Source organism: Scyliorhinus torazame, unplaced genomic scaffold (assembly GCF_047496885.1).
Source record: "Scyliorhinus torazame isolate Kashiwa2021f unplaced genomic scaffold, sScyTor2.1 scaffold_713, whole genome shotgun sequence".
NCBI lineage: Eukaryota > Metazoa > Chordata > Chondrichthyes > Carcharhiniformes > Scyliorhinidae > Scyliorhinus > Scyliorhinus torazame.
The window spans coordinates 1-108,119 of NW_027308440.1; the positions used below are offsets into that span (position 1 = coordinate 1).

Consider the following 108,119-nt stretch of genomic DNA (forward strand, 5'->3'; position numbering starts at 1 on the left):
CCCATGGCCACAGTACCACCATCCACCCGGACCATCCCTGCATGCAGCTGTGACACTGCAGCGCACGGTCCCGTCCTCTGCCCGGGGGGATGGTGAGGGCGGCCCAGGGGGAAGGGGGCAGACTCACCTGAGGCCGACGTAAGACCACCCCTCACACACACACTGGCGCTCAACGTGCATGACACCCCCCGCACGCTTCGGACAGAGCACAAAGGCAGCTTCTGTAAGTTTTAAAGGGATTTTAATAACAAACAGTACATACACGTGCCCCAGCCCTTAAAACTCGTCTGTGCCTTGCACCCGTGCCAACTTACTCAGTGTCTAATTGTTTGGCCTTACGGGACCTTTGACTACGCCTAGGTGGCTCCCCAGACGGTACAGCAGAACTGGAGCTGGACTCCTGCGATTCCTGCCCTCTGACTCGGGATCCCTTTGGCAGTCATTTCCTGTGGCGTCCTGGCCTAGATGGGCCAGGCTGCAGCCCGGGCAACTGGGATGGCGAGCTGCCAGCCTGTCCTGCCCGTTGCTCACCCGATGCACCTGGGACGGAAAGGGGGGGTGGGGGGTGGGGGGGGGGGGGGGGGGGGAGTCCGAGGTGCTGCAGTGTTCCTGGACCTCCCCTACAGGGGGACCAGGGACGGGCGCCAGCAACTCCTCCTCCCTCGGGGTGCCCATTGGGCCCCAGGCCTCTACATGGGTCGGGGGTGCGAACAGATCGGCCATCCGACGCCTGGCGCTGCCAGTCCTGGAGGCTCGTGCTGTATCGACAAGAGTCTGCAGGTTTGCAGCCATGGAGCTCAGGGAGTTGGCCATCCCTGTCTGTGACTGTGCAACGGCGGCTAGCACATGGGCAATGGCGCCGATGCCCTCAGCGATGGCCTGCTGAGACTGGGCCATGGCCTGCAGGGATTGGGCCATTGCCTGCTGAGACTGGGCTATGGCCTGCTCAGACAGGGCCACGGCGTTGAGCGCCTCTGCCATCTGCCGCTGGCTCATGGCCTCCTGTGAGAGGGCAGCCATGTCCTGGGCCACAGACCCCGCCTGCACGGAAAGCCCCAGGCCTCGCAAACCGTTCCCCATGTCTGACACCGTCGCACCCATTGCCTCCACCGCGGACACCACCTGTGCGGTGTCAGCCTGGGTGGCACTCATGACCGGCACCACTCCCAGCTCCTGGACGCGGCTGCACTCCTCCACCTGCGACTGCAGCCGCTGCAAGCCGACCGTCACCCTCTTCGCTCGTCCCAGGTTCGGTGGTTGCATCGGGGCTGTGGGTGGGTGTGGTAACTCCAGGAACCCGGGATCCATCTGGGCGGCAGATGTTCGCTTGCGCCAGGATGCCCTCCGACCTCCCGGCCCCTCTGCTCTCCACCTGCTGTACCGGGACGGCTGTGTTGTGCACACCAGTGAGTGTACCAGACGCCTCATCACTAAAGTGCCCAACCGAGGTGAGTGTCTCTGCGATGGTCGAGGGTGTTGGAGACAGCAGTAGCGTTGTGTCGTGCGCATCGCCCGACTCTGAGTCCATGGTACTTTGATGTGGCGGTACGTCTCCACCCATTCACTCTGTGTCACTGTCCTGTATTTCGGTTTCCTGGGTAGGGCTGTCCTGGGTAGTGGTTTTGTGGCTCGGCTGCGACGGGGGCCTGTGGCTGCCCCCCTTGTCGCTGGGTGGCACACGCCTGCGTCGCTGCACCCGCACGAGACGGGGCGTCATCTCCCTATTGCTCCAGGTCTCTCAGTCTCCAGTGGTCGCCCTGGGGCATCCTGCGGGCGTCGTGTGCCAGAGGGTCCAGGTCTCTCCGTATCCAGTGGTCGCCCTGGGGCATCCTGCGGCCGTCGCCTGCCAGAGGGTCCGGGTCTCTCCGTATCCCATGGTCGCCCTGGGGCATCCTGCGGGCAGTTGGCATCTGCGGGGATGGATGCCTCGACGTTTGCTCCTGCGATACACAATGAAGCATGCATGGTTAGACACGCAGGCGGTGATCAGGTGATATGGGGGAGGGGGGGATATGGGGGAAGAGGGGATATGGGGAAAGAGGGGATATGGGGGAAGAGGGGACGAGCTGTCGGTGGCTCACTTGCTGGTGGGCCCCTGACCTTTGCGTCGGCAACCTCCCGGTCCTCAGGTCCGCCAGCCAGTTCCAGGGCCCTTTCCTCATGTACGGTGAGTGGCTTCTCATCAGCTGGGCCCCCTCCAGTCCTCTCATGCTCCCTATTGTTGTGTGCGCCCTTCTCCTGTGGGGGGCGGGTGGGTGGCAGGGGTAAAAGGCAACTGTGTTAGTCAGGTATATGAATGCATGCCATCGGTTGCGCGTATAGTACAGTGGTTAGGGAATGGTTGTTTTCACCTGGGGGGGTGCCGCACATCGGGCGTGGGGGGGGGGGGGGGAAAGACGGACTCACCCTGGCTGCCCTGATGAGGTCGTTCACCTTCTTGTGGCACTGGGTGCCTGTCCATGGTGTCAGAGCCACAGCGCTGACTGCCTCTGCCACCTCCCTCCACAGACGCCGACTGAGGCGTGGGGCGACCCTGCGGCCGTGTCAGTGGTACAGGGACTGCCTCTGCCCCGCCACTGCGTCCAGGAGCGCCTCAATGTCATGGTCCTGGAACCTCGGGGGCTCGGCGGGTGGCCATCTTGTCGGGTCATCCGGGGTGGGGGTGGGGGCGCGTCTTTTGAGCCTTCGCGCCATGCAGCGTCAATGACACCGCATGGCGTCACCGTCCACGTGGGGTGACGCCATCGTGAATGGCGTCACGCCGCTGCTAGCCCATTCAGGGCTGGAGAATTTGTGTTGTTTTGGGTGGGGGGGGGGGGGGCCCCGACGCCGGAGTGATCCACGCCGTTTTTGGCGCCGGTTCCCGGACATCACACCAGTTTTCGGAGAATCCCGCCCCAACTCTGGATAAAATATTATATAGAATATAACTTAAGTAGGAATTGGCTTTGAAATTGTGTGCAACCAGAGAAACACTTCAATGAAAATGCGATGGTAATGCCCAGTGATGGCACGTCCTATTCATATCTTTAAACATGCACTGCATTCAGTGTGTATTTTTCTGGAATGATCTTTTATTCAAAATTGCCAAGGGGGAGAAAGAAGTTCTGTGATTTGGGTAGGAGAGAGGGGTGGATGGGTGAATTAAATGCCAAAAAGGGATGCTGATGACGCAATGCAAACGGGAATGATAATGGGACAAGGAAACACAAATAAATAGGTTGAAGGAGTGCGAGTGGCAACAGCAGAAACGTTACCGACAGCTGCTGCCTGGAAACATGGCAGCCGTGATTACGATCCAAAATCGTTGAATTCAACATGGAGTCCAGAAGGCTTGGAAGTGCTGAAGTGGAAGATAAAATGCTGCTTCTTGACCTTCGATCGAGTTTCATTAGCAGAACGCTGGGTGAGGAAAAGGTCAGACAGGAGTGGAAAATGAAACGGATATTGGTCGGCCACTGTGGAGGGGATTCAATTGAGAGGGCCGATATGCAGATAGGGGAGAAATAAAGAAAGGACTGTGCCAAAATAATTAGATGAAAAAGGACGGAGCCTCAAATGGAGCATGAGCCAGCATGACTTATGGGGCTAAATGGTCTGTTTTTGTGCTGTATATTCTATGTTTTATGTATATTTTATGCATATACAGCAGAAATTCTAGGCAACAACATAAAGGAGCAGCAACAGACGGTTAATGTTGATAAGGTGAGTGGAGTCCACATGGGACATGAACAACTCCATAGACTTGGGGTGAGTGACATGCTGCTGTGTCGTGATCCTGCCACAATGCGCACTGTGGAAAATGTAGTATGAGATGGTCATGCAGCATTGCTCTTTCCTCAACTTCTGACTCAGTGCATCTGAATGTGGAGAGCCCAAAACAACCATCAACTTGTTTGAGAGATCTTCTCCATACTTATGTTCCTACCTGCACACACTATTCCTTGGACTTATTCTGTTCCCGTTAGTCCACCATACGCAACTCAGCATTTATGTACACCAAATTTCCTCCTCTACATCTAGCTACCTCCCTCAGAAGCCTGCGAAAAAATCTTCCCTGCAGCTGTGGCTGGTGTCCCCTCTGTGAATTGTATTTGCCCTCCTCGACATCTATAAATTGAAGTAATTTATCATGAAGCTAATGAGCCTGGCTCCTCCAAAGGCTCAGCAAGTCTATCCAGTAGGTAGCGGAATTTGAAAGTCTTTATAGTTTTTTGTCAAATCACGATAATGCTTCACTGCCTGGCAATAATGGATGTAATAGAATCAGTATGATTAGGAAGAGATTTTACATAGCTACAACTGTAATTAAGATACATGAGAACCTCGAAGGGCAATTGATCATTTATGTAACTACGCACACAAAGGATTTGTGACTCGGGGCTTTGTGACTTGCACGCAGTTGAGGCAACCATCAAGTCAGTAGGAATATTTTTAATTCAACGAGCGTAAAACAAGTGATGTCAGATTGGATGCCGATTATGCACCTCGTCCAATTTTCCTTTCTATTGACTTCAAAACAGTGACTGAAAGAGCCCCCCAAAATATGGGATTTACAAATGGAGTTAGACTGAAAATGTAGCAGGACCATGGGCTCATTCTAACTGAAAATTTGGATATGGCACAATATTCCATTACTTTTATTGAAGAATAATTTTTAATTGACTTAATGAAAATGTGCACTGAAGGCATGTGTTTAATATTATACAACAGTAATATGTATCTTTAATGTGGCAAAACATACCAAGCCACTTCACAAGAACAATGGAAATAAAATTTGAGTCACACAAGAAGCTATTAGGATATGTCAAAGAGGTAGGTTTTAAGGAGCATTTTACAGGAGAGGCAGAAGGTTTATGGAGGGAATTCCAAAACTCAGTGCCTAAGCAGCCAAAAGCAGGACACCACTGGTGGTACAACTAAAACTGGGATGTGCATGAGGCCATAATTTGAGGGGTGCAGTGATTTTCATGGCTTGTAAGGCTGGAGGTTAGAGACATGTTAGGGCTAGACCATGGAAGAGGAATTTGATCGTCATGCATTGAGTCAGTTGCTATTGTGATTTAATCATTAGTGTTAACTTTTTTTGCTCTCTTTGTCCTGAAGTATGACACCATAAAGTGCAGTTAACTAGGTGTGCACCCTGTGCAATGCTCTGAATTATATTTTTTGACACATCAATCCATAATGGCATCCAAAATACCAAACTGTGATTGAACCCACATTAATCAATCCATTTGTAAAATGACTTTACATGGATCATATGAGAAATTGATTTAAAATATATATTTCTGTTCTGAAACAAAAAACGCAAACCAAAATCAATGTTGTTTTGAACTATGGGTCAACATTTGATAGACTTGCTCAATGGTAACAAGATCCGATGGCCTCAATTTCAGTGGCTGAATAGGTTGACGACTTATATTGCTACAGGATTCCAAAATCATTCCTACCATAATTACATTTCAGAACACTTCAATGGTAAATTTAAAAAAGGAACTTTAAAGTTGGTTTTTACTGTTCTCAATATTTAATAATCACTCACTGTATTCTTTCAAAAGCTGCCATGCATTAAAGTGCACTCAACTATCACACGCCATTGCAGTAGCTACTGACAAACGGTCTGTTTAAATTTTGCACGAGGCCAAAACAATGGCTTTATACAAAGTATCCTTTGATTTATTTCAATGACACGTGTTGGCAGCAGTGTGGAGCTTGCAGCATCAGCTTGGCTTCTCAGAAGACCATAGATTCAAACCCATTTTTAGGTCTTTCATTTAGTCCCAAACTCAGGTACTGCGGAAAAGCTACATTGTTGGCAGCGCGATCTTCAGATGAAACCCACTAAAGCTCCATCGTCCTGTTCTTGTAGTTGCACACAAAACATCCCCGGAATATTCCAAGAGAAGGGAGTTCTCCCATTGTCCCTCGACCAGCATTTTGCCTTCAACCACCAATCAACGTTTAGAATCCCGATGCAGCTTTCATTATACATCAAAATTGGCACACAATTTTAAACATTTCAGAATATAAATGTACTACCTAAATGCAAGTTTTGTTTGCGTGACGCTAAGTTAATGCGCATGTTGCATATTGTCCAATTATCGACACAATGATAGGAAAGTAAATTACGAAGAGGGTGGAAGGCTATAAAAGGGACACAGTTAGGCCAAAATGAGTGGACAAAAATCTGGCAACTGGAGGACCGTGTGGGTGAATGTGAAATGGTATTTTGGCAGGAAGGAAAAAACAAGCTAATTATTTAAATGGTGAGAGAATGCAGAACCCCGAGGTGCAGACGGATCTGGGTGTCAGCAAGTAATTAGGAAAGCTAATAGAATGTTATCAGTTATTGTGAAGGGGATTGATTACAGAAGGCGTGAGGTAATGCTCGAGTTATACAGGGCATTGGTGAGACCACATTTGGAGTACGGTGTACAATATTGGTCTCCTTATTTAAAGAAATATGTAAATGTGTTAAAAACAGTTCAGAGAAGCTTTATTAGGCTAATACCAGGAATTTGCAGTTTGGCTTGTGAGGAAATATTGGAGAGGTTAGGTTTGTATTGATCAGAAGAATAAGAGGCGACTTGATCAAAACCTTTAAGGTTCTAAGGGAGGCATTGACAGGGTTAATATGGAACAGATATTTTCTTTTAGAATCTTGAACTGGGGGTGACTGTTTACAAATCATTTAAGACAAAGATGAGAAATGTTTTCTCTCAAGAGGGTCGTGGGTCTCTGGAACTCTCTTCCTCAAAAGGCAATGGAAGTGGAATCTTTGAATATTTTTAAAGCAGAGCTCGATAAATTCTTCACTAACAAGCGGGTGAAAGGTTATTGAGTGTACCCAGGAATGATGGGCCAAACTTACAATCAGATCAGCCATTACCTTATTGACTGGTAGAACAGGCTCGAGGGGCTTGCTCCTGCTCTGTATGTATGCTCACATCAATTATGTTACTTTAAAATCATATATTTATGAAATACACCATTAGTACCAGCTAACAGTTAGGTAGTCAAGTCACCATAAACATTTCCATAGTATGTGCTCCAGAGCAACTTTAAAAGAAAGGTGGTCATTTCAATGAAGGTGATGAGAATATTTTATTTCCTGCTCAGATTTATTGCAGAAAACATAACTGATGTTACAAAACACGTATCAGAGGGAACCAAAAGGGAAGCCAGCACACATTTGAGATGTACCCAAAAGATACACTTGCAAAAATCAAGCCTCATGTGGACCAAATATCAGTGCACTTAAACAAAACCCCAAAATACCTTCACCAATTCAAAAAAGAAATTACAATCCGGTTTCGAAATTCAGTGGCACATCTTCAGGCTTTGGAAATATTTTTCACCTTCAGGATTTTCCTTTTCATTGACGTCTATCAATTCCCTGTTCTGAAAGAAGAAAACCAGATATATTTAGAGAAAAAAAAAAAAGAGTGCCATGATTCTTAAATGTAGTTGCGTAAAATAATGAACATAATGTCAACAGCTACCATGTTAAAGTCCTTCACCTGCTGGTCACATTCTCCTAAACCATAAATGTAGCAAATCCTTATAAAGCAATGCCAATCAATAATTCATTTATTTTTCTAGCCCAGACCCTTGAGTTTTCACAATTTCCAAGCAAACCTTTAACTATCTTCCAGAGGTATAGTTGATCTCATTCTTTCATACGCAACCTGTGGAAAATATCACATCCACATTGCTACATTTTCTCCTTGAATAGCCTTTCTTTGAACAGCTGATCGCTCCAGTCAAAACGCACCTCGAATCTTCACAATCTTAGGAATTTAAGGATGCCATGGTCAGAGCTTTGAAACAGCCACTTTTCATCAAAAAAAAAAAAAAAACAACAACTTCCACTAATCAAACCAGAGAGCACGACTTTAAAAAAAATACTCTAGGCCCCTATCGAGTTCACTTTCAGATGGGCAGTGTGGAAAAGTGACAGTCAAAATGTGGTTTCTCTTCAGAGATCTTAGAGAGGAGCCATTAAGATTAGCTTAAAATATTCAACTCACCCTTTATTTAACAAAGGCCTAACTTTAGTATGAGAGGCATACCGAATCGGACTTTTTCTGCGCGCATGGAAAATTGATTCAGAAGTGAAAGTCCTCTGAAATGGAGGGCAGTTAGGGATGGGCAACAAATGCTGGTCCAGCTAGTGACACCCCCATCCCGTAAATGAGAAAAAAAAAAGCAATTCAGTTCAAACATGGGATGCACTGAATATTTGGGATTAAAACAATTGAAGAACAGTACATCCACCATAACAATGCTTCACAAAATAGATTCATTAGACTTTCATTTACATAAAGGCAATGTGCTTATTTTAAAAAATATCATGAGGTTTGGGTGTCACTGGCTTGGCCAGCATTTGTTGCCCATCCCTAATTACGCTTGTGAAAGTTGTTGAACCACCCTCATGGACTACTGCAGTCCATGTGGTTTACGTACACCTACAGTGCTATAAAAGGGAGTTCCAGCATTCTGACCCAATGACAGTGAAGGAATGGCAATATAGTTCCAGGTCAGGATGGTGTGTGGCTTGGAGGGGAACTCGCAGGTGGTGGTGCTTCCATCTACTGCCCTTTTCCTTCCAAGTGGTAGAGATCACAGATTTGGAAGGTGCTCTCGAAGGACACTTGACAAGTCTCTGCAATGCATCTTATTCATGGTACACACTGCTACCACTGTGCTTATAAGTTGGTGGGTGGGGTGCCAATCAACCCGGATGCTTTGATCTGAATGGCATCGAGCTTCTAAAGCGTTGTTGAAGCTGCACTCGTCCAAGCAAGTGGAGATAATCACATGTCTCATTTATGCTTTGTAGATGGACAGACAGACTTTGGGGAGTCAGGTGGTGAGATGCTTGTTGTAGAAATTCCAGCCTCTGATCTGCTCTTGTAGCCACAGTATTAATATGGCTAGTCCAGTTAGTTTCTGGTCAATGATCATCCCAGGATGTTGATAGTGGGGGATTCAGCAATGATGAAACCATAGAGTATCAAAGGGAAATGGTTAGATGCTCTATTGTTTCAGATGGTCTTTGCCTGGTTCAAAGAAAAACCTGTGAAGATTTATAGTAATTAGGTAAATTAGGATCCATGCATTCTCATCCTCACATGCAACGTGTGTAGCAAAATGTGAAAGGGATGGCAGCACCGTTTTAGAAAATTAAGGATATTTTAAGAGTGCTATTTTGCAAAATAATTGTTTGGAAATGGAAAGAGATCACGACATTGAGAAGTACCAAGAGCTCTGAAACATGCAAGTCACTCGCTGCAATATTATTGCTGAAGAAACATTATCTGAGAACAATAGCAAACTCATTGTACCTTTTTAAGCCAACTGTTATTAACCTTCAACGATTCTACTTTAAATATTTTTCCCAATTAAGGGGCAATTTAGTGTGGCCAATCCACCTAATCTGCACATCTTTGGGTTGTGGGGGTGAAACCCATGCAAACACGGGGAGAATGTGCAAACTCCACATGGACAGTGACCCGGGGCTGGGATCGAACCCAGGATCTTGGTGCCTTGAGGTAGCAGTGCTAACCACTGCGCCACCCGAACAATTCTACTATTAGTGCCCATTCTGAAAAGAATAGTCATCCTTGTTTGCTTGTCGCAAAACTTCTGAAAAGCGATGAGATTCTTTAAATATAATTTAAGATTAATGAACAGCTGGGCAGTGATTAGAAAAATTAACCTTGTGCTTATCCACAAGTCTCACTTACTGACATATAGGAATGTTGCACTGTTGTAAAAATAAACACACAATTGAGCCGGGATTAATTAATTTAAAAACATTCACAAATTTGGCTTCGGTAAATTAGACCATGGCTACAAAGTATAAACATACTGTTGTTCCATAACTCAAAACCATATATATATATATATATATATATATATATATTTCACATTAATGGAATTACTGTCAAACTAGATAAAGTGCAACTTGAAGAGACACTGCACAAGTTAAGCTAAAATTCAACTAAAAAACTAATAATATTGAATTTAGTCACCCTGGCCTATTCTCTGCTATATCTCGAGTTTCCACACACTGCAGCCAGAGTTTATTGAAGATTGCCTTTACGTAAAAATTTTCTCCCAGTAATGGAACACGATTCTGTTTATCCAGAAAAGTTAATTTATTAGAACTTAATTATTAATTCAAAGCAATTCAATTGTATTTGTACGGCTGTCAGAATGCTTATAAAACAATACTTTCCTGAATAATTGTGACACATTAGCAATTTGAAAAACACAAATAACCAAACACTGCATTTAAACATGAAAATGTAGCATGCAAGGCAACATGCAGCTAATTACAGATCAACACACCGAAGAAACATGTCCCATTCAACAGAATTAAAAACTAATACAATTCACAAGCCAGTATGAAGAAATGTTCGAAAATTCATTACCTTCAGCGCCCAAATATAGCTTATAGTTGGTTCCATTAAAGTTCACATTAAATTATCTCACATTCTTAGATTGCTATTGTGCAATTCTAACCCTTATGGTATTATTAGTTCTTATTCTTGAAGTTAGTACCAATCATAGCATGCATTTTCAACATTGTCTTGCAACATCACAAGTAACTATATATATGACACTCCTTTTCAAGTTCATCCCTAAGTACTTGCCTATCTAGATTTAATAGCTTTTAGTTAAACAATATTAACATAAAACAATAAAGTTGAAGGACGATGGGGGAAGGAGTAGAGAAAACTCTTCCAAAGAGCTGACATGAGTTTGCTGAGCCCATTGGCCTCCTTCTGTGTTAAATGGTTCTTTAAATATACTGAAGGCCTCTAATCCTTAATTTCTACAATCCTTAATTTAAAGTGAAAATCTTAAACATAATTCTACGGGCAACAATAAGTAATTGTAAATGGGAAAATGTCAAAGGAGAATTTGCACGGATGCCTCAAGCCCATTGCAATAATTTTGCTTCCAGATCCTAGCCGGATCTTGACGTGTACCAGACTTAAATAAATTCTGTTTTGAATGAGCGAACTTCCAAAGCCGGCTTGGCAGAAATTTGCATTTGATGAGGGGACTGGATGATCCTAACAGCAATAAAATTTACTTTTAAACCAGCATGTAAAGGTAATACAATTTTATTCCGAATTTCAATAACATCTTTTGCCATGCACAGTGGAATGGGAGATGTTCAATGTTTCGCATGCACATGAGAGAAGCTACTTTCCCCACACACATCTATGTACACAGCTGATCTGCTTAAAACCCTTACTTGGGTTCGGTTGATTAGAAACCCTTCTACCGAAGAGTCCTATATTTTGCCAATCTACTGCTTTGTTCTGCTGCAATCCTGGCAAAGGAGAGAGGAATACAGATTTAGAAAGACAAAGATCTTAAGGACAGAAGAATATGATTCTAAGTAAAGTTCATAGAATAAGACATTCTTCAGTGAAGTGCCACTGATGATGGGTTGAAATTTCACAACTGTGCACACTTAAAAAGGTCAAATCGTTGAAGCCTACATAGAGGTTTTTGACCCCTGGCGGTTTATTAATGGCTAGCAATATGTCATGGCATTTTCATTGGAAAGTTTCCAACGCATTCCTTTAAAAACAAGTTACTGGAGAGACTGCCATCTCTGACATTTGATTGTTTCCACCCCCCTCTTCACTGCATACACACACTTTGCTTGAACAGATTTAAACAGAAAATCTGTTTCAGTTAGATGTTACATTGCGCTTTTGTTGTTTCAAATAGATGTAAAAGAATACAGAAAACCCCACTCCCAATCGTCTCCTCTCCTAATGTCACAGGGCCCATGCTTGGGTGACAGCAGCCTTCTGGTACTTCCACCAAGTCCCTATTTTTTTCACGTCTCAACATTTTTCATTTGTTGTTCTCAAGGTGTTCACTGAAAGATGGTTCCAATGGCCATTCTCAGTTACTTTGCCAAAGGTATGCTGCTAGTGGCAAGATTTCCAATTACAGTGGGCAGAACGTGATGTGGAGATGCCGGCGTTGGACTGGGGTGAGCACAGTAAGAAGTCTTACACCAGGTTAAAGTCCAACAAGTTTGTTTCAAACACTAGCTTTCGGAGCACTGCTCCTTCCTCAGGTGGGCCTGAGAAAGGAGCAGTGCTCCGAAAGCTAGTGTTTGAAACAAACCTGTTGGACTTTAACCTGGTGTTGTAAGACTTCTTAGTGGGCAGAATAGCAGGGCCCCATTTTGTCATCTCACACACATACTTCCACAAGGGCCGGATCGGAATTACAAGCAGGGTCCCATCCCTCCAATTTATTTTCCTAAGCCAAAGGCACTGTAGTGAATTACAGCAATTTTACTGCTCTCATGCTACCTCAACTGACCCTCAATAAACCATTTGATCTTCGGGAACATCACAGCTGAATCCAAGCTTGTCCCCCCAGTAAGATGTATGGAACAAAATTCTCTACATTCGCCGAATAAACTACCCACTAAGGTCTGTTAGACATATTTGTTTTACAAGATTCTAAAGAACTGTCAAATATCATGACAGACATATGATTTGTAGCCTTTCATTGAGAAACACTGCGCCATGGGTGACTTTAAAACAAATTTCCCCCAGGACTCTCACGTTCCTAAGAGAAAATACAGGTAATCTATTTTTAAGTGGCTTTAGCTGCATTTCTTAAAATTATAGATCAACAGGAATTCAGATAAATATATGATCAGTCACCTGCAGACAAAGCAGCCTGCAGCATAAACAAACATTTACTTGTAATAGTTACCCTGCTAGGTTATAAAGATTAACAGAGAACATGGAAGTGGAGGAAAAGTTGAGAAGGCTGTTGAAAAAGCATAGAGGAGCCGTGGCTTTATGAAAGAGTCGCAGAGTACGGAAGTAAGGAAGTTACGCTGAACCGTTGGAAATCAGTCTCAGCTGGAGTATCAAGTCTGATTCTAGGCACCACACTTTTAGAAAAGATGTCAAGACATTAGAGACTTAGCAGAACGGTACCTGGGACTGCAGGAACTGATGGAAGCTGGGATTGTTCTCCTTAGAGCAGAGTAGGTAATTGAGACGTTGAATAAAAGGTCCTCAAAATTAAGAGGAGTTTGTTAAATGCAGGGAAACCTTTTCCACTGGCAGCAAGTTCAGTAACCGGAAAGGAAATGGAGATTCCTTTTTACATGGCGTGTTGTAATTGGGAATGCACTGCCCAAAGGGCGGTGCAAACAGATTCAGCAGGAACTTTAACAAAGGGAACTGAAAGAAATACATTTTCAGGGTTCCGGGGATAAAGCAGAAAAACGGGACAAACTTGGCAGATTCTTTCAAAGAGCCACATTACTCCCTCTTGTGCTGTATGTTTCTATGAACTCGCAATGATTCAATTGAACCAGGGAGAAGGCTTGGTTTGTGCAATCAATCTCAGGATGATAACACCACTATAGTTTGCATTAGTGTCCCTCGTCCAAAGTCGGAAAAAACTGACGCTGCTCATCGTGATCTGACAGCCAGTTAACAGGTCTTGGCTCAGCTGTGAGGGTCACTACGGTTGAACAGGCTGGCAACACTCACTGTATTGTATGAAAAATGGTAGCTTGCAGTTGGGTATGTGTAGAACGACTTACATTGCCTTCAAAAGGGAGCAAAAGAGAGTAGAAACACTAGACGTAAAGATTATCATTCAAATCATAAACTTGCATTTATAAATACAGAAAATATCAATAACCCCATGGTCAAGATTTTGAAACAAGAAAAATCTTTACAAATTGTCTTTTGTCCTGTCATTCGGAAGGAGTAAAAATACAAAACTCTGGCATCTCAGAAATTTACTTTAAAAAATGCTTTTACACTTTAATCTCATTATTCCATGATACTTTCATAGCTGAAAATTTGTATCAATGAAATACAACATCAAATACATTAACAGCTTATGAGCTAGCATATTGTAGATAAAATGTATTGGCACACGCGAGCAAAAACATGAGTTACTATGTAGGATGAAGAATAGATGGTCAAACCACTGTGCAGAACATTCTCTAATACTTTCTGGAGTTTGGTTAGTATACTTAGTTAAATGGTCCGTGTGTGGTCCAGAAATATGTCAACAACTCAGGTTTGATTTGTATTTGGCTGATATAGCCTCCTCATCGAATGGAAAGTAATAGCAAACCACCACTGACAAAAACTGCCAAGAAAAGCGGCTCAATGTGAAGCACCAGCAGGCATGAGCCAACGACTGTCTTCAGGCAAAGAAAGGAGGAATGAAGCAAAGAAAGAAAGCTCTCCCGACGGACTGCAGTCTCAGGCAGAACCAGACTGTTGGATCCTGATCTAAGCCTCTTATCAATGGCATCTCACCCCAAACCTCGTCTTCCGTATCCTATTCCATATAACTATCGTGCCTGAACTGCATTAACTCTTGGGTCCCCATTGCCTCAAAATTAAAATTTTCAAGCATGAGAATTCTGAAGAGTCACAGTGGACTCAAAATGTTTTTAAAAATAGATTTAGAGTACCCAATTCATTTTTTTCCAATTAAGGGGCAATTTAGCGTGGTCAATCCACCTACCCTGCATCTTTGGGCTGTGGGGGCGAAACCCACGCAAACGCGGGGAGAATGTGCAAACTCCACACGGACAGTGACCCAGAGCCGGGATCGAACCTGGGACCTCGGCGCCGTGAGGCAGCAATGCTAACCACTGCGCCACCGTGCTGCCTTGACTCGAAATGTTAACTGTTCTTCTCTCTACAGAGTTACCGCAGACCTGCCGGGTTTCCCAGCATTTTCTGATTTGACTTTGGATCCCCAGTATCTGCAGTATTTTTCTATGTTGCAAACCCAAAAGCCACCCCCCCCCCCCCCCCACCCCCAAGCAAAATCAATCTCTTTGACCATGCTAAAAGCAAATTACTGCAGATGCTGGAATCTGAAGCAAAAACAGAAAATACTGGACAATCTCAGCAGGTCTGACTGCATCTGTAGAGAAAGAGAAGGGAGCTAATGTTTTGAGTCTGGATGATTCTTTGTCAAAGCTCAGCTTCATCTGGAGCCGCTTTTCTTGACGGTTTTTGCCATTGCATTCTATTTTCTGTTATGTTTCTCTCTTTGACTGTGCTTTTGGTTATCCTTCCAAATAACGCTGCTGTTACCCACTGCCTATTTCGGTCTGATTATGCCTGCGCGAACAGCTCATAAGGTTTTTCAATGTAAAACATGCTAAATAAACATAAGGGGCGGAATTCTCCCAAATAATGACCTGGAGCAGGATTCTCTGGCCTCCCTGCCATGTGTTTCTTGGTGGCGGAAAGCTCTGTTCCCGTCGCTGTTAATGGGAATTCCGACTGAAACTACCCCAGGCCGCCGGGAAACCAAGAATCCCGCTCCAGCAAATGGCGAAAGAATTCCAGCCTAAGTGTTTTTTTTTTAGTCATTCATGGGACGTGGCCGTCATAGACTGTGCCAGCATTTATTGTCCGTCCTTAATTGCCCTTCAGGGGGCAGTTAAGAGTCAACCACATTGCTGTGGGTCTGGAGTCACATGTAGGCCAGACTAGGTAAGGAAGGCAGATTTCCTCCCCTATAGGACATTAATGAACCAGATGGGTTTTCATGCCAATCACCAATGGTTTCATGGGCATCATTAGACTTTTAATTCCAGATATTTTATTGAGTTTCAAATTCCATCACCTGATGTGGTGGGATTCGAACCTGGGTCCTCAGATCAATATCCCGTGTCTCTGTATTGCTAGTCCAGCGACAATACCACTATGCCACTGCATCGGGCAGGAAAAGTGGTGAGGATTCCGCCAGCTGCTCCGGCGCTATTCGTATTGCAATCCACCCACATTTAGTAACCCCCCCTACACACCGACTGGCAGAGACCCCACTCCCCCAATTGGCCAACACCCTGCTATGGGGTAATCCCCCCCCCCCCCCCGACTTTGGGGTCACTGCAAGTACCCCACGTTCAGGCTCACCTCCCCTTTCATGGTCATGTCCCTTTTCAAGCCCTGTTGCTTGGCAGTGCCCCCTGGCATCGTGGTACTGCCCCTTCAGTGAGGGTGCGAACCAGATTGCGCCAGGTGCGAATGGAGCATGATGCTCCCGGCCTGCGGCACCCGACGGGAACCCCGCTTAGGGGCTCTCCTGCTATTCTCCAGGAAGAGCAGGAAGTGCGCCTGGCTGAGGGCGGGGGTGTGTGTTGTTAGAATTGCACCCAAGTTCTTGCGGTCAAATGCTACGGATTTCCCGAAATGCATATTAAACTGCAGCGGTAACTCTCAATGCCACAAAGTTGCACATGGGTTTGTCATAGTGTGAAGCTTTACCTCAGATTATTTACAATACCACATTCCTCTATGACTTTTGGCCTTCGCTGAATAAAAAGGACCACTTACACACACAGCATTTTATAACTGAAATGCTACAGTCTGCAAAGGGTATCAGTATCACTTCTATTTGGGTACAAAATGAAATAGATTGCGTGAGTGACCAACGAACCATAAAAGTAGTTGACAGCTCTAAAATACAAGCTATTTAAATTATTCAATACGGTGAGATATAGTTTTAGACTCCTGAAGCCAACTCAATCAAAATCGCATGTCAAATATATAAAACCGACACACGGAAAGCACCTCCATTTTTAATTTGCTTAGCACAGTTGGGTACATGAACACACAACTGAGCAGTTGTGCTCAGCACAGCCTATCCATCACTTCACACGGGGAAGAGGGTCAGGGTCGGGTCGTGTCGGAATGCTGAAAGACGTGATACAAGGATTTTAAAAGCTGTATTGCAATTCTGCGCTGAGTGCTACATAAAGACAAGTCAGAAAAGTGTAAAAATATCAATATTTGAAAATAAACTAATTCCAATTGTCTACTAATCTGATAAAAAAGAATCTCCATCAAAAAATGCTTTTCTTCCTGCTTCCAATCATCCTTCTGATAAAAAAGGTAAGTGCCATAGGATACAAATTTCTACAGTCAATTTTAGAACTGACTGTCACCAACACTAAACCAACAAAACATAGTTTTCCCAAGCCTATTGATCTCCTTGATATGATTTAATGCCATGTTATAATGATAGGTTGTCAGCAGATCCGGGATGAGATGCAAATTGCCAATAATAGGAATGCAGTGCTACAGATTCCACTTTTTGCATTGTTTTCTAAATAAAGAGTTGTTCTGTTGCTTCCTGCATTACATTGGGACACTTTTTTCCCCACTTTGGGGAAATCACTGTCTCTCTATCAACCAACCTCCGCTGGTACAAACAGCCCAAACTAAATCTCCCTTCCATCCGCCCCAACAAAAGTTGCCCAAGTTGAATTGCCTCATGACGAACTCAAGTCAGTCCTGACTGGGAGCCAGGTACCATCGCCCTGCCACCCATATTAAACCATCCTGCTCAGCCGGAACGGTCTCCGACAGGTGTAGCCGATACAATTTCTAGTTTAGCGACAGCACTGCTTTAGAGCACATACTTCAGGCAGAATGATACAGTCCATTGTACAGAGGTATCACTTTTTAACGATTACTCCAGATAGGAATGCTCTGCAGGTATGTGCATGTGATGGTCGAATAGCAGATATCCTGCCTAGTACGAATGTGTCCACATTAACTTAGTGACGGACTGCTTCACCACCCCTCTCCATTCCTTCAAGATGCTACTTACCACTTTGACAAAGCTTTTAGCTATCTGTCCCGATGTACGTGGGTCAGTGTCAAAGTTTGTTTCATAGTGCTCCTGTGAAGCACCTTGGTTTTTTTTTAACTAAGTAAATACATGTTGATAACACCATTACAGATAGTCAGAAACTGTAAACAATAAATGCATTATTTTTTTTTTTGCTTACAATGGAATTTGCTTTCAGTGATTATGAAGTTCTTATATTAGCTTGAACTTATCATTTCCTTGAGGCACAATTTTTGTGTTCCGCATATTCGTTGATCAAGATTGTGTTGTACCCCACAATCTATCTTTCCAGTCATGCTGAAATTATAATCAGAAGGTGGAAAGCTCCACAGCACAGACAGACCCTGGGGAATTGTTACCGTTCAATATATTGACCAATTGGGAACTTTCAAAATAATCACTCTACCTGGACTCGCTGGCGCAAAATGCAGCTCCTGCCATTTAGTATGGTGAGTATCGAACAGTTAATTTCTTCTGAAGCGTCGGCAAACTATTTAAGGTCAACATTGATTTTTTTTAAAAAAAGCAATCCTTTAAATGGATTAAGACCAAGCGTACAGCTCAAAAGAACTAACACACAGAATATCTGGTTGGATGAGAATTCCTTACCTCTTTACTGCCTTCTGAGCTAACATTCTGTTCCCAGCAAAGAATGTGATGCTGCCAAGTATAGCAAGATACTGCAGAGTCTGAAACATGTTCAGCTGAGTCCAGTATATATACATGATTCCCAACATACCTGAAGAAAGCAAGGCAAAAGGAAACTTTAGGTTGGAATTGTATAACAGGGTTGTCAGTGCAGGGGTCAATTATGCTGAACAAGTATTAGATTTAGTCCAGTCATAGTTAAGCACTTCATTGACTGACCCGGTCAACATGGGCATGCAGTTTGCGGTCATCACGTTTCTTTAATTTATCAAATACTGCTAGTTGTACGTGGACTCTTATTTTAACCAATGTCAATGTTTAGACTTCAGTTATCTGTATGCAGCACCTAGTTCCCTGAAGTTACAAGACAATTAAAGCATTTTCTGCACGAATGCTTTAGATCTGTAAACTATTTCACTGTGGCACACCGGCTGATCCAGACCGCAAATTTTACATAATGACCACCAAATATTTGTTTACAACCTGCCTATAGCACACCAAAAATAGACTGGCATGATCTCAAGTAACTACTGTTTGATAGCTAGAAATTCAAAAACCAACTATAATTTGACTTGGGTTACCCAATCAATAGGCTCCAGCCAATAATTAAAAATAAAGCAATGGTTCTGAAAAACAATTGCATGCCAGTTCAGCGGCATTCAATATTAATGTCTAGGCCTTGCAGGTCCAATTGCCCCATTGCGGCAGAACGCAAGGACAGTGGATAGAACTGTGGCTTCACAGCGCCATGGTCCCAGGTTCGATTCCCCGCTGGGTCACTGTCTGTGTGGAGTCTGCACGTTCTCCCAGTGTCTGCATGGGTTTCCTCCGGGTGCTCCGGTTTCCTCCCACAGTCCAAAGACGTGCAGGTTAGGTGGATTGGTCATGATAAATTGCCCTTAGTGACCAAAATATTTGGATGGGGTTATTGGGATATGGGGATAGGGTGGAAATGAGGGCGGTGCAGACTCGATGGGCTGAATGGCCTCCTTCGGCATTGTGTGTTCTAGGTCTATACCTATCCACAAAAAAGCCAATTATGGAGCCCCTGCTGACTTTTACAAGAAAACACAAAACTGGCAATTAAATAATCTAATGCTAATGGGCATGCTGCATATGTTTTCTTGCAACTTGTTCATTCTTTTCATTGTCATCTTTGCATCAAGTTGTAGTGCTACACTCACTATATTGGCTTGAAACTATCAAGTCCTTGATGCACAAGACATATGAAATAAAGGAATAAGGCAATAGAAACAGGATGATTCAATAAAAGTATAAAAATCCAAATGATTAAATCACAAAAGACGATCCAGTATTGTTGCAACAAATACAAGCTTGCACAATTGTAGAATGGCAAGTTATTAAATTACTCAGTCAATTGATGTTAAGGTTATTCCATATGGTGATAGCCAAATGGCTAAGGTCCCAAAAGTGTTAACCAGCAGTCCTCCCATCACATTGCATACTGCGATGCAAAGGCCACATTACATATCCTATAAGCCAAGTGTGATAAGCAATTGATAGGGAAAATTGTGACATTTTGAGGAAGCAGTCACACTGCGCATTGGGGACTTAATAGGGAGAAATCGAATGGGTTCCTAAGGTTTACGATCATCGCAGTGGGGCTACTGGAGCCGAGCAGTGTGGGGATCTGGGGTCCTTTGATCTGGTATTACGGTGCGAAGTGAACTCGTGGAATAGCACAATTGAGGATTAAACGTGAAGTTCGGATTCTAGGTGTTTGCCAGCAGTGATGGTAAGGGCAGCACTAGTTAAGGACGTCCACTTGGGAGACCTTCTAAAGAATCTTTGTAACACTGAATTTGTCATTTGTGATTGGTTCTTGGAGGTGCATTACTATGCACATTAAGTTCAAGTATTTTAACCTCCAAGTAACACTTTTAAAACTGAACACAGGACTGACTTTTTTGAAAATTGCTTTAAAAAAATTCTCAGATGGCAACGCTGTTGGAAAGGCTGACATTTGAAACCCATTCCTAATGGCCCCTAAGTGGAGTGTTGGGCGACCTTATTGAACCCTGAAGCAGTGGTTTAATACAACAAAGTAGCTTGATAAACCACCTCAGGCTGGAGTCAGATATCAACCATATATGCAGTCAGGTACATCAGGTTTTATTTTATTTTATAAAAATCAGACAGCTTCATGGTCACTATTTTTATAGCGTTACCAGCATTTTATTTTTTGATTGTTTTTAAACGGAATTGATATTTTTAAATGGTCATGGTGAAACGCGAACTCATTTTAGGGTTCTGATTTACGAGTCCAGTAACCACATACCCATGAATTCAATGAGGAACGACACCCTGTGGCTTTCGTTCTGTGTCTTACAACTAACTGTTTGGATGGGGAAGGGGGGGTCAAGGGGCACCTGAATGTTGCAAATGGATTTGCCAATGTAACATGCGATAATCAGGTGAGATAGTTAGAAACTCAAAATTCACCATTCTTTGAAAATTGAACCCAATTACAATAGGAAAACGCTTTCTTCAAGCTTAAAGCTCTTTTACGGGTTTGTAGAGCATTAAACTAAACCTACAAAATAACCCATCATCTTTTCCCTTGTGCACGCAGATAAACTCTACAGCGCAGGAGGCTATTCGGCCCATCGAGCCTGCATCGATCCTTGGAAAGAGCACCCTATCTAGGTCCAAGCCCTATTCCCGTAGCCCAGTAACCCCACCTAACCTTTTGGACACTAAGGGGCAATTTAGTACGGCCAATCCACCTAACCCTCGCATCTTTTGGACTACACAATTCACTTCCCATTAGGGAATAAAATACTATACATATTTTATCTGAATAAAAGGCCTTGAAATTTGTTCGCCAGCTTTTCTTCAAATGATTTTCGAAAACCCATTGAGCAGAAATTTATAGCATATGCCATCTGTACAATTACTGATAGGAAATTAGACACGCTGCACATGCCACAGAGTTTCAGTTCAGATTCACAGCTTCAGGCATAATATCAGGTTTAAGTTCACGCTCTGGCACAAGACCAGTTCAAGAAAAAAAAACTTTCATGAAAGAATTGAGACACACAAAAGGCAATTTGGTGCAGAAATGTAATTGCGCTATTGTGACACGTGCAACATTTTTCCCCCTCCCTTTTATCTGAATCCTAGAGGCTTCAGTTTGAGAAAATAAAATGGCAGCTGGAAGTTTTCAGAAAGCATTTGGAGTAGCTTACAAGAATCCAACCACCAGGTTAAAAAAAGATCACAGGCAAGTAAGGAAAACAGGCACGGAGTGAAACATCTTGCCATAACCGTCCAATCTTCCTGGGGTACATGAGAAGTGTCAGAGGATTGGAGTGTGGCAAATGTGACACTTCTTTCAAGAAACAGTGTAAGGTCACTCCCAGTAACTATAGCTGGCCATTTCAATGTCAGTCGTGAATACATTTTTAGATGCGATAATAATTAAGGGGGGGGGGGAAATCAACAGGCCCGAGAGAGATTATAACTTCATTCAGGGCAGTCGGAAAGGATTTGTGAAAGGTGAATCATGCTTAGAATAATTTCATTGACTGCTTTGATGAAAAAATAGATGTTTGATTAAGGAAAATCAATGGATGTTATCTTTAATTTAACAAAGCCTTTGTCAAAGTACCACAGAATAGATTGGTTCGCAAAATTGAATAGGAGAGTCAATGTCAGCTTGGGTGAAAAAAATGGTTTAAGGATGGAAAATGGTGAGTTGTGGTAAAAAGTTATTTTTCAGGTTGGTCGATGGTGGACAGTGATGTTCCCCAAGGGATCAGTGCTAGGACAACTACCGTTTCTCTGCATATACCATGTATACTCGAGTAAAAGTTGAATGTTTGAGACCAATATTTGAGGTCCAAAGTCACTTTTACGCAGGTAATGTTTTCGAGCAGTTGACATCCATGACTACATGATAAATGACTTTACAGGAGAATTACTTTTCCACGAGTGTACATAGATCAATGAGCTGGATATTGGGATTCAGAGCAAAATTTCATATTTTGCTGAGCATCTCAAATTTGGAACAGTGATGAACAGCAAGACTGATAACTTAGCAGAATGGTCAAACACGAGGCAGATAGAATTTAATACAGAGAAGTGCGAGGTGATGCATTCTGGCAGAAGGGATGTGGAACGACTTTACACATTTACTGGCACAGTTCTGAAGCATGTGCATTGACAGAGACTTTGGGGGGGGGGGGGGGGGGTGCGGGGTTCACGTGCATAGTCCTTTGAAGGTGCAGAACATATTGAGAGAAGAGCTAGCAAAGCATATGGGATCATAAATAGAGGAACGGAGTACAAATGTGGGAAATTAAGCTCAATCTTTATTAAGCTCTGGTTGTGTGACAACCAGAGTATTGCATCCATTTATGATCACCAGATTTAGAGTGTGAGGGTCCTTGAGAGGTTGTAGAGGAGATCTACTAGAATTCTTCCAAGCATTTGTGATTTTCACAACAAGGTTAGTTTAGAGAAGCTGGATTAGTTCTCCTTGGAGCAAAAGGGTATAGAGGGGAGATTTGATAGAAGTGTACAAGATTATGACAGGTTTAGATGGGGTGGTCAAGGAAAAACCCGTCATACAATGACTTGAGAACATAAGGGGATGCAGTGGCATAGTGGTATGATCACTGGACGAGAGTATGCTCTTGGGACCTGGATTTGAATCCCACTACACCAGATGATGAAATGTGAATTCAATAAATTAAATGTCCAATGATGACCATGAAACCATTGTCATAAAAACATATCTGCCACATTACCAGAAGGAAATCTGCCATCCTTACTTAGTCTGGCCTTCATGCGACTCCAGACCTACAGCAATGTGGTTGACGCTTAAATGCCCTCTGAAAAGCCACTCAGTTCACGGGCAATTAGAGATGGATGATAAATGCTGGCCCAGCCAGCAATGCCCACTTCCCATGAATGAATAGAAAATAGTTAAGGTTTTGGGAAAAGGATGCAGTAGGGGATGTGCGGAAAATTTTTATTTTACGTAGCAAGAGGTAAGGATTTAGAAATTGCTGTTTACAAGGGTGGTGGAAGCAGAGACGATCAATGATTTCAACAAGAAATTTCATTGAGGCACTAGAGGAAAATAAAACTGCAGGGACACGGGGATCGAGCAAGAAAATGGGAATGAGTGGATTGCTCTACAGCGAGCTGGAAAGGGCCTGATGGGTTGAATGGCCGCCTTTGGGTCCGAATGACACCCGCGGCTCTTTGACAGGCATGCGCGACACCTTCAACATTGAAAACACCGATGATGGGATCATGCATCAGAACAGGTAGTGCAAAGAGTAACAGGTAGGGTAGAATTTTCAATTAAATGTGTGCCCATGTAATGAATTTGATTGATAATTTGAGCAATCTTTTACTTTCCTTAGAGGAAAACAAACTCACCAGCATGGCCCAAATGGAAGATGATGGTGCTCGGAGAAAAAGTGAAATTGGAAATGTTGACACCAAGTTTGATCCACTGCAAAAAAAAAAACATTTTCTTTGAATAAAATTCAACGGTAATGCACAACTTTCAAAAACACATGTACACCTCAAAATATATCTCAGTTTAGAATTGAACATTATGCCTTCTCTGGTTGGGAGGAGCTAAGGGAGCAGGTAGGCCTTGGTGGGATGGATATGTTCAGGTACGTGATTGGTTCCTGACATTCCCGGTGGCGGAGTTGTCTACTTTGCTGGAGAGAATCGTTTCATGTGCGGGGTCGGAGGAGGGCAGCACATCTGGGATAAATGGACGGATCACGGGGGAAGGGCAGATATCGGTGGAGGAGGTAAAGGTTAGGCGGGAGGAGGATTTGGCCTCATTTTGGAGGAGGCGGTGCAGAGTGAGGCTCTCCGTAGGGTGAATGGTACATCATCATGCGCGGGTTTAGGTTTGATACAACTTTAGATGATGTTCAGAGCGCATCTCACCAAAGCCAGAATGTATGAGCGGAGCTTGAGGGGACCTTGCGAACTAAATGCACACAATCTCGTCCTGCCCGAAGTGGGGGCCTTTGTTTTTTAAAACACCATACTGGCAATTTTAATTGTGGATTTGTAGCCCTGCTCACGAGTGGTGATATTTGGGGTGACCAGCTGGAACCGAGGATTGTGGGTGGTGGCAAGTGCCTTGGTTTTACTTTAATGCTGGCTCGGCAGCGAATCCTGCTGAGTTGGAGACAGGTCCAGACCAATTTCATGGTGAGGGTAGCAATTGATGAGTTCTATCGGAGATGGCATCCATTATATTGCATTTTAAGGATCTGGTCACTGTTAGCAGTTAGTGGCGGGGGCGGGTTCTGCTTTTGGTCAGTTGGGGTTTGTTGAGGGTATTGATATTTGGTTTGATTTATATTTTGTATAAAGTTAAAAACCTAATAAAAATATTTTCAAAAGAAACCCCATTATGCCTTCTTTAAAAGATGTTATCACATGTGTCTAATGTGTAAAGCTTTCGATAGGAACAAATGAAATGAAAGGTCAAGAAAGTCCATCAGTCATTCTTTCGATGATGCGACTTTGAGGACCACCTTTGACAAAAGGAAAATCCTGTGGGAGATTACTTCCTGACTCCATCAGGTATAGGCAGACTATGGTTGGCCACAGCATGTCACTAGATAAATCTATACTGACCCTCCTATTCATGTGTCCCAAGCCACTTTAGAAGGCAACACCACTAAGAACTATAAGACCAATGAATTCAAAGTAAAACCCTGAAGACACTATCATAAATATTGTAGCCTTTAGGTATCCTCACAAATTTTGATTCCATTAGTGCTATTGCTATGCAACTCAATGCATATAATTACTATTATTTCAATAATATAATTTTTCTAGTGCTGTATTAGCATGTCATCTCATGGACACCTTGAAGAGACAATAAGTACATCGTGTACTGTATATCATTCATATCTTCATTAAAAGCAAAATCTAAAAGAATTATTTTAGTATTCTATTCAACCTGCTGAATCTCTTAATTCATAAAGATGTGGATAATCCAAATGAAGTCATTATTTTATCACTGTGGAATTTAGTATACATCAAGATATTCAAAACGGCATATATGTTACTCTACAGTAGCCATGATGTGGAGATGCCGGCGTTAGACTGGGGTGCGCACAGTAAGCTTCCGAAAGCTAGTGATTCGAAATAAACCTGTTGGACTTTAAACTGGTGTTGCAAGACTTCTTACTGTTACTCTACAGATATTGAGTTAAAAGAGAGTAATTGACAACCAGCCACAGTTTCTTTTTCTTTTATTGTCACAAGTATGAAGTTATTGTGAAAAGCCCCTAGTCGCCACATTCCGGCACCTGTTTGGGTAAGCTGGTACGGGAATTGAGCCCGTGCTGCTGGCCTTGTTCTGCATTACAAACCAGCTGTCTAGCCCAATGAGCTAAACCAGCCCTCGGCAGACAAAACTCCACAGACAGGAGGCCTGACACCGAGACGGAGGAGCGATACAATGAGGCCTATGTTGCCACCCGTGCTGTTGTTGAGCGGTGCACTGGGCTGCTGAAAATGTGGTTCCGATGCCTTGACTGCTCTCCCTCCCGCTTTTCCCTTCCCACACCCTAATTCCCCTACGCCCCATTACCCCATCCCACCTATTCTCCCCAGCCTCCCGCCCACCCCACCTCAACCACAATGTCCCTCCCCGACCACCATGTTCCCCATTCCAAGAGTCTATGCAATATCACTCCAGGGCGATGGATACTGCGTCGGCACTGTCAGCAGGTCACCATGCAAGGCAGGAGTAATGATAACTCATTGTGAGGTTAGCTCTGGTGCTCTTCAGTTTCTGCTAAAGTCTGACTTTAATCTTTCTACTGACAGCCATTCACGCACATCCTGTGAACGGGGTCTGCATCAGAAGCTTTCGATCTTGGACCACTGTGCCCGGGGAGCTGGGGGGGGGGGGGGGGGGATCTGAGAGGCCAACAGGGGGTGGAGTTGCGGGCAGGCACGCTGTGAAGATGTGACAGAAGCTTCAGATGTATGAGATGTAACATGTTGTAACATTTCATTGTGACATATTTACATTCCCCTTAGCTACAGATAGTGATCTCACTAGTGTCCACTCGGTGTTCCTCACTCTTCTTGGTCTTTCGTGATCTACTGCTGTGACTAGGTGTGTTCCCAGAATGCACATCAGAGGTGAAGGCCTTCCGCGCCCTGTGGGCTTTGAAGCCCTTAGCGGACGTCCTCTAGAGGGCCTGGAGACCCCAGCCGACTTACCGGTGTTACTGGCATCATTGTGTCACCCTATTCTGCCTGCTGCCCTTGACAGTGCCCGTAGGGCCCTGGTGGGCTCAAAGGGACAGCTGGAGTGAGCTCCAGAGGCTGCTGAGTTATCTGACGCTGCCAGTCCACGAGGTTACCTATTCTCTGCACCATACGGCGTCGCCCGCACCGATGCTCCTCAATGACTGGGCCACGCTCTGCCGTGCCTTGGCAATGTCCATCTGCATCCGGAACACGTCGATCAGCGACTGGGGCGTGATGTCGAGGCCCTCAGCCAGGGCTGTCACTGACTGAGCCATGCCTTGGACACCACACTCAAGGCGCGGATGTCGTGCTCCAGGTTTTCCACTGTGGACGCCACCCAAGAGGCCTCGATGCCATGCATTGTTGGCACCATCTCCTGCGCCTGCAGCCTTTGGGATTTCTCCAATCAACCTTGCAGTCACTGGAATGTCACTGATACTCCCCTCCTGAATCTCACGCCTGTGGTCTCGCAGTTGCATCAGCTCTGGAATAACCGTGTCCCGAGGCTCAGACCAGTGGAGTCCTGCGGTCCAGCAGACCTCTGACTGCTACCTCCCTTGGATGTTCCTGCCTCCACCTGATGTGCATCAGTAATTGTAGTGCTCACCAGATTGTGCTCCAGACACCTGTCCACTAATGTTGCCCACCGAGGTGTGTGACTCTGCGGTGATTGAAAGTGTGGGTGATAGTTGTGACGCTTCACCGTTGGTCTCCTTGGAGCTCTCTTCCGAGATGGTATCTCGGGTGGCAGGAGCAGGTGGGTGGGGAGAGGGGGAGAGAGAGAGAGAGAGGGAGTTGGACGACTCTGTATGGCCCAGCTTTATCAGATGGAGATCTTCAAGACAATGGACATGTGGTCAGTGAGATATGAACTCACTTGAGACAGGTCATCTGGGTGAACGGGCAGTGGATCCTCACCTCTCTGATGTTGGCCAACCTCGCTGTCGGCAACTGCTCTCGCTTCGGGCAGCCCCGCAATTTCCAGGGCCCATTCCTCATAGGGGGCGAGGACTCAAATTTCTGGGATTCCGACCCTTCCCTGTTTAGTATAGGCTATCTTCTGTGGGAACACAGAGGGCGTGCTGATGGGTCGTGGGGGAGGGGCTATAACAGGTGGCACGTGTGAGCGCCACACCTGGACATGAAGGGGTTGTGAGGACCAGGCACAAAGATCGGATATGAGGGAGGTGTAAGGTGTCAGCCAGTGATTTGTGGGGGAAGATTGGGAAATTTGAGGGGTAGCACACGGAACTGATGCCAGGAGAGAGGTGGTAACTTAGCCATGGAGCTCGCCGGACGTAGTTTGTCTTCTTCCTGCATTGGACGGCAGACCTCCGGGTCATGCTGCCTGCACTAACAGCTGTTGCCACTGCCTCCCGAGCGGCATTGCTGACCCTGCTGCTTGTGCTCCGATCCCTTCAGGGGAACAAGGTGCCCCGCCTCTCATCCACAGTGTCAAGAGGCCTAGTGAGATTGGCACCCGCAAAGCGAGGAGCTAGTCTACGCTGTCATACTTTAGTGTTGACTTGGAGTGAGCGGTGAGAGAGGGTTTAAAAACAGCTCCCCCTCGTTAGCAGAGAGCTTCTGAGGCATGAATCGGGCAACCAGATGGCAAGGGAGGCAGTAATGTCGAGAATCTCGTGGGGGCTCAATTTTGGCACTAGGTGCCGTTGAATACGGGCTGCAATCTTGCCAACGCGGCTGTCGTGAAACACCCAAAACCGGACCTTAAAAAATGTCCATCTACATCATCAGTGATGCAAGAACACATGATAGCAGAGCATGGAGAGAAAGATAGTAACATGTAGAGCCTTGTGCATGTCTATCTTGTAAATAGTTAGTTCAACAGCATTATCTGACTCATAGACCCATTAATATTAGTACCACAGGAAGTGGAGATATCAATATTCTTCTGATCGCAGAAATTCATTAGCATTTGAGTCTAAAATATCCAGTACCAGGTACTCAAATGGTTAGGATCAAGTGCCTGCTGGTCTTGCACTCTTTCAAGGCACTTCGCAAAGGGCTCCACAACTGCAGTAATCAAAAACCTGTCCATGTTCTTAAAGGCAGGAGCATTTTTCTAGGCAGATTTATTTTTTGCATTACAATTAGTGACAACATTAAGAATCATTCGCTTTAATGCTGAAGTATGCAACCCTATCCCTAAATCTATAGCACGTCAGCAAAAAGCACTCATGGTTAATTCTTATGGCTTGAATAATGCGTTAACATAGCATCAAAGTTGAGAGCAATTTTCTGGCAATGGCATATTTATATTCACCAAAAGTGACATAAACTGATGTTGCTAAACAATCAGGTAAAAACAAAGCGTTGGCTGACTTTGAATCCAGAAACCAACAGTAAAAGCACAACAGTCTCTGGGAAATATCATCCCTCGTACAAGCACCAGCAAGAAGTAGTCAAATACAGAGAGTTTTGAATGCATTTTTAAATGTACATCACAGAAAAAAATTATTAAATGGCTTCAACATAAAGGAGGGCTCCCATGTGGTTCAGTGAATGGAGCAACGTCAGCTCAGAGGGTTAGTTTTGAATTCTGGTTTATGCTACGTTAGCAGATCTCAGGTACTGTGGGTGGGGGGGGGGCGGATAACCAGGAAAAATACACATCAGTCACATTTGTTCATCATCTGAGGTGATGTGCGTTGCTCAGTGCATATTTAAATATTTATTGAGAATAGGATCAGGTTGAGTTGCACGGCACTTGATGATCACAAAATCAAAGACCCCCTTTCACTACACAAGCTCAAACCTCATCAATGACCGCTTGACTGCCAACAATGAAAATAACAGCCTACTATATCACCGGTTTCTTGGGCCAATTGATGAAAACTGTGAAAAAGCCGACAATGGTTACCTGGAACAAATTAAAAGCCAATTTTCCTAAAAACAATGCATGCTTTTTACTTTATGATTTGGGAGATTTCAAATGGCACATCAAAAGGAATCTCTTCATACTACAACTTTAACTTGTGTAGTAGGCAACCTTTAGCAATAACTTTGGAAATGTTTTTTCCCCCTCAGTCAGGTTGAAGCCAGAGAACTGGAATCAAATTCCAGTCATTCATAGCACCACAATCTTAAAAACTTTGATAAGTTCCCTACTCACCAGAATTACAAGCAGTAAGAGGGGTGCTAGAACAAGGGCAGTAAAAGTATTGGAGACTGCAATGGGCGGCTTCTTTTCAGGTTCCCGAAAGAGGTGCTATAAAGAGAATCATGTTTATTGCATTATAAAAAGCAATAGGTGTTAAAAAATCAATTATAATTAATTGCAGATAATGTTACAAAAGATGATGGGCCGAAGTTAAAGAATCAATGCATTACATCTTATGATGTATGCTGCTGTGCGCTAAAAGCTTAAAAGCACGGCTATTCAAAAAATGCCAACATCAACAATTAAATGGGTTGATAACTTCCAGTACGAACGGATTTGATTAATAAAGAATGGGCTGAAAACATATTTCTAAGGTGAATCACAAGACATGAAAGTACAAGTTTCCCCTGTCTAACAAATATAAAAGATGGACTGAAGCATCTTGCAAAATGCGTAATGTCCTGAGAGACGAGCCAGTCAGTGGATGGGACACATTATGAAAGGGCGGTTGGGAAATTGGAATGGTGGAAATTTGTCCAGTCACAATAAAAAAAAACTAAAAATGGACACAATTAGAAGTACTCCAGAAGTCAGGTACTGTCTGTTGAAAAACAGAAGTCAAGGGTTTAGTTTTAAAGACTTTCCTCTGGACTTGAATATATTACAAATGGGAAAAAAGGCAGGGGAGAAATGGGTGGAGGAGGCAGTGGCAGAGGAAAGAGCACAGAAAAAGACGACCTGTGAAGTGCGCTTCTGTGCAGAACGGGGATGTTAAAAGATTGTAATATTAGCAGCAGAAAACAAAGAAGAATGAGGGAAACTGAGGAAACAAAAGACATAAGCAGACTGCCAAGGCACGCTGGAGTCTGCTAGAAGAAAGGATGGTCAATGTGCTGGTGGAGTTCCAACATGAGATTCCCCCCTCCTGCCAAAAGTGCCTGCACACCCAACCCGCATTACTGCCATTTACTACCTATGAAATCATGACAATGTAGCTAAGGTCTGATGTTGTTAATTTCAAATGTTGTGGCCAGAAAACTGCAAAGTGCCTCGTAGAAAAATAGTGGGTTATCTGGAGTGACAGATTCAATTTAATATGCAGAAATGTGAAGTAATACATTTTGGAAGGAAAAACAAGAAATGTGGAAATAAACGTGAAAGTCACTGATGGATTTCGATGGACAGAGTAACCAAGAAATTTAAATCTGCAATTTCCTGTAAGTGGAAGGGTATGTATGTAAAGTGGTTAACGGGGACAATAGCATTTTGGGTTTTGTAAATAAGACCATAAGACATAGGAGCGGAAGTAAGGCCATTCGGCCCATTGAGTCCACTCCACCATTCAATCATGGTTGATTTCAACTCCATTTACCCGCTCTCTCTCCATAGCCCTCAATTCCTCGAGAAATCATGAATTTATCAACTTCTGTCTTAAAGACACTCAACGTCCCGATCTCCACCGCCATCTGTGGCAATGAATTCCACAGACCCACCACTCTCTGGCTGAAGAAATTTCTCCTCATCTCTGTTCTAACGTGACTCCCTTTTATTCTAAGGCTGTGCCCCCGGGTCCTAGTCTCCCCTGCTAATGGAAACAACTTCACTACGTCCATCCTATCTAAGCCATTCATTATCTTGTAAGTTTCTATTAGATCTCCTCCTAAACTCCAATGAATATAATCCCAGGATCCTCAGACGTTCATCGTATGTTAGGCCTACCATTCCTGGGATCATCCATGTGAATCTCCGCTGGACCCGCTCCAGTGCCAGTATGTCCTTCCTGAGGTATGGGGCCCAAAATTGCTCACAGTATTCTAAATGGGGCCTAACTAATACTTTATAAAGCTTCAGAAGTACATCCCTGCTTTTATATTCCAAGCCTCTTGAGATGAATGACAACATTGCATTTGCTTTCTTAATTACAGACTCAACCTGCAAGTTTACCTTTAGAGAATCCTGGACTAGGACTCCCAAGTCCCTTTGCACTTCAGCATTATGAATTTTGTCACCGTTTAGAAAATAGTCCATGCCTCTATTCTTTTTTCCAAAGTGCAAGACCTCGCACTTGCCGATGTTGAATTTCATCAGCCATTTCTTGGACCACTCTCCTAAACTGTCTAAATCTTTCTGCAGCCTCCCCACCTCCTCCATAGTACCTGCCCCTCCACCTATCTTTGTATCATCGGCAAACTTAGCCAGAATGCCCCCTGTCCCGTCATCTAGATCGTTTATAATATATATATATATATATATATATATATATATATATGTGGCCCCAACACTGAACCCTGCGGGACACGACTCGTCACCGGTTGCCATTCCGAAAAAGAACGTTTTATCCCAACTCTCTGCCTTCTGCCCGACAACCAATTGTCAATCCATGTTAGTACCTTGCCTCGAATACCATGGGCCCTTATTTTACTCAGCAGTCTCCCGTGAGGCACCTTATCAAAGGCCTTTTGGAAGTCAAGATAGATAACATCCATTGGCTCTCCTTGGTCTAACCTATTTGTTATCTCTTCAAAGAACTAAATAGGGACAAAGAATAAAAAGTAATGGCAAACTTGCTGTTTTGGGTTCACCAATTGTTGAAAAGATAGTAAAGCCACAGAGAGCAAACAATAGAGAATGATGCCAGTAATGTGAAAATATAATTATGAGGAGATTTGGAGATTTTTAAAATTAGTTTTGGTAAAATAATTACAGCAAGGCTATTTCTTCAGGTTGGACAGTCACTGTTGAGGGATCATTAACTCAATGAGTGAGGAGAGGTTATTAAAACCTCCATTAAGCACATGGGTGTTAGAGTACAAAATGCTAATGCAAGGGAACACAGCAATTTTTAAGAAAGAGTTGGATACATTGTGATACTACAATTCAATGTGGCTCAACATATTTGAATAAGACAGACATTTACTCACACTGACATTCTACACAGTACTTTAAACTGAATTTTCTCTCTTCTTAAACCTAGGTTAGCGAGTCATATTGAGTTAATGTGCAATTATTTTGGAGCCTGAGAATCCACTGGTACTCAAACTGAAACACAGATGCTAACAACATGCAGAATAGAGTTTACATTTGATAAATGGGATGGCCACAACAAATGGGACATGAAGTTTTCTTTATGTATTTGACTTGGGACAGACTTTGGGTAATTAAATGCATCAAAAGTTATACACAAATTAATTTTAAAACGCATGTTAAATTGATGCAATGGGTTTTGGTGACATCACTAAATTTGTCCTCCTTCTCAAATATGATATAATCTCTGTAAAGTGCAAAGTAATCTAGGAGAAGATCACGTGTGGTATGAGTCATGTAATCAATGCCATTCATTAAGAATTTTAACAGCATGATATGCAAGACAGTGAACATGAACAGTTGTGTGAATTATAAAACTTCTCACTATTCTAATGGCAAGTGTAATATTGTGATTAGCTAGGCAACATTTTATTAGAATAACATCTGTTCTTAGCTATTTTATTCAAGCACCTACCTGAATTTCAGGCTTGGGGGCAAAGATATTCTGAGACTGTACTGGGGTTGGAGTCTCTTCATCAGGAAACTTAATTGCAACATCAGCCTATGAAGAGAATTTAAAAAAAATAAACATAGATTCTTCTTAAAGTCTAGATTCACTGCTTGTACCTCAAAAAAATAAATCACACACCAAAAGCCTCGGTGACGATTGGCCAAAGGAGGTAATTTTTAAAGGAGTGTCTTAAAGCGGGGTTAGAGAGATGCAAGTTAGAAATCTAATTTGCGCAGCGAAAACCACAACCACCCAGCACTTAAAGGCTTGATAATAAAAGAACTATCCAAAAGATGTCTGACAACAACAACTTGCACAGTAACAATTGCTGCAGGTTAATATTTCCAAAGGTTGGAGAGAAACTGTGTGCCTCCAATAATATTTGGGTGACAGATTTCCCAACCGTGGCTAGTCATTTTAACTCTGGTCTCCAATCCATTATTTTTTGCACAGGATGTCATTAGGCGTGATAAATACATTAAATCCAAGTTGTAGGAGCCAATGATTACAAACATTTCTTCACAGAACTCTATGGAACCATTATTTCAATAGCCAAGCAGCATAGCAGATGTACTGGAAAATCGATTGGCTTTTACACCATTGCTGTACTTTTATTTTTAGTTTCTTCTTAATATTGGAGTGCAGAGTTCAACAAACTATCGGACATATTGAATTAAAAGCAATAATAATCCAATGCATTACAATGGGATTCCCTTGGACTTGTCATCATCATAATAGCCTTTAATGCCAAAATAGAAGGTGTTACACATTCTCATGGAGATTTCTAATTTGGATTAGAACATAAGAAAATATATCATTTTTGGTTCATTTTATCCAAGGCGAAACCCTTACGATTCCTACCAACTCAATAGCGTAGTCCATTTAATATGGGGCTAACTGCAAAAATTGATTCTGAATTTCTGCTTTAAAAAAAAAAACAGGTGCATAAACTTTACGTGGAATTGATGTGCAGTTCCTCTTCCAACACAACTTTCAGCTCAATCAGGTGGAGTTCTGACTGTCCCGAATCATGGAACATTTTCTTCTCTTGCACTGTGACCTTTAGTCCTCTCACTGATAACCAATTAGCATGGAGCAGAGAACATGCAAACTCGTGAGAGTCATGCAGCAAAAAAAGGTTCAAAATAGGAATGTCATTTGGTGCCAAATTGATACAGAAAATGGCACTGCAACAAAGGCAGTGTATTATTATGTAAGCTCTATTGAATCAGATTTGCTGAGTACAATAGGCATGGAGCACAAGATCAGAGGCATGCCCAAAAATGTTAACTCCCACATTTTAGCATTCATTTCACCAGCATTGGAGAATAAAATTAAAATTTGTTCACATGAATTAACAAGTATTGGTCGATAAAATAATGGTAGCTTTTTGTAATAATGTAGCATTACAGTTTGGTAATGTCAGTCAGTACATGGTAAATCAAGCAGATGACTCAAGGACATACATTTACCCCATTACAATGAAACCATTACTTGGAATGGCTTCAATGCAAACTTCGCAGTATCGGAATAAACAAAAATACAGGAATTGCTGGACCTTTCCCACAGGCTTTTCAAACAGGTCAAATCAGTCCAGCAAGTCAAGAAAATTAGTTTCATCATTAGAAAGACAGCATAGAAGTCACCTCCATTAGTATTACTATTTTTCCAATCCTTTAGTAAGTGCTGAGGGTTTTGGCCAAGGGTGGTATCATGACCGGTACAGGCTTGGAGGGCCGAAGGGCCTGTTCCTGTGCTGTTCTTTGCACACGCATGGTAAAATAGTCAATCATTTTCAATCAGAAAATAGCCTTACCAGGTGCCACAAAATTGGGTTTTCAAGTGTTGCATCTCCAATTATCAAGGACAGGAAAAAGGTTCCAGAGACTGAATTGAACTCAGATTTTCTTTCCGCCACATCCAGGTCAAATTTGTACACTTTTTTGCTGTCTGGTTCAGCCACAAATATCACTTCCTGATCAGTCTTCTGATTGTAGAGACGGACAAAAGTCTAAAAAAATACAATGTACCCTGGCATTTAACACGCACGAGTAAGATATTGAGAAGGTCAACGTTTTACTTGAGATACAGTAATCGATCACAGAATAAAAATGTGGCATTTCGCACAACTGACTATTACAGACTGCACTTACAATTGCACAAATTAAGAGCCCTGCAGCTTTCAGGCGTTGCTGCTACGTTTTGGGTTGCCAACTTTTAAGTACCGCCAGTGTGTTGCTCGCTCCAACTTTTGAAATTTTCTTTGCTTCACTCCTTTGAACCCTCCCATCGTTCAGCTTCTCTTTATTGCCAAAAAAAGAGGCATTTGTTGCTGATCAAGACTATTCCTTTAAATTACAGTTCAAATACAATTTGTCGAGTGACAATTGTGAGGACCATTCTAACAATATCTGGGGTGTTCAGGTAGGGGGTGGGGTAGAGCTGGAAAATGCAGTTGATGTAGATATTTGACCATGATCTTCTCAAATGACAGAGCTGAGGGGGCTATATGACCTACTTCTGCTCCCTTTTATGTCTTTACTAGCAAGGTGCACAATCACTGGTGAAGGGAGAAGGTGAATGAACATCTCCCATGAGCTTATGTGAAATTCTAGCTTCAACCTTGAACCTGGCAATAAGTCACGGCTGAAACAGTAATTCATGCCTCAATACTTCTTTAAACTAAAACGATAGTTCAGAAATTCAGGTCTGCAAAGATCTTGAATTCTTTATTCACGAATGGACAGCTTCAGAAATGATAAGATTCTCAATAAAGTTGGAAAGATATGTAGCTGCACTCACTTAAATTGAAAGGAAAGGAAGCCATGCAATTTAATTTAACAGCATAACCACAGCAACATTCTCTGGATGGAAATCAGAAACAAAAAACAGGAAATGGTAGGAATATTCAGATGATCGGGCAACAGCATTTGTAGAGAGAAAAACCACATTCATATGTTTTGGTCCTGTCCAAAGCTGGAGGATTACTGCCAGGAGGTTTTTACGGTAATTGTTAGGTGAATTGGACGTTCTGAATTCTCCCTGTGTATCCGAACAGACAACGGAGTGTGGCGACGAGGTTTTTTTTTTTTACAGTAACTTCATTGCAGTGTTAATGTAAGCCTACTTGTGACAATAATAAAGATTATTATTCCTCCAACCAAACTTGCCCCTCTCCAAGGGTGCCCGCCCAATGAGTTGTCCCCTGCCTGGAGCTGCAACATCAGCACTGGGCAGTGCGCACAGCACTGCTGAGATGCTGGCCCTCTCAATGTGCTGGCTGCTTGACGGCAGGAAGCCATCTTCAACTGTCAGTGGCCTCTAATTGGCTGCTACCAGCAATATATTACCCTACGATGCAAGGTCAGCTCCTGCTTTCGGTGCCTGTAGAGTGGCATCAAGGTCCCCTGAAAAATCTAGCCTGTTTAGGTTGTCATTTTTTCTTTTTAAAATATTATTATTGGTATTTCCCAGTTTTTACAGAGTAAGAGTTCAATCTTTAGTGTACTTGGTATTTACATAGAAAGTCGTTTATTTAGAGATAATTTTACATATGGTCCGCCCCCCTCCCCCGTCTGCCATCTTCCCTTCCCGCCTTTGGTAGTTTAATTTTCCCTCTTGGTTCTGGCTCCATTCCCTGGGCGACTCATACTGTGTTCCGCTCTTGTCGGTCATGGTATTTTGCTGCTGGCCCTTCCCCTCTTCCATTTTCCCCTCGCTGTGTTCTGTGACTTCCATGGGTTCCCCCCTCTCGCCTTCCCCTTCTGCTTTTTTCCATTGTGTCCCCCCTCATTTGTTTACCTCCCTCCCCCTTATCTCTCTTCCCACCCCCCAGCCGCATCCCCCTTTCCCTAGTCGCTATTGGCCTCGAACAGGTCTTGGAACAGGCTGATGAGTGGCCCCCACACTTTAGGTTTCCATTTTGATATTAACACTGTAATTTCTTGAAATAAATTTGAACACATCAAATAATGGGCATGTTTTGGTTTAATCTGCGTGTTAACATGGCCGTTTGCTTGCTATTATTCTCGAACAGAAATCTGCAAATCAAAAACAAACTACTCCCTAACAATACATTCATTTTTGAACAGGCACAAACAGTCACAGTTAGCATTAAGCTGCACAGTACATACTTGGTGCGGCGTAAGCTCGGCTCCAGTGTTGACATCAGCCAACTTGAAAGATAAAGCGAAGCTCTGGTGACTGTCAGCAGCAATAATCCCTTTGGACTTTGATGGATAAACCACCCTAATGGAATTAATATTGAAAAATTATATTAAATCTAGAAACAACAGCCATAACATTACAGGTAGTTCAAAAAATATAACAGTTTGCTTTACCTCGTGATCTTTGGTGCAATGCTCTGATCCCTGTCAACTACTGAAAGGTCAACATTAGTGATATCGACTTCAGTGGCAACCTTGACTTTCAGCTGGATTAGAAAGTTAGATGAGTTAGATACTTATAAAACACTATTGGTGTCGGATGAGCAAAGGTCTCAATAGATTGAAAAAGCAGCACAAGTATGTAGTTTAAATGACACATCAATAGAAGCACTTTTTTAAAAAAATGGAGTTCTATTAAAACCTACATTCTTGTAGGTATCAATCTACAAATTCTTACTGGAGGCAAGCCAGGGTAACAGTTTCAACAACTTTAAAGATAATGAACTGAGGTCATAAACCCTCCCCATCTATTCAGGTTTTGACCCATCAAATGAATGACTTAAGTTTTGTGACAAGACTGATCCGTAAAAAGTTAGAGGACTTATCACTTTTTATGGCATGTGACTGAATCTTATTCATTTTTAAAATGTGTATGTTATCAAGCGTAAGATTACAAGAAAATAGGTCAAAATATGGCAAGTGCTCTTATTGAATTGATAAAACATTGGACAGAAATGCTCCGGAGGAGCACAGTTCTATAGAAACGTGAAATAATATTGTTTAGCAGCCAGATCGCCACAGTGCATCTTGCCAGAAATAGAGATGCTGATGTTACCATACTTGATAACACAGCATAAAGACACCTGTTTGGCACTATTTTAATTATTTTACTTTCATTGCATGGCAAGATTTCCAATAGTTGCACAGAATGGAATCCAATCATTTCTCCGTATATTATCAAGTCACCCAGTTCATACTTTCATATCAGCAAACAATTATAAATGTTATCTTGTTGGACACAGTTTGAACTAATCAGTAAAGGTAAAATTAGGGAAGTAAAGGAACCATAAATTAGGGAGTAGGTAACTGCAAACTGGCCTAATACTCTGCTGGCAAATCTAATGGTACTGAGAATTAATAAATTCCATAGATCTACTAGGTAGCCCATTTTCCCCCTTGGCCACAACACCATTTTGTGACCTCCAAGTCAATGACCAGGAATTGGAGATAGTGGGACTTCCAGTGGCGGTATGAAGGGGGAGGATTGTACACGAGATGACTCCCGCTAGGGTACTGTACTATTAGCCCTTTCACCCAGTTTTTTGGGGTATTTTTGTTTAAAAACCCACTTGAATAATGGAATAAGGTGCCCACATAAACAAAATGTCCAGAAGGACCAGGGGAAGACGTTTGAAAGCAGAAGTTCATCGACTGAATCAGAGGCTTGTCGGGGATCATCGGTGGAAAAAATGGCAGAGGCAGCTTCTGTGACTCCAGCCACTCCGCTCATGGCTGAGATGCTTACCAGCACCGTGGCAGCGGAATTTGAGAAGCAATGTTGGGTTGTGTAGGGGAACCTCCGCAAGTTGATGGAAGAGGCCCTGGCTCCCATTTGGTTGGCATTGGAGAAGACCAACGAGACAGTAAAAGTGCATGGCTCTGCGATACAAGGCTTGGAGGTGACTCTCTCTCTCTCTTTTGTGGCACAGTGAACTGATTGTCTCTCTGGAAGCAGAGATGTCTTTGATGGCTGATGTGAATGAAGCACTGAAGGCCAAAGTATATAATTTGGAGAATCTTTCCAAGAGGCAAAATATGCGAGTTGTAGGTTGCTAGGAGGGATGGAAGGCCCATTCCTACAGAATACTTCGCAAAGATGTTTGGGAAGATGAGCAGTAACTGAGAGGTTTCACAGCTTCCAAGAAAAAAAATGGGTCGCAAGATGGCCAAAGGAGCATTGCGACTATAAATGGGAAGGCCACGCCATCAGGTTTCATCAAGATGTTGGTGCGGAGCTGGCAGAGAAGCAGGCGGAGTTTAACAAGGCCAAAGCTGTGTAAAAGTGGAGTCTGGTTTGGGGTGGTGTACCCAGTGCGACTCAAGAGTGACTTTTGAGGGAAAGACTAGTTTTTCCAATGTGCCGGAGGAGGTGGATTCTTTTGTAAAAAAGCATGGGCTGGTTGATTGAGGTTTTTAGGTATTGGGAGTGGGCATTTAGATAGGAGTTGTTGGGGTTCCTTGTTAATGTTTGCATTTCTTTGTTTTTGTGTGAGTTGAGTGTTTCGAAAGTTGGACTTGGGTGGGGGTTTAATTTTACTTGTTATAACTGTTGTGAGAAACATATAGCTTCTTGTTAGAGTAGAATGTTTTAAGGGGCCTTTGTATACCTTGTGTTTTTTCTGTTTGCATATTTCTTCATTCTTGGCAGGAGCTGCCCTGTCAGCCGAAGAGTTAGCTAGCAGGAGCAGAATGGTGGGGGCGACTCCAGCTCATTATATTAGTTTTGTTTTGGATAATGAGCTTCGTCATTTGTTCTGTTTGAGGTCAGGGTAAGAAGTAGCTTTTGGTGTTTTTTGTTAGCCGTACTATTTTTGTATGTTTATTTGGGTGTGGAATTGTTTGAGGGCACGGGAGGGGGCCAGGGATAGTTTGCTGATGGTGACTACAGATTTTTTTCCGTTTTGCCTTTGAGAGTCAAGCCTTGGCAGCCACCTTGGGTGGGCATGGTGCCTGGATTCTCGAGGTAACTGTTGGATAATCCCTCTTGGTGGAAATGGCTGACTCCAGATGTTGAATGGCCCAGTGAAAATGTTGAGGGTATTTGCTCACCGTAAAAGTTTGAATGCTGATGTGGTGTTCCTGAAGGAGGCTCAGTTGTGGGACAGAGACCAGACAGGATTGTGGAAGGAGTGAATGGGACAAGCTTTTCATTCTGGTTTTGTTGGTCGGGCCTGGGGTGCGGCAATCTTTCTGCCGCTAAAACCTCGGCAGATCCTAATGGTAGACATGTGATTGTTAGTGGGTCCTTGGCGGACACCTCGGTGGTCCTGGTTAATGTTTATGCTCCAAATTGAGACAATATGGGTTTTATTAACAAGTTGCTAGCCTCCATTACTGATTTGGACTCTCAGCAGCTAATCCTTTGGGGGGGGGGGGGGGGAAAGAGAGAGAGGAGAGAGAGAGAGAGAGAGAGAGAGAGAGAGAGAGAGAGAGAGAGAGAGAGAGAGAGAGAAGATCCATGGTGTCTTTTGCACCCGAGGAATAAAGATTTGTTTTTCTCCCATGTCCACGAGGTATACTCAGGTATTGACTTTCTTGTGGCGGGTAGGTCTCTCCTCCCTTTGGTGGAGAGGGCAAGGTATTCGGCGATTGTAATTTCAGACCGTGCCCCACATTTTTCTGGATTTCGGGTCCCTCTCAACATCCGCCATAGAGATTGGTAGTGTTGTTTGCGGACCAAAGATTTTGCGAATGCGTGTCCACTGCCATTGGGGAGGATGAGTGGATTTGTTTCTGGGGTGGAGGACAGATGCGAGTATTATTCTAGGGGGCCAGCTAATCATACTCCTATGTTCTGGTCTTGTACCAAGTTAGTAAGCTTTTGGATCTCTTCCTTCAAGCCATATCCAAGATACTTAATGTCGGCCTGGAGCAAGCCCACTGGTGGATACTTTCAGGGTGTCGGACTCGCCGGTGCTACAGATGGAGCTGAAGGCTGATGTCCTCGCCTTTTCCTCAGTTAATAGCCCATAGACGTGTTCGGTTTCGGTGGAGGTCTCCTACTCCGTCCAGTGCCTTGGCCTGGTTGGGCAACCTCATGCTGTTCCAACATTTGGAGATGGTCAAGTACACCATTAGGGGGTTTGTAGAAGGGTTTAACCTAAGACGGCAGCCACCCCCCCCCCCCCCCAATTATGGGGCAATTTAGCATGGCCAATCCACCTACGCTGTACATCTTTGGGTTGTGGGGGTGAGACCCACGTCGACACGAGGAGAATGTGCAAACTCCACGCGGACCTGGGGCTGGGATCAAACCTGGGTCCTCGGCACTATGAGGCAGCAGTGCTAACCACTGCACCACCATGCTGCCTATTCATTTCCTTTTTCAAAGAATTAGTCACTGTCCGTTGTTAATGTTGGGGGGGAGGGGGGGGGGGGGGGGGGAGACTTCCGGTGACGGCGGGCGGGAGGCAGCCGCACATTGGAAGGCTCCCGTTCGGGAACGGCATTTTCGGGGAGTAACGCCCGGTCCTAGGGCCAGCGACGGCAGTAAAAGTCGAGAGATAGCGCAAGGAGAAGAAGGATGTCGAAAAGCACCAAAAAAACGGCCGGGAAAAAAGCGGCTGAAAGTCCGTTGGAGAGGGGAAAGGTCACCGCGGGGTCAACAAAGAAAATAGAGGCTGGAGCACCAGGGGAGGCCGCAGTGCTTACGGCTGAAGAACTAACTAAGGTGATGGCTGCGGAATTCCAAAAGCAGTTGGCGCAGATTGAGAAATGTATGGAGATGGTGATGAAGGAGGTTTTGAATGTGCTGGTGGAGGAGGCAGTTTCCCCGCTGAAGACGGCGGAGGTGCACTGAGTGCTGAATTTGGTGCTTTTTGAGTGCTATAGTAAGAGTTTGGTGACCGAGGGAGTATAAGGCTTCATTTTTATCTAAAGTTTAGTCTTTCTTTTATTTAGTTAATTAACTTGGGAACCGATGTAGGAAGTCAGTGGGGACAGAAACAAAAGGCAGGAAGGGAGAGTGTGTAAAGCATGACCAGAGAAAGCAGGGCAGAGAGCAAGGAAGGTCTACATTAAACTGCATTTATTTCAATGCAAGGGGCCTGACGGGCAAAGCGGATGAACTCTGGGCATGGACGGGCACATGGGACTGGGATATTATAGCTATGACTGAAACATGGCTAAGGGAGGGGCAGGACTGGCAGCTCAATGTTCCAGGGTACAGATGCTATAGAAAGGATAGAACAGGAGGTAAGAGAGGAGGGGGACTGGCGTTTTTGATTAGGGAGAACATCACAGCAGTACTTAGAGGGGATATATCCGAGGGTTCGCCCACTGAGTCTATATGGGTGGAACTGAAAAATAAGAAGGGAGAGATCACCTTGGTAGGACTGTACTACAGGCCCCCAAATAGTCAGCGGGAAATTGAGGAGCAAATATGTAAGGAGATTACAGATAGCTGCAAGAATAATAGGGTGGTAGTAGTAGGGGACTTTAACTTTCCCAACATTGACTGGGACAGCCATAGCATTAGGGGCTTGGATGGAGGGAAATTTGTTGAGTGTATTCAGGAGGAATTTCTCATTCAGTATGTGGATGGACCGACTAGAGAGGGGGCAAAACTTGACCTCGTCTTGGGAAATAAGGAAGGGCAAGTGACAGAAGTGCTAGTGAGGGATCACTTTGGGACAAGTGACCATAATTCCATTAGTTTTAAGATAGCTATGGAGAATGATAGGTCTGGCCCAAGAGTTAAAATTCTTAATTGGGGCAAGGCCAATTTTGATGGTATCAGACAGGAACTTGCAGAGGTAGATTGGGGGAGACTATTGGCAGACAAAGGGACGGCTGGTAAATGGGAGGCTTTTAAAAATGTGTTAACCAGGGTGCAGGGTAAGCACATTCCCTTTAGAGTGAAGGGCAAGGCTGGTAGAAGTAGGGAACCCTGGATGACTCGAGATATTGAGACTCTGGTCAAAAAGAAGAAGGAGGCATATGACGTACATAAGCAACTGGGATCAAGTAGATCCCTTGAAGAGTATAGAGATTGTCGAAATAGAGTTAAGAGGGAAATCAGGAGGGCAAAAAGGGGACATGAAATTGCTTTGGCAAATAATGCAAGGGAGAATCCAAAGAGATTCTACAGATACATAAAGGGGAAAAGAGTAACTAGGGGCAGAGTAGGGCCTCTTAAGGATCAACAAGGGCATCTATGTGCAGAGCCACAAGAGTTGGGTGAGATCCTGAATGAATATTTCTCATCGGTATTCACGGTGGAGAAAGGCATGGATGTTAGGAAACTAAGGGAAATAAATAGTGATGTCTTGAGAAGTGTGCATATTACAGAGGAGGAGGTGCTGGAAGTCTTAAAGCGCATCAAGGTAGATAAATCCCCGGGACCTGATGAAATGTATCCCAGGATGTTGTGGGAGGCTAGGGAGGAAATTGCGGGTCCCCTAACCGAGATATTTGAATCATCGGCAGCCACAGGTGAGGTGCCTGAAGATTGGAGAGTGGCAAATGTTGTGCCCTTGTTTAAGAAGGGCAGCAGGGAAAAGCCTGGGAACTACAGACCGGTGAGCCTAACGTCTGTAGTAGGTAAGTTGCTAGAAGGTATTCTGAGAGACAGGATCTACAAGCATTTAGAGAGGCAAGGACTGATTCGGGGCAGTCAGCATGGCTTTGTGCGTGGAAAATCATGTCTCACAAATTTGATTGAGTTTTTTGAGGGAGTGACCAAGAAGGTAGATGAGGGCAGTGCAGTAGACGTTGTCTACATGGACTTTAGCAAAGCCTTTGACAAGGTACCGCATGGTAGGTTGTTGCAGAAGGTTAAAGCTCACGGGATCCAGGGTGAGGTTGCCAATTGGATTCAAAATTGGCTGGACGACAGAAGGCAGAGGGTGGTTGTAGAGGGTTGTTTTTCAAACTGGAGGCCTGTGACCAGTGGTGTGCCTCAGGGATCGGTGCTGGGTCCACTGTTATTTGTGATTTATATTAATGATTTGGATGAGAATTTAGGAGGCATGGTTAGTAAGTTTGCAGATGACACCAAGATTGGTGGCACAGTGGATAGTGAAGAAGGTTATCTAGGATTGCAACGGGATCTTGATCAATTAGGCCAGTGGGCCGACGAATGGCAGATGGAGTTTAATTTAGATAAATGTGAGGTGATGCATTTTGGCAGATCGAATCAGGCCAGGACCTACTCAGTTAATGGTATGGCGTTGGGGAGAGTTATAGAACAAAGAGATCTAGGAGTACAGGTTCATAGCTCCTTGAAGGTGGAGTCGCAGGTGGACAGGGTGGTGAAGAAGGCATTCGGCATGCTTGGTTTCATTGGTCAGAACATTGAATATAGGAGTTGGGACGTCTTGTTGAAGTTGTACAAGACATTGGTACGGCCACACTTGGAATACTGTGTGCAGTTCTGGTCACCCTATTATAGAAAGGATATTATTAAACTAGAAAGAGTGCAGAAAAGATTTACTAGGATGTTGCCGGGACTTGATGGTTTGAGTTATAAGGAGAGGCTGGATAGACTGGGACTTTTTTCCTTGGAGCGTAGGAGGCTTAGGGGTGATCTTATAGAGGTCTATAAAATAATGAGGGGCATAGATAAGGTAGATAGTCAACATCTTTTCCCAAAGGTAGGGGAGTCTAAAACTAGAGGGCATAGGTTTAAGGTGAGAGGGGAGAGATTCAGAAGGGCCCAGAGGGGCAATTTCTTCACTCAGAGGGTAGTGAGTGTCTGGAATGGGCTGCCAGAGGTAGTAGTAGAGGCGGGTACAATTGTGTCTTTCAAAAAACATTTAGATAGTTACATGGGTAAGATGGGTATAGAGGGTTATGGGCCAAGTGCGGGCAACTGGGACTAGCTTAATGGTAAAAACTGGGCGGCATGGACTGGTTGGGCCGAAGGGCCTGTTTCCATGCTGTAAACTTCTATGATTCTATAACTTAAAAGTTGCTGTTTGGTTTCGAAGGTGAATTTTCAATCAGCTTTAAACAGGCTTCTACTTGTAGGCACTTGCAGCTGGAGCTTGTTAATTAGTTAATTGGATTAGGCCAGTTTTCAGAGGCTCGATTCACAGTATAAAAGTGATCCCCTACAGTGCAGACTTTGTTTGCACTGAATTTGGTGCTTTTTGAGTGCTATAGTAAGAGTTTGGTGACCGAGGGAGTTAGGTGAGGAGGGAGTAAGGTGCTCCTTTCATTTTGTTTCTGACATTTCCGCAAAGAGTGCGAAGAGAGCCAGGAGTTTACAGAAAGTGTAGCTGACTGGGAGCAGAGTCGGAGATCTAGTTAGTCCACACGGCAGCTATATTCTGTAAGGTAAGAGGGGATGGAGGCTAGGCCAGTTGCATGCTCCTCCTGTAGGATCTGGGTGGTAAGGGATACCACTGGTGTCCCCGCTGACTATACCTGCGGGAAGTGCACCCAACTTCAGCTCCTCAAAGACCGTGTTAGGGAACCGGAGCTGAAGCTGGATGAACTTTGGATCATCCGGGAGGCAGAGGGGGTGATTGAGAAGAGTTACAGGGAGGTAACCACACCCAAGGTACAGGACAAGAATAGCTGGGTTACAGTCAGGGGGGGAAAAAAAACAAAAAAACAGGCAGCCAGTGCAGGAATCCCTCGTGGCCGTTCCCCTTCAAAACAAGTATACCGTTTTGGATGCTGTTGGGGGGATGACCTACCGGGGGAAGGCCCTAGCGGCCAGGTCTCTGGCACTGAGTCTGGCTCTGGGGCTCAGAAGGGAAGGGGGGAGAATAGAAAAGCAATAGTTGTAGGAGATTCAATGGTTAGGGGAATAGATAGGAGATTCTGTGGTCGCGAGCGAGACTCCCGGAAGGTATGTTGCCTCCCTGGTGCCAGGGCCAGGGATGTCTTGGATCATGTCTTCAGGATCCTTAAGGGGGAGGGTGAGCAGCCAGAAGTCGTGGTGCACATTGGTACCAACGACATAGGTAGGAAAAGGGGTGTGGAGGTAATAAACAAGTTTAGGGAGTTAGGCTGGAAGTTAAAAGCCAGGACAGACAGAGTTGTCATCTCTGGTTTGTTGCCGATGCCACGTGATAGCGAGGCTAGGAATAGGGAGAGAGTGCAGTTGAACACGTGGCTGCAGGAATGGTGTAGGAGGGAGGGCTTCAGGTATTTGGATAATTGGAGCGCATTCTGGGTAAGGTGGGACCTGTACAAGCAGGACGGGTTGCATCTGAACCAGAGGGGCACCAATATCCTGGGAGGGAGGTTTTCTAGTACTCTTTGGGAGGGTTTAAACTAATTTGGCAGGAGAATGGGAACCGGATTTGTAGTCCAGCAACTAAGGTAGCCGATATTCAGGACGCCAAAGCGTGTAGTGAGGCATTGGGGAAGGGAACACTGACAAAGGAGAGTACCTGCAGGCACAGAGATGGGTTGAAGTGTGTATACTTCAACGCAAGAAGCATCAGGAATAAGGTGGGTGAACTTAAGGCATGGATCGGTACTTGGGACTACGATGTGGTGGCCATCACGGAAACTTGGATAGAAGAGGGGCAGAAATGGTTGTTGGAGGTCCCTGGTTATAGATGTTTCAATAAGATTAGGGAGGGTGGTAAAAGAGGTGGGGGGGGGGGGCATTATTAATTAGAGATAGTATAACAGCTGCAGAAAGGCAGTTCGAGGAGTATCACCCTATTGAGGTAGTATGGGTGGAAGTCAGAAATAGGAAAGGAGCAGTCACCTTGTTAGGAGTTTTCTATAGGCCCCCCAATAGTAGCAGAGATGTGGAGGAACAGATTGGGAAACAGATTTTGGAAAGGTGCAGAAGTCATGGGCGACTTTAACTTCCCAAATATTGAGTGGAAACTCTTTAGATCAAATAGTTTGGATGGGGTGGTGTTTGTGCAGTGTGTCCAGGAAGCTTTTCTAACACAGTATGTAGATTGTCTGACCAGAGGAGGGGCAATATTGGATTTAGTACTTGGTAATGAACCAGGGCAAGTGATAGATTTGTTAGTGGGGGAGCATTTTGGAGATAGTGACCACAATTCTGTGACTTTCACTTTAGTAATGGAGGGATAGGTACGTGCAACAGGGCAAGGTTTACAATTGGGAGAAGGATAAATACGATGTTGTCAGACAAGAATTGAAGTGCATAAGTTGGGAACATAGGCTGGCAGGGAAGGACACAAGTGAAATGTGGAACTTGTTCAAGGAACAGGTGCTACGTGTCCTTGATATGTATGTCCCTGTCAGGCAGGGAAGAGATGGTCGAGTGAGGGAACCATGGTTGACAAGAGAGGTTGAATGTCTTGTTAAGAGGAAAAAGGAGACTTATATAAGGCTGAGGAAACAAGGTTCAGACAGGGCATTGGAGGGATACAAGATAGCCAGGAGGGAACTGAAGAAAGGGATTAGGAGAGCTAAGAGAGGGCATGAACAATCTTTGGCAGGTAGGATCAAGGAAAACCCCAAGGCCTTTTACACATATGTGAGAAATATGAGAATGACGAGAGCGAGGGTAGGTCCGATCAAGGACAGTAGCGGGAGATTGTGTATAGAGTCTGAAGAGATAGGAGAGGTCTTGAACGAGTACTTTTCTTCTGTATTTACAAATGAGGGGCGATATTGTTGGAGAGGACAGTGTGAAACAGATTAGTAAGCTCGAGGAAATACTTGTTAAGAAAGAAGATGTGTTGGGCATTTTGAAAAACTTGAGGATAGACAAGTCCCCCGGGCCTGACGGGATATATCCAAGGATTCTATGGGAAGCAAGAGATGAAATTGCAGAGCCGTTGGCAATGATCTTTTCGTCCTCACTGTCAACAGGGGTGGTACCAGGGGATTGGAGAGTGGCGAATGTCGTGCCCCTGTTCAAAAAAGGGACGAGGGTTAACCCTGGGAATTACAGGCCAGTTAGTCTTACTTCGGTGGTAGGCAAAGTAATGGAAAGGGTACTGAAGGATAGGATTTCTGAGCATCTGGAAAGACACTGCTTGATTAGGGATAGTCAGCACGGATTTGTGAGGGGTAGGTCTTGCCTTACAAGTCTTATTGAATTCTTTGAGGAGGTGACCAAGCATGTGGATGAAGGTAAAGCAGTGGATGTAGTGTACATGGATTTTAGTAAGGCATTTGATAAGGTTCCCCATGGTAGGCTTATGCAGAAAGTAAGGAGGCATGTGATAGTGGGAAATTTGGCCAGTTGGATAACGAATTGGCTAACCGATAGAAGTCAGAGAGTGGTGGTGGATGGCAAATATTCAGCCTGGATCCCAGTTACCAGTGGCGTACCGCAGGGATCAGTTCTGGGTCCTCTGCTGTTTGTGATTTTCATTAATGACTTGGATGAGGGAGTTGAAGGGTGGGTCACTAAATTTGCAGACGATACGAAGATTGGTGGAGTTGTGGATAGTGAGGAGGGCTGTTCTCGGCTGCAAAGAGACATAGATAGGATGCAGAGCTGGGCTGAGAAGTGGCAGATGGAGTTTAACCCTGAAAAGTGTGAGGTAGTCCATTTTGGAAGGACAAATATGAATGCGGAATACAGGGATAACAGTAGAGTTCTTGGCAATGTGGAGGAGCAGAGAGATCTTGGGGTCTATGTTCATACATCTTTGAAAGTTGCCATCTCACTTGGATAGAGCTGTGAAGAAGGCCTATGGTGTGCTAGCGTTCATTAACAGAGGGATTGAATTTAAGAGCCGTGAGGTGATGATGCAGCTGTACAAAACTTTGGTAAGGCCACATTTGGAGTACTGTGTACAGTTCTGGTCGCCTCATTTTAGGAAGGATGTGGAAGCTTTGGAAAAGGTGCAAAGGAGATTTACCAGGATGTTGCCTGGAATGGAGAGTAGGTCTTACGAGGAAAGGTTGAGGGTGCTAGGCCTTTTCTCATTAGAACGGAGAAGGATGAGGGGCGACTTGATAGAGGTTTATAAGATGATCAGGGGAATAGATAGAGTAGACAGTCAGACTTTTTCCTCGGGTGGAACAAACCATTACAAGGGGACATAAATTTAAGGTGAAAGGTGGAAGATATAAGAGGGATATCAGAGGTAGGTTCTTTACCCAGAGTGTAGTGGGGGCATGGAATGCACTGCCTGTGGAGGTAGTTGAGTCGGAAACATTAGGGACCTTCAAGCAGCTATTGGATAGGTACATGGATTACGGTAAAATGATATAGTGTAGATTTATTTGTTCTTAAGGGCAGCACGGTAGCATTGTGGATAGCACAATTGCTTCACAGCTCCAGGGTCCCAGGTTCGATTCCGGCTTGGGTCACTGTCTGTGCGGAGTCTGCACGTCCTCCCCGTGTCTGCGTGGGTTTCCTCCGGGTGCTCCGGTTTCCTCCCACAGTCCAAAGATGTGCCGGTTAGGTGGATTGGCCATGATAAATTGCCCTTAGTGTCCAAAATTGCCCTTAGTGTTGGGTGGAGGTGTTGAGTTTGTGTAGGGTGCTCTTTCCAAGAGCCGGTGCAGACTCAAAGGGCCGAATGGCCTCCTTCTGCACTGTAAATTCAATGATAATCTCTGATTAATCGAGGACAAACGTTCGGCACAACATCGTGGGCCGAAGGGCCTGTTCTGTGCTGTATTTTCTATGTTGTATGTTCTATGTTCAAAGGGAGGCGCTGAAGGAAGTGGAGGAGACGGTATTGCAGCACGATGATCAACTTGCCTCGATGGGGAAGGAGATGCGGAAGGTGATGGACACGAACAAGAATCTGCGAGGAAAAATGGAAGATCTGGAAAACAGATCCAGGCGACAGAATTTGAGGGTCGTGGGGCTGCCCGAAGGAGTTGAAGGACCGAAGCCGACTGAGTATTTTGCCGCGATGCTGGCAAAACTACTGGGGGGGGGGGGGGGGGAGAGAGAGAGAGAGGGAGGACCCCTCACGATATGAACTGGATCGGGCTCATCGGTCATGGAGGCCTGTACCAAAGGCGAGTGAGCCGCCAAGGGCAGTGACTCTGTGCTTCCGTAGGTACAGTGTGAAGGAGAAGGTCCTGAGCTGGGCCAAGCAGAAGCGGGTGGTGCAGTGGGCTGGAGCTGGTATACGTGTATACCAGGACTTTATGGTGGAGCTGGCGAGGAGGCGAGCTGCCTTCAACCGGATGAAGAGGGCACTGTACATTGGCAAGGTGCAGTGCGGCATTGTACATCCAGCGAAGCTGAGGGTGACATACAAGCTCAGGGACTTTTATTTTGGAACGGTGGAAGCAGCGGAGGAGTTTGCGAAGGCAGAAGGACTGTGGCAGAAGTGACAAATTGAGCAATGGTCATGTGCCGATGTAACCTCATGACTGTATTTTCTTCTTTTTTTTGTTTCACTGCGCGCGGGTGTAGAGGCTAAAGGAGCCAATGTTGCATATATTTGGACAAGGGAAGGGACAGGACTTTCACTCGAAAGGAGGGCTCTTTGGGGTGTAGGTGGATATGCAGGGTGTGTGCGCTAAATGGGGATCTTTGGGCTTTCCTAGGGCCGGGCAAGGGGGAAAGGGACCCAGGCGGGGGCCTCCACGCTGGCCGGTTTAAGCCGGCCAGTGAATGGGAGTGAGGTGGGGGGAGGGGCTGCGGACATTGGAGCCTGACAGAACAGGGTCCGAGTGGTCTAGCCGGGGTGGAAAGTTGGGGGGAGGGAACAGAGGTTGGGGGAGGGAACCGAGGTTGGGAGGAGTTTTACAAGAGGCAGTGGATGGGAGGAGCTGGAGACTTTGGCGGGGGGGGGGGGGGGGGGGGGGGGGGGGGGGGGGGAGAACAACTTTGGGGTATCATGTACGGTACTCTCTTAGAGGATGGATGGCGTTGGTTGGGGGAGTGGGGGGTGGGGGGGGGGGGGGTGGGGGGTGGAGAGCCGTGTAGATTAAGGGTGACTACGGGTAATCCCTGATTCCTTTTAGTCATTTGTTTATGTAAACATGCGGGTTGAGGTTTGGTGGGCGGATGGGATCGTTGTTATTATGTGGATTGATATATCTTGTTGATGGGTGTAAATGTGGGAGAAAACGTGAAAAAGGAGAATAAAATTTTAAAAAAAAAGTCAATGTGGGGAGGGGTAATTTTGGGGGGTGTTCTTGATTGTTGATGGTGCTCTTTTTTTGCATTGTAACCTGAAGCAACTGTTTTATATTATTCTGTTTATAATAAAAAGGTTTTCAATAAAAATATTTCTTAAAAAAGGAATGGGAGATAGTGGTAAATTTGTCATTTAAGTGCAGTATGACACCCTGAAACTTTGACTTTCCAGATATCCCAGGCTCCAAATATTTGACAGGTATGCCAGTGAATTTGAATTGTGAGCTCTCTGAAAAATTCCCAAGTTAAACCCTCAAAAGATTTTCTTGCATCCCTACAGCAGTTACAAAAAGATCAAGTACAATCTTCTCAGTCTCACCATCTCCCCAAGTTGACAAACTTGATTCTATCCAGTGTCATTTGTATTGAATTTCGAAGTATTGGACTGTGCTGCACAGTCAGAACATACATTAAATCTTCTGATAAAATATCTGTTGTGGCAACGTCAATTAACATCTATTATCAAAATTATAGCCTCAATTTACTATATTTTCTATTCCTAAATATAGTGAATAACAAAGTTGTGATTTGTTCGAAGATTATATTCAGCTAGTATACGAACGACCTGGAATTGCCATAGTGCGAATTAATGCTGAAAATTTTTGATTCAAACTACTTTCCCGACAAATCCTGCTTGTTTCCTGAAAATTAAGTTGCAATAGCAACATTTTGCTATATTCACACAAGCCCGCAGATGTGAAAGAATCGGCTCCAAATTGCTGGTGCACATCAAAAACACACTCAGCCCTCAAACAATCTGGAGCGGTACATTTAGATCAGACCATTTAAGCCTGACATCTACTAGGCAATGATTGTTCTGTCCTTGCACAAATGTCTGTACATAGAATTGAAATGTCTGAGCTTTCTGGAACGGAATTGCTGTCTTTTTAGTAGCATTTTAAAAACAAAACTTACTATTTCAACTTCTCCCTGACCTCGCTCCTGTACTTTGCCTTCTTCCATTTCATAGAATCACAGAATACCGAGTGCAGGAGGAGGCCATTTGGCCCATCGTGTCTGCACTGACCCTGTGAAAGAGAGCCCTACCCAAGCCCACACCACCTCCCTATCCTCGTAACCCCACCTAACCGTTGGACATGAAGAGGCAATCCACCCAACCCGCACATCTTTGGACTGTGGGAGGAAACCAGAGCACCCGAGGAAACTCACGCAAACACTGGGAGAAAGTGCAGACTTCACACAGGCAATCACCCAAGGTCAGAATTGAACCCGGGTCCCTGGTGCTGTGAGTCAGCAGTGCTAACCACTGTGCCTGAAGCTTTTTCAAAGTCCCTTATTTGCAAGTCTCTTTACTCTTCTGAATGTTTTCAAAACTCTCTCATGGCTTCCAAATGCTAATTTATTGATATTCTCAATTGCTACCTTTTATTATTTATGCCTCAAGGTCCTGTACTAGGTACAGTATTGGTCTAAGAACTGCTGGAACACACTAAGCAGAAAGTGAAGACCAGGGACCAGAGGGATAGTAAAGAAAACTAAAGCATAAACAAGGGGAGATGAGATTAATGTCTGGGAGGCAAAAGGCATAGCGAGCCAAAGCCAAGGTTAAATATCCAGGAGTTCTCACAGAAACAATTTCTGGAACAATTTCTGGAAGCAAAGCTGAGGCACGAAGGATTGTTGAAGGAAGGGGACTGTGAGCTGTGGACGGTACTCAGCCCGGAGCAAGAAACATGAGGCCCGATTATCCCAAGAAATTTCTAAGTTAATTTGGTGGCGGGTTTTTCAAGGAAATTCCAGTCGGCTCTGCTGGTGAGTTCCCCAACGCTATTCAATGACAATTAGTCACTTTTTTAGGCCCTGTGGAGTTTCCCACCGGTTTAGCCCATACTTAGAATTTTTTTTAGCACTGGGGAGCTGAACTCGGAGATTGGGCCGCCATTTTGAAAGGGCGCCCCGATCTCTAAGTGAGCTTGTGGGTCCGCCATACCTCCCACCCACAGGCAATGTCATCCCCCCCCCCCCCCACCCCGCTCCACACACATGGTCCCCCCCTCTTAAGGCCCCCCCCCCCCCCCTAGTCCCCTTACAGCATCCCCTTACTTCTAGGACCCCCACCTAACCTCCCGGAGGCCCCTACTTACCTTCCTTGCACCCCACCCTCATTTTATGGGCATGGTCCCCCCCATTGCCCCCAGGCAGTGCCATGCTGGTACTCTTGCACTACCACCCTGGCAGTGCTTCTGCTGGCTTGGCATGCCATCTGGGCACATTGGCAGTGCCAGAGGTGCCCATGTTTCAGGGGGAGGGCCAAGGAGCCACCCTGCGCTTAGCCTGACCACATGGGGTCTCCAGTGGCTGGGAGATCCCCCGGGTGCCGTTCCGCCTGGTCCACGTTTGCTTGGACCAGCACCGATCGGCGCCCGGCTGCAGCCTCGCTGGGGAGGCCGGTGAATCAGAGGAGGCCGCTGGATCTCGCGCAGGTAGATCGTAAGGTAGGTCATTTATGGAGGTTGCGCGGAGCCTGTTGGGAGGCTCGCTGCAAGCCTCTCCCGGCATTCTCCAGCCGTGTTGCACTCAAGTGAGAGCACAACGCGGCCTGAGATTCACACCCATGGAAGCAATGTTTGGGCCCAGGATCACAAAGAGGAACAAATTCCACTAGATTTATTAAACAAAATGTTAGTAGAACTGCCCTTTCATATTTACGAATGAGCTTTCAAAAAATGTTCAATGTCAAAAAATGTTCAATGTCACTTAAAATGATGCACATACCTCCACGTGGTTTCCTATAAATCGGCTATCACCCTCCACATTGATAGAGAAGTCGTAATATCCACTTGGTGGCTTTACCTCCATAAAATTTAATTCAAAAGTATCACTAATAAAAAAATGAAAATTATAGCTGTTATTTGTCAGTTCTCAGCAAATATTTAAAAGCCATTTGTTGTAGGTAAAATGTCAAAGATTACTTGCATTAATTCAAGAAGCACTAGGGTGTGAGCCAAGTTCAATGTTTTTTTGCACTATCTGTAACAGGCAATGATCTGAATGAAGAATTAGTTCCAATAGATCAACAGAAACATATGCACACATGCTTCTATTAAAAAAAAGTACTGTTTTTTCTTCCTATTCAACCAGATAGCTTCACGACAGCATGGACCATTCCGGCGGCCTGTTCCTACATAGCGGTATTGTCACTGGACTAGTAATCGTAAGACCATAAGACATAGGGGCAGAATTAGGCCACTCGGCCCATCGAGTCTGTTCCGCCGTTCAATCATGGCTATGTTTCTCATCCTCATTCTACTGCCTTTTGCTCACAACCCCTGATCCTGTTATTAATCAGGAACCTATCTATCTCTGTCTTAAAGACACTCAGTGTTTTGGCCTCCACAGCCTTCTGCGGCAAAGAGTTCCACAGATTCACCACCCTCTGGCTGAAAAAATTCCTCCTCATCTAGGTTTTAAAGAATCGCTTCTTTAGTCTGAGATTGTGCCCTCTGGTTCTAGTTTTTCATCCTCTCCATGCGCACTCTATCCAGGCCCCGCAGTATCTTGTAAGTTTCAATAAGATCACCCCATATCCTTCTAAACTCCAATGAGTACAGGCCCAGAGTCCTCAACCGTTCCTCATATGACAACAAAAACATTAGTTCAAATGTCAGATGCTGCAGGTCCGTTGTTGGTTGGGGACCAATGTCATTGTGTATACAATAACCAAAGGCGTATATCGTATACACCAGGGGTGTATACGATAGAACATTACAGCGCAGTACAGGCCCTTCGGCCCTCGATGTTGCGCTGACCTGTGAAACCACTCTAAAGCCCATCTACACTATTCCCTTATCGTCCATGTCTATCCAATGACCATTTGAATGCCCTTAGTGTTGGCGAGTCCACTACTGGTGCAGGCAGGGCATTCCACGCCCTTACTACTCTCGGAGTAAAGAACCTACCTCTGACATCTGTCCTAAATCTACCTCCCCTCAATTTAAAGCTATGTCCCCTCGTGCTAGACATCACCATCCGAGGAAGAAGGCTCTCACTGTTCACCCTATCCAATCCTCTGATCATCTTGTATGCCTCAATTAAGTCACCTCTTAACCTTCTCTCTAACGTAAACAGCCTCAAGTCCCTCAGCCTTTCCTCATAAGATCTTCCCTCCATACCAGGCAACATTCTGGTAAATCTCCTCTGCACCCTTTCCAATGCTTCCACATCCTTCCTATAATGCGGCAACCAGAATTGCACGCAATACTCCAAATGCGGCCGCACCAGAGTTTTGTACAGCTGCAACGTGACCTCATGGCTCCGAAACTCAATCCGTCTACCAATAAAAGCTAACACACTGTACGCCTTCTTAACAACCCTCTCAACCTGGGTGGCAATTTTCAGGGATCTATGTACATGGACACCGAGATCTCTCTGCTCACCCACACTGCCAAGAATCTTATTGTGCTCTGTCTTCCTGTTATTCCTTCCAAAATGAATCACCTCACACTTTTCTGCATTAAACTCCATTTGCCACCTCTCAGTCCAGCGTTGCAGCTTATCTATGTCCCTCTGTAACTTGTAACATCCGTCCGCACTGTCCACAACTCCACCGACTTTTGTGTCATCTGCAAATTTACTCACCCATCCTTCTACGCCCTCCTCCAGGTCATTTATAAAAATGACAAACAGCAGTGGCCCCGAAACAGATCCTTGTGGTACACCACTAGTAACTGGACTCGTGTCTGAACATTTCCCATCAACCACCACCCTTTGTCTTCTTCCAGCTAGCCAATTTCTGATTCAAACTGCTAAATCACCCTGAATCTCATGCCTCCGTATTTTCTGCAGTAGCCTACCGTGGGGCACCTTATCAAACGTTTTACTGAAATCCATATACACATCAACTGCTTTACCCTCATCCACCTGTTTGGTCACCTTCTCAAAGAACTCAATAAGGTTTGTGAGGCACGACCTACTCTTCACAAAACCGAGTTGACTATCTCTAATCAAATTATTCCTTTCCAGATGATTATATATCCTATCTCTTATAAACCTTTCCAAGCTTTTGCCCACAACAAAAGTAAGGCTCCCTGGTCTATAGTTACCGGGGTTGTCTCTACTCCCCTTCTTGAACAAGGGGACAACATTTGCTATCCTCCAGTCTTCTGGCACTATTCCTGTAGACAAAGATGACTTAAAGATCAAAGCCAAAGGCTCAGCAATCTCCTCCCTAGCTTCCCAGAGAATCCTAGGATAAATCCCATCCGGCCCAGGGGTCTTATCTATTTTCACACTTTCCAGAATTGCTAACACCTCCTCCTTATGAACCTCAAGCCTTTCAAGTCTAGTAGCCTGAATCTCAGTATTCTCCTCGACAACATTGTCTTTTTCCTGTGTGAATACTGATGAAAAATATTCATTTAGCAACTCTCCCATCTCCTCGGACTCCAAGCACAACTTCCCACTACTGTCCTTGACTGGCCCTACTCGTACCCTAGTCATTCGTTTATTCCTGACATATCTATAGAAAGCTTTAGGGTTATCCTTGATCCTACCTGCCAAAGACTTCTCATGTCCCCTCCTGGCTCTTCTTAGCTCTCTCTTTAGATCCTTCCTAGCTAACTTGTAACTCTCGAGCACCCTAACTGAACCTTCATGTCTCATCTTTACATAAGCCTCCTTCTTCCTCTTGACAAGTGTTTCAACTGCTTTAGTAAACCACGGGTTCCCTTGCTCGACCACTTCCTCCCTGCCCGACAGGTACATACTTATCAAGGACACACAGTAGCTATTCCTTGAACAAGCTCCACATTTCCATTGTGCCCATCCCCTGCGGACCCTTTCCAAGGCCAGCATATCCTTCCTTAAATACGGGGCCCAAAACTGCTCACAATCCAGGGTAATGCTCTGGGGGCCTGGGTTCAAATCCCACCACAGCAGATGGTGAAATTTGAATCCAATAAACATCTGGAATTAAAAGTCTAATGATGACCATGAAACCATTGCCAATTGCTGTAAAAATTATCTGGTTCACTAATGTCCTTTCGGGAAGGAAATCTGCCATCCTTACCTGGCTTACATGTTGCTCTAGCAATGTGGTTGACTTTTAAATGCTCCCTGAATAGACTTAGCAGGCCACTCTGTTCAAAGGCCATTAGGTATGGACAATACATTCTGGCCCAGCCAGTGACACCCACATCCCATGATATGAGTGAATAAAAACAAAAATCTCTCAGATGATATTAATTCAGTCAAGTTAAACATCGAGGCATAATCCTACACGGAGCTGCCCACAGTGCCATGGTTTCAGTTCAGGTAGGAATTTATAGATATGAAACTTGCATCCCAATATTTCAAGGCACCAATGTGCTAAAAGTGCAAATTTTGAATTTCTCTGTTTAAATATGTTTTTTGGAGATGGACTAATTTAATTTAACCCTTTTATATCCCTCAAAAACTTTTGCATTTAAGCGATTAAATAAAGCTTCTGATCAAATCTAACTATGTAACAACTTTAAATATCCTAATCATGTACCTTTCCTTTCAAAATGATGACAACTAATGACAGTTTGATTCTCCTCACAAAGAGAAAGAAACAATGATTTAGGGCAACACGTTAATGATTTTATGGTGTGGCATTCAAGATAACCAATGTTGGCATCGAATACATTCAGGTTAGATGCAACAGAGGCCAGATATAGAAAGGTCCCTCTGCTTTGATACAACAATGCGGAACCATAATATTCATAGAATCCCTACAGTGCAGAAGGAGGCTATTCGGCCCATCGAGTCTGCACACACCCTTCGAAAGAGCACCCGCCCATGTCCACTCCTCCACCCACCAGGCCATATCCCCATAACCTAACCTGCACATCCCTGGACACTAAGGGGCAATTTAGCATGGCCAATTCACCTAATCCGCACATTTTTGGACTGTGGGAGGAAACCCACGCAGACAGGGGGCGAACGTACAAACTCCACACAGCCACCCAAGGCCAGAATTGAACCCGGGTCCCTGGCACTGTGAGACAGCAGTGTTAACCACTGTGCCTCCGTGCCGGCCTCAAAAGCAGGATTGAAGCATGCTATAGTCAAAATCATTACATGCATGACCCTTACATCCAACATCGTGAAATTTGGTAATAACTATTTCATGCCGTCTACAGAGACAAAGAAAAATATTACCTGTATTAGCCACAAAAATGTCTTTCTTACCCTTTCAAAGCAAAAGATGATTGCTGAAGAACTGTGCTTTTTGTCAAAGCAGACTTGGCATATTCAAGCTGAACATCAGCTGAAGTCAGACTCTGGGACAAAACATTGGTCACACGCAACTGGAAACAAGTTGGGCAAGGAAAAGTTAAAAGTAAAAGACTTTGAGATAGGCCATTTAAAAGAAGACAAGTCAAATGAGGTGATTTTGAAATATATCTTCGACACGTGAACAAATTGCCACTTGTTACGGACAGAGGATGCATCTCTGTGGTACATTGTGTGCAGTGAACTCGGAATTGTCCTCAATCCAATCCGCTTGATGTTATGGTTAAACCTTTGTCACTAAAGTATACAGAATCATGTAAAAAGAATTGTTTTAAGTTGCAACCCAAATGAAAGCTTAATGATCACCACTTTCAGCCTGACACCCCACTGCGCTTTTCTTTTTTGGTCCCAATTAAATTTCCCATCTTTTACTTTTAAATACCAAAAACAGATGTACATCATGCAATTTTTTTTCCTATAATACTCAATCCAGAAAAGCGCCATCAATTTTGTTCAGTGACCTGAACATGCGTAACGTGCAATGCTCCCCTACAGTCACAAAACAATGCAAGCATTGTGTTGAAATTACCAAGCATTTAAATTGAATCAAGTCGTCAGATGGATCCACATCCTATTTAAAATTGATCGAAATAATAACACTGTTTGACAAAATGTCATTTTTGTTTCAGATAATTTATTTTCAGTCCTTTTTTTAAAAAAAAGTGTAAAAGGTGATTCCTGTCCTTCAAGTACCCACAAATCCCACATGTTCTTCTTTGATAACATTCGCTTATTGTCAAAGTAGGCTTCAATGAAATTACTGTGAAAAGCTCCTAGTCGCCACACTCCGGCGCCTGTTCGGGGAGGCCGGTATGGGAATTGAACCCCGCGCTGCTGGCATTGTTCTGCATTACAAGCCAGCTGTTTAGCCCACTGTGCTAAACAAGCCCCATGGTTCAAAACTGGATACCAGTTCCCACCTAATCATCACTGTGGCTCCAAAATTACATTTCTTAATGAGCCAGAATTGATTCGACAAAATTGCTCTCATTCCATGGAGCAACAAGATTAGGCACATTTTCTTCAGCGCATCGGTCATGTTAAAATTATAATTTCCACTGTGGTTTTATTTTGAATCCTTTGAGAATATAACATTTTATCTCTATGTAGTTATCTAGAATCTACCCATTATGTCAAAATTATACATGGAACAATGCAGCCCTCAGAAACTCTTTTACAGGGTTTCCAATATTAAAATGTCAGGTTAGCTGGCATTATTCCCTACCATGGCTTAAGGCGATACTTTCAATAGGTTTTTGCATTTGAATGTTGAAATATCACAAGTATCAAATATCACAAGACTACAAGTTACTTCAGATCCTTTCAGACAAGTGGCTTCTAATTTTCACTCGCTAATGACTGTACACAGTCTGATGATCAAAATATATTTTAAAACACAAATCCTAAAGATTACTTTAATAAGATTAAACTAACCCACTGAGGTAGCTTTTGGGCCTTTTAATGGCTTAATGACAGTGTTCACCCAAAGGCCTTGAACTCATCCAAAAGCCTGGGATTGAACTTCATATTTTTTGCAGATATGTGATTGTGCAATTAGCATGCATGCACCTGAACTCAATGGCTATGGTGGTGGCTCAGATGCCAGGCCAGAAAGCCGGAGGCAACCCAACTATGACAGTTTCAGGAGGCCCTGGCATGATTCAAATGCCCATAAGATACTTAATTGTCTGCCAGCTCACTTCCAAGAGCTGCTGGCCGATCAGTGAGTCAACAGCTCTGTAGTCCCAGCTGAGCCACTGGGAGTAGTGGCTACTATTGGTACTGCAGCTGGCAAGAACTAGCAATATGGAAGCAGCCCTGGAACCCAGATAAGCGAGGTTGGGTTCACCCGGGCTAGAGAGATAGACCCGAGGTGGGGGTTTATTGCTGGGAACAAAGGTGTTTCAGCCAGCTGGATCTTGCTGCTGATGGGGCCTTCCATGGCCCACAAGGTGCGTGATCAGAAGTCCATACTACCTTGAACCCTCCAGGAGGCCACCAGCTTTAACTGGGCCACATGATGAATTGCACTCCCCATCTAACCGGTAGAATGACAATCACAGGGAGTAGAGGTGCTAGGCACTCCACCCCAGATCCACCGTTTCTCCTGATTTAACAGCTCCCCAAGCTCTGAAATCGAAGATTTGAATTGGAAACTGATCCCAACATCGGTTTCAACAATTCAGAATCTTAAAGTGACATTACTACATTTGATATTACGCTGCATAATATTCCTGTTCATATAAAATAGCATACTCGTATACCTGACATTCCTATAATGAAGCATTTATTATATCTCATCCCCTGCCAGAAATGTATCTGCAACAGGCATAAATATCTGATTTCAAGTCACAAGGGGATATTGTTGAGGCATCCTTACACTTCAGGTACATGAATGCAAAAGTCAGTAGAGGGCAATGAGATTCAAATCTTGAGCAAGGTGAAGCCACTGATCCAGAGAAAGCTTCGAAGGTAGCTGCAAATTCCTATTACCTCAGTAAGAGAAAAAGCTTCTCAGTTTGAACAATGAAGTTACCTTAACAAAAAGGTTGAACTAAGCTAAATCAAATTTGTAGATCTAAGAGAAGTTACCTTTAGGCTGGGCTTCTTGTGGGAAACAGAGGCAATTCCTTCAGCTACCACAATAATTGGAATGTGATACTGATTATGGGACAAAGCCGCGGCAGCACAGGCAATGCTGAAAGCCTCAGACAGCGTGGTAAAATGTTTCTTGCTGAATACAGCATTAACAAGCTGAATGACTTGGTCCTGAAATTAAAAAGCGCAAGAGACTTGCAGACTTTCTGACATGCATAAAACCAACAAATTGATTGATCAACATGATATCACAGAATTGTTACGGCGCAAAAGGAGGCTGTTTGGCCCATCGGGTCCAAACTGGCACCATGACTTGGTGCCATTCCCTATACCTCTACACATTGTTTCTATTCAAGTAAATCATCTAATGCACCTTTGAATGCCTCGATTGAACCTGCCTGCTCCACAATTCCATGTAATGCATCCCACCAGAACCACTCATTGTATGAAAAGGCATTTTCTCAATTCCCATTTGTAGCTTTTGCAAATCAATTTAAATCTACCCCTTCTCATTCTTGATCCTTTTCGGAGTGGGAACAGTTTCTCCCTATCTACACTGACCAGCCCCTTCGTGATTTTGAGCAATTCTTTATCAAATCCCCTCTCATCCGTCATCTCTCCGAAAGAGAGAACCCAGCAATCTATTTACTTTGAAAGTCTGAAGATCAGATTCAATTAACTTTTCGGAATACCTTATACAGTATGTACATCACCCAAAGCAATATTTAATACAATGAATAGTTCAACAGTGATTCTAGCTTGAAGGAAAAGGTTACTTTTTATATAATGTTCAACCACAAAATTAATTAAGTGACATAGCCACAAGAATTTCAATAGACTTATGAGGTTAAGTGAATACTTGTCTGGTATATGATACTCGTATAGGAGGAGCAGGAGGCCATTCAGCCCTTTCAGCCTGCTCTTCAATAAGATCATGACATTTCTGATTGTAACCTCCTGCCTACTCCGGATAACCTTTCAACCGGTTGCTCATCAGGAACGCCCTTGTTTATCGAGAATCTGAGTTCATCCAAACAAAGTTAAAACAATCTCAGTACTATAGCTCAAGTACCAATGTATATTCTCTTTCCCCCTGTACAAAGGGGAAATAGGCACTAAATGGGCAGAACTTTGAATATATATGTGTGGCTGAAATGGTGACTCTACATAAAACCTGACCAAATTGCACAGTTCTGGGGTACAGACTGGGTCTTGAACCTATGGCCTTATGATTTGAAGGCCAGAATACCACCAAAGTGCCAAGATCATATTATGCAGGAAGGACAAATTTACTACAATTTTGACCAATGCATCATAATCCAGGAGGTAGCATAACATGGGGTGTAAGCAAATTGAACAGGGATGAGAATATCACAAAAATGACCATTAACATTCAGTCTCAAGGTCATGAATCACACTTTTCCTCCAGCCTGCATATTTTCACTAGAGTCAGAGGTTTTACAGCATGTAAAGAGGCCCTTCAGCCCATCGTGTCTGCGTCCGCCATCAAGCCTATCTATTCGAATCCCATTTTCCAACACACGGCCTGTAGCCTTGTATGCTATAATATTTCAAATGCTCATCTAAATGCTTCTTAAATGTTGTGGGGGTTCCTGCCTCTACTACCCTTTCAACCAGTAAGTTCCAGATTCCACCCATCTTCTGGGTAAAAATGTTTTCCTCACATCTCCTCTAAACCTCCTGCCCCTTATCTTAAATCTATGCCCCATCGTTATTGACCCCTCTGCTAAGTGGAAAGATTATTTCATATCCACCTATCAATGCCGCTCATCATTTTATACACGTCAATCAGATCCCCTCACAGCCTTCTCTGCTCCAAGGAAAACAACCCCAGCCTATCCAGACTTTCTTGATAGCGCAAATGCTCCAGCCCAGGCAACATTCTGATTAATCTCCTCCGCACCCACTCTCGTGTAATCACTTCCTTCGTATAATGTGGTGACCAGAACAGCACACAGTACTCAAGCTGTGGCCTAAACAGCATTTCATACAGCTCCAGCATAACCTCCCTGCCCTTATATTCTATGTTTACAAGGGAGCCAGTACCGATTCCTGCGGGACATCACTGGTCAGTTTCCATTCACAAAAACAACCTTGGACCATCACCCTCTGTCTCCTGCCGCGAAGCCTATTTTGGATCAAATTTACCAAATTGCCCTGGATCCCATGGGCTCGTAACTTTTTGACCAGTCTCCTATGCAAGACCTTGGCAAAAGCCGTACTAAAGTCCCTGTAGAATACATCAACTGCACTGCCCTCATCTACACACCGAGTCACCTCTCTGAAAAATGCAATCAAATTTGTAAGACATATCTCACTTTGACAAAGTCATGCTGACACTCATTGATTAATCCTTGCCTCCCCACGTGGAGATGAATTCTGTCACTCAGAATTTTTTCCAATAGTTTCCCTATCACTGATGTTAGACTCACTGGTCTGTAATTTCCTGATTGATTCCTACCACCCTTCTTGAATAAAGGTACCACATTAAGATGTCCTCAAGTCCTCTGGCACCTCTCCTGTCGCCAGGGAAGATTTGAAAATTGTCAGAACCTCTTCTCTCCTGCCTCCCAAAGCAGCCTGGGATGCATCTCATCTGAGCCTGGTGATTTATCCACTTTTAAGCCCACTAAAACCTCCTCCCTCTAAATGGCAATTTGTTCAAGTATATCACAGTCCTCCTCCCTGATTTTTTATTAGGGAAGTTGCCAGAGTCCATTATCAAGGATTTCATAGCACAGCATTTGGAGAGCAGTGGTATAATCAGACAAAGTCAGCATGGATTTACAAAAAGGAAATCTTGCTTGCCAATTCTACTGGAATTCTTTGAAGATGTAACCAGTAGAGTTGCCCAGGGAGAACCAGTGGATGTGGTTTATTTAGACTTTGAGAAGGCTTTTGACAAGGTCTCACATAGATTACTATGTAAAGTTAAAGTGCATGGGATTACGGATAGTGTCTTGAGATGGATAGAAAGCTGGGTAGCAGACAGGAAGCAAAAAGTTGGAATAAATGGGGCTTTTTCCAATTGGCAGGCTAGGACGAGTGGGGAACCGCAGGGATCTGCGCTAGGACCCCAACTGTCACATGATACGTTCACAATAAAATATTATACTTATTGTCACAAGTAGGATAAAAACACTGCAATGAAGTAACTGTGAAAAGCCCCTAGTCGCCACATTTCAGCTCCTGCTAGGGTACACAGAGGGAGAATTCAGAATGTCCAAATTACTTAATAGCACGTCTTTTGGAACTTGTGGGAGGAAACCGGAGCATCCGGAGGAAACCCACGGAGACACAGGGAGAACGTGCAGACTCCGCGCAGACAGTAACCCAAGCCGAGAATCGAACTTGGGAGCCTGGCTCTGTGGAAGCCATAGTGCTAACCACTATGCTCCCGTGCTGCCCTATACAGTGACCCAAGCCAGGAATCGAACCTGGGACCCTGGTGCTGTGAAGCCATAGTGCTAACCACTATGCTACCATGCTGCCCTATAGGGACATGGACATTGATTTGCTGAGAGGTGGTAAGAAACAGAGCATAGCTGTGAGAGAATATATTAAAAAGCAAGGATTCATTTTTCCCCACACATACAGATCCTGTGTGGAAAATACACAAAATAAAATGGTCTAAAAGCCTTGATGTGTAAATGCATTCCTCCTGCTAGCACGCACAACAAAACATACAGCACCGTCACAAAATGTACCCGAGGATGTTTGAAAATATCATAACAAGAAAAAGTCTAAGCAGGGTATTTTTCAAGGGAACTCAGCATCAGTTCTATAATATGCCTGGTTTCTTTAGCTTCCCTGTGCTTACCTCTTTGATTGCTGGCTCCATTCCAGCATGGTCAGACAGCTTATAAGCAGCACTCACAAATAAAGCTGTTGTTTCTAATCCTTCTTCAAACTGAAGATAAATACCTCCCAGGTCATCAAGACGTGCAACCAGATCCTAAAACAAAATGCATGTATTAAGTTATTGATAAGAATTCCTTAAAGAAAATTGCTTTTAAACTTGAACCTGTTTTATGTTACTGTCTACATCCAATAGCAGCTTTTGTCTGATATATCTGTATGAAGTCTAAATTCAAGAAAGTTAAGTTAAAGTTTCAGTTGGAGATCAACTATTTGTAGTGACAAATACAGACCATTAAACTTGAAGAAAAGCTGTATTTCTTCAGAAAAGGTTATGGAGCCTCACAGTCGCACCCTGTTTTCACGATGTCTGCCTTTGAAAAAGCTCTCACTAGCGATGGTGAGGTTGCTATTAGTACCAGATTTAACACTAGTTCCTCCAAAGTTGGGAAGACTTTCACCTTTTAGTCAAAGAACAGCACTGATTGTCCTAACCAAGCATGTATTGATTTCACAAGAGGAGGTATGCAGAAGTATAGAGAACATAATGAGAAACTATGCAACAGATTCAATATCTCTCCATCATTGAAATACCCTATAAAAAATTACTACGGTTAACTGTAGCAAAAAAAGTATCAGTGTTAAAAATTAGCATTGTATTGGCTTTAGTTCTATCCCGGTATTTAATGATCAAAAATAAGTCTGACTCATGAAAGAATGATGTGGAGATGCCGGCGTTGGACTGGGGTGAGCACAGTAAGAAGTCTTACAACACCAGGTTAAAGTTCAACGGGTTTGTTTCGAATCACTAGCTTTCAGAGCACTGCTCCTTCCTCAGGTGAATGAAGAGGTGGTTTCCAGAAACGTTTATATAGACAAAGTCAAAGATGCAATACGATACTTTGAATGCGAGTCTTTGCAGATAATTAAGTCTACAGGTCCAGACAGAGCAACTGGAGTGACGGATAATCATAGGTTACAGAAGTGCGAATTGTCTCAAGCCAGGACAGTTGGTAGGATTTCCCAAGCCCAGGCCAGATGGTGGGGGTGAATGTAATGCGACATGAATCCAAGGTCCTGGTTGAGGCTGTACTCATGTCTGCGGAGCTTTGCTCTAAGTTTCTGCTCGGCGATTCTGCGTTGTCGTGCGTCATGAAAGAATGTTCTTGCTATATTTTATTTCAATTACTTTTTAGTTTTCTAAAAACTTATAAACACGCTATGCAATTTGTAATTCATTAGCAGCTGCCTCTATGTCATTCAAGTTCTCAAGTTTCTGATACTCTTTTCAAAGCTGCTTTTCCAACCCAAATCAGTCTGCCTGGAACTCATGCACAGCAAGCTAGTTAGGTCAGATAACTTCCATAGACGGATCAGCAACAAGAAAATTAATTTCAGAATTGTTTCGTTAACTTTTAACGGTAACCAACCAGCTAGTTTGAATAACTGCTGTGAAATGTACTCGTCACTAGTTTTGTAACTGTTTACCAAATATGCTTACCAAAGTCTAGTGCAACATTGTTTTGCCATCTTTGGAAAACAATGGCGATCCAATGAAGACACTGTACATAACTAGTTAAAGGCTAGTTTCGCAGACAACTATTAATTTTAGCTAGTTATCGGGATATGTTTGTTTTTATTCTTTCCCAGGAAATGCTGACTAGGCCAGCATTTATTGTCTGTCCCCAATTCCACTTGATAAGGTGGTGGTAAGCTGCCTTCTTTTTTTTTTTGGAAATTTGTTTATTGAGTTTTCGTATTTTATATCCAAGGTGAGCTGCCTTCATGAACTGCTGCAGTCCATGTAGTGTATGTACTCCCAGTGTTGTTAGGGAGGGAAATCCAGGATTTTGACCCAGGACAATGAAGGAAAAGTGACTTGAGTTTCAAGTCAGGATGGTGTGGAGTTTGGAGGTGTATTTGCAGGTGGTGGTGGTTCCCATGCACGTGCTGCCCCTCTCTTCTAGATGGTAGAGGTCACATTCTTGGAAGGTGCTGTTGAAGGAGCCTTGGTTAGTTGCTGCAGTGCATCTTGAAGATCATGCACACTGCTGCTACTGCGCATCGGTGGAGGGGGGACTGGGTGTTGAATGTGATGGATGAGGTGTCAATCAAGCGAGCTGCTTTGTCCTGGATGGTGTGGAGCATCTTGCATGTTGCTGTAGCTGTACTCAGGCAAGTGCAGACTATTCCACCAGAGTCCTGACATGTGCCTTGTGTTAATACACATATTTAAGAAAACTAAGCTCACAAGCAAATTGCAATTGTAAACCGACTTGGAAACACCTGGGAGATGATTACTGGACAGGGAAAATGACTCTATGGATGTCTCAAAGGTATAATAATTGACAGTATGCTGTAAAGTCAGCCTTAGACGATATGTACACCAATAGCATTGATCAAATTTTCAAATTTAATTGTATTAAAAAGGGAAAAGCAAGGTCGGAATAATTGCAATATTAAACATAAGGTAGTTAACAAAAGCGGACGGGTTCACACAACTATTTGTGAAATACTTAAAATTATTTTTGAAACAAATGCAAAGCTTAGCACCACAAGTTGCAAAAACGCAAAGTTCTGGATTACCTTCATCCAGCTGGTCTGAAATTCACACACATGTACATACAAACAATATTTATCATAATGTGATGTATATGTGATGTAAATATGTATATTTATTATAGCAATCTTTGTTCTATTGTTTTCATCTGTAGTTTAACTGTCTATCCCATCTATACTTCAGGCGTGACTACTTTATTCTAAAAAAACGGAAGAATTTTTCAAAAGCCGAAATGCGATCTCCTTAACACTGGTGTCAAGTGTGACAGTTGTACCTATACATTAACAATTTAGAAATTAACTTTTCTATCTTATTCACTTCAATAGTTTTTTTTCCCCTACCCAATCCCATACACGACTCCGAAACAAAGTTTTTACCTCAATCTCCTCCACGATACTTCTTAGATCAGCCTGCTGAGATAGGTAGGAAGTTGCAAACAATGCATGGATAATTCTGTAAACAAGAACACCTCATTTAGTGACGTCTAATTTTAAGAGGTCCGTTCTCCTGTACATGATGTGCTAATTTAAGTTACAGTACAGATTTAATGATTTTTATTCAATTTTTGCCGTGGCAAATTTCCCTTTACGAATTTGCAATCTCATTCCCTTATTGTACATTGTGGAGGTGGTCAGAAGAAGCTCTACTTAATGACCCTGTACTCTTAGACCTTGCAATCGCACACCGCAATGTCCTGATAAAAGAAAACATTAATGTAATAGATCTGTAATCTTACACTATTTCTCCACACCTGGGATCATTTTATTGAGACACTCAGTTTGAGATTTCAAAATAATTACCTCTTGCACTTTTTGTATTATCTATTTGGTCAAAATTACTTTTCCTATCATGCTTAGATAACCTCCTCCAAACACGTCAGAAGACTCAAATACTTTCTTATTTTCTGAATTTAGTCTCTGTGCGTACTCTTCGTTTCAAAGCTGAGTAAAGCACAACTTCCTTCCTTCTGCCCGAATGACATCTGTAGTTTACAGACAAGATTAGTGTCCTAAACTTTCTCTTCATGGATTACTTGGTATAAAACCGTAGGAGCTAATGTCACAACACCCTGGGCTAGTGTGTGGCCAATTCCAACCCCACTTGACCCGGAACCTCAACACAGCTGAATTAACCAATAATTTGTTAGAAAAATACCCAAAGTCTTTGGCCCTTGGCTCCCCAATAATTACAATCACCAGGTCTGATCATTTAAACAATTATTTTATTTGTAAGAACTATAATAAAATATGAAATATGCCGCAAATATAGCTATCTAATTCCTAATCACCCACTTTAACTTGCCCCCACACTCTACGTACATGACAGATAAACACAGAAGGGAGGAGAGGGATGAAAATGTAAGTCAAAGGAAAAAGAAATGGGTGTCTTTAAGCAGGACATTGACAGGATGCAGAGCTGGGCTGAGAAGTGGCAGATAACCTTGATAAATGTGATGTGATTCATTTTGAAAGGTCGAATTTGAATGCTGAATACAGGGTTAAAGGCAGGATTCTTGGAAGTGTGGAGGAACAGAGGGATCTTGGGGTCCGCATACATAGATCCCTCAAAGTTGCCACCCAGGTTGATAGGGTTGTTAAGAAGGTGTATGGTGTGTTGGCTTTCATTAACAGAGGGATTGAGTTTAAGAGCCGCGAGGTTTTGCTGCAGCTTTATTAAACTCTACTTAGACCACACTTGGAATATTGTGTCCAGTTCTGGTTGCCTCATTATAGGAAGGATGTGGATGCTTTGCAGAGGGTACAGAGGAGATTTACCAGGATGCTGCCTGGACTGGAGGGCATGTCTTATGAAGAAAGGTTGAGGGAGCTAGGGCTTTTCTCACTGGAGCGAAGAAGGCAGAGGTGCACAAGGTGATGAGAGGCATGGATAGAGTGGATAGCCAGAGACTTTTCCCCAGGGTGGAAATGGCTGTCACGAAGGGACATAATTTTAAGGTGATTGGAGGAAGGTATAGGTGAGATGTCAGAGGTAGGTTCTTTACACAGAGAGTGGTCGGTGTTTGGAATGCACTGCCAGCAGAGGTGGCATCAGAGTCATTAGGGACATTTTAGCGACTCTTACACAGCACATGGACAGCAGTAAATTGAAGGGGTGTAGGTTAGGTTGATCTCAGATTAGGATAAATAGTCGGCACAACATCGTTGGCTGAAGGGCATGTACTGTGCTGTACTGCACTATGTTCTATGTAATCCCACTTTTCAACACTTGGCCTATAGCCTTGAGTATTGTGACATTTCAAGTGCTCATCCAAGTACATTTAATAGATTGCGGTTTCCTGCCCCATCTCCTCTCCCAGGCAGTGAACTCCAGATTCCAAACCCCCTCTGGGTGAAAAATTGTTTCTTCAAATCCCCTCTAAACCTCCTGCCTTTCACCTTACAATTATGCCCCCTCTTATTGACCTTCAACTAAGGGGAACAGGTGCTTTCTATCCACCATGTCCATACCCCTCATAATCTTATACACCTCAATCAGGTCCCCTCTCAGCCTTCTCTGCTCCAAAGAAAACAACCCGAGCTTACCCAGCCTCTCTTCATAGCTAAAATGCTCCATCCCAGGAAACATCCTGGTGAATCTCCTCTGCACCTTCTCTAGTGCAATCTCACCCTTCCTATAGTGCGGCGACTAAAACTGAACACTGTACTCCAAACGAACACTGTGGCCTAACGAAAGTCTTGTACAGCTCCAACATAACCCCCCTGCTCTTATAGTCTATGCCACGACTGATAAACAGTAAATCTTAAAACACCAGGTTAAAGTCCAACAGGTTTGTATCGAATCACTAGCTTTCGGAGCACTGCTCCTTCCTCAGGTGAATGAAGAGGTAGGTTCCAGAATATAAGGAATGACATACCCCAAGGGGCCATCATCTTTAGAGATGTGAGCAGCAAGGGCTCCAAGAACATGCAAGACGGCACTTTGAATGCGAGTCTTTGCAGGTAATTAAGTCTTTACAGGTCCAGATGGAGAGAGGGAGTCACAGGTTAAAGAGATGTGAATTGTCTCAAGCCAGAACAGTTGGTAGGATTTGGCAAGCCCAGACCAGATGGTGGGGGTGAATGTAATGCGAACATTACATCACGACTGATAAAGGCAAGTGCCCCGTATGCCTTAACTGTACAATTAACCAGTCCTGCCGCCTTCAGGGATCTGTGGACAAGCATTCCAAGCTCCCTCTGTTCCTCTAAGCTTCCTAGTGTCCTGACATTCATTGAGTACTCCCTTGTCACGTTACTCCTTCCAAAGTGCATCACCTCACACTTTTCAGAGTTAAATTCCATCTGCCACTGTGGCCAGTAGTGGGGGTCAGTCTATGAACAGCTCCTTTTAAACTTCCAGGCACACAAAATTCAAGCAGGACAAACCAGTGATAAGAAATAAAAGTACAAATACAGCTGAAATAGCGGTGTTTCAGGAATTAGATAGCCAGTGATCAGGGCCAGATGTTATTTAGTTCTGCCCGTCTACACTTTTAATTCCTACATTTCACATTCTTTATTGCCACACTGAGCAAGGCCTGTTTCTGCAAAGGATGGTTATGTAATTGCTGAAAGAATTTTTGTTAAAAAAAACTTCATAGTTTCTTTGCAAAGTAGTTGAAAACTTACACTGTGGTTACATGAGTATTCACACGTATATCTACGACTGACTTGTAAAGATCCTGATTTATATATTGGTTCTATACAAACAGATCTTATTAAATTTCTAGTGTTCACTAAGAACAGGAATATAAGGAATGACATACCCCAAGGAGCCATCATCTTTAGAGATGTGAGCAGCAAGGGCTCCAAGAACATCCCGAGATACCATAGGAAGGCCAAAATTGCTCAAAGCTCCGACTGCATGGTAAATCTGGGTGATCGAGGTATCATCGCTCACTGCTGCCAACAAGAGATCTCGAGTTTCATTGCTGACTGCAATCTGCAAATGTATTTGGAAGAAAAAAATAAGTGTCTGCTCATTGACCTTGCTACTTGTCACGCAGTCAGTCATTCATTCAATGTCATATTCTCTTCCTTGTCGTGACGCTGAGGATGCCAACATTTCTGCATGTCTCAGTGGGATAGAGGCATACATCTATGGAATAAAGGGACTGCAATATTAGTCCATAGATGTACTCCGACATAAAAATAATATTGTTCAACTGGAGTGCTGTCCCACTCATGAAGACTACTACTAATACAGTCATTTTGTTTTTCCAGCCTCACACATGAAAATAGCCTTCTCTGGACTGTGAACCCTGCTGTTCTAACTTTCCAAAGCTATGGAAACAATATGGAGGCTTCTCAATTAAAGCTGGCAGCGTAAGCGCCATGAAATCTCCAACTCTAAACTATTATCCCTTGCTGGTATGATCATGCGGCTGGTCAAATCGGTATTAGTGCTTCCAACATGCCCCTGAATAACAATACAATGGAAGTACAGTTTAGAGCACCAGTTTTCCGCTATTACTACTTCTGTGCTTTCACATGGGTCCATTAGCAAAATCTTAAGACTCATTTCAATATAGGAATTACTACTGAGGGCCTGCAACTTATAGGGTGAATGAGTCAGTGGAAAGCTGACTATATCACACAGAAATTATTTTCCATATGCTTTACACAGCAAAGTCAACCATTTCTTCTTAAAAGTTATTTTCTGCATAACTTACCTCACAATTAGAGAGGGCTTGACTTGCTTCAGCAGCGTAAAAAAGGGAATCGACATTTCTGGAGTCCACTTGCGATTTCAAAAAGTTACACGCGGTCTGATTGGAAATTACAAACAGATTCAGAAGTAACTTTTTAAACTACTGGTATAGTTCTTTCTATTTAAGAATCAACAAAGAATAGTATTAATTGCTTATATGTTTTTAAAGAAAACAATGGAAACGAAATCCAGGCAACATGGTTCTAAAATTTTGCGGTGTGATTCTGTGAATCAGATATCATTCTCTCAACACTAATCCTTACATTGTTAAGAAAACAAATTAAAATAGACCAACCAGTTAAAACAGCATTGTCAATACATGTAAAAGAGGCTAGAGCTGCAAAACTCAGCCCAAAGAAAAATGTCATTTTCTTCAGGCTGATCCGTTTTCCCTTAAACATTGAACTGCAAACTTTCAAAGCTCTCTTTACCTTTGGAGTCTCCCTTATTTTTCCCAGAAAGCTGTCATCATTTCTGTACTAGCCACATTTTAGGGGGTGGGGGAAATATGTAAGCAAGCAAGGTCTTTGGCGCGAAGGTTATTTCAAAAGAATCAGAGATATTTCATTTTCCAACTTTTGGACAAATCGCCCATCACATTACTGAAAGTTCTGAAATAACTAACTGCCTATTGTACAGGAAAATGTCGATACAATTTCAGGTAATGTACTAAATAATGTACCAAATACACTATTGTGTAACTCATGTTGGTTATGCACCTTGACGACAAACCTGCGACTGCCTGTGCCTAGAACAGGTAGGACAACAGGTACGTGGAAAAAAACATTACCTCCAACATACATTCCACTCCGACTTGTATATATATTGTTGTTCCTTCAGGGTCACTTGGTAAAAACATGAAAGCTCTCCACTGAACATCTCTGGAGTATCTTCACCACATGGACTATAATGGTCCAAAAGGGCTTACCACCAACTTCTCAAGGTCACCTTGTGGTAGTCAATAAATGCTGACCTTGCCAGTGACACACATGGCCCCAGAATAAAGACATTTTTTGTCTTCTCAATTTCTTTGAATACAAGATGGTAGACAATCTATTTCCTGGCCTTTGACTTCAGGAGCAGCAATGGTGCAGAATAGGAACACCTAAAATTAGTGGACAATGGCGGAGTTCTGACTAAATCCAGAATACCTATCCAACTGCACATCTGACCCAGTGTCTCCTGATGATGAAACTAAGTCGATAAGGAAGACAATCTGAGGAGCTTCTGACCTTGCATTCACACCATCATTAAGACCACCTATTTCTATCTCTGCTGCAACATTGCCCGACTTTGCTCGTCATTGCTCAATTGCTGCTGAAAACCTCATTCATGTCTTTGTTATTTCTAGACGTGACTCGCTCCTGTGCTTGCGGACCTACATTGGCTCCTCCCGTCAAGCAAAGTCTTGATTTTAAAATTAGTCCATGGCCTTGCCCCTCCATACCGCAGTAATCTCCTCCGGCCCCACAATGCTCGGAGATATTTTTACATCCAATTCTTGCCTCTTGATTTTAATTATTCCACCATTGGTGACCGCGTTTCCATTTGCTTTGACACAGGCTCTGGAATCCCCACCGTATACCTCTCTACCTCACTTTCTTTCTTTCAGGCGCTCCCGAAAATATACCTTTTTGATCAAGCCTTTGGTCACTTGACACAATGCGTTTTATTTCATTATGTTAAAGGTTTTATATCAATATGACCTCTTATATTAGTGAAATCTAGTTAAGTTATACATTCTCTTTTTACAACTGCTCACCTGCTCATCTGGTACTTGACTCCCAAGCTTTTGCAAGCCTACTATGGTGTAATAGGCATTCTCCAAATTAGAATAAGGCTGCTTTAAAGTTTGTGTTAATCTTTCAATATCAGAATTTGACAAATAGTGCTTAAGGGTGATGGCCTGAGTAACGGCCAGCAAGGCCAAGGTGAACAGAGTCCCTGTACCTGAAACGCAAAGAGAGAAATACAGATTAAGTAAAAGATAAAGAGAGATTACACAAAGTCTTTTTTGTATAATGTTCATTAAATTGAGGCATATTAACTCTGGGGTTTATGAGTTCAATAAGGACAGCACATTGCAAGGGCTTGCTTGAATCACAAGCGTCTGCAGAATTGACTGATGTGAACACCTCAATAGCAGTAAAGTACCACAAATTGAAGACAAACATGTATCACTCCATCACTCCCCATAATGACACTGAAGGTCTTCCACTTCTGATCACTTCCCGATCGACAATAGGAACAAAATAAAAGATAGTGAAACTGAACAGAAAGAGAGATTTGGAAATGGAAGTGCCAATTCTTCAGAAGCTAAATTTGAGATTTCCCACACCACAAACATGTTGACAGGGTTAAAGGATTGGCTAACTAAGTAGGCACGATGCATAAATGGGCAATTTCCAGGTTGGCGAGATGTAACAGGTGGAGAGTGGATCAGTGCTGGAGCCTCAACCATTTACAATCTAGGCAATGATCTGGGTGAAGGGGCTGAATATATACTTTTTTAAAAAAAATTTTTTTTTTTTTAGAGTACCCAATTCATTTTTTTCAATTAAGGGGCAATTTAGAGTGGCCAATTCACCTAGCCTGCACATCTTTGGGTTAACAAAGAACAAACAAAGAAATGTACAGCACAGGAACAGGCCCTTCGGCCCTCCAAGCCCGTGCCAACCATGCTGCCCGACTAAACTACAATCTTCTACACTTCCTGGGTCCGTATCCCTCTATTCCCATCCTATTCATGTATTTGTCAAGATGCCCCTTAAATGTCACTATCGTCCCTGCTTCCACCACCTCCTCCGGTAGCAAGTTCCAGGCACCCACTACCCTCTGCGTAAAAAACTTGCCTCGTACATCTACTCTAAACCTTGCCCTCTCACCTTAAACCTATGCCCCCTAGTAATTGACCCCTCTACTCTGGGGAAAAGCCTCTGACTATCCACTCTGTCTATGCCCCTCATAATTTTGTAGACCTCTATCAGGTCTCCCCTCAACCTCCTTCGTTCCAGTGAGAACAAACCGAGTTTATTCAACCGCTCCTCATAGCTAATGCCCTCCATACCAGGCAACATTCTGGTAAATCTCTTCTGCACCCTCTGTAAAGCCTCCACATCCTTCTGGTAGTGTGGCGACCAGAATTGAACACTATACTCCAAGTATGGCCTAACTAAGGTTCTATACAGCTGCAACATGACTTGCCAATTCTTATACTCAATGCCCCGGCCAATGAAGGCAAGCATGCCGTATGCCTTCTTGACTACCTTCTCCACCTGTGTTGCCCCTTTCAATGACCTGTGGACCTGTACTCCTAGATCTCTTTGACTTTCAATACTCTTGAGGGTTCTACCATTCACTGTATATTCCCTACCTGCATTAGACCTTCCAAAATGCATTACCTCACATTTGTCCGGATTAAACTCCATCTGCCATCTCTCCGCCCAAGTCTCCAAACAATCTAAATCCTGCTGTATCCGCTGACAGTCCTCATCGCTATCCGCAATTCCACCAACCTTTGTGTCGTCTGCAAACTTACTAATCAGACCAGTTACATTTTCCTCCAAATCATTTATATATACTACAAAGAGCAAAGGTCCCAGCACTGATCCCTGTGGAACACCACGGGTCACAGCCCACCAATTAGAAAAGCATCCTTCCATTGCTACTCTCTGCCTTCTATGACTTAGCCAGTTCTGTATCCACCTTGCCAGCTCACCCCTGATCCCGTGTGACTTCACCTTTTGTACTAGTCTACCATGAGGGACCTTGTCAAAGGCCTTACTGAAGTCCATATAGACACCATCCACTGCCCTACCTGCATCAATCATCTTAGTGACCTCCTTGAAAAACTCTATCAAGTTAGTGAGACACGACCTCCCCTTCACAAAACCATGCTGCCTCTCACTAATACGTCCATTTGCTTCCAAATGGGTGTAGATCCTGTCTCGAAGAATTCTCTCCAGTAATTTCCCTACCACTGAAGTAAGGCTCACCGGCCTGTAGTTCCCTGGATTATCCTTGCTACCCTTCTTAAACAGAGGAACAACATTGGCTATTCTCCAGTCCTCCGGGACATCCCCTGAAGACAGTGAGGATCCAAAGATTTCTGTCAAGGCCTCAGCAATTTCCTCTCCAGCCTCCTTCAGTATTCTGGGGTCGATCCCATCAGGCCCTGGGGACTTATCTACCTTAATATTTTTTAAGACACCCAACACCTCGTCTTTTTGGATCTCAATGTGACCCAGGCTATCTACACACCCTTCTCCAGACTCAACATCTACCAATTTCTTCTCTTTGGTGAATACTGATGCAAAGTATTCATTTAGTACCTCGCCCATTTTCTCTGGCTCCACACATAGATTCCATTGCCTATCCTTCAGTGGGCCAACCCTTTCCCTGGCTACCCTCTTGCTTTTTATGTACGTGTAAAAAGCCTTGGGATTTTCCTTAACCCTATTTGCCAATGGCTTTTCGTGACCCCTTCTAGCCCTCCTGACTCCTTGCTTAAGTTCCTTCCTACTTTCCTTATATTCCACGCAGGCTTCGTCTGTTCCCAGCCTTTTAGCCCTGACAAATGCCTCCTTTTTCTTTTTGACGAGGCCTACAATATCTCTCGTTATCCAAGGTTCCCGAAAATTTCCGTATTTATCCTTCTTCCTCACAGGAACATGCCAGGCCTGAATTCCTTTCAACTGACACTTGAAAGCCTCCCACATGTCAGGTGTTGATTTGCCCTCAAACATCCGCCCCCAATCTATGTTCTTCAGTTCCCGCCTAATATTGTTATAATTAGCCTTCCCCCAATTTAGCACATTCATCCTAGGGCCACTCTTATCCTTGTCCACCAGTACTTTAAAACTTACTGAATTGTGGTCACTGTTACCGAAATGCTCCCCTACTGAAACTTCTACCACCTGGCCGGGCTCATTCCCCAATACCAGGTCCAGTACCGCCCCTTCCCTAGTTGGACTGTCTACATATTGTTTTAAGAAGCCCTCCTGGATGCTCCTTACAAACTCCGCCCCGTCTAAGCCCCTGGCACTAAGTGAGTCCCAGTCAATATTGGGGAAGTTGAAGTCTCCCATCACCACAACCCTGTTGTTTTTACTCTTTTCCAAAATCTGTCTACCTATCTGCTCCTCTATCTCCCGCTGGCTGTTGGGAGGCCTGTAGTAAACCCCCAACATTGTGACTGCACCCTTCTTATTCCTGATCTCTACCCATATAGCCTCACTGCCCTCTGAGGTGTCCTCCCGCAGTACAGCTGTGATATTCTCCCGAACCAGTAGCGCAACTCCGCCTCCCCTTTTACATCCTCCTCTATCCCGCCTGAAACATCTAAATCCTGGAACGTTTAGCTGCCAATCCTGCCCTTCCCTCAACCAGGTCTCTGTAATGGCAACAACATCATAGTTCCAAGTACTAATCCAAGCTCTAAGTTCATCTGCCTTACCCGTAATACTTCTTGCATTAAAACATATGCACTTCAGGCCACCAGACCCGCTGTGTTCAGCAAATTCTCCCTGTCTGCTCTGCCTCAGAGCCCCACTGTGCCTATTCCCTAGTTCTCCCTCAATGCTCTCACCTTCTGACCTATTGCTCCCGTGCCCACCCCCCTGCCATACTAGTTTAAACCCTCCCGTGTGACACTAGCAAACCTCGCGGCCAGGATATTTATGCCTCTCCGGTTTAGATGCAACCCGTCCTTCTTATATAGGTCACACCTGCCCCGGAAGAGCTGCCAGTGGTCCAGATAACGGAAACCCTCCCTCCTACACCAGCTGTTTAGCCACGTGTTTAGCTGCTCTATCTTCCTATTTCTAGCCTCACTGGCACGTGGCACAGGGAGTAATCCCGAGATTACAACCCTAGATGTCCTGTCTTTTAACTTTCTGCCTAGCTCCCTGAACTCCTGCTGCAGGACCTCATGCCCCTTCCTGACTATGTCGTTAGTACCAATATGTACAACGACCTCTGCCTGTTTGCCCTCCCCCTTCAGGATGCCCTCTACCCGTTCGGAGACATCCTGGACCCTGGCACCAGGGAGGCAACATACCATCCTGGAGTCTCTTTCACGTCCACAGAAGCGCCTATCTGTGCCCCTGACTATAGAGTCCCCTATTACCATTGCTCTTCTGCGCTTTGACCCTCCCTTCTGAACATCAGAGCCAGCCGTGGTGCCACTGCTCTGGCTGCTGCTGTTTTCCCCTGACAGGCTATCCCCCCCCCGACAGTATCCAAAGGGGTATACCTGTTAGAGAGGGGGACAACCACAGGGGATTCCTGCACTGACTGCCTGCCCTTTCTGGTGGTCACCCATTTCTCTGCCTGCACCTTGGGTGTGACCACATTTACATAACTGCGATCGATGACGCTTTCCGCCACCTACATGCTCCTAAATGCATCCAATTGCTGCTCCAACCGAACCAGGCGGTCTGTGAGGAGCTCCAGTTGGGTGCACTTTCTGCAGATGAAGCCATCCGGGACACTGGAATCACAAGCGTTGTGGGGTGAAACCCACGCAAACACGGGGAGAATGTTTTGTGATTCATGTACCAGGACACCCAGATTCCTCTGTATATCAGAATCTTGCAATCTTCTGTTCATTTCAATACTGATTCTGTATACGTCCTACCAAAGTGGACAAGTTCACATTTTCCTACATTATTCTCCATCTAAAAATGTTTTTCCCACTCACTTAATCTAACTTAGTCCCTTTGCAGAACCATTATGTCTGCTTCACAGCTTACTTTCCTCCCATCTTGTGTCATGAGCAAATTGCGCAAGTATATATTCAGCCGTGGCAGCACGGTGGCACAGTGGGTTAGCACTGCAGCCTCACGGCACCGAGGTGCCAGGTTCGATCCCGGCTCTGGGTCACTGTCCATGTGGAGTTTGCACAATTAGTGTACAGGTACAGCAAGTAATTAGAAAGGCAAATTAAATGTTATTTATTGCAATGACAACGGAATATAAAAGTAGTAAGTTTTACAGTAGTTGTATAGGCCATTGGTGAGACCACATCTGGAATACTGTGTAGAGTTTTGGTCTACTTATTTAGAAAGGCATAATTTAATTGGAATCAGTGCAGAGAAGGTTCACTTGACTGATTCCTGGGATAAGGAGATTCTCTTATGAGGAAAGTTTGGATGGGTTGGGCCTGTATCCACTGAAATTAAGAAGAATGAGTGGCAATCTTATTGAAACATAGAAGGGCCTGAGAGAGTCTGACAGAGTAGATTCTGAAACGATGCCCCCCTTGTGGAGAGACCAGAAGGGGACAGTTTAAAAGAATAAGTGGTCTCCCAATTAACACAGAGATGAGACATTTTTTCTCTCAAGAGGGCCATGAGTCTGTGGAATTTGCTTCCCAGGGAGTGGTAGTGGCAGGGTCATTGAAAAGGTTTACGGCAGAGGCAGATAGATTTTCGTCTAACAAGGGACTCAAAGTGTAGTGGGGAGGCAGGATAGTGGCGTTGAGGCTATCAGCAACGATTGTACTGAATGCACCCCCCCCCCGTTACAGGACTCTCTCCCGCCCTCCCCCATCCCGGGACTCTCCCGCCCTCCCCAAGCCCGAGACTCTCTCCCGCCCTCCCCCATTCCCCCAAGCCCGAGACTCTCTCCCGCCCTCCCCCATTCCCCCCAGACCAGGACTCTCTCCCGCCCTCCCCCATTCCCCCCAGCCCGGGGCTCTCTCCCGCCCTCCCCCCAGCCCGGGACTCTCTCCCGCCCTCCCCCATTGCCCCCAGCCCGGGACTCTCTCCCTCCCCCATTCCCCCCCAGCCCGGGACTCTCTCCCACCCTCCCCCATTCCCCCCAGCCCGGGACTCTCTCCCGCCCTCCCCCCAGCCCAGGACTCTCTCCCACCCTCCCCCCAGCCCGGGACTCTCTCCCGCCCTCCCCCCAGCCCGGGACTCTCTCCCGCCCTCCCCCATTGCCCCCAGCCCGGGACTCTCTCCCTCCCCCATTCCCCCCCAGCCCGGGACTCTCTCCCACCCTCCCCCATTCCCCCCAGCCCGGGACTCTCTCCCGCCCTCCCCCATTCCCCCCAGCCCAGGACTCTCTCCCGCCCTCCCCCCAGCCCGGGACTCTCTCCCGCCCTCCCCCATTCCCCCCAGCCCAGGACTCTCTCCCATCCTCCCCCATTCCCCCCAGCCCAGGACCCTCTCCCGCCCTCCCCCATTCCCCCCAGCCCAGGACTCTCTCCCTCCCCCATTCCCCCCAGCCCGGCACTCTCACCCTCCCCCATTCCCCCCAGCCCAGGACTTTCAGCAGTAACAATCTGAGCTGATTATCAACAGATCTATTTTGACCAATCCACTCAAACCTGTGTGAAAAAAATATATTAATGATGAGCCGACAGTGCTGAATTATTCGCCCCCCTCCCCCCCTTTCCGCTCCTCTCCACACCGTCTCTCCCGCCCTCCCCCCCAGCCCAGGACTCTCTCCCTCCCCCAGCCCGGGACTCTCTCCCTCCCCCATTCCCCCCCCCCCAGCCCGGGACTCTCTCCCTCCCCCATTCCCCCCCCCCAGCCCGGGACTCTCTCCCTCCCCCAGCCCGGGACTCTCTCCCTCCCCCATTCCCCCCCCCCCAGCCCGGGACTCTCTCCCTCCCCCATTCCCCCCCCCCCAGCCCGGGACTCTCTCCCTCCCCCATTCCCCCCCCCCAGCCCGGGACTCTCTCCCTCCCCCATTCCCCCCCCCCAGCCCGGGACTCTCTCCCTCCCCCATTCCCCCCCCCCAGCCCGGGACTCTCTCCCTCCCCCATTCCCCCCCCCCCAGCCCGGGACTCTCTCCCTCCCCCATTCCCCCCCCCCAGCCCGGGACTCTCTCCCTCCCCCATTCCCCCCCCCCCAGCCCGGGACTCTCTCCCTCCCCCATTCCCCCCCCCCAGCCCGGGACTCTCTCCCTCCCCCAGCCCGGGACTCTCTCCCTCCCCCATTCCCCCCCCCCCAGCCCGGGACTCTCTCCCTCCCCCATTCCCCCCCCCCCCCAGCCCGGGACTCTCTCCCTCCCCCATTCCCCCCCCCCCCCCCCCCCCCAGCCCGGGACTCTCTCCCTCCCCCATTCCCCCCCCCCCCCCCCCCCCCAGCCCGGGACTCTCTCCCTCCCTCCCCCATTCCCCCCCCCCCCCCCCCCCAGCCCGGGACTCTCTCCCTCCCCCATTCCCCCCCCCCCCCCCCAGCCCGGGACTCTCTCCCTCCCCCATTCCCCCCCCCCCAGCCCGGGACTCTCTCCCTCCCCCATTCCCCCCCCCCCCCAGCCCGGGACTCTCTCCCTCCCCCATTCCCCCCCCCCCCAGCCCGGGACTCTCTCCCTCCCCCATTCCCCCCCCCCCAGCCCGGGACTCTCTCCCTCCCCCATTCCCCCCCCCCAGCCCGGGACTCTCTCCCTCCCCCATTCCCCCCCCAGCCCGGGACTCTCTCCCTCAGCCCGGGACAGGCAGAGCAGTGACTGGGGGGGGGGGGGGGGGGCGGAGGAGGATTACAGCCACGTCCGCAGCGAGCGCTCAACCCCTCTCCAGCAGCTGGGCGGGAGGGTGCCGGTGGCCTGTACCTCACCGCCGCTCTCCCTCTCCACCCCGGCCCCTCTCACACTCGCCCCCCGTTTACCTGCAGCTCCCATTGTCACCGGCTCTCGGGGGGCAGAGGTCATCCAGCCGCTGGGAGGTCAACATCCACTTCCGGGTTGGCGGACCCAACCATGTCACTCCCTGCGCGGGGAGAGGGGGAACAGGACAGGACATGAAATTAAACATCCCAATCCTTTCAGCAGTAACAATCTGAGCTGATTATCAACAGATCTATTTTGATCAATCCACTCAAACCTGTGTGACAAAAATATATTAATGATGAGCCGACGGTGCTGAATTATTCGCCCCCCCCCCTTTCCGCTCCTCTCCGCACCGTTGGTAGATGCCAGATGAATTTAATTCATATTTTTAAATGTGTGGAATTCCAATAAGGTCCCGATGTCAGGCGTCTGCTGGTGGTCGGAGACAACTTTTAAAATATGTTCGAGGGGGTTGTGATGGTGGGCGGGAGGCGAGGTAGATGTGTTTGAATCCCATTGGCTGCCGCCAGCTGTCAATCATTTAGCGCGGGAGTGGGGAGCACCTGACAGGTAGTAGCCCGTCCCCACCCAGCGCAGCCACGTGGTACATACCACACATGGTCACTTTGCGGGTTCCCTGAAGCATTTGTACAATCCAACCAAATTATTTGTGTACTCCCATCTCTTTATGGTTCAGTCTGGGAACCTTTGAAATAACTCTCCAGAGTTTACTTTCTAACAGATGCAACATTTTTCTATTGCAATTGCAAAAACTTGAACTTTGATTTTTCAGTTTTTTCAATTATGAGGCGCCGGAATGTGGCGACTAGGGGCTTTTCACAGTAACTTCATGAAGCCTACTTGTGACAATAAGCGATTTAATAAATAAATAAAATTTAGTGTGGCCACATCTTTGGGATGTGGAGGTGAAACCCACGCAGATGCAAACTCCACACAGACAGTGACTCGGGTCTGGGATCGAACCCGGGTCTACGGTGCCATAAGGCAGCAGTGCTAACCACTAGGCCATGTGCAACCCACAACTTGCACTTCATGCAACATGTTTCAAGTTGCCACTCGTTTCGCGCCCAGCTCCCAGCCAAAGTTGGCCACAACGGTGGGTTTAACATTTTGACGACGTCTGCTCCCAACCAGTTGCAATTGTGTATCCTGTGACCCTTGATTTCCTCTTATTTCTTAACTGACATGCTTAACTGACCCCTTGGCAATCGGAAGGCACTGCGATAGTTTCACAGGTACGCTGAAATCATGGTGAACATTTGAGTAAGGGGCAAAGGAAAACTGCACGAAGTTCTTAGGCAGGGTGTACAGTTAGAATGTGGATGTCCATCCACAGAGGCATGGAAGGCATCAGCAGCCAAAGCTTAGTTCCAACGATCTAAGCTCTGGGAAAAAAAGTGAGAGGGAGACACCTGTACATGGAAAAGCTTTCAGTACAATCGGCAGTGGAAACATGCAATTTCAACTTGGGAATGTGGCCATTTTTTCAGACAGGTTCTAGTTTGAGCAAACTGAATTCTGAACCAGTGCAAAAGATCAACAACACCGAGAACCAGAGGACACCATCTCAGACTAAAGGGACGATCCTTTAAAACAGAGATGAGGAGGAATTTCTTCAGTCAGAGGGTGGTGAATCTGTGGAACTCTTTGCCGCAGTAGGCTGTGGAGGACAATTCACTGAGTGTCTTTAAAACAGAGATAGATAGGTTCTTGATTAATAAGGGGATCAGGGGTTATGGGGGAGAAGGCAGGAGAATGGGGATGAGAAAATATCTGCAATGATTGAATGGTGGAGCAGACGCGATGGACCAAGTGGCCTCATTCTGCTCCTATGTCTTATGGTCTTATAACAACAAAATAACTTATACATACATATAGTGCCTTTAATGTAAAATATCATAGAATCATAAAATCATAGAATTTACAGTGCAGAAGGAGGCCATTCGGCCCATCAAGTCTGCATCAGCTCTTGGAAAGAGCACCCTACCCAAGCCCACACCACCCTATCCCCATAACCCCACTCAACCAACAATAAGGGCAATTTTTGGACACTAAGGGCAATTTAGCATGGCCAATCCACCTAACCTGCACATCTTTGGACTGTGGGAGGAAACCGGAGCACCCGGAGGAAACGCACGCAGACACGGGGAGAACGTGCAGACTCCGCACAGACAGTGACCCAGCCGGGAATCGAACCTGGGACCCTGGAGCTGTGAAGCAATTGCGCTAACCACTATGCAACAGTGCTGCAGGGAACAAAACAAGTGCCTTGGGATGATTGGTTATGTTAAAGGCACCATGTGTTTATTGCTTAAAGTTCATAAAAGTTCATCCATTGTCATTCAAAATAAATTTGTTGCCAACTTAAAAATAGAAAAACACAAGTTGTTGTTTTGTGATGTGTGGGGCTTTGCACATGCTCTGTCCCTTTGTGTTGGCTGATTCAACAGTGCAGCCCTACACCCTTTACCAAGCACCCCCAAAAGAAAGAAACTACGGGCAGCACGGTAGCATAGTGGATAGCACAATTGCTTCACAGCTCCAGGGTCCCAGGTTCGATTCCGGCTTGGGTCACTGTCTGTGCGGAGTCTGCACATCCTCCCCGTGTGTTCGTGGGTTTCCTCCGGGTGCTCCGGTTTCCTCCCACAGTCCAAAGATGTGCAGGTTAGGTGGAATGGCCATGATAAATTGCCCTTAGTGTCCAAAATTGCTCTTAGTGTTAGGTGGGGTTACTGGGTTATGGGGAGAGGGTGGAGGTGTTGACCTTGGGTAGGGTGCTCTTTCCAAGAGCCGGTGCAGACTCGATGAGCCAAATGGCCTCCTTCTGCACTGTAAATTCTATGACATCTACTGTCAACCAAGGTAAAATAAGAGCAAAGCAAATTCAAATGATTGATAGAAAATGAGAGTGAGAATTGCAATGTGTGAAGGACATACACAATACCAGATGTGCATATAGAAAGAAAAATGGCACAGAAATTCTCATTTATGCATACAGAAATGGGAGGAGATGGGGAAGGACGGGCCTACAGCTAGGCCAAGATACATAGAATCATTACAGTGCAGAAGGAGGCCATTTGGCCCATCGAGTCTGCACCGACCCTCCAAAAGAGCATCCTACCAAAACCCACTCCTCCACGCTATCCCCATAACTTCACCTTATTTTTTGGACACTAAAGAGCAATTTATCATGGTTAATCCGCTTAACCTGCACATCTTTGGACTGTGGATGGACTCTTAAAGGCCATCTCAACCCAAACAGGGACTGAACCTGGAATCTTTGTAGGTTGTACGGCTCAGCTACTCAAATGTTAATTTGGTTTAGTTTACCATGTCACCTATCAGATTATGTGGAGTTCTGTTACATTTTGCAAAGAATGCTACAAACGAATGGCACATTTTGATTTCAAGGTGAGTAGGGTTCAAAAACCATTTGGGAAACCAGTCTATTTAGTTCCATATATCTCAGACGTCTTGCTTGACCTGAAGCCACAAATACGTTTTTCGCAGCAAGTTTAAATCTAGATTATTTTAGTTCGGTTTCATAAGCAGACATTAGCTACATGGAAAGTATTACAGAATTATGAATTTCCACCAGCATTTCTCTGGGGAATATTACTCTTAAAAGAGAACGCTCTTGCATCATTTTAATAACATTGGCAGCATGCCACAACACCCCTTCTGACAATAAATGCTGGCCTAGCTAGCGACACTCACATCCCGTAAAGGAATACAAAAAAAAATGCAATGTCACAGTTTCCATGACAACCTCGTGCTTTAAATTCACAGCAACAATAAAATAGTGACCGACATGCATATTGATGTTTGGAGGTCACAGCAGAAACTTGCTGCTGTTATTTTGGAGCATCGTTTTTAAACAATGTAAGATGAAAAAACAGCTTATTTTCACCCTGCATCTCGCACTGAAAATGTAGTCACCAGCGAAGTGTTTCTCCAGTTACTTAGTAACTCAGAACTCTGGTGGTGGTGAAAAGTAGGAATCTGGTGCACTTTGTATAACTGCAGCATCTGTTACAGTTTATCCTCCTGTGCCAAGTTATAGAGTAGGCCGAGTTTAAAGGAGCTTTGTCTTCACAAAAAAAGGGTTTGGCAGATTTTTTTTTGGGGGTGGGCTGCTGATTGGAAGAGCTTTCTTTTTCTCATTACCCACGACATATTTTGAAATATGCATCATTGTATCTTTTTGTCAAGAAGTAACTGGGCGGAATTTTCCCGAACCCACTGTATGGCACAATGGCAGACTCGAGGGCCAAAAATTAGTTTTACACCGGTGTCAATTTACAGCTCCTGTTCAGTTGCTCCGGTGACCACATCTTTTACATTACCGCTACACACGGTAACCTACACGGAATGTTCTCCATAACCCGCTGGAATATAGTACAGGCCGATGACACACCGAAAGGCAACCTGGCATACTCGTACTTTGTTGATCATGACATAACGGCGGGATGCCTAGTCCAATTCAAGTTGCAAATATACGTGATTCATATCAACTTTAGTAAATGAAAGTCCAGCTGCTAATTTAGTGCAAATGTCCTCAAAGCGGGGCATCGGGTAGCAGTCCAAACGCAAAACCGTATTTATTGGCCGACTTCATACAGAAGTGTAGCTATACATGGTTTACGGTTCCCCGCCCCCTTTAACGGGGGGGGGGGGGGCTTGTCTTCAGCGAGGCTCACGGGGACTTTAATCATTGCCACTTCGTAAGTTCCATATGGGTTATGACAAAAACGATAATTCTTTAATTCTTAGAAAAATACCTGAAGTCTTTGGTCGTTGGTGCCCAATAATTACAGTCACCAGGTTTGTAAATTTAAACACAATTACTTTTTATTTGTAACAAGAACTATAATGAAATATGCAGCAAATGCAACTGGTTAGCTATCAACTAATTCCTAATCCCCCACTTTAACATGCCCCCCCCCCTCACCGTTTACACACACCACATAAAAGAGGGGATGAGAGGAGTGAATAATAACAAGTAAAAAGGAAAAAAAGAGCCTTTATTTCAGATGGTTGTTGCAAGCAGACTGTTCTTCAAACCAAGCCTTCAGGTTGAGAATTCTGCTTTCCAGTCTGCAATGGTTTCCACTGTAGATTCATTCAGGTTTCTGCAGTTTCAGAAATAGAGCAGCCTTTCTGAAGAAAACACGAGAGGGAGAGAGGAGATCCTTCCCCTGAGCGCTCAGGGTTCAAACTGGGTTTCTTGGGTCTCTGAAAATCATCCCACTCGAGAAGGACCCAATCACCACCTGTTACCAGGCAGAATACGGCCTTTTAGCCAATTCATTGCCACCAGCCAACCAATCGAATCGAGTCCCACTCCATCTTTCAGGTACCACAAAGTCTGAGTTCTGTTGCTCAAAGATAACACAGCGGACTATGTTTTGAATTCCTTAGTCTCTCTGCTGCTTGATTTAAAGATACATGTCCTGACACATGACAAATCAGTCGATTTCGGCGGGAGAACAGCTGGTGAGTCAGTTTCAGCGGGAGCAGTGCGGAAGTGGCTGCTGGGAGGTAAGTCTGTCCTTTAAAAACACTTGTCTTTGCAGGGGCAGGCCAGTCGATTTCGGCGGGAGTGGAGCTGGCTGGTTAGTCAGTTTCAGCGGGAGCTGTGCGGAAGTGGCTGCTGGGAGGTAAGGCTGTCCTTTAGTCGACCCGCGGACTTCTGGGAAGACCCTCACCAATAAATTCTGGTGGAGAGGAAACCCGAGACACTACACGTGTAGTGTCTCCCACCCGCCCTCCTCCTCTAAACTAACAATAAAACCCTTTGGTGTGAGGTAAGTACCATATTTTATTATTATTGATTTTTTTTTTATATAAAAAATTTAATTTAGTTGTTAGCCAGATCTTGGTAGAAAGTTAGAGGGATGGCAGGGAAGAGAGTGCAATGTTCCTCCTGCAGGATGTTTGAGGTGAGGGATGCAGTTAGTGTCCCTGCTGATTTTACCTGCAGGAAGTGCTGCCATCTCCAGCTCCTCCAAGACCGAGTTAGGGAACTGGAGCTGGAGTTGGAAGAACTTCGGATCATTCGGGAGGCAGAGGGGGTCATAGATAGCAGCTTCAGGGAATTAGTTACACCAAAGATTGGAGATAGGTGGGTAACTGTAAGAAGGACTGGGAAAAAGCAGTCAGTGCAGGGATCCCCTGCGGTCGTTCCCCTGAGAAACAAGTATCCCGCTTTGGATACTTGTGGGGGGGGGGACTTACCAGGGGTAAGCCATGGGGTACGGCCCTCTGGCACGGAGTCTGTCCCTGTTGCTCAGAAGGGAAGGGGGGAGAGGAGCAGAGCATTAGTAATTGGGGACTCTATAGTCAGGGGCACAGATAGGAGATTTTGTGGGAGCGTGAGAGACTCACGTTTGGTATGTTGCCTCCCAGGTGCAAGAGTACGTGATGTCTCGGATCGTGTTTTCCGGGTCCTTAGGGGGGAGGGGGAGCAGCCCCAAGTCGTGGTCCACATTGGCACTAACGACATAGGTAGGAAAGGGGACAAGGATGTCAGGCAGGCTTTCAGGGAGCTAGGATGGAAGCTCAGAACTAGAACAAACAGAGTTGTTATCTCTGGGTTGTTGCCCGTGCCACGTGATAGTGAGATGAGGAATAGGGAGAGAGAGCATTTAAACACGTGGCTACAGGGATGGTGCAGGCGGGAGGGATTCAGATTTCTGGATAACTGGGGCTCTTTCTGGAGAAGGTGGGACCTCTACAGACAGGATGGTCTACATCTGAACCTGAGGGGCACAAATATCCTGGGGGGGAGATTTGTTAGTGCTCTTTGGGGGGGGTTTAAACTAATGCAGCAGGGGCATGGGAACCTGGATTGTAGTTTTAGGGTAAGGGAGAATGAGAGTATAGAGGTCAGGAGCACAGATTTGACATCGCAGGAGGGGGCCAGTGTTCAGGTAGGTGGTTTGAAGTGTGTCTGCTTCAATGCCAGGAGTATACGAAACAAGGTAGGGGAACTGGCAGCATGGGTTGGTACCTGGGACTTCGATGTTGTGGCCATTTCGGAGACATGGATAGAGCAGGGACAGGAATGGATGTTGCAGGTTCCGGGGTTTAGGTGTTTTAGTAAGCTCCGAGAAGGAGGAAAAAGAGGGGGAGGTGTGGCGCTGCTAGTCAAGAGCAGTATTACGGTGGTGGAGAGGATGCTAGATGGGGACTCTTCTTCCGAGGTAGTATGGGCTGAAGTTAGAAACAGGAAAGGAGAGGTCACCCTGTTGGGAGCTTTTTATAGGCCTCCTAATAGTTCTAGGGATGTAGAGGAAAGGATGGCGAAGATGATTCTGGATAAGAGCGAAAGTAACAGGGTAGTTATTATGGGAGACTTTAACTTTCCAAATATTGACTGGAAAAGATATAGTTTGAGTACAATAGATGGGTCGTTTTTTGTACAGTGTGTGCAGGAGGGTTTCCTGAAACAATATGTTGATAGGCCAACAAGAGGCGACGCCACGTTGGATTTGGTTTTGGGTAATGAACCAGGCCAGGTGTTGGATTTGGAGGTAGGAGAGCACTTTGGGGACAGTGACCACAATTCGGTGACGTTTACGTTAATGATGGAAAGGGATAAGTATACACCGCAGGGCAAGAGTTATAGCTGGGGGAAGGGCAATTATGATGCCATTAGACGTGACTTGGGGGGGATAAGGTGGAGAAGTAGGCTGCAAGTGTTGGGCACACTGGATAAGTGGGGCTTGTTCAAGGATCAGCTACTGCGTGTTCTTGATAAGTATGTACCAGTCAGGCAGGGAGGAAGGCGTCAAGCGAGGGAACCGTGGTTTACCAAGGAAGTGGAATCTCTTGTTAAGAGGAAGAAGGAGGCCTATGTGAAGATGAGGTGTGAAGTTTCAGTTGGGGCGATGGATAGTTACAAGGTAGCGAGGAAAGATCTAAAGAGAGAGCTAAGACGAGCAAGGAGGGGACATGAGACGTATTTGGCAGGAAGGATCAAGGAAAACCCAAAAGCTTTCTATAGGTATGTCAGGAATAAGCGAATGACTAGGGAAAGAGTAGGACCAGTCAAGGACAGGGATGGGAAAATGTGTGTGGAGTCTGAAGAGATAGGCGAGATACTAAATGAATATTTTTCTTCAGTATTCACTCAGGAAAAAGATAATGTTGTGGAGGAGAATGCTGAGCCCCAGGCTAATAGAATAGATGGCATTGAGGTACGTAGGGAAGAGGTGTTGGCAATTCTGGACAGGCTGAAAATAGATAGGTCCCCGGGACCTGATGGGATTTATCCTAGGATTCTCTGGGAGGCCAGGGAAGAGATTGCTGGACCTTTGGCTTTGATTTTTATGTCATCATTGACTACAGGAATAGTGCCAGAGGACTGGAGGATAGCAAATGTGGTCCCTTTGTTCAAAAAGGGGAGCAGAGACAACCCCGGCAACTATAGACCGGTGAGCCTCACGTCTGTAGTGGGTAAAGTCTTGGAGGGGATTATAAGAGACAAGATTTATAATCATCTAGATAGGAATAATATGATAAGGGATAGTCAGCATGGCTTTGTGAAGGGTAGGTCATGCCTCACAAATCTTATTGAGTTCTTTGAGAAGGTGACTGAACAGGTAGATGAGGGTAGAGCAGTTGATGTGGTGTATATGGATTTCAGCAAAGCGTTTGATAAGGTTCCCCAAGGTAGGCTATTGCAGAAAATACGGAGGCTGGGGATTGAGGGTGATTTAGAGATGTGGATCAGAAATTGGCTAGCTGAAAGAAGACAGAGGGTGGTGGTTGATGGGAAATGTTCAGAATGGAGTTCAGTCACAAGTGGAGTACCACAAGGATCTGTTCTGGGGCCGTTGCTGTTTGTCATTTTTATCAATGACCTAGAGGAAGGCGCAGAAGGGTGGGTGAGTAAATTTGCAGACGATACTAAAGTCGGTGGTGTTGTCGATAGTGTGGAAGGATGTAGCAGGTTACAGAGGGATATAGATAAGCTGCAGAGCTGGGCTGAGAGGTGGCAAATGGAGTTTAATGAAGAGAAGTGTGAGGTGATTCACTTTGGAAGGAATAACAGAAATGCGGAATATTTGGCTAATGGTAAAGTTCTTGAAAGTGTGGATGAGCAGAGGGATCTAGGTGTCCATGTACATAGATCCCTGAAAGTTGCCACCCAGGTTGATAGGGTTGTGAAGAAGGCCTATGGAGTATTGGCCTTTATTGGTAGAGGGATTGAGTTCCGGAGTCAGGAGGTCATGTTGCAGCTGTACAGAACTCTGGTATGGCCGCATTTGGAGTATTGCGTACACTTCTGGTCACCGCATTATAGGAAGGACGTGGAGGCTTTGGAGCGGGTGCAGAGGAGATTTATCAGGATGTTGCCTGGTATGGAGGGAAAATCTTATGAGGAAAGGCTGATGGACTTGAGGTTGTTTTCGTTGGAGAGAAGAAGGTTGAGAGGAGACTTAATAGAGGCATACAAAATGATCAGGGGGTTGGATAGGGTGGACAGTGAGAGCCTTCTCCCGCGGATGGAAATGGCTGGCACGAGGGGACATAACTTTAAACTGAGGGGTAATAGATATAGGACAGAGGTCAGAGGTAGGTTTTTTACGCAAAGAGTAGTGAGGCCGTGGAATGCCCTACCTGCTACAGTAGTGAACTCGCCAACATTGAGGGCATTTAAAAGTTTATTGGACAAACATATGGATGATAATGGCATAGTGTAGGTTAGATGGCTTTTGTTTCGGTGCAACATCGTGGGCCGAAGGGCCTGTACTGCGCTGTATTGTTCTATGTTCTATGTTCTATAAACCCCTTTCCAGAGACTAGTTCTAGACACTCCAATCAAGGAAAACTCCCCCTCGGCACTTATCTGGTCAAAACCACTAAGAATTTTATATCTCAATTAAATCACCTATCGTTCTTCTGGATTCCAGAGACACAGGCCCATCCTGTTCAAACTCTCCTTGTAGTAAAGCCCTCATCCCAGGAAACAGTCTCAGTAAAGCTTTTTTTGTTACCTCTAAAGTAAGTATGTGTTTCCCCAGATAAAGGGGCCAAAATTGTACACTACACACAGGTGTGTTCCCACCAAGCTCTATGGGGGGGATTCTCGACTTCAGAGACCAAGGGCTGGATTCACCGTTTTGGAGTGTACTTGTCAACGCTGGCATGGGAACTGTGGTGTTTTACGACGACAAAATTGGCGCCGAACCCTCACCGATCCTGCGACCGGTGAGGGGCTAGCAGCAGTGCCGAGTAAAACCCCTGGCTCCCACAATATAAACGGCTGGGGAATGGCCAGGTCTGTGGCTGCGCATGCGCATGGCGACGACCTACAGCGGTCGCGGCGTAAAACATAGCGTCGTCTGTGCGCGGATCCGGCCCTGCCAAATAGTGCCACCCTGGCCACCCCTGGCTACCCCCTGGCCACCCCCCCACCAGTCCCCCCCATGCTCGTGGAAACCCCCCCCCCCACCCCGGGCCAGCAGGTGGATACAGTCCGCCGCCGCCTCGCCGGGTTGCCGACCACTGAGACCACAGGGACCCCCGTGCAGTCGGGAACTCGGTCCATCTGGGGCGGAGCATCAGGGGAGGGCCTCCAGGTGACGTGTCAACTACATTCCAACGGAGTGTGGCGCGTGATGCGATGATGCCATTTCTCAGGATCGGAGGATAGAAAACTGGCGCCGCCCCCGATTTTGGCGTCGGAAGAGATTCTCTGCCCGATTGCCGATCACAATATCAGCGTCGGGGAACGGTGAATCCTGCCCTCAGTGTTGACATCAAGACAGAATTGGTGGACTTCCACAACACCAAAATTGGCGCCACCTCCAGAGCAATTCAACAACCGTTAATGGGCTAGCACTGGCGCCACGTGGAACACGATCGATTCCAATGAAAAATGGTGTTGGATACGCCGTAGTCGGGATTGACACTCAAGATGCTGACAAGCTGCAGCCACATATTAGCACTCCACTCCCTACACACACTCATCCCAGCCAACAAGATGGCAGCATCTTCAGGATGCCGAAGCACTGCTCGATCATGCCCCAGGTAGCTGCATGGGCATTATTGTAGCGGGTCTCCGCGTCAGTCTTTGGCCCCAGGATAGGCGCCATTAGCGACGACCGCAGCAAATAACCCGTCTCGCCCAAGAGCCAAACCTTCAGCCGGGGGTGTGCCTCAAAGAGGTCAGGAACTGTCGAGTGTACAATGTGCAGGCGTTGTGATGCTTCCAGGGTATCACGCGCAGGCATGCATGATGTGCATCTCATGGTCACACACCAATTGCATGTTCATCGAGTGGAACCCCTTTCGATTTGTGAAGACCAGCCCTATATGGGCCGGTGCTCGAAAGGTGAAATGCAACCCATTGATCACCCCCTGGACTGGGGGCATTTCGCCGATGGTGACGAACCCTGCTGCCCGGGCATCCTAGTGGGCTTGGTCCACGTTGAATCTGATGCATTGTGCCGACTGGGTATACAGAGCCTCCGTGACGGCACGGATGCACCTGTGCACCGAGGTCTGTGAGATTCCAGACAGGACCCCACTCAGCACCTGGAAGGACCCCGTGGCATAGGTGAAAATGTCACCTCAACGGCCACCGTGAGACGTTCCCTCCCCCATACCCCCATGGTTCCAGGGATCTGGCAGATATGTTGCACTGTCCCCCAGCTCAGCCGGAATCTTGGACAGCATGCCCAGTCCGGGAGCTCCTCGAATGACAGGCGGTGCCAGTACACACGAGGCCTGATGTGGCGCTTCCTTCCCACCGCCTCCTCGGCCTATTGAATAGCTGGCTCTCCATCCTAACTGGCTGCCTCCTGTTCATCTGGGGAAAGCTCTGCTGCTGCAGGGTCCTCCCCATGCAGCTCCAGCTTGTACAGCCTCAGTGCATCCCCCAGGGCTGTGGCGACTAGGATGAAGGCCACCATTGCTGGTTGAATTCTGTAGTCCATTGTCTGTCGGGGGTAAAAGGCAGACATGTTAGAATGGTGCATATCCCCATGCCAACCAGGTCCAACAGGCTACATGGTGGTTCTGGTCTGCACTGCATGTCCCCATTCCCCACACCTGGACGTTCTCCCTGGCACTCTGCCCTCCACACCCATTCTCCCATCGGTGGCTGGCACCATGGGGGCCTCTGGCCCTGGCACCCATCCCTAGTACCGTTGGCTGGCACTACCAATGCCAGTGGTCCGCTCCATGGTTGACGTCCGGCCCTCTACTGTAGGAGTTACTGTTGCCCTTGGGTGGGAAACGTGCTGCCCCGCCTTTGGGTGGCGGCCGGTTGGGGGTGGGTGGGGAGAGAGAGTTGGTGGGTGCACCCATACGCCGGTGTCAATCTGCACAACCACTGGCCACAGAGGGTGGTCAGTGGGGTGCACAGCAAGACATCTGCCTTGCAGGCTGCGGCAGTCCGTGTCTGGTCGCCCCAGTGCCATTGGGGGTCACCCCGACTTCACGACCCAGCCACTGGCCACCCCCCGTCAAGCCCTGCTGCCCCCCCGGGCCTGGCTAACGCACCCCCCCAGCCAACCCTGCCAGTGGCCAAGCCTTTCCCTCATCGGATCGGTGCCTGTTTCCTGATTTTTAAAACCACAAGTGAAACATGCTGTCGGTAATTCCTCCCGGCGGAGGAGGAGCAACGCGGAGGCCACGGACAATACTGGGTCAGGCCCGTTGTTAGAAATCTGGCAAATAAAAATCTGTGTTTAAATTGAATTCAGTACAAGGCCTGACTTCTATTACTGCACTGGAGCCATTGGTTTCAATAGCCCAGATCTCACAATCAGTGACTGTCATGCGAGAGTGCCTTTAAGAACTGGATGTTTAAGCAATGTACCTTTAAGAAAACAGTGATGTCATAGAGTGGGTGGAGCTCAGCTCAGTTCAGCCATTTTGCAGGTTTTTAGTTTCAGTTTGAAAAGTGCCTGGCTGTTTTTGCTGAGAGCAGTTTAAAAGTGCCTGGCTGTTTTGCTGGAGCTGAAGGCAACCAAGCTAATATATCTCTGCCATTCTACTGAAAATATATATATCCTTTAACTTGATGTGATACTGTTTAAAGGTGTTAAGTCTCTTGGAAGTTTGAAGGAACATTTTAAGGAGTTATTTACTGTTGCAATATTTTCTGAGTTATCTTTGAAGTAAGGGGTGTTAAGAGATCCAGTGTTTATTTAAGATGTTAAGTTGAGTTCATGGAATAAACAATGTTTTGTGTTTAAAAACCTACGTGTCCATAATTGTAATCCCACACCTAGGGAACAAGCCGTGTGCTAGGAAAAGCAAAAATCCATTAAAGGGAGAGGTTGGTTGAACTCCATGATACATTTTGAGGTTCTGAAAACGCCTCGCCCATAACAATTGGGGGCTCGAGGGGGATAAAAGTCTATCTATTGGATTGGCTTTTGTAAACTTAAAGACAGTGAAGGATTGTTGCTTTTCCGGTGTGGTATTTTAGTTTAAGTGGGGAGAGTGTTGTGAACAATGGGCTCTTTCAGAGGCTCAGAAGTTTTTGGGGGTGGAGAATGTTACACGTAGTACCTTACGGACAGAAACAAAAAGCAGACTGTGGATTTGGCAAGAACATTGCAGTTAACATTACCTGAAAAAATGCGAAAAGATGAGGTAATTATGGCGGTGGTTAAGCATTTAAAGTTGCCTGAGATAGAGTTTGACTCATTGGAAATGGCAAAAATTCAGTTGCAAATTAAACAAATGGAACATGAGAAAGAATTAAAGCGGCTGGCATATGAGAGTGAGAGAGAGGAAAGAGAAAGCGAGAGAGAGGAAAAAGAAAGAGAGAGAGAGAGAGAGGAAAAAGAAAAGGAGAGAGAAGAAAGGAGAAAAGAAAGAATAGCTCTAGCAGAACAAAAAGAAAAAGAAAGGGAAATACAGATCAGGAAAAAAGATAAAGAGAGGGAGTTTGAACTTCAGAAAATGGGCATGAAACATGACAATCGGTGACAATTGTCAGACATAAAGGGAAACGTACAGTTGGATGATAATGATGAGGATAGTGAGAAAGAGCGTCATAGTCGAAGACTTGGTGGGGTTCTATTTAAATATGTCCAAGCATTGCCAAGGTTTGATGAGAAAGAAGTGGAAACCTTTTTCATTTCATTTGAGAAGGTAGCTAAACAAATGAAATGGCCACAGGACATGTGGGTGTTACTGATTCAAACAAAGCTGGTAGGTAGAGCTAGTGAAGTGTTTGTATCACTACTGGAGGAGGTATCTGGAACGTATGAGGAGGTGAAGATATCCATCTTAAGTGCATATGAGCTAGTGCCTGAAGCTTACAGACAAAGGTTTAGACATTTAAGGAAAGACTTTGGTCAAACATACATGGAGTTTGAAAGGCTCAAACAGAGTAATTTTGATAGGTGGATAAGGGCTTTGAAAATAGACCAAATGTATGAAGCTCTCAGAGAAATTATACTTTTGGAGGAGTTTAAAAATTCAATTCCTGATGTAATGAGAACTCATGTGGAAGAACAGAGGGTTAAAACTGCAAGATTAGCAGTGGAAATGGCAGATGATTATGAATTAGTTCATAAATCAAAGATTGGTTTCCGACATCAGTTTCAGCCATTCAGGAATTCAGAGGGATAGAAACTGGGGACATGAGAAATACTCAAGTGGCAAAGGTAAAGGTGATCTGATGGGAGACAATAAAGAGAGTGCACCTCAGATTAAAAAAGAAATCCAGGAGGGTGGAAAAGAAATGAAAAGTTTCAGCTGTTTTCACTGTAATAAACTAGGCCATGTAAAGTCACAGTGTTGGTAGTTGAAGAAAAGCACTGGGAAGGCTGATGTGGTAAAACAGGATAAGACAGTGGGGTTTGTTAGAGTGGTAAAGGAAAGCCCAAGGGAAGCAAATGAGGTGAAAACGCTTGTACAGCCTGTTCAAGAACTAATTGTTAAGGAGGTGCCAGATGTCTTTAAAGAATTTACTTGTGTGGGTAAAGTTTACTCATGTGTATCAGGAGGAGAAGGTAAAGAAGTTACAATTTTAAGAGATAAAGGGGCTAGTCAATCTTTAATGGTAAGAGATGAGGAATTATGTAGTTTGGGAAGAATGTTGCCAGAAAAGGTGGTGATGTGTGGAATTCAGGGTGAGAGGAGTAGCGTTCCATTATATAAGGTAAGGTTGGAAAGTCCAGTGACGAGTGGTGAAGTGGTAGTAGGAGTAATAGGTGAACTATCTTGTCCAGGAATTAAATCAATAGCACTAAACGACATAGGGTCAGATGATGTGGAGTCTGTGTGGGTAGAGTTGAGGAACCACAAAGGCAAAAAAACCATAATGGGAGTTATGTACAGGCCTCCTAACAGTGGTCAGGACCGGGGGCACAAAATGCACCACAAAATAGAAAGTGCATGTCAGAAAGGCAAGGTCACAGTGATCATGGGGGACTTCAATATGCAGGTGGACTGGGTAAATAATGCTGCCAGTGGACCCAAGGAAAGGGAATTCATTGAATGTTTACAGGAGGGCTTTTTGGAACAGCTTGTGATGGAGCCCACGAGGGAACAGGCCATTCTGGACTTAGTGTTATGTAATGAGCCAGACTTGATTAAAGATCTTAAAGTAAGGGAGCACTTAGGAGGCAGTGATCATAATATGGTCGAAATCAATCTCCAATTTGAAAGAAAGAAGGTAGAATCAGATGTAAAGGTGTTACAGTTAAATAAAGGTAACTACAGGGGCATGAGGGAGGAACTGACGAAAATCAACTGGGAGCAGAGCCTCGTGGGAAAGACAGTAGAACAGCAATGACAGGAGTTTCTGGGAGTAATTGAGGACACAGTACAGAGGTTCATCCCAAAGAAAAGAAAGGTTATCAGAGGGGGGATTAGGCAGCCATGGCTGACAAAAAAGTTAGGGAATGCATCAAAGCAAAAGAGAAAGCCTATAATGTGGCAAAGAGTAGTGGGAAGTCAGAAGATTGGGAAGACTACAAAAACAAACAGAGGATAACAAAGAGAGAAATAAGGAAAGAGAGGATCAAATTTGAAGGTAGGCTAGCCAGTAACATTAGGAATGATAGTAAAAGTTTCTTTAAATACATTAAAAACAAACGGGAGGCAAAAGTTGACATTGGGCCGCTCCAAAATGACGCTGGTAATTTTGTGATGGGAGACAAGGAAATAGCTGAGGAACTGATTAAGTACTTTGCGTCAGTCTTCACAGTAGAAGACATGAGTAATATCCCAACAATTCCGGAGAGTCAGGGGGCAGAGTTGAATATGGTAGCCATCACAAAGGAGAAATGCTAGAGAAATAAGAGGTCTAAAAATTGATAAATCCCTGGGCCCAGATGGGCTACATCCTAGAGTTCTAAAGGAGATAGCTGAAGAAATAGTGGAGGCGTTAGTTATGATCTTTCAAAAGTCACTGGAGTCAGGGAAAGTCCCAGAGGATTGGAAAATCGCTGTTGTAACCCCCCTGTTCAAGAAGGGAACAAGGAAAAAGTTGGAAAATTATAGGCCAATTAGCCTAACCTCGGTTGTTGGCAAGATTCTAGAATCCATTGTTAAGGATGAGATTTCTAAATTCTTGGAAGTGCAGGGTCGGATTAGGACAAGTCAGCATGGATTTAGTAAGGGGAGGTCATGCCTGACAAACCTGTTAGAGTTCTTTGACGAGATAACAAATAGGTTAGACCAAGGAGAGCCAATGGATGTTATCTATCTTGACTTCCAAAAGGCCTTTGATAAGGTGCCTCACGGGAGACTGCTGAGTAAAATAAGGGCCCATGGTATTCGAGGCAAGGTACTAACATGGATTGACGATTGGCTGTCAGGCAGAAGGCAGAGAGTTGGGATCAAAGGTTCTTTTTCAGAATGGCAACCGGTGACGAGTGGTGTCCCGCAGGGTTCAGTGTTGGGGCCACAGCTGTTCTCTTTATATATTAACGATCTAGATGACGGGACTGGGGGCATTCTGGCTAAGTTTGCCGATGATACAAAGATAGGTGGAGGGGCAGGTAGTATGGAGGAGGTGGGGAGGCTGCAGAAAGATTTAGACAGTTTAGGAGAGTGGTCCAAGAAATGGCTGATGAAATTCAACGTGGGCAAGTGCGAGGTCTTGCACTTTGGAAAAAAGAATAGAGGCATGGACTATTTTCTAAGCGGTGACAAAATTCATAATGCTGAAGTGCAAAGGGACTTGGGAGTCCTAGTCCAGAATTCTCTAAAGGTAAACTTGCAGGTTGAGTCCGTAATTAAGAAAGCAAATGCAATGTTGTCATTCATCTCAAGAGGCTTGGAATATAAAAGCAGGGATGTACTTCTGAAGCTTTATAAAGCATTAGTTAGGCCCCATTTAGAATACTGTGAGCAATTTTGGGCCCCACACCTCAGGAAGGACATACTGGCACTGGAGCGGGTCCAGCGGAGATTCACACGGATGATCCCAGGAATGGTAGGCCTAACATACGATGAACTTCTGAGGATCCTGGGATTATATTCATTGGAGTTTAGGAGGTTGAGGGGAGATCTAATAGAAACTTACAAGATAATGAATGGCTTAGATAGGGTGGATGTAGGGAAGTTGTTTCCATTAGCAGGGGAGACTAGGACCCGGGGGCACAGCCTTAGAATAAAGATGAGTTTAACATTACCTGAAAAAATGCGAAAAGATGAGGTAATTATGGCGGTGGTTAAGCATTTAAAGTTGCCTGAGATAGAGTTTGACTCATTGGAGTTAGTACCTTGACTCACTTTAGAACAGAGATGAGGAGAAATTTCTTCAGCCAGAGAGTGGTGGGTCTGTGGAATTCATTGCCACAGAGGGCGGTGGAGGCCGGGACGTTGAGTGTCTTTAAGACAGAAGTTGATAAATTCTTGATTTCTCAAGGAATTAAGGGCTATGGAGAGAGAGCGGGTAAATGGAGTTGAAATCAGCCATGATTGAATGGTGGAGTGGACTCGATGGGCCGAATGGCCTTACTTTCACTCCTATGTCTTATGGTCTTATGGTCTTATGGCCAAAAGAAGGGCTGAATTCAACAGGGCCAAATCAGCACTCTACAAAAGTAATGTGAAATTTGGGATGTTATTCCCGGCCAAACTCTGGGTAACATTTGAGGGGAAGGAGCTGTTTTTTAACACCCCAGCGGCAGCGGAGGAGTTTGTTAGAGCGAACAAACTGGGGGAGGGACGGCCACAACGGCCATCTTGAAAGCGACGGGGATGGAAAAGACAGGAAGAATCGGAACAAAGAGCAGCGGGCAGACCACAAACAGAGACAATAAGACCACGAACTGTACACAGGTGTTGGTGCACTGTGCGGGACTGTGCTGACTTGTTCCCGGGCTCGTTCCACCTCTCAATGCAATAGGGGGGGAGCGAAGCAAGGTGAATGAGTGTGAAAAAGGCGGACAGGAGGGTGAGACAAGGGCTAGCAAAAGGAAGGTAAAACAGGACCAGAGCAGGGCAAGTGCTGGGTGGGGGGCCACCGTGCTAGCAAGGAGGGCTAACACAGGAGGGCAGGAAGAAAGGAGGGCCGCGGCGCGCTTCTCAGGGGAGAGGGAGCGCCTGGCACAAAGAGAAGGGGGGGCAGGGCAGAAGGGGGGGAAGAACACAGGGGGGGGGACAGAGGAACAGGGACTAAGGGGTGGGAGAGGAGTCGGGGGGAGAGCGCAGAACAAAAGAGAAGTAAAGGGAAGGGTGAGGTAGATAAGCAGCACGAACACAGGCCTCGGCAGGCATGGAGCAGGGCGAGGAACCAAGATGGTGCCACAAACAGCCACTTGGGAGGGCTTCAGGATGAAGGGAGACCCTGGAGTGCAGGGGCGCAGCCACGTGGCGTACACCCAGCTGGCGGCCATGGTGGGTGGCCCCTGGACAAAAGGAAACCCCGGAGCCCTGGGGCACGACCTCACGGTGAGAGCGGTGACCGCGGCCATTTTGTACAGCCCCCTAACGAAGGGAAACCCCGGAGGGCAGGGGCGCATCCACCAGGCAAGTATGGGTGACCCCGCAGGCCCGGGGGATCAAAAACCCACACCCAGGATTGTTACCTGGGACGTAAGGGTACTCAACAGCCCGGTCAAAAGATCCAGAGTCTTCACCCACCTAAGAAGCCTGAAAGCAGACATAATCTACCTACAAGAGGCGCACCTGAGGGAGAAGGACCGACGGCTGGTAAGGAAGGGCTGGGTGGGACAGACATACCACTCATGCTACGGGACGAGGGCTAGGGGAGTAGCAATATTAATTAGTAAGAGGATGAGGTTTACGGAAACCAAGACAGTTACAGACCCAGGGGGACGGTACATCATGGTCAGCGGTGTCCTGGAAGGGGCACCGGTCGTACTGGTAAATGTGTACGCTCCCAACTGGGACGACACAGAATTCATAAAGAAGACCATGGCAGAAATCCCCGACCTTGACACACACCGACTGATCATGGGGGGGGGGGCGACTTCAACTGGGTACAGGACCCACTGACCGACCGATCAAACCCCAGAGCAGGGAAAAAGACTGGCATGGCTAGGGAACTCGGTGCATTTATAGAGCAGATGGGGGTGGTGGACCCATGGAGGCTCCTGCACCCGGGAGAGAAGGAATTTTCATACTTCTCACAAGTACACAAGGTATACACCCGTATCGACTTCTTTGCAGTGGGGAAATCGGTGCTTCCAGGGATCACGGGAACGGAGTACTCCGCGATCGTTATCTCTGACCACGCTCCACACTATATGCATGTGAGGTTGGAGACAGGCCGTGCCCAGCGCCCCACGTGGAGGCTGGACACAGACCTCCTGGCCGACAAGGCCTTCTGTCCGAAAACATCGCGGGCCATAGGCAACTACGTGAGTAACAACCAAAACGGGGAGGTCTCACCCTCCACGTTCTGGGAGGCAATGAAGGCCGTGATTAGAGGAGAGATCATAGCCTACAAGGCAAGCAGAGATAGGGAAGAGAGGGTGGCCAGGCAACAACTGGTGGACTCTGTAGCGCAACAATTACTCACTCAAGTCGAGAAGAGATGAAATCATGCAAGGCTTTATTAAGCAAGACTTGTTCCCCAGCAGCTCAGTTACAGAATGCGGCTGCTGGGAGAACTCGAGCTCTTATACTCCGCCTTCAGGGCGGAGCCAGATGGCAGCAGATCCAACCAGGACCCGGGACCTGTCAGCCAATAGCCTCTCGGTTTCACAGGTACCCTTTTACCCCTAATACATACCACCACATTCACCCCTTGTTGAAAAAGAACTTGGTGGAGTGGTGGTTCGCATGGTGGTAGGGGTTTACAAGGCTGGTCCTGGAACAAATTGCGAACAGTGGCTATGCAATTAGCCCAACAGTTAACTATGTACAAGTTTTGTCAGAATTATTATGTACAGGTTTTGTCAGAATCATTATGTACAGGCATTGTCAGAGTTATTTACAAGTTTTTTCTCGTGTCACGCGGACTCCACGAGTCGAGCGGGTGCCCTGGTCGTCCTTGTCGATCGCCTCAGCCCGGGTGGTGGTGCAGGTGCTGGCTCTGGCACTGTCGTCTCTGTGAGCGTTGCGCTGTTCGTTCCTGTTTCTTTACTCCTGGGCGGGCACGGGAGGAGGGCCGATCCACCCGTGAAGGGGGCGGTCGTGGGGTGCGCCGGTGGCAGGGAGGGGGTGATTGGTGTTGGGACTTTGTGTGTGTTTCCGGCGGGCGCCAGGTCCTGCAGGGAGACCGTGTCCTGTCGGCCATCGGGGTATGCCACGTAGGCGTACTGAGGGTTTGCGTGGAGAAGGTGAACCCTCTCGACCAACGGGTCCGATTTGTGCGCCCGCACATGCTTTCGGAGCAAGATGGGTCCTGGGGCTGCCAGCCAGGTCGGCAGCGATGTTCCGGAGGAGGACCTCCTGGGGAAGACAAGGAGGCGCTCGTGAGGTGTTTGGTTAGTGGTGGTACACAGCAGCGACCGGATGGAGTGGAGGGCATCCGGGAGGACTTCCTGCCACCGGGAAACTGGGAGATTTCTGGACCATAGGGCCAGTAGGACGGTCTTCTAGACCGTACCGTTCTCCCTCTCTACCTGACCGTTCCCCCGGGGGTTGTAGCTGGTTGTCCTGCTCGAGGCAATGCCCCTGCTGAGCAGGAACTGACGCAGCTCGTCGCTCATGAAGGAGGACCCCCTGTCGCTATGGATGTACACGAGGAAACCGAACAGTGTAAAGATGGTGCCGAGGGCTTTAATGACTGTGGCTGCTGTCATGTCGGGGCAGGGGATGGCGAAGGGTAAACGGGAGTACTCGTCCACCACGTTCAGGAAGTATGCGCTGCGGTCGGTGGAGGGGAGGGGGCCTTTGAAGTCCAAACTGAGGCGTTCAAAGGGACGGGAAGCCTTTATCAGGTGCGCTCTATCTGGCCTGAAAAAGTGCGGTTTGCACTCTGCGCAGATTTGGCAGTTCCTGGTGACTGTACGGACCTCCTCCACAGAGTAGGGCAGGTTGCGGGACTTCACAAAATGGTAGAATCGAGTGACCCCCAGGTGGCAGAGGTCCTCGTGGAGGGCTTGGAGGCGGTCTACTTGTGTGTTGGCACATGTGCCGTGGGATAGGGCATCGGACGGCTCGTTCAGCTTTCCGGGATGGTACAAGATCTCATAGTTATAGGTGGAGAGCTCAATCCTCCACCTCAAGATCTTGTCATTCTTGATTTTGCCCCGCTGTGCATTATCTAACATAAAGGCTACTGATCGTTGGTCAGTGAGGAGAGTGAACCTCCTGCCGGCCAGGTAATGCCTCCAATATCGCACAGCTTCCACTATGGCTTGGGCTTCCTTTTCCACTGAGGAGTGGCGGATTTCTGAGGCGTGGAGGGTCCGGGAGAAAAAGGCCACGGGTCTGCCCACTTGGTTGAGAGTGGCCGCCAGAGCTACATCGGATGCGTCGTTCTCGACCTGGAAGGGGAGGGACTCGTCGATTGCGTGCATCGTGGCCTTTGCGATATCCGCTTTGATGCGGCTGAAGGCTTGGCGGGCCTTTGTCGACAGGGGGAAGGTAGTGGACTGGATTAACGGGCGGGCCTTGTCTGCGTACTGGGGAACCCACTGGGCGGAATACGAAAAGAAGCCCAGGCAGCGTTTCAGGGCTTTGGAGCAGTGGGGGAGGGGAAATTCCATAAGGGGGCGCATGTGTTCGGGGTCGGAGCCTATCACACCATTGCGCACTACGTATCCCAGGATGGCCAAACGGTTGGTGCTAAAAACGCATTTTTCCTCATTATAGGTGAGGTTCAGAGCGTTAGCGGTCTGGAGGAATTTGCGGAGGTTGGCGTCGTGGTCCTGCTGGTCATGGCCGCAGATGGTTACGTTGTCGAGGTATGGGAACGTGGCCCGCAAACCGTGCTGGTCAGCCATTCGGTCCATCTCCCGTTGGAAGACCGAGACTCCGTTCGTGACGCCAAATGGGACCCTTAAAAAATGGTAGAGCCGCCCGTCTGCCTCGAAGGCCGTGTTCTTGTGGTCACTTGGGCGGATGGGGAGCTGGTGGTATGCAGACTTGAGGTCCACGGTGGAAAAGACCTTGTACTGTGCAATCCGATTGACCATGTCGGATATGCGGGTGAGAGGGTACGCATCTAGCTGCGTGTACCTATTGATGGTCTGACTATAGTCTACAACCATCCTCTGCTTCTCCCCGGTCTTCACAACTACCACCTGGGCTCTCCAGGGACTATTGCTGGCCAGGATTATGCCTTCCTTCAGCAGCCGCTGGACTTTGGACCGGATAAACGTCCGATCCTGGGCGCTGTATCATCTGCTCCTAGTGGCGACGGGTTTGCAATCCGGGATGAGGTTCACAAACAAGGAAGGCGGTTCAACCTTGAGGGTCGCGAGGCTGCAGATAGTGAGTGGGGGTATTGGGCCTCCGAATTGGAACGTTTGGCTCTGGAGGTTACACTGGAAATCTAACCCCAATAGAGTGGGAGCGCAGAGTTGGGGGAGGACGTAAAGCCTATAATTTTTAAACTCCCTCCCTTGCACCGTTAGGTTCGTGATGCAGAACCCTTGGATCTCTACTGAATGGGACCCCGCTGCCAGGAAAATCTTTTGCGTGCTCGGACGAATGGAAAGAAAACAGCGTCTTACCATATCCGGGTGGATAAAACTTTCCGTGCCCCCAGAGTCGATCAAGCATGGCGTCTCGTACCCGTTGATCAGCACCATTGTTGTTGCCGCCTGGAGCGTCCGGGGCCGCGATTGGTCCAGGGTCACCGAAGCCAGTCGTGGTTGTTGCGTTGCAGCGTTTTCTTCAGACCCCGTGGAGCCGTCTATGCTGGGGTCCTTGGCTGTCAGCCAAGATGGCAGCGTCCATGGATCGCACGCGGTCAGGGGTGGACAAAATGGCCGCCCCCATGAATCGCACGTGGCCGGGGGGGTCACAAGATGGCGGTGCCCATCCTCCCCGCGTGGTGTCCGGGACCCAAAATGGTGGCGCGCGCGGACCGCACAGTGATCGTTGGGGGGCCTGAGTCTGCTGTCCCCTTTCTCCCCCAGGGATTGCGGCGACCCCCCGGAACTGGCACACCGCAGCGTAATGCCCCTTTTTGCCGCAGCTTTTACAAATAGCTGAGCGGGCCGGGCAGCGCTGCCGGGGGTGTTTCGCCTGCCCACAAAAATAGCAGCGGGGCCCACCGAGATGGTCTGGTGCTCTAGCCGCGCAGTCGTTCGGGGGGGGGGGTGGGGGTGCAGGGGAGTCGGTCGCAACGGGGGTCCATGGAGCCCAAGGGGCTGCCGCGCGGTCGGGGCTGTAGGCGTCAGCATTTTGTGAGGCCACGTTGAGGGAGGCCACAAGGGCCCGTGCCTCTGTGAGTCCTAACGAGTCTCTCTCTAACAGTCTTTGGCGAATTTCAGAAGAAGTCATACCTGCCACAAACGCAGCTCTGATTAGTAGCTCCGTGTGCTCGAGAGTGCTCACCGACGGGCCGTTGCAGTTCCTCCCCAAAATCAAGAGCGCGCTGTAGAATTTGTCGAGCGATTCTCCGGGGATTTGCCGTCTCGTCGCGAGTTGGTGGCGTGCGTAGACCTGGTTTATGGGCCGAATGTAGACTCCTTTCAGCATGGCGAGCGCCGTCGGGAAATCCTCCGCGTCTTCAATGAGCGTGTAGATCTCCGGGCTCACCCTGGAATGCAGGACCTGCATTTTCTGATCTGCCGTGGTCCGGCCGGGGGCCATTCAAAGGTAACCTTCGAAGCATGCTAGCCAGTGTTTAAACACGGCCGCTGAGTTTGCTGCATGGGGGATGATTCGCAGACACTCTGGGGCGATCCGGAGCTCCATAGTCTTTTAAGCTTGCTTAATAAATTGTAGCGCAACAATTACTCACTCAAGTCGAGAAGAGATGAAATCAATCGAGGCTTTATTAAGCAAGACTTGTTCCCCAGCAGCTCAGTTACAGAATGCGGCTGCTGGGAGAACTCGAGCTCTTATACTCCACCTTCAGGGCGGAGCCAGAAGGCGGCAGATCCAACCAGGACCCAGGACCTGTCAGCCAATAGCCTCTCGGCTTCACAGGTACCGTATTACCCCTAATACACACCACCACAGACTCCATCCTGGAAGTCGACAGAAAATACTCTGAGGCCCTGACCGTAGGGCTGCTGGCAGAGAGGAAAAAGCTGCAAATGGACTTTAACCTGCTATCCACTAGGAAAGCAGTGTACCAACTCCGTCAGACACGGGGGACCTTCTACGAACACGGAGACAAGGCTGGCCGCCTATTGTCTTACCAACTGAGAAAGCAGGCAGCCACAAGGGAAATAGCGCAGGTAAAGGATAGCAGAGGCAGACTGGTAACAGAACCAAAGGAGGTCAATCGGGCATTTGAGACCTTCTACCGTGGACTGTACACCTCCGAGCCCCCCAACGGGATGAAACTGTTCCTGACGGACTGGAACTATCAGTTGTGGGGAAAGACAGACGGGCGGAGCTGGAAGCACCAATAGACCTGGGAAAATCATGGAGAGCATCAACTCCATGCAGGCGGGGAAGGCACCGGGACCCGATGTGTTCCCGGTGGACTTCTACAAAAAATTTGCACCAGTCCTGGCCCCACACCTAAGGGACATGTTCGCGAACTCACTGGCAAGGGGCACCCTGCCCCCAACCCTAGCGCAGGCCACAATTTCACTGATACCCAAAAAAGATAAAGACCTGACGGAATGCGGATCATATAGACCCATTTCACTGCTGAACGTGGATGCGAAAATACTCGCAAAGGTCCTGGCCAAAAGGCTGGAGGGCTGTGTACCAGAGGTGGTCGCAGACAACCAACCGGGGAGAGAACGCCAGAGGTGATCGTCTCCCTGGACGCAGAAAAGGCCTTCGACAGAGTCGAAAGGAAATACCTCCTCGAGGTACTGGAACGGTTTGGGCTAGGAGCGAGGTTCACCGCCTGGGTGAGGCTCCTGTACAACGCTCCCAAAGCGAACGTCCGAACCAACACCACCAGCTCGAAATACTTCCAGCTGCAGAGAGGAACAAGACAGGGCTGCCCCCTGTCCCCACTCTTGTTCGCGCTAGCCATCGAACCCCTGGCGCTAGCCCTGCGGGACACGAAAAGCTGGAAGGGAATCCGGAGAGGAGACAAAGCACAGAGTCTCACTCTATGCAGATGACCTGCTCCTCTATGTCTCGAAGCCACAGGAGGGACTGAAGGCAATACTGCAAATGCTGAAAGAGTTTGGAACTTTCTCGGGCTACAAACTTAACCTGGGCAAAAGCGAGGCATTCCCAGTGAACCCAAACGGGGGAGGAAGAGAGCTGGAGGGGCTCCCGTTCAAAACAGCCCAGAACAGATTCCGCTACCTGGGGATCCAGATAGCCAGAGACTGGACACAGATCCACAAGTGGAACCTGACCAGCCTGGTGGAGGAAGTAAGAAGAGCCCTTCAAAGGTGGGGCTCACTCCCACTCTCCCTGGCGGGGAGAGTGCATACGATCAAGATGAACGTAATGCCAAGGTTCCTCTTCCTGTTTAGATCCATTCCGATCTTCATCCCCAAGGCCTTTTTCCAAAACGTAGACAGTCTAATCATGGCGTTTGTGTGTTGGGGGGGCTTGGCCGTACCAAACCTATAATACTACCACTGGGCAGCAACGGCAGAAAGAATGAGGGGATGGGTACATGAACCTGACACAGATTGGGTACAAATGGAGGAGGCATCCTGTAAAGGAACGACCCACCGGGCGCTGGCTACAGCAGCACTCCCATCCCCCTCAACAAGATACACAACAAGCCCAGTGGTAGCGGCCACGCTGAGAACATGGACCCAGCTGAGACAACACTTCGG

At 45.9% G+C, this 108,119-nt stretch overlaps 1 protein-coding gene across 2 annotated transcripts; it reads right to left on the reverse strand.

The window, feature by feature from the left end:
* Positions 1 to 7,088: 7,088 nt before the first annotated feature.
* Positions 7,089 to 81,973, reverse strand: LOC140406610 (dolichyl-diphosphooligosaccharide--protein glycosyltransferase subunit 2-like). 2 transcript variants are annotated; one of them, XM_072494612.1, is made up of 18 exons: positions 81,873 to 81,973; positions 74,018 to 74,205; positions 72,218 to 72,313; positions 71,312 to 71,487; positions 67,923 to 67,998; positions 64,948 to 65,082; positions 61,101 to 61,277; positions 58,404 to 58,522; positions 53,967 to 54,072; positions 37,616 to 37,707; positions 37,409 to 37,523; positions 35,092 to 35,286; positions 33,240 to 33,326; positions 29,753 to 29,848; positions 23,752 to 23,827; positions 18,301 to 18,430; positions 11,276 to 11,353; positions 7,089 to 7,404 (listed from the first exon to the last, which is right to left on the reverse strand). In XM_072494612.1, the coding sequence occupies exons 1-17, from the start codon at positions 81,913 to 81,915 to the stop codon at positions 11,302 to 11,304; spliced, it is 1,959 nt and encodes a 652-aa protein (XP_072350713.1). In that variant the 5' UTR covers positions 81,916 to 81,973; the 3' UTR covers positions 7,089 to 7,404; positions 11,276 to 11,301. The 2 variants fall into 2 exon arrangements, with proteins under 2 accessions (XP_072350713.1, XP_072350714.1); XM_072494613.1 differs by lacking the exon at positions 11,276 to 11,353.
* Positions 81,974 to 108,119: the final 26,146 nt, after the last annotated feature.

Excerpts from the sequence above, each read along its gene's own strand:
- LOC140406610 (XM_072494612.1), bottom strand. The coding sequence starts at position 81,915 with ATGACCTCTGCCCCCCGAGAGCCGGTGACAATGGGAGCTGCAG. Across the intron at positions 71,488-72,217 it reads AAGCCCTCTCTAATTGTGAG|ATTGCAGTCAGCAATGAAAC; the intron begins GTAAGTTATGCA and ends ATACATTTGCAG. Across the intron at positions 18,431-23,751 it reads CTTCCATTTGGGCCATGCTG|GTATGTTGGGAATCATGTAT; the intron begins GTGAGTTTGTTT and ends TGCTTTCTTCAG.